The sequence below is a fragment of the Mus caroli genome, unplaced genomic scaffold (genome assembly GCF_978045245.1).
Source record: "Mus caroli unplaced genomic scaffold, Mus_caroli_1 scaffold_4, whole genome shotgun sequence".
Lineage (NCBI taxonomy): Eukaryota > Metazoa > Chordata > Mammalia > Rodentia > Muridae > Mus > Mus caroli.
In genome coordinates, this window is record NW_028227259.1 from 126,950,589 (window position 1) to 127,072,529 (window position 121,941).

Below are 121,941 nucleotides of genomic sequence, written 5' to 3' on the forward strand. Positions count from 1 at the left end.
ACCTGCCTGCCTCTGCCTTCAAGTACGGGAATTAAAAGCGTGCAGCACCACTGCTGGGCTGTTTTGTTTTTTTTAAGAGGTCACATCATATGGCTAGGGGGTGGCTATATGGTTAAGAGCCCCTGCTGCTCTTGCAGAGGACCTGAGTTCAGTCTCCAGCACCCATGTCCAGAGTGTCACCACTGACCATAACTCCACCTCCAGGGGAGGGGATAACATTTGCCTCTCCTTCACAGGCAACCATATGACACGTGCATACATAGAGACACACATACACATAGAAATGTTTTAGGTGTCACCGAAACACAGATCAAATAGAACTGGAAGTTTTAGGGAGTAGGTCCCCCTAAATTCACATTTTAGAAACTGGACCTCTGGCGTGAGAAGATGAGGGGACGGAGCCTCTTGGAGGAGACAAGCACTCCTCCTTCATGAATGGGTTTAAGCGCCTTATCAAAAGGGCTTAAGAGAGGGACTCGTGGCTTTGTGCTCCTTCTGTGTGTTAGACATCCTGGAAGGAGAGGGCACACCTCAGCAGACCTAGTATCTGCAGGAATGGTGTTCCTGGCCTCCAGAAATTTGGGGCATTTCTATTTGCAAATCAGACAGTTTGGGGCACTCTGTTACAGCAACTTCTGTCACAGAAGACTGGGTCATTCTTTGTTGACTATCTCAGGGGCTGAGAACCCATGATGGCACTGTCCCACTGCAGAGTGTGAGGGATGATATTTGTGGTACTGTTGGCCTCGCTCACCCGGGTCATCTCGTATTCAGCGGCAGCACCTCTGCTCACGGGCACAGCCAGGAAGGGTAGGAGTTGATGACAGGATCCCTTACTCACACATGCATGCATGGGCTGCTGGGACTCCCTGAGGCCCCTCAAGCCTGCAGTAAGGAACCCTGGGAAATGGCTTACACACACACACACACACCCCAGTGGCATTTCTGGAACCTTCTCTTGGCTCTCAGTCCCTGTCCCTTACTTTTAGGTAGCATCTCACTATGTAGCCCAGAATGGCCTTGAACTTGGGATCCTCCTGCCTCCACTTCCCAAGTACTGGGATTACAGGTGTGTGTACCACACCCATATTTCTGAAACATGGATTGGGACTTTTCAGATTTCGCCTCCTGTCCCCCTCTGATGACACAGAGTAAGGCTTGAAGCCTGTACAAACAATGCCTGGCCTCGGGACATGTCTCATGTGATGACAGCCACTCCCAGCTGCTCACCTAGCCAACCTCACGGAGTCCGCCCCTTACCTCCTTCACACTTCAACCTTTGGGCGGCTGGCTCACCAGGGAGCAGTTTATACGGTGGGGGTGGGGCAGGGGGATGAGCTGTGACTCCGGCATCTGACTTGCTGCCAATGTTAAGGGAAGGAATACCAGTGTAAGCAGAAACGCTGCAAAGGACCAGCTACCAACCGAAGAACCCCCGAGAGGCCCGGGCTTTGCACCATTTTGCTGTCTGTTTATTTCAAGTTTACACAGAAGCTTGATCACCTGTGGAAAAACAACCGAAAGCTCATCTTTTTTAAGTTCATGTTCTTGTAAGTGATAAATACACAGTATTTAACTTTATACACCTGATAAAAAGGGAAATGCATAGTAGAGAGGTCACGGGGAGTCAAACAGAAGCGGAGGGCACTGGTCACCAAATATAAAAGTCCCAAGTCCCACGAAACTCGAGCCCACAGAGCTGGAGAAGACAGAAATCAACGATCTTCCCTAGCACCTTGGGAGCCAATGGAGGCTGTGGTTGGCAATGTAAAGTGCGCCCCCTGGAGGATGGACGAGAGTTGCAGGCCTAACCTGGTGTCAACTTGCACAGATGTTATCCTGCGCCTAGAAAGGTTCAAGGATAAGGATTCTGTCCCCTGGAAAGGCCAGACCCTGGGAGGTGGCCTCTGCAGCCCCAAGGGAGAACAAGGGGCTCTGTAAGGTGTTCTGGGAGCCTATGAGACGCATGAGGGGGGAGGCAATAAAGACAGAAAGAGAGGAACAAGGCTTGTGCTTCTTTCAAGGCCATAAGTGCAGGCCAAGCTGCTTACATGTGAATCCCGGGTGAACCAGCCACGGAAGGAATCGTGGGCAGCCCATCTGCCCACAGAGAAAAGCCACTCTGCCTGGCTCCTCTCCTCACTAATGGTACTTTTGAAAAACAATTATTTGTGCTCTAATGCTCTAGTTATGGCCGGACCTCTTACACTTTTCACGGCAGCTGGGCAGGATGGGGGTGGGGGGAGGGCAACAGAGTGGGGGGGGGGGTCACTCCTTTCCACAGCTTTCTTTGGTGTTTCTTTAAGAAAAAAAGTTACCCATGCAGACCTCTCGATTCCTTCTGCCTGACCAGCTGGTGGCTGCGTGATGGCCGACAATCTTAAGACATTCTGTCGGGAGAGACCACGGCATTGCCCAAAGGGGTTGTGTAAACACAAGAATTCTGCAGAGCTCTGTATCATGCCCGCCCTACTCGAGCAGGCCGCTCAGCGTCCAGGCAGTCGGGGCTGGGACCGAGCTGTATGACCTGTTGGCTTTAACCATAAGGTGGTTATTGCAAACTAACTGACCGCCATCTGTGGCCAGAAGGGGTGGAGCTACTGGGTTGTTCCTCCTTCAATTTTAAAAAGGGAAAAGTGACAGGAAGTCCTTGGTCACACAGACCCTCCCCACACTGCAGTCTGTGCCTGGATCCTAACTGCTTATGTGACAGCAGGGACAGCGGCTAGACCACAGTAAAGAGCTTAACAAACCATACGGAAGGAAGTCAGGAGGGCCTGGCCTCCGCACAGGCCAGAAGTCGGTCGTCTGGGCCCCATTACTGACTGGCAAAGACAGCCAAAGCACTGGAAACCAGTCTGGAAGCCCCCCTTTAACTTCCTGTTTGCTTCTGTGTCCCTGGGTCGTCACACCCAAACTTCAACCAAACTTCCAATATTGGTTGAAAGTCAAAAAGGTTCCTATTGGCTCTCTAGGTTTCTGGCTACAGGAAAAAAACAAAAAACAAAAAACAAAAAAAGAAAGCCCTTTGCCCTGAGGAACACTCTGGGGTTTGACTCTTTGCTCTACAATGGCACCCTGATGTCACTGATGTCACACTACAGCTTTGATCCTAAGCTGAGTGACAAGTCTTGCCTAAGTGGCCCATGGGGAAACTGATGTTTTCATTGTACCGACCAGACAGTCTGGAAAAGTAAAGAAAGTTTACAGTCTCTAGAATACACAGGCAATAAACAAATGCAGCCGCTAATATACAGGCACAGGTCTCACCGGCTCTCGGTCCCTGTCACACAGCCGCACGGAGGGACAGCCATCCTGGAAGCTCCAACCTTTGGAACTTGTGAACCTCTCCGGAGTTCTGGCTAGTCAGAGACTTGGAAACATCTCTTGAGCCGTAAGCCATGTAATGTACATGAAAGAGCAGATTCCACCCTGAAGTTGTTGGGTTTTTTGGTGGGTTGTTTTTTTGTTTTTTGGGTTTTGTTTTGTTTTTTTTTTTTTTGCCAATTTACATAGAGAATTAGCTTAGCTGACGACCTCAGAAACCCAGTTGGGGCAGCTAACATGAAGAAGTGTGTTCAGCCCTCCAGACAGACCTCTGCCACCACAGCTGATGAATGCTCACATTCAGGGATGCAAAGTACCCCTCGAGCATTTCAACTGCAAGCCCTTGTAGTTTTCCTGACTATAATTATACCCATTAAAAAAAAAAACCCACTTAAAAAGTCCTCATTACAAATAAATGACATCGAAGTTCCCTGCAGCTACTGAGGGCTAGCCCTGTCTTTCCATGATCCTGGACGGCGCCCAGGCATGGGGTTTGTACGTGGGTCACACCGATCCTTCTAATCCGCCCCCCCTCAGTGTAGCCCCAGCCGGCAGGAGTCGCCCCACGTGATTCTCCACGCAGCTCAAACCCCACACACATTCACCTGGTACATCTGACATGGTTCTGAATTCACAATGGAGGGGGCGGGGTTTTGTTTGTTTGTTTGTTTTTGGCATTAAAAACATTTTAAAAAGCAATTGTCCCAAAATGCATGTTGGTTTCGGTTTGTAACTCCTCACATCCGCCGGTCCGGCCAGCCAGCGGCCAAAGTCGACGACATGGAGTCCAGTCCTTTTTTTTTTTCTTTGTCCCCTTAGACAACAAAGGGAAAGAAAAAAAGGAAAAAGAAAAACCACAAGAAAAACAACAGCAACAACAACAAAAAAAAAACCCCAAAAACAAAAAAATAGATAACCAGAGACGACAGTCAAGGCTCTACACACGTGCTTGGTTTCCGTAGGACATGCTGCTATGGAAACGCAGGGTGCAGCAGCCCCGTGCAGGGCCACACAGCCAGGCATGCGAGGTCAGGTGGTCCACGCAGCTACTCCGGCTCCATCACCTCCTCGGGCTGCAGTGGAGGCATGCGTGGTGGGGAGCCAGGGGCCGGAGCCCCCCAACTTTCCACGCAGGGACCACCTTTCACAAGAGCACTTCCTCCTCCCCCACAGGGGCCGGCTCTGGGCCCCGGGGGCTGTCTTCGCTGCCTTGCTTCCTGCTCACCGGAACAGAAAACCAGCATTAAGGCTTGGAGAAATGATGGCGGGGCCCTGACCGACTCCCACCTTTGCATGCCTCTGCTCCCACGCTCCCACGGGTTACACCTGATCTTTTAGATGCTCTCCCCGTTCCTATTTGTTCACTTAAATATTTCAAAGCCGACTTTGCCTCCCCTGTAAATGGAGAAGCAAGATTTACCTGAAAGAGCAGAAAACTATAGAACAGGCGACCTATGGGAACACCCCAAATCACCCCAAGGTCCTCCAGTGGGGTATGTTCTCTGAGGTCTACAGCACTCTCTCCTCTCTCTACCCTCTAGGCTAGGAGTGTTTATAGAACACAAACTGTGACACCTGTCCTCAGTCACTCCACTGTGAACTCCTGAGGCAGTGGCAAGGACTTGTATGAATCGGCCAGGTACATGGAGCCTTCAGGAAAAGCCTGCAACACCAGCCTACCACCCTAGGCTCATAGGAAGACTCCTGGGAGGGGAAGGAAGATCTCTCCCTTCTAGGAAGAGGCCCTCACAACCCCACTAGACCTGCCTGGTGTGCCAGCCGTGGATGGGGCTTCACCAGCCAGATCCCGGGGAGCTTAAAGGAGAGGGCTCAGCCCCAGGCTTCCTTCCAGCCGAGTCTGCTTCGTGGGAAAAGCCATTAGCCTTGTCACTCAGGGCTACTGTCCCCATTCTCAACCATGATTTGTGTGCTCTACCCAAACAGGGGACTGGGTCCCTACACAGGGAAGGTGAACTGTGATATCCACGTGTCCCCAAGAAGGAACTACCTACATTTGGGAATTACATTATCTGGTCTTTTTAATTTCAGAGAAGGATGTCTGCCCTCAAAGCTGCCGACTGGTGCGGACAGGCCCTACAAATTCCCAGCCCTCACGGGCAACCTAAGGAGATGCTGTGTCCACCAAGTAAGGAAAGAAGGAGCTGTACAGCACTGAGGCAAGCTGAGTCTGTTGGAATATTGCCACTTCAACCTCATTGAAAATAAACAAAGAAGCAAAGAACAGATTTGTTCACAGTCCAGTTGAGAGGCAACCTTGGTTTCAGCAGGCGTTTGCTCAGAGAAAGGCTTCACTTCTCAGTAACACAGAGGTGGGAACTACAGGTCACCCGGGAACAAGGTGGGGATGAGGAGGCCATCTGCCTAGCTGCTAATTCAGACACATCTTCCCAAACAGCAAGTGTTTTCTTACATCACATGAGCTCCTAAGGCCCAGGTGGCCGATGAACATCCTCATATAATGCAATTCCCAAGGAAGAGAAACTTGATTCAAAGAACTACAGCAAGTTCACTCATTTGTGACAGCCTAGACAGATACGCTGTCCACCAATGGATCCAAATACTGCCACCCAGCTAAATACTACTCAGTTACAAGGCATGAAGTGCTGGCATAAGCTGCACTGTGGACAAGCCTTGAAGACATGTCACAGAAAGAGCGGGGGAGCCAGACGTGAAAGGCCACATACTGTATCACCCACTTACAAAAACCCCGCAGAACGTACACATCTGTAGAAAACTGGACGGGCATCAGTGGATGCTAGGAAATGAGACGTGCATAGACACAGCTCAGAGGAGGAAGGTTTCCTCCCTGACGGAAGCTATCCTGCTGGCCAGGAAGACTCCACCGCACACTTTAGAGTGATGGGCTATGGAGTGTTAAAATCATGTGTCTGTAAAGCTGACCTTCTCCTTTGTTTTCCAGGGCTGGGGATGATGAAACCCACAGCTTTGCGCACGCACTCTACCAAAGAGCTACCGGCCTCAGCCTTTGGCAAAGCCACTGTGTGTCTGTGTTCACGATCACACATGTATGCAGGCCAGAGGTCAACTTGAGGCAATTTCCCCTGGGGTACTGTCCGAGGAAAAACTTTGTTCTTCGAAGCTGGGCTCAACAGTGAATTCTAGGGACCTGCCTGTCGCCACCTCCCTGGGACCTCATGCTACCACATCTGGCATTTTACAGAAGTTCTGGGGCATTGAGCTCAAGTCTTCAATCATTTAACAAAGGATCTCCCTGGCCCCCATTGAGCTAGTTTTAACAATGGAAGTGGCTGAGAGGAGTTCCCGATAGAGTCTGGCAACCTCACCAGGGCCATCGAGGAGGACACTGGGATATCTACCCTAATGCAGGCCCTCAGGGGAGCGGGGTTACCAACCAGGTCCACCCAACATTACAGGGGCAAAAGCATTCATCTGCTCCAGAAGTTGTAGGTTACATGGGCCTAGACATGCAGGCAGGCAGGAGATGGCCCAGATCCTGCTAAGATAACTTCTAGCTTTTAACCCACGAGAGTTTCAGAGGAACCCTCATGAGGAGCCCCAGAATACAGCAGGCCGGACCTATGCTCTGTGTGTGCGTACTTAGGTCACGGGCCCCAGAGCAACACCAGACTCCCGTCGCCATTGACGTGCATGGGCAATGCAGCTATCCATCCAGTGGGCCTGAAGAACCTGGGTAAGTTCGCAGGCATTCCGGGTGGAGCGCCATGCACCGCAGCCCAGCCCACATGCACGACACGCCGTGGGACCCAAGCCCCTGGATGCCCCTTGCTGGAAACCCAGAGGCCCTCAGTGAGCCAGGCACAGCAGCCCAGGCTGAAGGCACGTCTTGCCTGCTGGAGATGCCCACGTGCTTGCTCTGCAGCTGACCGCCCCCAGACCCCAGCAGAGGGGAGGCAATGGCACAGGCAGGCAGACAGGCGTTTACCTTGGGCTCAGACAAGGGCTCCCACTCCCTGGTTGGTTTTTTGCTGGAATTGCCGGAGGGAGGGAAAGGGGACATGAGAAGGGACCCTGGGGATGTCCCCCAGAACGCTAGACAGCAGACCCTTGCATCTTCCAGACAGCCTGTATTGAGGTGGTCGTTTTGAGGTGAACAGACACGTGTGTTCACATAGAAAGGGCCCAGAGTGAAACCATCCCGTTTCTGCGGCCACTGAGTGCTACAACCCAGAGACCCCCCCCCCCCAGTGAAAGAGTAAGTCCTCAGAGGAAGGTGGAACTTCAGGGTGGGTAACACTGTCCATAGATGGATGCTGGCTGAGGTGAGGAAGACACAATAGCAAAGCCAGTGTGTCTCTCCTGGGATGGCCCAGGGCTTAGCTTCTAGTACCCCTTCCCAACACTGGAAGGAAGGTGGGGGTCACTCACGTGAGCAGGTTTCCAGGCGCTGACAGGGAACGTTCCTCCCGGCGGCTACCTTCAAACGGGTTCCCAAATGAGCGCTTCCGAATCATGGTCTTTACCAGGATCTGAGGAAGGAGGAGGAGGATAGCAGTGATGGCCGGGCCATAGGGGGAGACTCCATGGACCATCTTTTCCTCTCTGGTCCCAGCCAGCTCCCAGAGCTCATGATTCTGGCAGGCCTTTCCTACCCAGGAGCTGCCAGCCAGAGCCATCCTGAACCTAGGGGCAGCTTGCTTCCTGCAGCTTACTCCCTGGCTCCCCTAAGATCCAGGCTCCTGGCTCTAACATGTGCTTTGTCATAACCCAGTTCCAGCCTACCCAGCCTCAAGCCCCTGTGGTCTATTGCTGGAAGTCACCTGAGACCACCCTACCCCACTCCAACAAGAAACAAGCTGTTATATCATGGTAATTCTTTTCTTTCTTTTTTTTTTTTTTTTCTCCCCAAACAGGGTTTCTCTATAGCCCTGGCTGTCCTGGAACTCACTCTGTAGACCAGGCTGGCCTCGAACTCAGAAATCCGCCTGCCTCCCCCTCCCAAGTGCTGGGATTAAAGATATGCACTACCACTGCCCAGCTCGTGGTAATTCTTGGGGAAGAGATGATGTGTGTTCAAAACTGAGATTGGATTCACACAGATAAATTTACCATCATAAGAGTTCCGAACCTCTGATGCTCAAGTCTATGGATGCTCAAACCCCTTACACTGAGTTCAGTGTCTGTATATAACTTTTGCATATTCCTGGGTTTACTTTAAACCATCTCTAACATAACACTGAACACTATATAAACAGTTAATATTTAGACCCTATCAGTTAGGGCAAGACAACAAGCCAGGTTTACATGTTCGGTCCAAACCCAATTTTCCATTTTCATGTTTGTTTGTTTGTTTGTGGTTTTTTCAAGACAGGGTTTCTCTGTGTAGCCCTGGCTGTCCTGGAACTCACTCTGTAGACCAGGCTGGCCTTGAACTCAGAAATCCGCCTGCCTCTGCCTCCCAAGTGCTGGGATTAAAGGTGTGCGCCACCACCGCCCGGCATGTATTTTTGACCAGTGGTTGGTTGCATTTATGATGTGAAAACCAACTATATGCAACTGAATGGGTTTTATTTCATTGATCTGGTTTCAGATTTATATTACTCTAAGGAAAAATCCCCACCTGCATCCTTTCCCCTACAGCCCTTGGCAACCTCGAATCTTCCTGTCTGTGTGGATTTACCCAGTCTGGGCACTCCCTAGAATGTAATGTTCACTGGCCTTTTGTGTCTGTTTCTTAATTTAAAAAAAATTTTTTTTTTGTTTTTTGTTTTTGTTTTTTTGAAACAGGGTTTCTCTGTGTAGCCCTGGCTGTCCTGGAACTCACTTTGTAGACCAGGCTGGCCTTGAACTCAGAAATCCGCCTGCCTCTGCCTCCTGAGTGCTGGGATTAAAGGCGTGTGCCATCACGCCCAGCTTTAATTAAAAACTTTAAGTAGGGGCTGGCGAGATGGCTCAGTGGTTAAGAGCACCGACTGCTCTTCTGAAGGTCCTGAGTTCAAATCCCAGCAACCACATGGTGGCTCATAACCATCCGCAATGAGATCTGATGCCCTCTTCTGGTGTGTCTGAAGACAGCTACAGTGTACTTACATATAATAAATAAATAAATCTTTAAAAAAAAAAACTTTAAGTATATGAATGCCTTGTCTGTACGAATGTATGTGCACTGTGTACACCCCTGGATGTGAGAAGAGGGTGCCGATCCACATGGAAATGAAGTTGTGGATAGATGTGATGTGAGCTGCCAGGGTGCTGGGGTCCTCTGCAAGAGCAGGAAGTGTCCTTAACCACTGAGCTATCTCTCCAGCCCCTAAAAAGGGTTTTAGTCTGTGCATCACATGCATGCCTAGTGCCTACAGAAGCCAGAAGAAAGTATTGAATCCCCTGGAACCGGAGTTACTCAGAGCTGTGAGCTACTATGTGGGTGCTGGGAATTGAACGGGGAAGGAGAAGCAGCCAGTGCTTTCAACTACTAAGCCAGCTTTCCTGCCCCTAAAAACATTTTGATATCTTTTATGGGTGGTGGTGGGGGTGGGGGGGTGGGGGGGGGATGGTGGTGGTGCGCATGCACGTGTGGAAGTCAGAGGGCAACCCCTGCTGTGAAGGCCTTTCCTTCCACCCTGTTTGAGAGAGGGTCTCTCTAGCTTTTCACTGTTACCTGGCAAGGGTGTTTCTAGATGGTCCTCCTATCTGCCTCATGTCTCCTAGTCAGGGAGTTCTAAGATAACTCTGACTTTTTACATGAGCTCTGAGGATCCGAACTCAGGCTGTTGGGTTTGTGTGGCATCCCTAGCTTGTCTGTGACTCCAGCTCCTAGGGACCTGAATGCCCTCTTCTGGTCTCCACGTGTGCATGGGTGTTCATCCATGTACAATCATACATGCACACACGAGTCACTGCAACTTTAAACATTTCCAAACGTAAGGAGAAGCAGCACTGACTGACAAAAAGGTCGAAATATTCAAATGTCCATCCGCTGGAAAGCGTAAAGATGGTGGCACGTCTGTAGAGTAGAATACTCAGTCACCAAAGGAATGAAGCACCAATATCGCCACAACATAGGTGCTCCTTGGAAATGTGACACTAGTAAAAGTCAGACACAAAAAGGCCACACGGTACAGGATCCCAGTGATACCAAACAACCAGCATAGATCAACAGGGGAAGAAAGTGGAGCAGTGGCTACCTACAACGAGGTCGGGGGAGAACGGGACTGGGGTTTCTCGAGATAGTCTGAAGACAGCTCCGCAGGGAGACGATGACCATGCTCTAAGTGTCCCAAATGCCAATGAGCAGAGTAAAAGCCACACACACCCAGGTAGCATAACACTTCCCAGCACAGCTACGAGAACCAGCAACTTTGCCCTGGGAGGTGTCATTCCCTGGCTCTCCCTCCCTGTCAGCCTCCGCTCCTGCCTCTGATCCCACGGGTAGGTTGCGCTCTGGGTCCCTCTTTCCTATGAGGTTGGAGCCTCAAGAGCAGTTTCCAGCTCACCTCTGTCATCTCAAGCCTGGCACGTGACAGGCACTCAGTATTTCCTGAGTGACAGGTACATAGAGAAGGCTAGACCTCATACCTACCTGTAGACACCTCCTAGCACCTGCCACCCCTCGCTGCCCCAGTTCGCCTGACCCCAACCTGCAGGCTCTTCCTGTGCTCCTGGAACCTCTACTTTCCTGATCCTTCAGCGGTGTGGGCTTTCTGGAAGTTTCTTGTTCAACATGGCCTGTCTTGTTCCCCCTTGTTCGGCTGTCTCTTTGTCCCCTGCTCAGCAGGTTACAACACCCCACCTTTCTGCGTTCATCCATTTCTTTTTTTATTTCTTTTCTTCTAATTTTTATATTTCGTGATTGAGTGGTTTGCCTGAGTGTACGTGTGAGTGTGTGTGTGTGTGTGTGTGTGTATGTGTGTGTGTGTGTGTGTGTGTGTGTGTGTGTAGCACTTGTATTCCTGTTGCCTGCAAAGACAGGAAGAGGCTTCAGATCCCCTGGAAGTGGGGTTCCAGACAGCCGTGAGCTGTGGGTGCTGAGACTCTAAGCTGGGTCCTCTGCAAGAACAGCAGGTGTTCTCAGTCACCGAGCCCACTCTCCAGTCCCTTTATCACTTCTTAAGAGAAGGCCCTTTTGACCCACTGTAGGACCTAGTGTCCCTATAGCCCCTCTGTTGTACCAGACAAGTTCTCCTTGGTGTGACCATCTGCCTTCCAAGGAAGGCAGAGAACACGGGTTGTACTCACAGTTGTTCCCTTCCCTGAGGAACCACTTAAAAATGGTTCAAGAAGCCTTTCTCCAAGGACAAATACCTACTGCTGACCCCCAGAGTGTGTGTGTGGGGGGGGGGACAGACCCGCCCACAGTAGCATGGCGTCGGACCCACTTCCTCTCCCACCACAGGCACTGGACGGGTGAGTGGGGGGAGGAGTGGACTAGGTCAGGTGAGTGGGTGTGGTCATGCAGAGTCCCAGATGGGAGAAGAAACAGGGATGACTGCCCAGCCCTGGAGCTCAAGTCCCGAAGGAGGCAAGAGTCAGTGTGGGGTAAGCCAGAGAGAGCAGGGAAGCAAAGAACAGAGCAGGAGCCAACTTGCCGATTCCCAAAGGGACCTCTGAGCCTCAGTGCTTGCTTTGCAGAGCCCAGGGCCTGTTAGTCTCCTGGGGCTGGGGCACAGGATGACCAAACATAATCTGGGCGTCTAAGAAGGCTGTGGGAGCCTGAACCCCTGGACCTCCCAGGAACCCTCCTACGGGGTTGGCAGTGGGGTAGCTCCTATCGTCTCCGAAGTGAAGCGTGATGACAACCCACCCCTCTGAGCTTTGTTCTCCCAGGGCGAGAACCCAGATTCAAGACCACAAAAAGGAGGCCAGTGTCCCACCCCCCAGCAAAACCCTGTGTTGCAAGATGGGGAAGACCGGTCTGCAGTGTGGGGTGGGAGCTGCTGGCCCTGAGAACCTCCCACATAGGACACTCATGTCAAGTTAGTTGTTAGTTAGTTGTTCTGGAGACGGAAAACCTCACCAGCTGGGAACCCCACCTTGGACACTTGGACTCCAGGCGATTGCTGACTCTAGCCTGCTTGTCCTCATCTTCCCGGCCCCTCTCCCCTAACATGCTCTAAAAGCAGGAATCCTAAAAAGCAGTATGATGCCTGCAGGGGGTTGGCCAGCTCTACAGAAATACTGGAGCTCCAGAGTTACCTAGCCCAATGGGTGCCTATGGGTCAGGAGTAGCCCCCAACAGGATGCTGACACACATCCCACATCTGCTTGCTTCCCAGGCATCTGGCCGGTGCCCAGCCCTGCCCTCTCTAGCCCTGCCTCGGGCTCTCTCTGTTCTTGTTCTTGGTCAATGGACCTGCCCGCCTTACCACAGTTGCCAGGCTGGGAATGTGTTTGACTGAATTCTCGACCTCCTCTTCGGTCACCTCGACCAGTGTGCAGTTCTCGTCCTCCGACGGCAATGGCTCAGCCCCGTGCCTCGTGACCCAAGGGTGCAGCTTCAACGAATGACAGGAGGGGTAAGGGACAGGTGTCGCCGGTCACCTGCAAGGCCCTGCCAGCGAGCAGAGCCAGGGAGGGCATGCAGGAGGGAGAGGCCAGGGCCTGGGGTCTGGCATGCAGAAGAACTAGTGATCCAGGCATAGAGGTGGGTGAGTGAGATAGGAGGAGATGAGAAAAAGCAGAGACAGAGAATGGGAGATGCCACTGAGCTGTGATGTGTGCAGAGACAGTTCTCCATCTAGCCCCCCATCACGAAAGCAACCACCAGAATTTGGCATCAACTTTGCCCCGCTGCCCCAGGAGTATCCACTGATTCCCCAGAAACTCTCCCTATCAACATAGGTTCTGCTCTGAACACTTGTGTTTTCCCAGTCCACTGAAAAGGAAACAAAGAGTCACGGTAGGTCCAGATGGAAGGGCACACTCACAAGGGGACCCAGGCCCCCTCTCTGGGGTCCAAGTCCTTATCTGTGTGACTTTTGGGCCCCCTTAAAGACACCTGTGCAGTTCAAGTGAGCCAGGCACCTCAGAAGCCCAGGAGCATGCCTGAGATTTCTTTCTTTTTGAAGACACGGTCTTGGGCTGGAGAGATGGCTCAGTGGGTAAGAACATTGACTGCTCTTCTGAAGGTTCTGAGTTCAAATCCCAGAAACCACATGGTGGCTCACAACCACCCGTAACGAGATCTGACACCCTCTTCTGGTGTGTCTAAAGACAGCTACAGTGTACTCACATATTATAATAAATAAATCTTTGAGCTGGAGCGAGCAGGGACTGAGCTAGCAGGGTTGACTGGAGCGAGCAGAGGTCCTAAATTCAATTCCCAACAACCACATGAAGGCTCACAATTATCTGTACAGCTACAGTGTATTCTCATATACATAAAATAAATAAATCTTTAAAGACACGGTCTCACACATCTCATAGTGGCCCCTGACTTACTATGTAGCCAAAGACAACCTTAAACTTCTGATCCCTGCCTCCACCTCCCACCCCCAGGCTCTGTGATTATAGGCATGCATCACAATGCCCAGTTTATACGGTATTAGAGACTAGAGTCCTGGGCTTCACACATGCCAGTCAACTGTTCTATCAACTGAGCGACATCCCAAGCCCCATCTTGAGATATTTTTTATTTTTAAAGGGCCAGATGTGTGCACTTGGCATCGACAGGGGTGTACAGGGCGGTGGGCAAGGTCTCTGTTGTTAGTACTTTCTTCTCCAGGGTAGAAGTCATCAGGGAAAGGTTGACTTGCCCACTAACTTCCCCAGATTCTGCAGTTCCTCAGGGGGCCAGCCCACATCTTCGACAGGGACACAAAAAGATTTGAGGTTCAGCTGCCCAGAGCATAGAGCACACAGAGGGTCCCCAAGACCACTCGTGGAGGGACGGACACCATCAGCACAAGCCAATGGGAGCAAAGCACAGGCAGCCCAGCTGATGGGTCCCGGGTCCCATTCGTCCATCACAGCGGATATAACCAGCCACACTCTTCCCTGCCCGCAGCAGCACCCAGCAGCCCAGAGGCTCCAGGATGTGGAGGGCGGTGATGCAGGAGAGGACTGAGCCAAACGTTTCCAAGCACAGGGCACAGGTCTCAAGAACTCGCCTTCTTAGCCAACAGTAGCCACGTACCTTGATTTCAGGCACCACAATCCTGGACTCTGGATTTTTGTCCAACATCCGAGTGATCAGATCTTTCAAGTCTTCGGCTATATCGGGCCTGGGGATGACAACAGTCATAGGTAGGTCACAGAAAACTCAAGAAGCCTGACAGCTAAGGAATCAGAAAGTGGCGCAATTGGCAGAGAGGGACTACTTACTGGTCGGGAAACTCCAGGGCCTGACTCTTGATCTTACTGTGCAAACACATGATTCGTTCATCCATGAAAGGGCACTGTGGAGAGAGCGGGGAGTGCAGTGCTCAGTGTTTGCCACCTGTATCCTTCAGTACACCGTGTTATTCCTCAGAGATCACAGCCGAGAAATGAACAGCAGTGGCCCAGGCTGGGGAGGAGGGAGGAGCCATTTCCCTTCACCCCGACCCCAAATCAGTAGAGGACCAGGAATGTCTGGTCTCAAGCCTCCATCAACTACGAAACTGACCTGCTTTGTGTGGAAGCTTAAATTTCCTACTGACGCAAAAGCAAACGCTCTTCCCCACCCACCTACCCAGGGAGCAATAAAGAAGCCGAGAGTAATATGTGTGCACACTCTTGCACATGTAGGTATGTATGTGTGTGTGTGTATGAGTGTGTATGTGTAACTATGAGTGTGTGTTTGTATATGTGATTATGTGTGTTTATGAGAGACAGAGAATGTGTGTATGTGTGTGTGTGTATGTATGACTATGAGTGTGTGTTTGTATGTGTGATTATGTGTATGTGTGTATGAGAATGTGTGTGTGGGGGGTGTATTTGGGGGGAGCATGTGTGTGTATGGGTATATGTGTGTGTGTATATGTGTATTTGTGTGTATGTGTATGTATGTGTGTGTGAGTGTGTGTATATGTGTGAGTATGTGTGTGTGTCTGTGTGTATGCGATCATGAGGGTTTGCCCTGGCTCAGGAGCCATAGGAGACTTTCTGTGACTACACAGCCAATCCATATCGTCCTCTCCCTGGAATGAGCTCCCCATCAACTGCTTGTTCTCTCCAGTCATGTCTGACCAAAGCTACCCATGAGCAGTCCCCTGCAGAGTAGACCCACCTCATTCTTGCCAACCACACCATCCCCAGCTGGGCACCTAACCTGTCATTTACTGATAATTCCTTTCCACTGTAGCCTCAACTCCACCAGCTCAGGGCTTCCTGGCTGGCTCTTTCTCAGAGTGTCCTTGGCACAGTATATACTGAATGAATGAAAATTCAGATTGGTTCTGTGTAACCCCTCGGGGTTAGGGTGCAGCTCAGTGGTCCAAATGGTGCTTAGTATGCACAGGGCCCTGGGGTTGACTGACAGCTGAGAGAAGGTAGGAATGATGATAGCTATATGGATACTATACCATAATGGAAAATTCCAGGTGGCAGGGTTGTGGGGTGTAGTGGTTTGAACATGTTTGGCTCATGGGAAGTGGAACTATAATGGGGGTGTGGCCTTGTTGAGGAGGAAGTGGGCTCTGAAGCTCAGCCCAGTGCAGAAGTGTCAGTCTCTCCTGGTTGCCTTCTAATCAAGATGCAAGGCTCTGACCTCCTTCACCAGCACCATGCCTTCCTGCACTCTGCTATGATGATAATAGACTAAATCTCTGAAACTGTGAGCTAGCCCCAGCTAAATGTTTACTCTCATAAGAGTTGCCTTGGTCATGGTGTCTCTATAGCAATGGAAACCCTCACTAAGACCTGGGATTTTAATACAGAGTTTGCTCAACGCTATGCTGAACTGAAAATTATTGTAAAGATATACTTTTTATTTCAGAGAGAGAGAGAGAGAGAGAGAGAGAGAGAGAGAGAGAGAGAGCACGTCTGCATGTAAATATGTGCCACTTGCATGCAGTGCCCTGGGAGACCAGTAGAGGGAGTGAGAAACCCTGGAACTCAAGTTTTAGCCCATTGTGAGCAGCCATATAGACCCTGGGAACCAATCTGGGTACTCTACAAGAGCAGCCAGTGCTCCTAACTGCTAGCCCATCTCACTAGTCCTAAGAAAAAACTTCCAAGCAAATATTGAGGGAAAATAGCTTTTTAAAAACAAGACAAAATTATTCCTTCCCTCCCTCTCCCAACTCTCTTTTCTTCCTTCCTTCTTTCCTTCTTCTCTCTCTCTCTCTCTCTCTCTCTCTCTCTCTCTCTCTCTCTCTCTTTCTTCTTTTTGACAGAGTCTCTCTCTTTACCCCTAGTGGTCCTGAAATTCTGTAGACCAGGCTGGCCTCAAACTCAAAAGATCCACCTGCCTCTGCTTCCCAAGGGCTAGGATTAAAGGCGCGTGCTACCACTGCCCAGCCCAAAACACAATTCTTAAGCTTTCCTCTACAGAAAGGAGCACAAGCTCAAAAAGGAAAGGAGCAAAAATCAAACTGAACTCACAGTGAGAAAAGTTCACAATGAAGAGAGTTCACAGTTAAAAGAGGTGTCTTGCAGCCAGGTGTGGTGGCGCACGCTTTTAGTCCCAGCACTGGGGAGGGGGGGGGGAGGCAGAGGCAGGCGGATTTCTGAGTTCAAGGTCAGCCTGGTCTACAGAATGAATTCCAGGAGAGCCAGGGCTACACAGAGAAACTCTGTCTTGATAAACCAATTAAATAAAAACAAAACCACTCCCTAAGTCAATAATGCCCTACAAACCATAATTCCCATTCCCATTCTATCCCTGGCAATAGTAGTAAGGAACACCAATGAAAAGAACATCAAACCAGTACTAAGTAAAGCTGCAAAGAACTCGGTGATTGATTAATGATGTCTGTCTCGGGCCCAGGAACAGACAGAGGTGGTATATTTGTTGTGGTTTTGCTCTAAACTCATCAAGTATCTACAATCTCCATAGTCTCTGTTGATTCTTTTGTTTCTTTCAACCATTTCCGTACAAATGAGAAAATCATAGAGACATGTCTATTACAAAGACTATTTTTTTTATCTATTCATTCAGCTGTGGAGATGTTATTTGCAAATGAGAACTGTCTCCTTGCAAGGCAACCAGCCACCCACAGCCCTCAGAGAAGATAGGACACGCCACCCTCTTACCTGGCCAAAGACAAAGCAGTACAGTGTCACACCCATGGCCCAAACATCCAACGCCTGCAAGAAAAAGAGACCTCACTGTGATAGACGGTTGTTTTTGTAGGTCCGATAACCAAGTCTCCAATCTCCCTAGCGCAACCACCTTCTCTTAATCTACCTTCTTGGGGGTGGAAAAAAAAGCCCTGCTTCCTCCCTCTGCTGCTTGGGACGTGACACACCGGCATGGCCAATGAAAGCCCAGCTCCCCACAGCCATAGTGGATGGTTGGAGTTTCTTTGCTGTCGCTGTTCAGTGAGCAAAAGCTACTGAAGTTGGTTACTTGATGGGAAGTAGCCACAAGTAGGTACCAGCGCCTGACTCACATGTAGGGACCAGTGCCTGACTCACATGCAGGTACCAGTGCCTGACTCACGTGCAGGGCAACTAGTTCAGGAGAACGGAGCTGGGGGAGACACCCATCCGATCCTTGTGTGAGTTCCTGGGTCCTGCTGTTCCAGTTCACAGGCGACGTGATCCAGTGGACTTGCTAAACGTGTATCTCTTAACACTTAGAACTCAAGGACGCTGATACAGGCAGAACTCAGCAGACCCAGACCTACCTTTCCGGAGAAGATCTTGCGGGTCTCTGAGAGTGACTCGGGTGCCATGAAGGCAGGTGTGCCCACGGTGTTAGACAGCAAGGCGTCGCTGCCCTTGAACTCATTGCTTACACCGAAGTCGGCGATCTTGATGTGCCCGTCTTCCCCCACCAGGAGGTTGGAAGGTTTGATGTCCCGGTGGATGATCTTCTGGTAGTGTACTAGACACAGAGGAGACCAGGAGGAGAGGGTGCAGGAAACCCCGTGAAAATCTCCACTTGGCCATGCAGCCCAGCATGTCCCTGATGCCTCATGTCCCAAGCCCCAGGTGCCCTCCCCAAACACGCTGTGAAAGACAAGGAGAAAGTGTGTGTAAGGAATTGACACGATTCTCAACATATCAACCACGTATAGCAATTTTTAACTGCCGGTCGCAGCCTATAGTCAAACACAACTTCCTTTACCAATGGCTGGCACTCATGATGGCCAGCAAGTCACCCGAAGCCAGAGCGGGCTCATGTGAAGGGTGAACCACAACACAGAACAGGGGACTTAGCTTCTCAGTGGATATAAGCATCAGGCAAAAATATGGTCTGGAAGTCCCAAGCACCAAATCTAGGGTAATGATGAAGAGCTTGGTGATGTAAAAAGAGCAAAGGAGCTGGGCAGTGGTGGTGCACGCCTTTAATCCCAGCACTCTGGAGGCAGAGGCAGGCAGATTTCTGAGTTCGAGGCCAGCCTGGTCTACAGAGTGAGTTCAAAAAAGAAAAAAAAAAAAAAAGCAAGCTAAGCAAGCCAGGGGAAGCAGGCCAGTAAGTAACATCCTTCCATGCTTCCATGGCCTCTGCATCAGCTCCTGCTTCCTGACCTGCTTGAGATCCAGTCCTGACTTTCTTTGGTGATGAACAACAATGTGGAAAGTGTAAGCTGAATAAACCCTTTCCTCCCCAACTTGCTTCTTGGTTGTGATGTTCTGTGCAAGGAATAGAAACCCTGACTAAGACAGAGAACGTGCTACGCCTGGTCTTCATAGAACGGGCTGGGTTCTCAAAAGTCACCAGTGGGCTGGGGAGATGGCTCGGTCAGCAAAGTACTCACAGGCATGAGATCTGAGATAGGTCCCTAGCACCCATTTGGAGGAAAAAAAAACAAAACCCAAAAACCAAAACCAGCTGAGCATGGTGTGCACGTGCCATCCCACTGATGGGGAGGGGGAGATGAACGGATCACGAGGCCTTGCTGATCAGCCAGCTTGTGAGCTCCAGGCCAATGAAAGACACTGGCCCAACCACCCCCAAACAGACTGTCTCTGCAATCTCCCCCAATCTACTAATAAAAAGGTTATTCTCATCATAAAAACAGAAGAAAATGTTAAAACAAGATAGAGAGCTCCTACGGAAAGACACTGAGGTTGTCATATGCAGGAGCCCATATATCCACGTTATGCCAATGTTCTACAGTTGTCTCTGAAGCAGGGAGAAGGTCTTCTACTGCCAAAAGATGGCCCTATCTGCAGCCCACATAGACCTGTGTCCCCACCCTCCTGCTTTACTCCAGCAGGGAAATGAGACACTTTCCGTTCCTACCCACAGGCTGAGATGCTAACTGTTTCAAAGGAGCAGCTTCTCCCCTCCCCCCACCCCCCACCCCCCACCCCCGCGATCCCCCTCCCCCGGGGTATGGCTTACAGTACTCTATGCCTTTGATCAGATCCTGGAAGTAGAAGCGGGCCTGGTCTTCGGACAGTGGCTTGAGGGTGGGCACTTCCATTACAGGCCTGAAAGGGCGACACATGTGTAAATAAGGGAAACCAGATGCAGCTAGCCCTGGCTCTCTCCCTCAGAGCCCAGCTCCCCTTGCTCAGCTTTCAAGTGCAGAAGCCTGGCATTGGGCCCAGGAGACAAACACTCACCCTTGGTTCACCAACTCAAACACTGTGGGGAAGAGAAGGAAGAAGCCGTCATAAGTCATACGGAGACACTGTGACTCTACCTCCCTCCTCCTCCTCACCTACCCCACCACCCAGGAGGACTGCAGAGACACACAGTCAGCTGCTCAGCGTTACCAAGTGCTACCAAGGAGGAAAAGGACATCTGCTGTCCCCGGGGCCCTACTTGGATTTTATTTCTTGTATTCAAAATAGCCAAGAAAAAGTTGTACCTGAAGTTGCAGGTCTGTAATTGCCGCTATTTAGGAAGCTAAGGCAGGAGGATTACAAATTCAAAGCCAGCTGGAGCTATACAGTGAGTTTAAGACTAGCCTGGCTAACTCAGTGAGCTCCTGTCTCAAAAACTAAAAGGAAGGCACGGGACATAGATCAGTGATGTAGTGCTGGTCTATATCAACTGGCATACATTAGGCTCCGGGTTTGAGCCTCAGGAATGGATCACACACATATACACAGAGACCCGGAGACACACACACACTCAGAGACACACAGACACCACACAGACACACAGACACCACATAGACACACATACACACTCAGAAACACACAGACACATGTATGTACTCACAGAGACACACAAAGGCACAGACACCACACACACTCACATACCACATACACACACACACACACACACACACAAGGAGCTTGGGCATAGGACTAAGACCTTGTACATCTGAGGCAAGCATACTATCATTAAGCTATATTTTCTTGTGTTTTTCTTTACATTTCTTTTTTTTAAAAAATTATTTATTTAGGGGCAGAAGAGATGGCTCAGTGGTTAAGAGCACCGTCTGCTCTTCCAGAGGTCCTGAGTTCAATTCCCAGCAACAACATGGTGGCTCACAACCACCTGTAATAGAATCCGATGTACTCACATATATAAAATAAAATGCCTCTTTAAAAAAACAAACAAAAAAATTATTTAAGTATATGAGTACACTCATGTTTTTCTTTAAATTGATCCATTTTTAATTTTTTCCCCTTCCTTTTTGAGACAGGGTCTCACTATGCAGCCCCTGGGGGCTGGGAATCATAAATACAGATTCTTGGCTTCTGCCTCCTGAGTGCTACAATTAAAGGCGTGTGCCACCATCCTTGATGTCCTCACCATTTATAAAGGAGTCTCTGATGACACACCTAAGCTTTTATGTGGGAATTGTATCCAGATGTCTGAGTGTCCCATCACACTCGAAACACCCCAAGCGGCTTCCCAAACTCCTGACCCCTCTCCCTACTTCTCCAGCACCAAGTTTTTTTATTTTTTAAGTCCTTAAAGCCTTAAGACTTTTCTACCCGATCCTCCCTCTGCCCAGATGCCTTTCCCCAGATTAACATGGCCAACTCTTTGACAATCAGCTGTTAGGCACTCATCTCCTATGTGAGGTGGTCTGTCCACTGTCCCTGACATCACCCTAATTAATTACCCTTAAAATATCTAAATTCTCACTTATTTAATTATCGACACTATTTCTCCTGTCTAGGATTGCAGCTGTAAAGGTCTTCTCTTTCTGACCATGCTATCCTCGGTGCCTAGAACAGCTCTGAGTATACAGTAGGTGCTCAATAAAGAGCTGCAAATGAACACATAAGAGATCTAGATGTTAAAAGTTCCAGCAAGAACTCCTTGCTATGCCCTGGTTTAAACCAGATGTGTGAGTTACAGTGGGGAATGGTTGGTCCGGGAAAGAGGAGCCCGTCTTTGGTGGCTCCAGGGCTACAGCTATCCGGAGAGGACACCTAGGCGTTGGCAGACACAGCTACTTCAGGGTGGATGGAGGAAAGCAATCTTACCCATATACAGATGGTCCTCATTAGGGTCATCCAGGACCTGATGGCACAGTCACCCAGGGACAGGAGCAAGGAGAGAAAGAACAAATATGAGCAAAAGGAAGTAAGAGTGTGTGCTTACAGTAGGGAGCACTCCCCACCCTCAGGAAGGAGCACTTCCCACTCACAGGGGGAGCATTTCCCACCCAGAGAAAGGAGCACTTCCCACTCACAGGGGGAGCACTTCCCACCCTCAGGAGGGAGCACTTCCCACCCACAGGGGGAACACTTCCCACCCTTTTTCCCAGTCAAGACAGAAATTCCCAGAGTATGACGGCCAAGTGCACCACCTATCCTCAACCCCAGGCCAGTCCTCAATGTTTGGAACACCCTGAAGAGAAGAACAGCAGGAGGAATAAATCCTTCCCGGAAACACCCCACATCTGGATGCCAATCCAGCCCATCTCCTAGGAGATATGCCCTGGGTTTCAGGGTAAAACGTAAAACCTACCTGAACTCAAGAAGTGAACCCATTCCTCCCAACCCTACCAGGACATGCCGCCATGCCTGCTCCTGCCTCTCTCCAATGGGCAGGTCTCAAGCTTGTCCACTTTGACTATCTTGGTGATGCCCAATACTGTCCCAGCACACAATAGGTACCCAAGAAACACTGATTTTTTTTTTATGATTTATTTATTACTATACATAAGCACACTGTAGCTGTCTTCAGACACACCAGAAGAGGGCGTCACATCTCATTACAGATGGCTGTGAGCCACCATGTAGTTGCTAGGATTTGAACTCAGGACCTTTGGAAGAGCAGTCAGTGCTCTTAACTGCTGAGCCATCTCGCCAACCCCAAAACACCTCAAAACACTGATATATTAACAGAATGGTGGTGTGGTCTTGCTGAGTTGAGTCAGATGCACGAGCTACTGGGGACAAAAGAGATCCCACTAGGACTCAGTACTACCTCAGACCATGCTCAGTACTACCTCAGACCATGCTACCCAGGGTTTCCGCTAAGATGGCCAACTCCAGCAATGGAGGCCTGAGATCAGGAAAAGGTAACTGCTTGCTGCTACTCCCTGTCTTCTGGAGAGAGGGACACAGGCAGGACCCCCAGCTAGACTAGGCCGTTTGTCTCTTCCACCTCACCCACCTTCCCCAGCCACCCCAGATACTCAGGACTGCAGGTATACGTAGGCATTCCATCTGGAACTTTGAGCCCTCCTGTGAGGACAAGTTAGACCCAGGACCCATATAGAGTTCCATGGCCACGGGTCTCCAGGCAAGGAATGGCAATATTGGGCCTCCCATCCCCCAAAGGGAAGGCTATGTTCTCCATATAGGCTCAGGACCCTCACACATGTGGCTCCTCCTTCTGCAATGTCCTCTGTTGTGTCTGCCAAACAGGAAATAGCTAAGGCCACCTCAAAGATTATGTTTGCCACAAAGTCTTCCCTGCCCCATTCGCACAGTCAACAGTCCTTCACCAGGTGACAACCTTGACCAGAGGTGCCCCAGATTGGATCTGAACCTCTGGTGGAATCCACAACTCACCCTCCGAAGGTCCATCAGATGAAAACTATTTTCACTTTTAGACTACAACAACACTGGCCTTTCTTACTCTCCTCCTCTACTGGGATCCACTGTCCAGAAGGCACAAGACAGTGGCACAGTAGACTGAAGGCCAAAGCAGAGAGCAAATCTATATGCCTTTTAGTAAGTCAACATTAGCAAAGAACAACAACAACAATAGCAACAGCTACAATGTATCCCTAGGCAGGAAAAAAAAGAGAGAGAGAGAGAGAGAGAGAGAGAGAGAGGCTGTATTTTTATACATTGTAGCTGTAAAGTGGTAAAGTATGCCCAGAGTCCATGTAAAGAACTTGGTAAGGGCTAGAGAGATGGCTCAGGGGTGAAGAGCATATACCTGAGCTAGGCAGTGGTGGTGCACGCCTCTAATCCCAGCACGCGGAGGCAGCACGCGGAGGCGGAGGCAGAGGCAAGTGGGTCTCTGTGAGTTGGAGGTCAACCTGGTTTACAGAGGGAGTTCCAGGACAGCCAGGGATACTCAAGGAAACCCCGCCTCCACAGTGGGGATGGGGGAGAGCACAAACTGGAGCTCAAATCACAGCTCACAACCACCTGTCCTAGGGGATCTGATGTCTCAGGCATCGGCATGTGTGCACCCCATCATACAGACATGATTAAAAGTTCAATAATAAATCTCTTTTAAAAAGTGGAGCATGGTGGCATAGGGCAGGCTTACAATCCCAGTGCTGAGGGGACAGACAGGTGGATCCCTGGGGGCTGCTGCCCAGACAGCCTTGCCTAGTTGGTGAGCTCTAGGTCAGTAAGAGACCCTGTCCCAAAAAAGGACAGCGCTTCCTGAGGAATGACACCCAAGACTGACTACTGTTCTCCGTAAGTGTGCGCGCACGTGCACCTATGCACACGCAAGGTTGCTTTTCATTAAAAAAAATATTACACTTAATCATGTATTATACAGTTACTGTTTTTCAATTAACAAAGAATTTAAAATTCTGTCCATGCCGGGCGTGGTGGCGCAGCGCCTTTAATCCCAGCACTCAGGAGGCAGAGGCAGGCAGATTTCTGAGTTCGAGGCCAGCCTGGTCTACAGAGTGAGTTCCAGGACAGGGCTATACAGAGAAGCCCTGTCTCGGAAAAAAAAAAAAAAAAAGCAAACAAACAAAATTCTGTCCATTTGTGGTTTTGATTGGGGGGTTGCTTGTTTGAGACAGGATTGCTGGGGAACCCAGGCTGACCCTGTGCTTTTGAATCTCTTCTCTTCATCTCGAGCATCGGGAAGACAGGTGTGTCTAGCACTGGTTTAGAGTTTAATGGGATGCACAGGAATAAATGTAACCAATGTGAGCCTCAGCGGAGTGAGCTCTGCCGCAGCAGCAGAGTGAGCTCTGTTGAGGTTAGAAACGATGCATTCCCTACATCCCTACAGGATCCTGTGTGGAAGGCCCAGTCCCCCAGCTGGCATACTGTTCGTTAGTTAGTCCAGGGTAGTGGCACAACTCCGTAAACTCAAAAGGCATGAGTCTTAGCGGCAACTTCCCCCTGACACATTCGCAGGCAGCAAGCACTGCCCCCACCCCCAACACCCCCACCCCACCCCCCTACCAGGCTTCTGCTTAGCCTCAGACCAGCTGAACACCATCTGCAAACAGCCTTGGGCCGGGATCAATCTTTCTTTGTGTTAAGTTGTTCTTCTAAGTATTTGTTACAATGACTAAAAGCTAACCCGAACTTCCCGAATGTTTAAAAGCACATCAAGTCATCTTGAGACAGGAAAACAAAACAAAACAAAACCAAAAAAAAAAAAAAAAAAAAAAAAAAAAAAAAAAAAAAACACAAAAAAAACCATGAGAATTGCTATAGCTGAAGCAAAGGTTGGCTAAATATAGTGTGGACTGAACCCAGCTCCTCCAGTGTTTATAAACGGAGGCTCACTGGAGCACAGTCATGCTTCCATACTGATTTGTTTGTTTGTTTTTGAGGCAAGCTCCTGCTCTGTAGCCCCGGCTGGCCTGGAATCCATTATATCTACTAGGCCGGCCTCAGATTCACAGAGCTCCGACTCCTTCTGCCTTGTGAGTGCTGGGATTAAATGTGTGTACAACTGTACCCCGCACTATTGTTTGGGGGGTTTTAAGTTGTTGTTATTGGTATCTTGTGTGCTTATATGCTCCACGCCTTTATGTGGGTTCTAAGGATCAAACTCAGCTCATTGGGCTTTTATTATCAGGAGCCAAGTGCCTTTGCCCACTGAGTTATCTCACAGGACTTCACTTATTTGTATGTGTAGCTACTTCTGTGCTCCAACTATCTGCATGTCTAGTAGAAAAACAACCAACTTCAAAGAGAAAGAAGTAGCCGGGCGGTGGTGGCGCATGCCTTTAATCCCAGCACTCGGGAGGCAGAGGCAGACAGATTTCTGAGTTCGAGGCCAGTCTGGTCTACAGAGTGAGTTCCAGGACAGCCAGGGCTACACAGAGAAACCCTGTCTCGAAAAACCAATAAAGAGAGAGAGAGAGGAGGAGGAGAAGTAGGTAAAGGGCAAGCCTCGGAGCTCTCAGCCTCAACTTTTGCATCTGTAAAATGGGGGCGAAAGGCAGTCTTGAGGAAGCAATAGTATGTAAGGCAGCAAATTCCTCAGCCTAGAGACAGCTGTCTACTGTAACTTGACTCAAGGAATCCTAGCAATGAGGGTCTCTTACCAAAGAGATGGCTAGACCATCAGCCCTGCCTCCCCTCCCTCCTCACCTCCACCAGCTTCACCACGTTGGGATGGTCCAGCTTTTTGAGGATAGCAATCTCCTGGTACACCTGCTCAATGGGGCCCCTGGGTTGGATGCAGCCCCCTGGGGCTGGGCGAGCTCCTCGTGGTGGGGGGCGACCTGCAGGAAGCACAAGGAATTAGGGCAGAGACCTTCTACCGCCCGCCGAGGGCATCTGCTAATGGGACAACGGAAGGGCAAAGGACTTCCGGGAGCCTCACACAGCCTTCTCTTGACAATTCCCCTGCTGCTGGAAGTCAGGGAGGTGGGATTCCCCAGGTCTCCTGTTCATACTGTAAATCCCCTTTTCCTGTCACATGCCCAACCCAAAGTGACAGCAGCTCTCTGAGGATACTGGTCTAGTTCAGCTCCCTCAACATCCCAGGGAAGTGGTTGCAGTGTAGCTCAGCAGGTAGAGCGCTTGCCCAGCAGGCAGGACGTCCTGGGATGGATCCCAGCACTGCATAAAACAGGGTGTGATGCACCCCTAAACTCTTGGTACTTGGAAGGTAGAGAGAGGAAGATCAGAAGTTCAAGGCCATCCTTGACTACAAAGTAAGTAGAAGGCCAGTCTGAGGTACATGAGATGCTGTCTAAAAAGGAAAAGAAAAACTACAAACGGGATGGGCTGGTGAGATGGCTCAGTGGGTAAGAGCATCCGACTGCTCTTCCAAAGGTCCAGAGTTCAAATCCCAGCAACCACATGGTGGCTAACAACCATCCGTAACGAGATCTGGTGCCCTCTTCTGGAGTGTCTGAAGACAGCTACAGTGTACTTACATATAGTAAATAAATCTTTAAAAAAAAAAAAAAAACTACAAACGGCAAACCAAACCAAACCAACCAACCAAACAAACAAAAACAAAGGAAACCTGGTGTGAATCAATCACTTCCCTCTGGGGCTTAGGTTCCCCACTGGATAAAATAGACACAAACATTATTATCCCTCTCCTCCATGCACAGAAATGGTACAGGTGACCAAAAAGCCAAGGAGAGGTAACAAAAAGACGTCAATGAGAGAAAAAAAACGAGCCGGCTGTGCCAGGATGGAGCGTTCATTACTCCGTCGAAATGTTGTGAGAACTTGAAGACCAACTGTTAAAACCGTGACATCACACATCCCGTGCGAAGATGTCAGTATTGGCAGGACAGAATGCAGCTGTGGCCAAGCCTGGGCAAGGAACATGGGCAGCTACAGCTGCTGAAAAGGGTGTGCAAGTAAGGGGCTGACGTAAGCCTCGGCTCGGGAAGTGACCGTGGGAGACAGGAGGAGCACACCTGCCACCTGTCAGGAGGATCCAAAGGTCTGAGGCTTGCCCGGATTGGATGGCCTCAAAAACAAAAGTGAGGACCAGCTGTGTGGTGGCTGGGATTACAGGTGGCTGTCACACCAACCTGCAGCCCTGCTTTATGTGTTCCAGCAACAGTGAGGCTCCCTGGCTGTGAGCTCAGGGACTCCAAACTCCACCTTCACACTTACAGGCCAGCACTTTACCCACTGAGCTATCTCCCTGGCCCCGCCCCATTACTATCTTACTTTTGAGGCAAGTGTTGCCATCCACTGAGCTATCTTCCCAGCCGTTACTATCTTATTTTTTTTTAAGATTTATTTATTATTATATCTAAGTACACTGTAGCTGTCTTCAGATGCACCAGAAGAGGGAGTCAGATCTCATTACGGGTGGTTGTGAGCCACCATGTGGCTGCTGGGATTTGAACTCAGGACCTTCAGAGCAGTCGGTGCTCTTAACCACTGTGCTCTTAACCACTGAGCCATCTCTCCAGCCCCCGTTACTATCTTACTTTTGAGGCAACTGTTGCCATCCTGGAGATTACTATGTAGGCCAAGTTGGCCTTGAACTCACAGGCACGCACCCCCTGCTTCTGCCTGCCAAGTGTACCACCATGCCAGGCCCAATATTTAAATATTTTTTTTTAAAAAATTCAACATTTTAAATGTGTTTTAGTGGCTCATTTCTTTATTCTTTCACTTCATGTGTGTGGTTTTATGCAAGAGGGTGGTCTTAGGTGGCGAGCCTTGTATTTCTGACATTCCTCCCTCCACACTTGAGTGCTAGGATTACAGGCTTGGGTTCCACGCACGCTGATCATCTTGGTGGTTTTTAGGTACCATCACCACCAGGTGACTACAGAACACTTTGTTGCTCTTTCCAAAATTCTGATTCTTCCTCCCGCTAATCTACTTATATAAATGGCATTATACAGTGAGTGACTTTTTGTGTCTGGCCTCTTTCACTTAGCATGCTTCCACTCGAGTAATAACAAGAAGTATGGCTGCATATTAATCCACCATATGCATACACATTTTACTTACTCATGGGGCCACTAGAGTTGTTCCTGCACGACAGATATTGTGAATAGTGCTTCTAGCCACACGCACAGATAAGCTTTGTGTGTTTTTCATTCTCTTGGATACTAGAGAAAAGTTGCTGGGTCCTAAGTGGTGACAATTAATATTGGTAACGAGAAAGAATCTACAATCACCTGAGAGATGGCATCTGGAGGATTCCCACTGTTGCACTAATTGAGGTGGGAAGACTTGCCCACTGTGGGTGGCACCATTCCCTAGCTGGGAATCCTGGAGTACAGAAGCAGAGAAGGGTGCTAAACACAAGCACTCATTCCTCTCTACTTCCTGACGGTGGAGACAATGTAAACAGCTCCTCTCCGAACTCTCAAATAGGAGCCAAAGTCACAGATTTCATCCTTCAGTTGGTTTTGTCCGTCTTTGATCCGGACCCCAGGAAAAGAGACAAAGACACTGCTAACTCCACATTCAGCTTTTTGATTCTTTCTTTATTCTGGCATGGGACGGTCAGAGGTTAACTTGTAGGAGTGGGTTATGTCCTACCCCCCCGCCCCCCCCCCCAGCCTAGGGGTCAAACTCAGGTCGTGAGTCTTGGCACAAGTGCCTTTACTGCTGAGCCATCTCTCCAGCCCTCAAACTCAGCTTTTAAGTAAAAAACAAATTAGGACCCACAGCAGGAAGCTGAACACTGCTCTCAGGAGAAGCCCTGTGTGGATACGGTGCCTTCCCAGAGTCCCTCTGCTGGACATCACACACCCCTGGCTCAGTCCCCACACCTTAGAACAAAGGTGCACAAAACTCACGTGGGAAGCCAGCCTGTCGGATCAGCTTCTTTTTGGACAGCACTTTCATTGCCTGCAGAAGAACAGCAGACCCCCCACCCCAACCCCCAGTCCGGTTAAAGGTGGAAGGCAGGGGGAAGCAGGTTCCCTCCTCTCCAAGCCCCTCACTGAGCTCCCAAGCCCTTAGCACCTCAGGACAAGGTAGTGAGAGCCTTGTGTCGCCAGCAGGAGCACACTGCCACTGGCCTATGTGAAGACGAGACTCCTGGAGTTGTGCCAGTGCCAACCCTGGAGTACTCCCGAGGTTCCCTGTCAGCAGAACCAGCTGGGAACCTCTGAGCTCAGGACTCGTGCCACTGGGTCAGTCAGCGAGCCAGAGCTGGAGCAACGGGCCAAGGAAGGGTATGATGGCTGCCTGCCCAAAGTCACGCTGTTAGTACATGAGAAAGGTTCGAACCTACACTGCACTGACTCAAGAGCCTCAGCTATAAGGGCACTATGGCCACCTATTGCCTTGTTCGGGGAATGTGGAAGAGGCAGGAAGGGCAGCTCGGAGCAAGGGTATGAAAGACACTAGGCGTGGTGGCGCACGCCTTTAATCCCAGCACTCGGGAGGCAGAGGCAGGCAGATTTCTGAGTTCGAGGTCAGCCTGGTCTACAAAGTGAGTTCCAGGACAGCCAGGGCTATAAAGAGAAACCCTGTCTCGAAACCACCCCCCCCCCCCAAAAAAAGAAAGATGCTAGGCCATCTGTAAAATGGGGTGTGGCTTCCTCCAAAACTATCTAAGAGTAGGATGGGAGAACAAATACCCAAACCTTGATTGGAGCTGAGTGCTGGGAACTGAGTGCTGGGAACAGAGTGCTGGGAGCTGAGTGCTAGAGCTGAATGCTAGGAGCTGAGTGCTAGAGCTGAGTGCTGGGAGCTGAGTGTTGAGAAAGAGGCTTTTCTTTAGATGGGATGGGGATACTCACGTAGTAAGTATTGTCATTTTCATTGTAGGCCAGCTTGACAACACCATAGGAGCCCTGGATAAAGAGACACATGTGATGTACTAGCAAAAGCCATGCTCTGGGAGATGAGGACTCTGACAGGCTACAGACTGTATGTAGCTCACTGGGCAAATGTACTCTGAGACTGCATCCTGTTAAGACTTCCCATGTTTATAATCTAAATTAGCTGCTAACATTTAAATGGGAAGAACTAACATAAAAACCCAGGTTTAAAAAAACCTGGAAAATCTCCCAAACGTAGACTTTATTTCCGTACAAAAAGCAGTTTATCGGGGCTGGTGAGATGGCTCAGTGGGTAAGAGCACCCGACTGCTCTTCCGAAGGTCCAGAGTTCAAATCCCAGCAACCACATGGTGGCTCACAACCACCCGAAATGAGATCTGACACCTTCTTCTGGTGGGTCTGAAGACAGCTACAGTGTACTTACATATAATAAATAAATAAATCTTAAAAAAAAAAAAGCAGTTTATCACAGACCTCCTCACTCCACCCTATAAAAGTAACTTTTATACACCTGATGTAAATATTGACCACTTCCTCCGTCTGCTAACTTAGGCCTAGGCCTGGAAGCTTCTGGCCTCTGTACAATCTTCTCTAGGCCTAGAATGTTTTCAGCCACACCACAACTAGAAAAACATTTTTTTCCCCCAGGAAATAACACAATCTCTGGGTTCTTATGTTCAAATATCCTGCAATAACACTCAGGTCCCATACCTATGGCTTCACTCATGGGATCTCGCTCCAGTTAGCTTCAGTCCTCACCACTCCTTTACAGTCTTATGCTTAGCATACTTAGGCCAGGGTGCTACTAACTCATCTTCTGTCAGTGTCTGAGATTTTAGCCCCTGCAATGATACTAACAAAAACAGGTGGGGGGAGGGGAGCCCCATTAATGTGATGGGGACAATCTCCATGGTAACGTAGGAATTCTCCGCAAGTTTTCTGAACTGCAGAAACCCGTCTAATTTTAACATTATAAATTAAAAAAAAAAAAAAAAGGCATGGTGCTACACACTTTCAGTCCCGGCTCTTGGAAGGCAGAGGCAGGTGGATCTCTGTGAGTCTGAGGCCATCCTGGTCTACAGAGTGAGTCCTAGACTAGCCAGGACTACATAGTGAGACCCTATCTCAAAGGTAATTGTTTTGAAAGAAGGGTGGGTGAGATGGCTCATTAGGTAAAACACTGGCCACACGAGCATAAAGATAGGAGTTCCAATCCCTAGCACCAACATAGAAAGCTATGTGTGGTAGTGCCCACCTGTAATCTCAGTGCTGGGTGGGGGTGGGCAACAACAACTAGCTAGGGCTTGCTGGCCAGTTAGTCTTGCAGAATCTCTGAGCTTCAGGTTCAGTGGGAGACCATATCTCCAAGAATAAGGTAGAGAGGCACTGAGAAAAGACATCTGTCATAAACCTTTACCTCACTCACCCACCCACGACTATTACTGACAAAACCCTTTCATCACCCTACCAGCCTTGCCTCTAAGGTCCCTCTCATCCCAGCCCTAATGTCCAGGGTGTCAGGGACATCCCTGGTCAAGGTACAAAGGTGGCCGAGCTCCTGGGACATTTACCTTTCCAATTTCATCCTTCAGGGTGTACTGATTCAGCTGCACGCAGTCCTGGAAAACAAGGAGGAGCACAAATGAGACGAATCTCGCCAAAATCATAACGACTGCAAAATCGAGGAGCAGCCCAACTTTCCCTGCCCTCCCCAGCCTCCACCCCCACAAAAAAAGAGTACATATTGGGAATGGGAGATGACTCGGGTGATGAACTGTCTGCCACACAAGCAAGAGGACCTGGTACGATCCTGGGACCCTACACAAAAAGGCAGGTAGAGGGACATACACCTGCCATCCCAGCAGTGGAAAAGCAGAGATTAGAGAATCCCTGGGCACACTGGCCAGCCGGTCTAATCAACAGACTCTAGGTCCAGCAAGAAACTGTTTTATAAAAGCAAGATGGCTCTCATCTGTAACCTCATGACAGGCTGATCTCTGGTCTCCACACACATTCATACACATGTAGACCTGTGCACATATGAACACACATACATAACACCAACATACAAAGAGAGTAGATAATATTTTTATTATTATGGAGGGTGGGCACTAGAGCTCACACTCTGAGTCTTGTGTGTGCTAGAGAGACACATTACTACTAAAGCTGCAACCTCGCTCCACTCTGGGTCACACAGCTGAAGTGCTGTGCTGGAGAAAGAGAGACAGGAGGTGAGGCTGGGAGATCAGGAGTTCAAAATCATCCTCAGCTACAAGGTGAGCTTGAAGTCAGTGTAGGCTCCATGAGACCATCTCAAAAAAAGTGCCTGAGCTGAAGCAGACAATTACAACACACACACACACACACTCACACAAAAACAACACATTGGCAGAGACCATGCAGGAGCAGCTGCAGTGGGCAAGTGAGCTTCCTGGAGATGGCCTGCGTTTTGCTCAGCTGTGATGGGTGTACCTTGGAGAGGCACAGCCCCAGGGGCTTTGCCCCAGGACTTTTTGCCACTGCTGTGCCTTCTCTTCTCATGTTTGTCACAGCTACAGTCCTCATATATCTGGCCTGGTGTGATGATCATGGGGAGAGCTCACTGCCCATAGCCTGGTGTGATTACTTCCTGGGTGAGAGCCTGCTCTCTTGGGCAAATTTCCTACAGATCAACATGACAATGAACTTTCATAAAAATAACAGTTTTAGATGAATTAATGGCGTTATGGAATTCTTGATTTGATTTAAACACTTTAGGAAGTTAGGGTAGTTGATAGAAAGTTTAAGGAGACAGTTTAGATCAGACAGGAAGATATAATACAGTTAGAATCAAGAGCCAGGCAGTGGTGTCGCACACCTTTGATCCCAGCACTTGGGAGGCAGAGGCAGGCGGATTTCTGAGTCCGAGGCCAGCCTGGTCTAGAGTGAGTTCCAGGACAGCCAGAGCTATACAGAGAAACCCTGTCTCGAAAAACCAAAATAAATAAATAAATAAATAAGTTTAAACACAAGTAGCCTTGCATGGTGGATAATACTTAGCACAAAAGTTGTGGGTTACTGATAAAATCTCAGTGCTACCCCCTTTTATTAGTTACAGGTCAGAGATGTCCCAGAGACCCCCAAGACAACATAGGTCATTACCACTGCTCTTGGGTTCCCATAAGTAGATGGTAAAACTACTACTGAAAACACAATACATACTTTAGCTAAAGACACAGAGAAACCAAGGTACAACTTCCTCCCTGCTGGCTCATTTTCCCAGTGCCTGAAGGGGCCAGGGAGGCCACGGGGGAGGGAAGTCATCACGGTATGACCCAGCAGCCAACCCCGCATGCAATAACCCTGATCCACTGTGCCAGCCAATATGATACGGTACAGAGGTTACGAAGGAAGCCCGGGCTTTCTGATTGGTTCTGAGGCCTGCTCCACCCGAGGGGATTCAAGCTTGGCACTGTGAGGCTGACTGATAGCTCTCAGCTGTGAAGGTCACAGGTCCCACAAGGAAACCTACTGCTGTTGTTTTGCTAAATGGCACGTTATCAGACCGCCTTCTAATATCTATGTTTACTCACAGAGTTTAGAGCTGCCCTCAAACTTGACCAGAGAAGTGTCTCTCTGCAGCTGGTAATACAGAGACTCAGAGCTGGTCCCAAGGGCTGAGAATAAGTGACCGGTGAGTATTTGGCTCAGAGAATATCTCAAAGGGAGACAGAAGTCAACAGCAGAGGTAGAGGGCAGGGAGGAAGGCGGTGAAAGGCAAGAATATGACATGACCACTGACTACATTCACAAGCTCACTGCAACTACGGTCACCTGCACAAGATTAGTTAATATCTCCAAAAGCAGTTATCTCCCTGAGAGAGAGAGAGAGAGAGAGAGAGAGAGAGAGAGAGAGAGAGAGAGAGAGAGAGAAAGAGAGAAAGAGGGAGGGAGGGAGGGGGTCTTGATTAGCGTGCATGGAAAGTGTGGGAGGGGAGAGGATATGATTAAGATACAGTATTGACATGTATGGGAATTGCCAAAGAATAAATAAAAGATACCCTTTAAGAAAAGCCTGAGCCGGGCGTAGTGGTGCACGCCTTTAATCCCAGAACTCGGGAGGCAGAGGCAGGCGGATTTCTGAGTTTGAGGCCAGCCTGGTCTACGAAGTGAGTGCCAGGACAGCCAGGACTATACAGAGAAACCCTGTCTCAAAAAACCAAAAAAAAAAGAAAAGAAAAGCCTGATACTCAGGCTGGAAAGATGGCCCAGAGGTTAAGAGCACTGACTGCTGAGTTTTAATTCCCAGCAACCATATGGTGGCTCACAATCATCTGTAATGGGATCCGATGCCCTCTTCTGGTGTGTCTGAAGAGAGCAATGGTGTACTCATATACATAAAATAAATAAATCTTTTTTTTTTTTTTAAAGAAAAGTGTGATACTCGGTGGAGGGTGAGCTTGAACTGTAGGTCCACCTGCCTCATCTCCTGGGACTAAAGAAGTACATCGCCATGAGGTGATAGGGGTTGAACTCGGGGCTCTGGATATGCTAACCAGGCACTCTACCAACTCAGCCACAGCTCGAGAACAACAGCAGATTCTTTTGTTTGTTTGTTTGCTTGTTTTTTGGTTTTTCGAGACAGGGTTTCTCTGTATAGCCCTGGCTGTCCTGGAACTCACTCTGTAGACCAGACTGGCCTCGGACTCAGAAATCCGCCTGCCTCTGCCTCCCAAGTGCTGGGATTAAAGGTGTGCGCCACCACTGCCCAGCTCCACCAGCAGATTCTTAACATTTGCATCCCATGGGACCCAGCGTCCTGTTTTCAGGGTGACCCAAGAGAAACAAAATTGTTTCAGTAGAAAAAGGAACCAAGGGCTGGTGAGATGGCTCAGTGGGTAAGAGCACCCGACTGCTCTTCCGAAGGTCCAAATCCCAGCAACCACATGGTGGCTCACAACCATCCGCAATGAGATCTGGCGCCATCTTCTGGAGTGTCTGAAGACAGCTACAGTGTACTTGCATATAATAAATAAATAAATCTTTTTAAAAAAAGAAAAAGGAACCAAGAACAGCAAGGCACGTTGGCACGTGCTGTCATCCTAGCCCTGAGGAGGTGGAGGCAGAGGCTGGTGAGTGTAATGACATCTTGTCTCAAAAAAAAACCATTTTAAATAGTAAGTGAAGTACATCAACCACTAGTACACATGTCCCTCGGTGTCCCTCGGTGGCTGCAGGGGCGGGGTGGGCTGCAGAACCCCGCAGACACCAAGCATGCAGAGCCCCAGTTGCTCAGAGAGGAAGGCACAGCGCTGTCCCAGTATAGTCCCTTTATACAGCCCCTCTCACATACATTTCTGCACTAGGAAATTGAGGCAGCCCTTCTGGCCTAGAGCTCACTGTATCAACCAAGCTGGCTTTGAACCTGCAATGATCCTCTTGCCTCTGCCTCCTGAATCCTGGGATGACATCATACCCGGTCCTCTTCCCTCAGATCTTAACTCTTTTATTTTATCTGTGCTTGTGTTTGTCTGTGTCACATGTCCCTTATGGGTCAGAAAATAGCATCATCGGATCCTCCGGAGTTGAAGTTAAAGGGGGGTGTAAGCCTCCGTGCGGGTGCTAGAGACAATACTCGGGTCCTCTGCAAGAGCAGCCATGCCTCTTCCGCTGAGCCGCTCCCCTGCCACACACACACACTTTAAATCATTTCCAAGCCATTTATATACTTAATACAATGTCACTATTATGTAAGTCACTCTACCCTACTACTTAAATTATCATTTAATGACGAGAAAAAAAAAATAGCCCGCACAGGCTCATAGTCACACTTTTTTTTTTCCTTCTGAATATTTTCCAGATTGGCTGAATCTGTAGCTATCAGGGCCAGGAGTGTATCCAACAGCACAGATAAATCCCAAAATCATTACGCTGGAGAGGAAACTGAACTAAAAAGAGCACTCGAACAGGCAATGAACCTGCTCACATAAAATCCTAGAACTTGCAAAGTAATCTAAAATGTTATTTTATTTTTTAAAGCAGTTTGGAATGCCAGGAGTGGCTGCACACACCTGTTATCTCGGCAGCGGTGGCGGCGTTCAAGAGTCTGAGGAAAGAGGGTCACGCAAAGTTCAAAGCCAGCCAGGGCTGCAGAGCGAGATCCTATCACTCGCAAAGAAAGGAGACAAACTCTGTTCAGTGGCTATTGGGAAAGGCGCATGAAGGATGCCGTCAGCCTGGAGGAGATACCCTCGGTCTGACTGTGGAAAGTTTTCCCAGAAGCAAAGAGGAAGAACTAATGTTTGTACAGTGAGCACTTGAAGGGACGTCGTCGTTGGCTTTGCTACTTCTGAGACTTCCACTCAGTCTGCAGCCTCTAACTGTCTGTCAGCTCATCCTCCCCCTCTACCCGAACCACCACCACCACAGCTCACTCCACAGCGCACGAACGAACCTGCAAACCGGTGATGGAGACGTGGTGTGACTCCACTGTGGGCCGCCGGGGCATCCGGGGAGAGGATTGTGGGGAGCTGGCTGGTGAATAGGACAGGGATGGGCAGATGCAGCGTCCATTCATGTCCAGGCTGTTGCTGCTGGATGCCGGCCCGCCCTGGGACGGCTCCTGCAGGGACATCTTGCGACCAGAAAGCGGGGACCGGGACTCAGGGTCCGAGGCTTCGAGGGGGAGTTCCTGGCCATCGGCCTCCGGAGGCTGGTCTCTGGCCAGGCTGAGGTCCACACCCCGGCCTGGCTCACACTCGGTGACCACGATGAAGGATTCCATGCCCAAGTGGATACTTAAGGATGAGAGTCCCCGCAGTGCCTCACAGGGCTTCTGGCCTTCCCGGCTGCCACCCCCACTTCCCAGCTCATCCTGGGGGGCCACCCGGTCGCTAGTGGGCTGGCTAGAGACACATGATGACATGGTGTGTGTACCAACTTCATCAGCCAGGCCGGGGCGCTCCCATCAGCAGCAGAGCTGCCTGCAGAAAGAAAGACAGAGGTCAGCCAGACGGGGGATAGGGAGAGGAGTCTTTCCACTAGGCCAGGCTGGTGCCTGATCTGAGCACACATTTAACATCCTTAAGAACAGCTTACAGCCCAGTGTAGTGGGAACAGGAGTTCAAGGTCTACCTGGTCTGCACAGCAAGAGCTGTCTTTGAAAAAAATAAAAAATGAATACTGCAAACAAACCACGACTGTGATGTAATCTCCCAGCCTATGCAAGAATGTAGTCTTTGGAAGCTGGAGAGATGGCTCAGTGGTTAAGGACACTTGCTCCTCTGCCAGAGACCTGAGTTTGATTCCCCAAACTGTACCTACATGGTGGTTCACAACCATCAGTAGTAACTCCAATTCCAGGGGAAACTGATGCTCTCTTCTGACCTTCAAGGACACCAGGCACAGGCAGTGCACAGACACATATACAGGCAAAAATATTCACTCACATAGATCTTTTAAGTTTAGCGGCACGTGGTGGCGCATGCCTTTAATCCCAGCTCTTGGGAGGCAGAGGCAGGCGAATTTCTGAGTTCGAGGCCAGCCTGGTCTACAGAGATCTTTAAGTTTAAAACAGGGGGGGTGGGGCAATGTACTCTTTGCATTTCTTCTCACACGTCTTGACAAGGAATCAATCTCATTCAATTCCTATACCAAGCAAGAATAAGGAACCCCAAGAGACAGGAGTGGCAACTACCTGCACTGCCTAACAGGGATGTGAGTCTACCACTTCAAGGTTCCCCAACCCCCACTTTGCTCCCCCCCCACCCCAAGCAAGACTCTATGGGAGCTTAGCAGTAGGAGCTCCCCCAACAGAGAGCTAGTTTAGCACATACAAAGCCCTGAGTTCAGCAGGCAGTGGGGGTGCACACCTTTAATCCACCCAGGAGGCAGAGGCAAGCAGATCTCTGTGAGTTTGTGCCCAGCCTGGTCTACAGAGACTAGCCAGGGGTACAGAGAGAAATCATGTCTCTAAACAAACCAAACAAACAAACAAACCAACCAAACAAACAAACAAACAAAAAGTCCCAGGTTCAATCCCTAGCACCGTATATAATGGCATGGTGGTGCAGTCTGGAATCCAAGCACTCAGAAGAGGTGAAAACAGGATCAGAAATTCACAGTCATTTACTGAGCTACAGAGTGGATTTGAGGTCAGCTAGGATACATAAGACACAGTCTTCAAGGGAAAAAGGGAGCCAGGCATAGTGGCACATGCCTTTAATGGCAGAGGCAGAGGCAGGCAGATCTCTGAGTTTGAAACCAGACAGGTCTACACAACAAGTTCCAGGATAGCCAGGACCACACACACATGACCACAAACACACACACACACACACACACACATTACACATATACATATAAGAGAGGGAGAGAGGAGAGGAAAGAGAGAGAGAGAATATTAAATGAGGTCTCTTGATTTTGTATGTTTGATATACATAGGGATATGTCTGAGTTCACATGTATGTACAAGTATGTTTAGAGGTCAGAGGTCAACTTCAGTTTCCTTCATCGGGAACCTCCCCACCTTGGTTTCTTGGTGGTGGTAGTAGTTTTATGTTTATGTATGTGGGTGTTTTGCCGTATATGTGAATGCATGTGCACCACATGTCCCATGGGTGCCCATAGAGAGCAGAAGGTGGCACTGGAATCACAGGAACAGGAATCATGTATGGTTTTAAAGGTGCCATGTGAATGCAGGGAACTGAACCCAGCTCCTCTTAACCAATGAGCATCTCTCCAGTCTCCTAACTTGTTACTGGAAACAGTGTTTCTCACTAGGACCTGAGGGTCTCCAGTCAGGCCAGGCTGGCTGGCAAGCAAGCCCCCAAAGACCAACCTTTCTCTGTGTTCTCAGCTCAGGGCTCATAAGGACACACTGCCCTGTGAGTGGCTGGGGATCAAACTCGGTTTGCTGACTACTGCACCATCTCTAAAGCACCCTCTGGACTTTTTTCTTTAATTAGTAAAAGTATCTGGTGCTGAAGGGTTGGCTCAGCAGTTAAGAACACTGGCTACACTTCCAAAGGACCCAGGTTCAATTCCCAGCACCCACATGGCAGCTCACAACTGTTCACAACTCCAGTTCCAGGGGATCTGACACCCTCACCTAGGCGTGCATGCATGCAGGCAAAACACCACAGCACATAGAACTGCCTATAACTCCAGCTTCAGGGATTTGATGCCACTGGCTGCCACAGGCACATGACTAACACACACACACACATACACACACACACACACACTTCTTTTGTTGTTGTTGTTTGGTTTTTGGTTTTTTGTTTTTTGTTTTTCGAGACAGGGTTTCTCTGTATAGCCCTGGCTGTCCTGGAACTCACTTTGTAGACCAGGCTGGCCTCAAACTCAGAAATCCTCCTGCCTCTGCCTCCCAAGTGCTGGGATTAAAGGCATGTGCCACCATGCCCGGCTACTTACACACACTTCTTTAATCTACCTGTATCCTCCAAGCCTCAATGCAATGACTCCTCCCACAGACGAGTAAACTGTAAGTCATGGATGTGCTATCTGCCCCCTGAGTTGTGGTGGGGTAAGTGGGGTGCAGGCTCCAGGCCAGCCCAGGCCATAGACTTGAGACTCTGTCTCAAAACAAATAGGCCGAGAAGATCTCAGCTCAGTGGTAAAGAATGCCTGCCCTACCTACAGGCATGAGAACCTGAGTTCAAATCCACAGCACCACCTAAGGAACCAAGATGGCTGCCCGAAGGTGGTTCCTCAAAAAGTTAGAGGAGTTCCATGTGGTTCGTTCCTGAGAGTACACCCAAACAGCTCTCATCCTTGGAGCTAAGGAGGAAGTCGGCAGATGAATAGATAATCATAAAAGGGCCAGAAGCATTGACAACCGCTACAACACAGATGAAAACATCATGCCAAGAGGCCCTGTATTGCATAATTCCACGGAAATGAAATTTCCATACTAGGCAAATCCAGGGAGACAGGCAGATTAGCGGTTACCTAGGACTACGGAGGAGCGTTCCGGGGACAATTCAGAGACTGCATAATGGGTACAGGGCTTCATCCTGGCAAGGATATCTTGGCACTAGTCAGAGGTGGTGATTTCACAGCCCAGGGCATGTACTGAATGCGATCCTAACAGGGTTAACCTGCCAGGCGTGGTAGCACACCCCTTTATTCCCAGCACACTCCAGAGATGGAGCTAGGAGGACTTCTGGGAGTTCCAGGCAAGTCAGAGTTACAGAGTGAGACCCTGTCTCACATTTAAAGGAAAAGGAGGGTTAATTAGAGGGCTAGGGGTGCAGCTTGCAGCTAAGCTACTAACTAGGATTTGAGGAGACTTTGGTTCTGCCCCAGTACTGTGTCCCCCCAAAAAATTAATTTTAGGTCATGTAAACTATTTTGTTTGTTTTTCTAGACCGGGTTTCTCTGTGTAGCCCTGGCTGTCCTGGAACTCACTCTGTAGACCAGGCTGGCCTCGAAGTCAGAGATCCACCTGCCTCTCTGTCTTCTGAGTGCTGGGATCAAAGGTGTGCGCCACCAGGTCCAGCCTCGTGTGAACTTTTATATCAATTTGAGAGAGGAAAAGGGGGGTAGGGGTGGGGCTGGCACACATCTCCAGGCTGTCAATTCCCACCATCCCTGGGACAGACTATTAACCTTTCGCTCCTGTTTGACAAATTTTGGTGGACAAATGTCAGGAGCACTACTACTGAGCGAAGTCCGTGCAGATGCAATGTGAGGGCAGCTGTGTGCTCGTCACGGAGGTCTCTCTAGGTGCTGGGAAGACAGTGGGTGCTGGCTGCGATGTCACTGAGGAAAAAAGGCCTCCTGGGTCACACGGGTGAGGGTGGAGGACCATGAGAGGAAGTGGCATGAAGTCAGAGCTCCCAGGAGGATGTGACTGGCCCTCTCGATTGCCCTTTCAGAAACATCTACTATGTCAACAGTGGGCTATGATTCTTCCAGTCAGAGACCCCTGGCATTCTCAGCTCAGACCTGCGCCCACAGATGAACACCATTCATGATTTAAAAAAAAAAAGTGTTGGGTTTTTCTTGGTTGGTTGATTTGGTTTGATTTAACTTGTTTATTTGTTTTGTTTTTTAATTTTTGGTTTTTCGAGACAGGGCTTCTCTGTATAGCCCTGACTGTCTTGGAACTCACTCTGTAGACCAGGCTGTCCTCAAACTTAGAAATCCGCCTGCCTCTGCCCCACCCCCACAAGTGCTGGGATTAAAGGCGTGCACCACCACTGCTCGGCTGAAATTTATTTTCAAGAAAGAAAAAAATGCAATGAGAGCCGGGGAGATGGTTTAGTGGGTAGGGCCCTTGCTGCACAAGTGTGAGGGCCTGAGTTCAAATCCCAGCACCCACACTAAAAGCTGGGTTCTAAACCCAGCGCTATGAGGGAAGAGACAGGAGGCTTGCAGACTGCCAACCAAGCTCTACGGTTGGTGGATAAGCCTGTCCCAAGGGAATAAGGTAGAGAGTGACAGAGAGGCCATCCCTTGTCACACGCACCCAGTACATTGCATATACCACATGCCAACGAACCACAACAAACACAACCATGTGACAGGATGCTCAGCCTGGTTTGCAGAAAGAGAAGGACACGCTCAAACAGCAAGCAGCCTCTGCACTTCCTCGGGAAGCTGGCCATGGAAGTCCCACGTGGCCAGTCATTCCTCTCATTGGTACGCATTCAAAAACTGAAGGCAGGGCTTCAGACCCCTGCACAGCAACGGTCATGGCGTCACTAGTCATGGCATCCTGCTAAAGGGTGGACGGAACCCTATGTCTACAAAGGATGAGGGGACGTGTTGGATCACATAAGAGTCAAAGCAGGAAGACAAGTCTGACACGCCCACTGACCCACAAGCAGTGGGCGGCACCCATGATGGTCGAATTCAATTGGGCGCGGGGGCTGGGGGTGGAGCCAGCAGACACAGTGTGTACAGCCCTGGGCTCCACCCCCAGCCCTGCTCATCCTGCGCTGCTGGTGCTTGCTGGAACACAGACAGAGCAGCAGCAGCAGTTCAAGGTCACCTTTAGCTACTCAGTGAGTGAGTCTGAGGTAGTCAGGACTAAGTGAGAACCTGAATCCAAAACAGGAAGTAAAGAAAGCAGCACAGCAGTGAGTCGCAAAAGAATGAGGAAGTCCTCACTAAAGGGAGGAGGCAGTGGACAAGCTTGACGCCAGGGAATTAATTGTACATGTAAAAATGGTGAAATATAGCTCATTTTCACATCGAGTATGTTACGTATATAATTTTTATTTATGTGCGTGTCTGTGTCCATGCCACAGGAAGAGAGTAAGCAAGAAGAGAGTAAGCAAGCTGCCATGAAAAGAAGCGAGATGCCACACCTCAGCACAGAGGAAGACATCACCAGCCACGCTCCTGCCTCAGCTTTCCCATCAGTGGATCTTTCTGCCCGAGTTCCGCACTCTCTGCAGCCTGGCTGTGATCCCCATCTTCCAAAAGAGAAAAGCAGGGCGCTGGAGGCCACATCCTGGGCTTATCCTTTGCCCAGCTTGCCTTAAAATTCTCTCTGCCTCAGTTTCCTCATCTTTAAAATGGGCGCATTCTGGGTAGTCAGTCACAGGGAACAGATGAGCTGCTCACTCAATACATGACTGAAGTGTTAAGAAGCTCATCTTTCAATACAATGTCTATGAACAGGGGCTGTGTTCTAGAATGCTCCGGAGTGACTACTGTCCCAGTGAGTCCACCTGAAATTAAATGGATTCCACAACCCCAGGGCAGGCGACCTCTCCTTCCTCTCTGAGCCACTTGGGGCTACAAGTGTTCCTGAAAAGAAAACCAGACTTGGCAGTGCCTGCAAAAGTCAATGGAGATTTTTTTTTTTCTTTTCTTGCCAACAGAAAAACAATTGCTTATCGATCTCTACTGCAGGCCAAGGACACCGAGCCGTCCGCCCCCAACAAAGCTGCTTTTAATCAAGTCTCCTTGGCCAGCCAGTGTCTGGCCTGGGCCTCCCTCGCCACTGCTTCTGACGCAGGCTTGGCCTTCAAGGTCTGAGGAGGAGGAGGGGAGTGCTCAGACCCAGGCCGTGAAGGAAAGGCAGGCCCACCCAGGTCTAGGGAAGAGAGGCACAAAGACCAGGAGGGCGTGGACGGATCCTGTCCCATCCCTACAATCTCAGCCAGGACTCTGAATTGTTTAGGGACCAGAGACCCCGCAAGAATCTAATGAAGCTACCAATACTTTCCCTAGCAAGAAAAATAAACTTAAAAGACAAGAGTTTGGCATCAAAGACTGTACTGAGACTGCTTGGAGTCTCAGGCACCAGGCATGGAGAAACTCTGCACGGTTGTGTAATCCCCCCGGGACGAGCCCGCTGCAAGGAAGGGCAGGGATCGGAACACAGGACTGAAGAGGACATTCCTACAAGCTGCTGGGGTTTGACAAAATGCCAGCAGCCCTGCCTGGGCCTGGCAGTTAGTTCCCCATGAATCACAAACACTGCCCCACCCGGAAGCCCCTCTCCTCCCTCCCCCCCCTCTCCTTCCTCCCCCCTCCCTCCCTCACCTCCAGGGCACCCAACCGAGTCACCAGACCCTTCCTGGAGCAGATGGAGCCAGTCCCCAGCCAGGATGAGAGGAATGTTCCTTCCTCTGCCAGGAAGCCAAAGTGGCACAGGCCTCCAGGAAACGCTTGGCCATCTCCATTTCCTGGGGGCCATTTCCAACCAGCAACTGCTGCCTGCCAAATGCTATGCTGAGTTGAGCTAAGTTGAGCTGAGCCACTAAGGGAGCTGTAGTATAACAAGTTAGTACGTGGGCCTCCAAATCAGAGACACACCTTCCTCAGGGTTCATCAGGGTCCTCAGAGCCCCTCCTCCCTGGCACTCCAAGACAAAAAAAGAGGGGGAGGGGGCGTGCAAATCAGCTCCACAGATCCTGCCAAGGCCAGGAACGATACCACCCTGGAGTCGGGTAAACAGCCACATCCTCTCTCACCTGGGGAAACTGAGGCCCAAGGCCCTAGAGGAAGCTCATTTCACTCATTTGTTCTTTTAACCAGCCGTTAGGTAGGAAGATCAATCCATCAATCAACTGGGCTTATCAAGCCTGCAAGAGGCCCTGGGTCGCCAGCATGGTGTAAATCAGGCACAGGGGTGCTCACCTATAATACTACAGAGGTACAGGCATAGGAGACGTTGTTTAAGGTCTCAAGGTTCAGCCTCAGCTACACAGCAAATATAAGGCCAGCCAGGGCTACACAGTGAGAGGCCAGCCAGGGCTACACAGTGAAAGCATGCGAAGATCAAAACAAACAAACAAACAAACTCAATGGGTCAAAGGAAAATTCCGAGCCATTATAGAGGAGATGCGATTTCTGTAGCAAGGGACCAACAATCCCATGAACCATTTAAAAGGAGTGTGCCCATAACCACAAACGGGGACAGCCACACTAATACACAAGAGAACAGGAGAGAGGCATTGGTGACACAGAAGGAAGCTGGGGGCCCTGGGGCATAAAGGAAGTCTGTCCCGGGAAATATTTTCCCTTTCTAATTAAAATAAAAAAAAATTGGGGGGCTGGTGAGATGGCTCAGTGGTTAAGAGCACCGACTGCTTCTCCAAAGGTCCTGAGTTCAAATCCCAGCAACCACATGGTGGCTCACAACCATCCGTAAGACAGCTACAGTGTACTTACATATAATAAATAAATTAATTAAAAAAAAACTTTTTGTTTTGAAGCAGAGCCTCACTATAAGGCCTAGGCTAGCTTTGTGATCCTCCTGCCTCAGCCTCCTGACTGTGAAGATTACAGGTATGTACCACCACAGCTAGCCAACCAACCGACCAATCAAAAATAAACCAAGAAGGGGACGCAGGAGATGGTCCCCTCGGTATAATGCCTGTGGTGAATGCGCATGCAAGCAGGGAGACCCAGAGCTCAGCTCCACAGAACCCTCAGAATAAAGTCCAGTGCAACTGCCGACTGCTAAGTGGTGGGCTCAGTGAGAGAGCTTGTCTCAAACAATCACGGTGTTAGTCCCAACACTTGGGAGGCAGAGGCAGGCAGATCTCTGAGTTCAAAGTCAGCCTGGTCTACAGAGTGAGTTCCAGGGCAACCAGGGCTACACAGAGAAACCCTGTCTCAAATAAATAAACAAACAAACAGATAAATTTTAGGAAAAAATTAAAGATTACTGACTTACCTAGAGTCATATGGTAGTTTCAAATATCACTAAAACAAGTCAGAGTTTTGTTTTGTTTCACCCGGATGCCTGAAGTGGATCTTGGGGCCTCTGCAAATGCTACAGCTGACAGTCCTGGTCTGTGCCTTCCAAGAAAAAAAACCCTACAAGTTATGGACGGAGCCTCGTAAAGGTCCCAAACTGTCCCATGAGTAATGTACAGGCTGGGTTGAATCTTAACAAGAGGCTCCTATCAACCACGCAGCTGCCCTCCTCAGAACTCAGTCTATATGAGGGGAGACCAAAGGCAGCTGTCTCCACCTGTATCTGGAACAAATGCCCAGACGCAAGCCAGCAATGTGGCTTGACTGGCTGGAGAGAACAAGGTTCTGAATTCAGCCCTGAATTCTCAGGCCTAAAACTTTCTAGAACACAGCTGGCACCGGGCAGATGTAAGCTGGAGGTTGTACATTTCAGACATCCATCCCAAGGCCGGTCAGAAGGTCAGAAGTTGTCTTCAACTGAGCTGGAGTCTGCATTCCTTTTAGTCTTAGGACGGCAGCCCAGTTTACGCCTAGGAACACATCCTTCCCTGTGAGGCTCCCCTATAGAGCCGACCCCACCACCATGCACAAAACTGCCCAGCTGGACGTGACTCTTCTGGTCCACGTCACGGACTCAAGAGAACTTATGTACTGAGCTCAGGCTAGTGCGTCTTACTGCCAGTTTTTTCAATGTTCAAAAGGGGGCGGCGGGGAGAGTTCTTTCTGCTGAACTTAGTGCTGGGAGAACCCTACCTTAGAATGATGCCCATCAAGGGAAGACAATGGATGGGAAACCGAGTTGGCACCCTGATTCCTCCATGCCTGAAGCCCACATACCCTAGTGTTTTCAGCTCCCTGAGTCAAGACTCTGACCTATAAGTGATGAAGAACTGAGGGTCAGAAAAGCTTCAGGCTCTCGTGCAGGCCAAACTGCAAGGCAGCTGCCACTTCCCTGAGAACCCAGGCAGCCCTCACCTTGCTCCCTAGAAAGGAAACAACCCTTACAAAGTCAACCTTTCGTTTTGTTTACCATAAAGGGAAACAAACGAAACAACAACAAAAAAAAGTGCCGTAGAAGAACCAGTGAGCAGGCTAACCGGGAGAAACACCGCTTGCTGGGGAATCTCACCCTCTTGGAAACAGCTCTGACAGCTGCAGCTGTGGCAGCTGTGGGACTAACTCTCCAGGCCACTCCGCATCATGCTAAGCCTGTATCAACTTCTTAGTTGTCATGGTAACCGCATTATTCTCTACTTCTCTAGTGAGGAGACTGAGGCAGAGGGTCTTGCCCATGATCACACAGCCAGAGAAGTCTTAGATATGAACACACACTAAACCAAAGCATAGCAAAGACTTCCGAGGGTATGAGGTCTAACTCCTGGCTGGAGAGACAGACGGCTCAATAGTTATAAGCATCTCCTGCTCTTGCAGGGGACCTGGGTTTAGGTCCCAGCACTTACATAGCAGCTCACAACTGCCCATGTCCAGCACCAGGACATCCAACATTCTCTTCTGGCTTCTGTGAGCCCTAGCGTACAGATGGTGTATATTCACACAAACATACACATAAATTAAGAAAATAAAAAGTCCTTGACTGGCTTTAACTTACACTAAAAACAAAAACAAAAAAAAATTTTTTTAAATCTTTTTGAGATATGGTCTCTATAACTCTAGCTGTCCTAGAACCTGACCTGTAGACCAGGCTGGCCTCAAACTCAGAGATCCCTAAGGGATCTATTGATCTGCCTGCCTCTGCTTCCTAAGCGCTGGAACTAAAAGTGGGCACCGCCATGACGGGCCTCAAATGGGGGTTGGGGGGGCGCGGAAATGTGGTTTTATTGTTTGTTTTTCACATCCAAACTGATATGCTGTCAGAGCTGCCTGCTGCCCGCTGCCCACTGCCCACTGCTTCAGCAACAGATATAGGAGGCGGAGGGGCCTGCAGGTGGAGATGCTAAAAACCAGGGTAGGTGAGAGAAGGCAGGCAGTGGGGCTTGCGGCTGGGCAAGGACTAGAGCCAGACGTCCAGATTCTTGCCGCCCAGGGCCAGATCCCCTGAGTGACCAAGGAGTTTCTGAGTCACTGCTGGCCACTTTCAGAGATCTGAGGGATCACGGGTCGTTAAAATATCAGGACAACCCTGTCTGCAGTCAGGGCTCTGAAGACCTTGAAGATACAGAAAGGGCGGCCACGTGGGTGAGCGGGGCGCGTGTTTCAGGGGGGCAGAACATGAGGTGAGAAGTAGCCGGCTTCCTTCCTAGCGCTTTTCCCATGACTCCCTCCCAGACTTCCACTGAACCAAAGGGAGAGGCAGAGAAACAAACGGAATTTTAGTCTGTAATGGGAACAGAGAAAGGGGGCGGGGGCGGGGGTGGAGAGAGACAGAGAGAGACACAGAGACACAGAGAGGAAGAGAGATCCAATCCAGCAATACACAGTCTGGCCAATCAGAGACAAGGGGCCTTATCTTGCCCTCCCACACGGTCCTGTTCCCCCTTTCCCCACCCCCCACCCCCCATCCTGCGTGGCTATAGAATGTTTAACCCGCCTCCTTCCTTCTCCAGCCTCAAGTACACCGCCCCCTAAGCAGGGACACACCAGGAAGCCGGGTCTACAGGGCCACCTGTGCCCCACACCTGGACCCAGAACGGGGATCAAGGTCTGAAATAAACCGAAAGGCTCGCTCTTTCTCTCTCTCTCTGCCAGAGGCTTTGACAGCAACGCTCCTGACGTTCAACAGCACAGTGGAGCTAGGTAGGCAGAGAGGCACACGAATCCCAGCGCGAGGGAGGCAGAGGCAGGACGATCTTTTAAATTCACGGCCAGTCTAGGTCACAAAGCAGGATCCTGCCTCGAACAAAACGATCCCTGGCTTGTCCTCCTGTCTAACCACCGACTCCCCTTTAAGGGTTCCCTTAACAGAAGCACTTGGGCAGCACCACCCACCTCGGCCTTCCCTCAATTCAGGGCAGAGGGCAGATCCCTCGGTCTCCCCTCCTCGCCCCCACTTCCTGCGGGGATCATCCGTCCTCCCTCCTTTCCAGGTTGGAATTAGCATTTTTTTTTTATCTCCGTAACTGCCATCTCTCAACTATTTACAGCCGCCGGGATAAAAGGAGGCAACACAGAAATAGTCCCTCCGCAGCTTTCAGGGTGGGGTGGGGTGGGTGTGGGGGCACGACAGAAGCTCCAGTTTTCTCCCTCTCCCTTTCCAACCGGGGGGGGGGGGAGTCTAGAATGCGGCTCATCTGTTGCGCAGGCCTCCCCCAGCAGCTCAGAGACTCCCAGAGGGAGCGGGCCCCAGTTCCCGTGAGCTCCCCACAGTACAGTGTCTGTTCCCAGACCCCCCAAACAGGGGGTTGGATGCTGCAGAGCCAGACTGAGTTCCTGCCACGCCCAGGGCCTCCTTCCTGCCTTGTGAAGTACAAATTAGCCCAAATGGACAAAGCAAAACCAAACTTTGGCATTTTTCTCTGCGCTTAAAAGGTTTTATAACTTGGGAAAAAAAAAAAAAAAGAGAAAAAAGAAAAAAGAAAAAGAAAGTCAGCTAGGCACAGTGGTGTCTGCATGAGACCCTGGCTCCCAGAGGAGGGAAAGAAAGAGAAGCCCATATACCAGAAACAACACAAATGTCTGGCATGATAAATAAGTCAGGTGTAGTCTGCTCGCTGCGTGGAATATTACTCAGCCATAAAAAAGGAAGTATAGAAGATGTGATTCTGAGGGGAGCTAGGCACAAAAGACCACCTATTAAATAAGATGCAACTCACAGGAAGCATCCAGTGAACAAATCCCAGAGAAAGCTGATGTGTGGGTGCCTGCGGGAGGGTGGAGGGAGGGATGCTGGGAACAAGGAGTGATGGTTTATTAGGTAAAGAATTTCCTTCTAATAGGAATGCTCTGAAACCAGACAGCTGGAACAGACGTATGACACTGTGAGTGTCCTAAATGCCACCTGGGGGGGGGACTTCACCTCAATTTTGTTTTTTTGTTTTGTTTTTTTAAAGAACGGGAGAATGGAGTTTGGTGGCAGAGGGCTTGCTAGCAAAGTGCACCAGGCAAGCGCTCTATCAACTGAGCCATATCTCCAGTCTGAGATGTCTTGGAGAATCAGAGAAAGAGAAACCTCTAACTCCCTCAGCTTCTGAGGAACAAGGCTAGGTGTGCTCAGATCAGACTGCAGCCTGAGAGCCACCTTGGGACTCTCTTGCCCACGAGTCCAAGGACTCGAACTCAGAGGAGCAACGTGCGTGACACAGCGCAAGTACAGATTCCCAGGATGGTGGAAAGAAAGCAGCCCTAGCCACTGTCCACAGCCAATCACAAAGTCCTTCCACCCAGTCCCTCAACTTTTCAGCCCATCTCTGAAGGCTCGGCATAACTGACACCTCCTCCAGGGAGCCGCTGGGGTTTACTCCCATCAGAACAGATTTCTCCAGAAATAGCACCCCATGGCTCGATCTCTCTCTCTCTCTCTCTCTCTCTCTCTCTCTCTCTCTCTCTCTCTCTCTCTCTCTCTCTCTCTCTCTCTCTCTTCCCCAGCACTTGAGGCTCACAGCATTTCTCAGCATCTCCCTCCTGGCATTTGAGGTAGGGACATTCTTACAGGACATTTGGCATTCCCTAGCTCCTGCCCACTAAACACCAAGAGCGCTTAGTCTCATTTTGACAAGCCAAAAGTCACCTCCCACGTGTTTCCAAATGCTCACCAGGAGGGGTGGGACCGTCCTCTGAGAAATACTGCGTAGTTATTAGCCCACCAGCAACTGCAGGGAAAGCCAAGCCTGAGTCCTGCTGGGACAGCAGCATCTCTGTGTCCTCATACACAGCCTAGCAAACAGGCCTGGGCTACCTACCCCCAAGAAGGCAAGGGAAGCCTGGCAATGTCTGTGTGATCCTGGCTAAGTTAACTAACCTCTCTGAGCCATTCAATACTAGGCACTTTAATCTCCTATTCTCAACCACGGTGACCAAAAACTCCCCACCACAAAGGATTTGGGTTAGCATCAAATGAGATGACCCAGGCAAGATAAAGTTATTTGCCACACACCAAGAACTCAATGAATGTTAATGAGGGGGTGGGAGTGTAAGCTCACTGGTTAAGGGTGGGCTTAGCCTACTGCTGGCACTGGGTTCTATCCCCGGCATGGATGAAAAATGTAATTACTGTTATCCAAGGTAGGGGCTCATCCAAGGTAGGGGCTCATCATATGATGGATATGACGGGGTTTTCTTTTGTTTTTGTGTTTTTGTTTTTTGGGGTTTGGTTTTTTTTTTTTTTGGTTTTTCGAGACAGGGTTTCTCTGTGTAGCCCTGGCTGTCCTGGAACTCACTTTGTAGACCAGGGTGGCCTCGAACTCAGAAATACACCTGCCTCTGCCTCCCAAGTGCTGGGATTAAAAACGTGTGCCACCACTGCCCGGCATATGACGGTTTTGATGAAGTGGTGTAACAGCAGTAGAGTGTACAGGAGGGGGATCGGGCAAACTGAAGCTGCTTCCGTACACTGATAACACGATCTATTCTGAAACTGCAGTTTCTGTGGGCTTGGGAACAGCGGCAGCCCCTGCCACTTCCAAAGAACAAAGGAGCTGTGGGGAGGCAGAGCAATCCTCCTCTAGGTCCTGTGGGGGCAGAGTCAGGAGGAGGAGTAAAAGACATCATTAATGCCCTAGGGCACCTGAAGTTTCTACTCCAGGACTGGGGGAACATCACAGAGGAGGCTGAGGAAGGTAAAAGTTGCATCTAGGGTAATGAATGCGGAGCATGACCCACCCACCCCCAGATCAGGAGGCTGTTTGCCCATGGCACCTGAGATGTCCTCCACCCCCTGCTCCATCCCCCTGCAAAGTGCCACCTCTTCCTCTCCAAGTGAGAGCAGCCGGGAAGGAGGCTGACAGAGCTGTGAAAACACCCCGTTTCCCAAACTGGGCATTCAGGGGGTGGGGAGAACCCTGGCATAGCCCCGGTGATAGCAGGGCACCACCACCCCAGGGCTGTGCCAGAGGGAGCCGGCAGGCACTCTTTATGCACCGCGCGCTGCAGCCCAGAGGTAAATTTAGGTCAAAAGGATCAAGTCGGCCTGTGAGGTCGGGGTGATCAGAGGGCAGACTCAGGTCCAAGCCCCTAGGACCAGGGTCCTCCCCGTGCCTGGCAGCCTGCGGAGGTGGGACGCTCCCGCGCGCTCAGGTTCCGCACCTGTCAAGCGCCAGGGGTGGCCTAGGCCATCGCCGGGATCCGGGACCGCCCCGGCCGGCGGACCTCGGTGCGGAACTCCAGGCCGGCTCCTGCCGCCGGACCCCGAGCGCCGCCCGGCTCCGGAGGCCGGGGGGGAAAGGGAACGCAGCCCTCCACGTGGCGGGGCGCGGGGCGGCGCACGTGGGGTCCCCTCGGGGCCCGCCTCTGGGCTGTGTCTGCCGGCCCCCGCGCGCGTCCGGGACCCGGAGACCCACAGGGAGGTTGCGTCCCTCCCCCACCCCCGACTCAGCCCGGCCCGCCTCGGGCCAGCTCACCTGGGCTCCGCGCCGCCGCCTCCCGCGCTCTGCGCCCCCGGCTCGGCTTGGCTCGGCTTGACTCGGTCCGGTTCGGCTCTCCACGGGAGGAGCCGCCCGGGCTTCGGCTCGCGCGCGGCGCGGCGGCGCCTCGGGCTCCGTGCTGATTGGCCAAGGACCCGGCGTGGAGCGCGCGTGCCCGCCGCAGCCTCGGCCGCGCGCGCCGGGTCCCGCGGAGACTTAAGTAGCGGCGGGGCGGAGGCGAGGTGGTGGTGGAGGGGGGGTGCGGGGGAAGGAGGCAACCGGCGACAGGAAGCGAGGCCCGGCTCGCGCAGGGGCGCACAGGCCGCAAGTTTGGGAGTGGGTCTCGGTTCCTGCCAGATGCTCCACGCCGCTTTGTTCCTGAGCGTGGAGAAGTTCCCCCAAAGGCGACCGGGGAAAACCCAGGAGCCGTCTGGCGGTTCCCTCCCTGGATTTTGGGGCAACGCCCATTATGGGGAAACCCTTTCCGCAGCCGCCTCCCCTCTGACCACTGCTGCAGACTCGCCCAAAAATGCATCACTCACTCTGAACAGCCCAGCGAAGTTCTAGGTCTCCCCACAAGACTGACCAAACATTCTTCCCCTTTTTGACGGTTTACTTTGCTGGAGCCTTAAAATATTTAGTCTCCCAGTTGGGTAACAACGGAGGAAAAAAAGGGTATTTCAAGGGCTCGCTCACCCGGTGGCCTTGGATGTGGGGGGCCAGTGAACTCAGACTCGGATGTTCACCAGTGGCTGTCTGCATGCATGTTTCTGCCGGCAGCCAAAAGGGTTGAGATGTCAAATTCACTAAGGATTCAAAGCTCTTTGTCAACTGGGTCGATTTTCAACCCTTAATAAATTATTGCCATATTTCTAGGCTGGGCACTCACAAACAGTTCCCAGGACCAGACAAATAAACTCAATGAGCGTTCTAATGAGATGACCAGCTCTGATACTGCTCAACGCTCTTCCATTTATTTGTTAGTAGTAGCAACTGGAGCGAGACGAAATGGAATAGTACACAATAGTTAAAAGGACTGTTAGATCTATTTGTACCCCCACAGGAAAAGGAAAACAAAAACATGTAGCGTAAGACAGCAAGCTGCAGGAGACAGTATCATGCACAGTTTGCGTGTTTTTTTAAGCCCCACTCTTGACTGACTTCCTGAGGAGACATGAACAAATGTCTATTCACCCAAAATAGGGCGCCGACAACAGATCAAAAACATCCAAGCCAAGCTTGGTGAACCAATGGGTTTATTGGGTTTACTCATCTCCAGCATGGACGGTGACCTGCCAGAAGGAGTGTCTCCTTCGTTTACCTGCCCCTTTATATTCTCTAGCATCTCCGGGGGCCAGATGCTGTTGGAGGTCTGCACAAGAGGAGAGGCGGGAGCAACTGTAATCTCAGGTGAGGGTCTAATGACTCTCTCCCCATTTCTTCCCTAGAGGGTGGATAATAGCCTCTCTCCAGTAAGGGACTGGTGCAGAGGCAAGCACAGATGCTCTGATTTCAAGAGGGACATGTTCTATGACCTCCACACGGTGTATGCTTATGGACACAAGCTTGTGCGAATGTCAAAGAGAATGGGTTCATGTTAGATTCATGATGGTCTGACATCAAGACGGAAGTAGGCAGCTAGAGGGGTAGCTCAGAGGTAGAGAACTTAACAGTAAGGAAACCGGCTGGATAGCCCGGCGTGGGAGCGCACGCCTTTAATCCCAGCACTCCGGAGGCAGAGGCAGGCGGATTTCTGAGTTCGAGGCCAGCCTGGTCTACAGAGTGAGTTCCAGGACAGCCAGGATATACAGCTATACAGAGAAAACCTGTCTTGAATGACCCCCCCCCCAAAAAAAGGAAGCGGGCTGGAGAGATGGCTCCGTAGTTAAGAGCACCAGCTGCTCTTGCAAAGGATCTAGGTTCATTCCCAGCATCCACGTGATGGGTCACAACCTCTGGAACCCCAGTTCCAGGGGATCTGAAGCCCTCTTCTGGCCTCCTCAGGCAGAGCATGCATGTGGTTCGCAGACATGCATTAAGGAAAAACGCCCATACACATGGAATAAAAATAAAGGAAGATGGGTCGGGTATGGTGGCACTTTTAACCCCGGTATTTGGGAGGCATGGGGCAGGAGGATCTCCATGAGTTCAAGGTCAGCCTGGTCTACATAGGAAGTTCCAGGTCTATATAGACCCTGCTTCCAAAAAGACAAAACAATAATGATAGATAAATAAAGGAAGGAATTGAGGGCAGAGAATGGGCAGGGAGTATAGGAAGATAACATAGCTGTTTTATTTCCTCTATAAATGGTTGTAAAATAGATTGCAAAAATAGTCGATGCTGAATAATGGGTACATAGTTCTGTATTTTTCTGTATTGTAGACCCCTCCCCAGCCCCAAATTTATAGTAGGGTAAGTAGGCAGGGTGGGACTTTGGGGTCATGAAATGTGGCACTTGTTGGCCACATTTCAGGCTCCATCCCATGCTCTCTACAGAGAGATCACAGGCGACCTCACCATTTAGCAACCACAGACAATAGTGAATAGATGGATGTAGCAGTGTCCCAATAAAACTTTATTTATAAACACCACAGGGTGATTTTCATGCAATTGTCCAGTGTGTTGCCATTTAGGAGGGCACTCCATGAAGCAGTTTCTCTGAGGTCATCATCCATAACGGGGGAGGGGTACTTTGAAGTGATGAAGCTATTCAGAGGTCATTCATGTTCCTCTAAGGAAATCCAATAAACTCATTGTTTCAGGCCATTTAAAAAAAAAAAAAAAAAAAAAAGGATGGGTTTTGGGGGTTGGGCAACTGCTTTCCTAAGGTAACTAAGAGGTCCTGGTTTTCTTTCCTGTTAAAACCTATCATTTCAGGCCAGGCGTGGTGGCCACGCCTTTAATCCCCCAGGAGGCAGAGGCAGGTGGATTTCTGAGTTCGAGGCCAGCCTGGTCTACAAAGTGAGTTCCAGGACAGTCAGAGCTATACAGAGAAACCCTGTCTCAAAAAACCAAAAAACAAAAACAAAAAACAAACAAAAAAAAACAACCCTATAATTTCCTTGTTAAAATTTATAATTCTATATGAGTATGTCATGTTATACTAAATTGCCCACGGTTTTATTATAACACTGTAGATAACAGGCAGAAACCCAGTATAAAGTTAAAAGCTAACGAAATGTTTAAAATGCTGGAAAGATGACTGGACAGTGACAAGTACTCAGAGGACCCGGGTTCGATTCTGAGTACCCACATGATAGCTCACAACCACCTTGACTCCCTCTTCTGACCTCTGTGAGCTCTTGGATTATTTGATGGTCAGCCAACTTTTGGTCTTGATTTTCTTTCTTCACTTAAGTTGTTCTGTGGTGGTGGGGGGGAAATCAAACCAAGGGCCTTGCATTTGCTGGATAAACATTTCCCTGCTAAGCTAAAGGAGCTGAGTCTGACTCGCTGGTGGGTTTTTGCTTTAAATTCCTGGGGTCTGGCCAGGCACCACACCCAAGACATTTGCATAGCTCAGCATCAAGGTGGAAAGGCAATAACTCTGGGCTGAGATGGACTTGCTTCCAGTCCCTCGAACCCACTAATTACGTGTAATTATCTGCAAGCTTGGGCCATCTCTCCCAGTTTGGCTTCATCAGCTATCAGATACCGATAATAACATGACGAAGCTCATAGACTTGCCCCACGGATTCAACAGGAGGATGTGTGTGAAGACATTAGCTCAGTGCCTAGTCCCCAAGTGTTCACTGAAGCTAACTCCCGATATACTTAGCACGGTGCTAAAAATCCCATCAATTTATGTGCCTTTCTTATTAAAGCAAATTAGAACAAAGTGCAGAACACTATAATTGCCTGTCACTGCCATTCAGCTCCTCTTGTGCTAGGAGCCATCCCACACAAATAAACCAATTCCTTCTCAGAGATAAGAAAACAAGAGTTAGTGTTGCATTTTTAACTCCCCCCACCCCCTTCCAAGATCGCTAGAAAATCCTATTCTAGGCAATGGATCTTGTTGTCCTGACAACACAGATGGCCAGGAAAATAAGTAAACATGACATCTGAGTCTTTTTTTTTTTTTTTTAAGGAAAACTTAAACCCTGTGGAGGAGGCAAGGCGTAGAAATCTAAGACTTTATCATTTTCTCCCCCACGTGGATGGCTTCACAACATCTGTCCTTCCAAGGCTCCGCCCCACCTTCCTGAGCTAGCCTGCGTGCCACTCACGTTGTTCCCGGGAATGTTCTGTTGCATAGGCTCGAGTATCTAGAACAAAAGGATGGGGGGGTTCATATCACCAATGAACTTGATTCAGCGGGTTCTTTCTCTTCAACAGAGCAGCAGCTAAAAAGAGGCCTTGAGAAGCTACCTTGTACGGCAGCGACAGCGAGATGAATAGCTTTCTAAGTCCTCAATACAAGCAGCATCGTAAAAGGTGTCAGGAAGGGTTTGCAAGAGGGCTCTTCATCTGTCTCTGCAAACATTTGCAAAAAGAAAAACATCAGGACACGACTGACTACTCAAAACAAGTAGGAAAAGTCCAGGCATACAGGTGAAGACAAAGATGGCCTGCAGAGAGAGGAAGGCTTTCATGCCAGGGACTGAATCGTTTTTTCTGGTCCTTACCACTGACAGGGATGGCTCAGGCCACGAGGTCAGGGCTCAGTTTCATCATTGGTAAAAGGAGGAGAGCACCATGCGTAAAGATGATGTGAAAGTTCTTAGTGGTGTCTAGCACATGATGAATGGTATTATTACTCAACAAATAGTAAGTGCTCACAAAAACATCCCGGGACCTTTCTAAAGAGTGGGATCTGGGTAACGCTGAAATCATCAGGATCCCAAGTCTACAACCTGCTAGTTATAAGACCTCGGGCAAGGAACTTCACCTCTCTCTGTCCCAGGACCATCTGTTAAACTGAATTAACACTATTGCCTAGTCTTTAAGACTGTTCTCAAGATGAAATATAGGGTTGGTTTAAAAACAATTTTTTTTTTAATTCGTGTCTGTGTCACATGTGTACAGGGGCCTAAAGGACCCTTGTCTCTCCCAGAGCTATATAGTTAAATGCTATGTAGTTAAATGCAATTGTGAGCTACCCAATGTGGGGGTGCCAGGAAGTGAACTTGAGTCCTCTGGAAGTGCAAGTGCCCTTGACCACTGAGCCATCCCTCTAACTCCAGAAATGTGACTATTTGGGTAAAGAGCTCACAACAGCCCATTCTGTAAATTTTAGCTATCCGCACCCAGGTCAGGAAACATGCCAGGAGATCTCTGAGGATAATTTCTGAAGGCCGCTGGGATAGCGGACCCAAATGCTTGATGACTACAAAGCTCTCTATTCCTTTCTCACCAGACCAGTCAGCTATCACCCAGATAGTTGTGTCTGGGGTTACTCTTGATATTTCCACTTTCCATCCGTTGGCGCTGTCAAGATGTATCAGAACTGACTGGAATTTGTAGGGCCATATGAAAAATAAAAATGAGAGGTTTCTGGCATATAATTTTCTGAGTGAGGTGCGTAAGGATCGGGGCTTAATCTCCAGCATCTCGGCTGGCCTAGAACTTATGGTGAGGACCAGACAGTGCTGGGGTTTAACGTTGGTGCACATGAATGGTAACAAGGACTGGTGGTGTGTGAGATGCTGGGTAACCTAGCACTGTCTCCACCCCTCCCCGCCCCCCAAGCAGGTATCAGCCAGCTGCAGTGACACAGACCTGTTTACAGAGGACTCCAGGGAGATTGAGGTAGGAAGATCCAAGTTTGAGGTCAGCCTGGGCTACAGTGTCTAAAAAGAAACAAAACATAAAGGAAAATAAATTCACTATGGAGTTTCCTGCTGGAAGAATTTTTTTTTTTAAGTATACAGTCATTATTGTGATTCCATCTCTACAAATACAGCTTCCACAGAAATTAAAGGAAAGATTTTTAAACATCAACACTCCAGTTCGTGTCTCTACTTCTATCGTGAGCCTGTCTCCAGAGCAGCTGTCTTTGGCCAGCAAACGCTCCCTGGCGGATGGAGTTGTTTTTCATTGCTTCAGAGAGAAACTGTTTCTCATTAGAAGGTTTAAATATAACAGAGAAAGAGCCAATGACAGAAGCTGCAAAATTTGGTTGGTTCCTTGTGGCTTTAGAAGAGCTGTTCTCGTGTAGGCTGCTTTGGCCCAGAAACATAGGCATTTGCCTGTGTGAAGGGGAAGAAATTCATGAACACACAAAGACAACTCACTCTGTTTAACTGTAGGGTTGAGATACGCAAATGAATGTTTAACAACGCCTCTAGACCCCCTCCACGCTTCTTTTCCTTTCCCTTATAATCACCTCCATGTTTACATACAGAAAAGTACATGTATGCAAAAGAGATACACACACAAAAAAAAAAAAACAAGAAAATTTGCTATTGTTAATACCACAAAATAAAGTCACTGTCTCCTTTTTTATCTCCAGTTATGTGCTGTGAACAAGCACACACAAGGACTGTGTGTGACACAGAGTGACAGCAGGGTAAGATACGGAAGTTACAGAAGTAAACCTAAGACTCGTGAAAGCATGTGGTGTTAGAGGAGGGTGGGTGGGACTGGCACTATAGCTCGGTGGATGGGCACTTGCCTGGTATGTGCAAGGCCCTAGGTTGGATCCTTAGCACTAGAAGAAAACAAACAAAATCCACAACAAACCAGTAAACCTTTCTATTAGGGGTGTGAATGGCATGTGTCCCAACATGTGGTCCTGTGCACAGCAGTCAGAGAACAACTATGTGGACTCAGTTCTCTTCTCTTTTATATGGGTGCAGGGGATGGAACTTTCAATGTCCGATCTGTGTGAAACCTGACAATACATTTTTGCCAGCCCCAAACGCTTATTTTTTTTTTTAAATGCAGTTTTGTGGGTATACAGGTATGAGGGCTTATGTGCCTGTGTGCACATTTTGGGAGAGGGGAGGCAGAACAGAAGCTAGGTGTCTTCTATGACCCTCCATTTGTTGGAGTCTCTGGAGCCCGCTGATTCTGCTACTCCTGCTAGGCAGCTTGCATGAGCAATCTCACCTCTGCCTCCTGAGGGCTGGGGTAGTTGTCAGCCGACATGTCTCCCCTCACTTTTATGTAGGATCTGGAAATCCACACTTTGGTCCCCAACTTGCTGTCTCCCCAGCTCTCAAATCTTACTCTTTGAAACGGGATCTCACAGTGCAGCACTGGCTTGCCTTAACCTCTCTATGGAGACTAGACTGCTCTAAGAGAGCAGCCTGCCTCTACCTCTCCCAAGTGCTGGGATTAGAGCCCTGAGCCACCAACCCTCTGTAAGCAGATTTAAGAGGATGCACAGGTTTTATTTTTAAATAATTTATTTTAATTTTATGTACATCCGTGTTTTGACTGCTTTTATGTCTGCCTGAGGGTGTCAGACTCCCTGGAACAGGAGTTACAGACAGCTGTGAGCTGTCAAAAGGGTGCTAGGAATTGAACCCAGGTCCTTTGGAAGAACAGTTAGTGCTCTTAACTGCTGAGCCATCTCTCCAGCCCCTAGATACACAGTTCTTAACAAAGATACTGACAATTCAACCCAGAAAAATAAAAACCCACTTCAGACAAACTGATCAGAACAGTTTATTGACGAGATAGCATGTAATGACCACCCCCAAATACACAACATCAAGCAGGGACTCCTGGCTAGAGATGGTTAATCAAGGGCACCCCATGGGCGGGCAACTCCTGGTGTAGCTGCCGGAAGATCATGGCACAATGGTTCCTCTCCTGGGTCTTGCCAAGAGCGTGGTACAGCCTGGCCTGGAAGTAAGCAACATCCCTGATGCGCTCTCTGCAGTCGACTTTTGCAAAGTAGTTCTTGGCTTCACTGAGGTTCTGAATGGCAGCTTCCAGAGCTGACAATGGGGGTGGGGGAGGGAAATCCACAGTTAACATTTCAGTTTTCAAAACTTGCTATCTAGATTCAGCTAGTATATATTATGATATATACCATATATCAGATATTCTTATACTCTCTTTAAAATATGAAGAAGAGAAAAGCCCACCACACTATGGAAAGTTTTGTCTCACTTTTTTGTTTTAAAAGTTAAAACTAAAACGTAGACTGCAGGGCTGGTGAGCTGATTCAGCAGGCAAATGCAACCGACAGGCAAGCCCGGCATTCTCCACACAGCTCCTACCTTCCGCTTTCTTCACTGGGTCATAGGACGCTGCCGAAGCCACTTGGCACTTGGACACTAAGAACATGGCACGACCTTTGTCCAGGATAGCCCCATCAGCCAGGATGGGCTCGATAGCCATGTGGAGGAGGGTTAAGGCCTGTTCTGGGATTCCAAGGATGAGCTAAAAAGGAAACAGCAGATCACTGTACACACGCATGTCCTGTGCCCATTACCAAGATGGGCTTGTGTTCTGGGTATTTTCTCCACGACACAGGCTATCTCATCCTGCACAATACGTTCCCAGAGAATACACGTACAAAGCAGTATGACTTCAACAGATGCAGGAGAGAGTGGCCATTTGTGGTATGGAAAGCTTGGACTCGTATTGTTTTATTTGGGGTTGGGTTTGTTTTATTTATGACAAGGTTTACTATTGTAGCCTAGGCTGGACTGTAACTCACTATGTAGCCTAGGCTGGCCTCATATGTGCAGCAGTTCTCCAACCTCTATCTCTCAAGTGATGAGATCACAGGCATGCCCCGCCTAGCCCAGCCCTCAAGTCTGTCTTTACAGGCATGGTGGTGAAAGCCCGTGGGGGCTCTCACTTCCCAGTTCCATCCTCAACACCACAGGAAGAGAGAACTAGACAGTTAAAGTAATCTAAACATTATTGAGATGGATTGGTGATGCATACCTAGCCCCAGTGCATGGGAGGCTAAGTCAGGAGTGCCCTGTACTCGAGGGCACTCAATTCTACATTCTATAGAATAATGTACACATTCTACATAACATGGCACTATTGATAAAAGAACAAATATATGGGCAATTAATAGAACTCAGAGTCCAAGAGTCACTGGACACAGCTGGCACAAACTGGTTTTCTCAGAGGTGCCAACATTGTTTAGCAGGAGAAAAGGTTGGTTTGTCTTTGAGACAGGGTTTCTCTGTGAAACCCTGGCTGTCCTGAAACTCACTCTGTAGACCAGGCTGGCCTCGAACTCAAGAGATTTGCCTGCCTCTTGCCTCCCAAGTGCTGGCCTGAAAGAAGTCTTTCCAATAAATTTCAATAAACAGTGCTGGGATGACTGATTTGACAAAGGAAACAATGAAATCTGTATAAAAAATCAACTCAAGATAATTCAAAGCCCTGGGCTGGAACAATGGCTGAACTCGCAATGCCAGCCATGCTAGCGTGAGGACTGAGTTTGATCTTAGAGCCCCTCCTAAACTCCTGGGTCTAACCCAGCACTCAGGAGGCAGGAAGGGGATAACTGGTTGCCAGCCTGCCTGACTCGGTGAGCTCTGGGTCAGTGAGAGGCTCAACCTCAGGATCTCTGACCTCCACAGACACACACGTGCACAAGCACACATACACACATACACATAAACACAGACACATTATGTACACACATAAATGTCAAAGACCTAAATCTAAGTGCTAAAACTGTGTGACATTTGTAGAAAACTAAGAAAGTCTTTATGATCTTAGATGTGGCAATCACTTCTTTGATTAGCAATTCAATACCAAAAGCACAAGAAACAAAGAAAATGGCTACATACGAGATCCTATCTCACAAAGAAAAATGGCTAAAACTGAATTTATCAAAATTAAAAAATATTAATCAACATGATCAAGAAGATACATCTCGTGACTAGAAGAAAATGTTTGGTACAGGCTTGCAGCACAGCTCTCTAAAGGTGGAGATCAGTTTAAAGCCATCCTGCGCCCCATTTCAAAACCAACCAAACAAACAAACAAAAACTCAACAAAACAAAAGTCAACATCAAAATTAAACACAGCCTCGCCGGCTTTGGTGATGAACACCTGTTATCCTTGCACTACAGAGAAAAGACTGGAGGACTCTCCAAGTTTGAGGCCAGCCTGGTCTATATAGTTAAGTTAGTCCCCAGGTACACATGGTATACAGGAAGACCCTGTCTCAAGGTGGGGTGGAGGAAGCCAGGTTTTGTGACACAAATAGCTTATAACCCTAGCATTTAGGATGCAGAGGCAGGATCCCAAGTGTAGGCCAGCCTGGACTACATAACCAGACCTTATATAAACAACAAACAAATGAACAAAACAATAAAAATTAGAAATGATGAAAGAGGGCTAGAGAGGTTAAGAGTCATGGAGAAGCTATAAAGAACCCGAGTTCAGTTCCCAGCACTCACCCCAGGTCCCAATGACCCAAACCCTCTTCTGAACTGAGGGCACTTGCACTCGCATGCACACTCTCACCTAACAAATACTGATGCTCAAAGTCACTGGTCACCAGAGACCAGAGACCAAAGCCACAATGAGCCTCCACTTCACACACATGCAGTATAGGAATGGAAACTACAAAATCCCAGAGAGCTGGCAAATTCATACTCAGACAATTCTGGTAATGTATTAATACATTATTACTCAGAACACAAGAATGACGAGTCCACTATGAACCATTTAGCAACGTTTATGCCATAAAAAGTTAAGCAGTTCCTAAAAGAAATTAAAATTAGCCGGGCGTGGTGGCACACGCCTTTAGTCCCAGCACTCGGGAGGCAGAGGCAGGCGGATTTCTGAGTTCGAGGCCAGCCTGGTCTACAAAGTGAGTTCCAGGACAGCCACAGCCAGGGCTATACAGAGAAACCCTGTCTCGAAAAACCAAAAAAAAAAAAAAAAAAAAAAAGAAATTAAAATTATCATATGATTCAACAGTTCCATTCTTAGATGTCTAAGAAAACCTGAAACAGGTATTCAGACAAAAATCTGCATATGAGGAAGCTGAGAAGATGGCTCAAAGGATCAGTGTGGAGTTTACCACACAAGACCAGAGGTTCACACCCCTAGAACCACATAAAAAGCCTAAGTGTGGTGACTGCCTGTGGGAAGCAGATGCTCGAGGTCTGTGGAGATGGCGCAGTTGTTAACATCCCTGCCATGCATGCAAACCACAGAACCTCAGTTTGATTCCCAAGCAAGCGCATAAAGAGCTGGACAGTGACAGGAGCCTGTAAGCCCTGTGATGGGCTTGCAAGAGACATGGGGATCATAGGGCTTGATGGTTAGAGTGGTTGGCCAGTCCACCCTAAAGGAAAGCACAGGTCCCGGTAGAGACTGTGTGTGTGTGTGTGTGTGTGTGTGTATACATATAAAATCTTATAATATGTCTTATAATATATATATATATAATATTATACACACACAGTGAGAGAAACTCAAAATAAGGTAGACAGCCTCCAAGGAATGGCAGTCAAGGCTGACTCTGGCTTCCATATGCACATACATGCACCCCATAAACATAACACACCCTCATCCCCACAGTCCCCCTTAGCGAGGGGGGTGGGGAACACCCACACTGGCTTACCTGGGCATAAGCCAAGTTGAGCACAGTTTCGGAGGCCAAGTACTGTAATCGGTATTCTTTGGAGAGGGCCAGAGCTTCCAGGAGCACAGGCATGGCGATGGTCGGGGACGAAGATCTCCAGTACAGCTCTGCCACTGATAGGAGGACGCTGAACAGAGAGGAGGGTGGGATGAGAAGGCCCGCCTTCCAGCCCCGGTGGCACCCCCGACAGACTGCTTACCTGATGACCATTTCTGTGTTCTTTAACTTCTGACAGTACGACAGTAACTTCTGCAAAAGCTTGTGTGCCTCTGTCATTTGGTTCTGAGCTTGCAGTACGACTGCTTTCCTGAAACAATCAAAACAAACAGTAATGGTTACACAGAGGTCTGCAAGCCTTTCAACTGTAGCCATTTGGGATCAAGGATTTATCTCCTCAGCATGACTGCTAACTTCTAAATTAGAGAAAATAAACAAAAAGCCTAGAGAGATGGCCCAGCAGTTAAGAGCACGGTGGTCTGCTCTTCTAGAGGTCCTGAGTTCAAATCCCAGCAACCACTTGGTGGCTCACAATCACCTGTAATGAGATCTGATGCCCTCTTCTGGGGTGTCTGAGGGCAGCTACAGTGTACTCATATACTCATATAAATCTTTGAAAGAGAGAGAGAAAGAGAGAAAGAAAGGACTATCAATTATCTATTTTCTTATTTCCTAAACAGAAAACAACAACAAATCACACCCTTGACTTTTTCAACTAAAGCTGAAAGTAAATTATTAATTAATACACAAATGAAAGTATAGCAAATATAAAACTATTAAAAATTATTTTGACTGAGTTTGAGGCCAACACGGTCTACAGAATGAGTTTCAAGGCAGCCAATGCTACTCAGAGAAACCCTGTCTTGAAAAACCAAAAGAAAGTGCTAGAGATATGGCTCAGTGGTTAAGAGCACCAACTGCTCTTCCGAAGGTCCTGAGTTCAAATCCCAGCAACCACATGGTGGCTCACAACCACCTTTAATGAGATCTGACGCCCTCTTTTGGTGCATCTGAAGACAGTTACAGTGTACTTAGATATAAAATCTTAAAAAAAAAAAGAAAAAGAAAAAATACGGTGGGGGTGGGGGGGGGGGAAGGTGGCTCAGCAGTTAAAAGCTCTGGTTGCTCAGTTCCAGGCACCCACACCATCCAGAACCCAGTTACAAAGGCTCTCACACCCTCTTCTGACCTTCAATGGTACTAAGCACTCACATGATGCATACACATATATTCAGGCAAAACACTGACACACAGAAAATCAAGGTAACTAATTAGCGTTAAAGCACCTGACACTATGTCTGACGACCTGAATGTGGATCCCCAGAGCACATGCAAAGCTGGATGGCAGCACAGCATCTGCAATCCTAGCAGAGAGATGGGAGAAGGGGAGTCTGCAAGAACTCGAGGCCAGCTGGCCTGACCTGAGCAGAGGTGAACAAGCACAGGTGACCGCCACACACACCACACACACACACACACACACACACACACACACACACGAACCTTGTTTGTTTATTTATTTTTGTTTTTTTCTTTTCTTTTCTTCCCCCACCAGACAGGGTTTCTCTGTATAGCCCTGGTTGTCCTGGAACTCACTTTGTAGACCAGGCTGGCCTCGAACTCAGAAATCCGCCTGTCTCTGCCTCCCGAGTGCTGGGATTACAGGCATGAGCCACCACTGCCCAGGGAGATCTTAGTTTATATTTATTTGTTTCTCTGTTCGAGACAGGGTGTCTCTTGCAGCGCTGGCTGTCCTGGAACTCACTCTGTAGACCAGGCTGGCCTCAGACTGCCTGCCTGCCTCTGCCTCTTGTTTTGTGCTGGCAGCTGTCCAGGGCTCTTACCTGTATACACCTTCTATGCCATTAAGCGCTGTGATTCCTGTAACAAGTGAATCAGCCAAATGGAATTTGCCATCATTCATTGCTCTGTCAAACTGTATTTTTTGATCACACAGCATCCATAACTAAAGAAAAATTAAATACAAAAAAAATTCACATTATTGTTGCAAAATCCTTACAATTCACATATATGTTGGAGGTTATTTATTGATTTATTTAATGCTACAAGCAATTTGCTTTTTTGCAAAAAGCAAAGAGAAGCCCACATTTGGTGGTGGCAAACATTTATAATTCCAGCACTTGGGAAACTGAGGTAGGAGGATCAAGGGTCCAAGGCCATTTCGAAGAACAAACACAAAACACAAAGCAGCTCCAAGCCCACCTTCCAGCTCACACTGTACTTTACCCTGATGGTCTTCAATTCTCTGTCCATTCTTGTCAAATCCTATTTCCCTCCTGTTTTCCATACTAAGCATTCACCTTGTTGCCTGCCATTCCCATTCACGATTCCCAAACTTTTCTAATACTCACCCTTAAACATCATACGGAAGGAGGCTGGGTTTGGTTTCTAATTTGGAGACAGGGTCTCAGGTATTGCAGGCTAGCCTCAAATGTTCCATACAGTCCAGTATGAGTCTGAACTTTCGAAAGATTTATTTTTGCCAGGTAGTGGTGTACCAAACACTCGGTAGGCAGTCAGGTGTGTGTGTGTGTGTGTGTGTGTGTGTGTGTGTGTGTGTGTGGTACTGAGGATTAGACTCAGGACCTGTGGATGCTCACTAAGCTTACATCCCTCCCCAGCTATGATTTTGAATTTTTGGTCATCCATCCTCAATACTGCGATTACAGGCAGCTAGGGACGAACTCAAGCTTTATGCTTGCTGGGCAAGCACTACCTTCTGCTTGTGTAGCTATCTTGTGATACAACTGATCGTGCTGTACGAGCAGGAGAAAGGCAGCCTACCTGGGCGTGCTGACTGTTGGGTGGAAATCGGTCCTTCAAGTGCTTTAATACTTCACCAGCAGCCGCAAAACAGCCCTAGGACGGAAAGGCATGGTCTCATTGGCATACCAGTTCTGACAATATACCCGCTCACACACCTAGGAGGTTCACGTGACCTCCCTGTTCTTCCTTAGTGAGCTAGTGAAGATTTTTTAAAATCACCCGGGCATGGTGGCGCACGCCTTTAATCCCAGCACTCGGGAGGCAGAGGCAGGCAGATTTCTGAGTTTGAGGCCAGCCTGATCTACAAAGTGAGTTCCAGGACAGCCAGGGCTACACAGAGAAACCCTGTCTCAAAAAACCAAACCAAAAACAAGAAAAAAACTTTTTTCATGTTAAAATATGAACTTTAATCATAACAATGTTCTGAAAATAGTTATCATCACCCTCTGTACTCAATTTGGACAGATATATACAGCCATGATATACACATGTATGTATACATGATGTGTACCACAGAACAGAAACGTTCAAGAAATGTTTATACTTGGCCTCACAGTTAAGAAGCCAAGGTTTCGCTGGGCAGTGGTGGTGCATACCTTTAATCCTAGCACTTGGGAGGCAGAGGCAGGTGGATTTCTGAGTTTGAGGCCAGCCTGGTCTACAGAGTGAGTTCCAGGATAGCCAGGGCTACACAGAGAAACCCTGTGTAGAGAAGCCAAGGTTTCACTGTAGCCTAGCCTAGCCTAGAAGGCAAGGCACAGCTAAGCCTGGCAGAACTCCCCATTCCTCCATCTCCCAGGTACTGAGCCTGCAGGTGCCTGTCCTGTGCCTGGCTGAGAAACTGTGCTGAATTATACAGAGAAGCAAAGTTCTTTCTAGGAGAAAAAAAAAAAAAAAAAAAAAACCTTAAATAAGACAAAATTACAGCAGCTCTCGTGGCTCATGGCTGCACCATCAGCACTTAGGAGGCAGAGGAGACAACAGTTGTGAGTTATAAGTCAGCTTATTCTACCTGCTGAGCTCCAGAGCAGCCGGGGTCACAAACTTACACAGTAATACTCATCCAAACAAAATAAAACAAAAGCACGCACAGTTGCTTGTAATCCTTCTCAAAGAGAATCTCAGATATGTTTGACACATCTTCCAAGACTCTTTGATGCTCATAAATATAAAAATATAGAGGTTCCAAAAATAGCTATACATATTATTTTCTTGTAAAATATGTGTAACACTGTAACTGCATGATTAAAATTCTATAAGTCATGGAGTTTTCTTTTTGTTTTTTGACAGGATATCACTATTTGCCAACCTCTTCTCCTCATAAATGCTGGGATTAAAGGTGCACTCCATCTCATCAGGCAAAATAAATTTTTGAGTGATTTAAATTTTCCAGTATTAATATAACTCTATTATTAGCATACCTTATAAGGTAGATAAACTGATACATCAAAATAACCTGGGCTGGAGAGATGGCTCAGAGGTTAAGAGCACTGACTGCTCTTCCAAAGGTCCTGAGTTCAATTCCCAGCAACCACATGGTGGCTCACAACCATTCGTAATGAGATCTGATGCCGCCTTCTGGAGTGTCTGAAAACGGCTACAGTGCACTCACATATAATAAACAAACAAACAATAACCTGTAGGCAGTCTGGTTGTCTCTAGTTAATTCTACTTTATAAAGTTGCACTAACCATTGGGGGAGGGGATATAGCTCTGCATACAGATGTGCACAGCTGTTCCCTCATAGGCAGAGACATGAAAGGGATTTTTTTAGGTCGTGAAAACTTTTGCCTCATTTCCTGGCTGAAACTATCTCACTGTCGTGATTTAGTCAGTGTGTGTACCCCTACATTTGTGTAGCTAGAGGACAATGTGCAGGTTAGAGGACAATGGTGCGGGGAGGGAAGAGCCAGTACCCTCCTTCTACCACATGAGCTCCCGGCTTGTCAGGCTTGGCACCAAGGCCTTTACCCAGTTAGCCATCGCGCTGACCCCACTGTCTTAAATTTAATTTCAACATGACTGAGTTTCTCTTCTCTGTTTTGGCATCCATGTTCTTCCATAAACCAACACGCGTGCCTTTCTTACAGACATGTTGTGGGGGGCTATCTTTTTAGCTAAGGCTTTTCTTTTTAATATATAATTTATGTCCATTGGTATTTTTTCCTGCATGCATGTCTGTGTGAGGGTGTCAGAAGCCCTGGAACTGGAGTTGTAGACAGGCGTGAGCTGCAAGGTAGGTGTTGGGAATTGAACCTGGATTCTCTGGAAGAGCAGCCAATACTCTTAACCACTAAGCTACCTCTCCAGTCCCTTAGTTAAAGCTTTTCAATTTTCTCTAATCATTCCATCAAGTGTGAACTATGCAGAACGATTGCACAATTAAGCTTTTATTTGAAGCAAAAACACTGAAAGACAACAGCAAATGATCATTTTGCTTCCATAATTTTTACAGCCAATCCTGTCCATTGTTTTCTTCTGTCAGAGAGCAAGGGCAGGACTGAGATGGGCTGTCCAAACTTCAGACTAAGTAAAGAGATTTTGTACATACACACTGCAGTCACTTCCCCTTGAGACTTAGAAGGGAATAGTACAGGAGGATCGTCGGTCAGTCAGTCAGGACAAGAAAGGGGCCGATAACCTTGGAGAAAGGGCTTAGTATGTCCTCTGCAGTTATGAATTTAATCCCAAGAAAATTAAGAAATGAAAAACTGGTTGTGGTAATGTGAGCTTGTAATCCCAGAACTAAAGAAACACAAAGAGGCGGATCCTCAGGGCTTGCTGGCCCAGGCCAGTGAGAAACCCTGTCTCAGAAGGCAATGTAGACAGCACCTACAGAATGACACCCATGGTGCCCTCTGGCCTCAGAGCTGGTTTAGAACTCTACCGTCCTACCTCTGCCTTCTGTGCTTACATACAGAATTGTGCTGAAATTTCTTTATCGTCTATCTTTTCTCCCGATACCATAGTTAAGTGGCACATTTAGTAAAGAGTTTGGGCCAGGCAGTAGTGGCATGTGCCTTTAATCCCAGTACTTGGGAGGCAGAGGCAGGCGGATTTGTGAGTTCGAGGCCAGCCTGGTCTACAGAGTGAGTTCCAGGACAGCCAGGACTACACAGAGAAACCCCGTCTGGAAAACCAAAACCAAAAACAACAACAACAAAAAAAGTTTGAGGAGCCCATGGGACACACACACACACACACTGCAGAGGAGGAGGGAACACATGAAGCTCTGGTGCCAAGAGGGAGGAAACAAACAAACAAACAAAAGGGTAACATGAGATTCCTAGAAGACAGCAGAGAGTAAATACAGATGGTTTGCCCTTTGCCCTGGGAAAAGATAAGAGGAACAAACACCTCAGGGAGCATAGGACGACAGCAGCCAATGGGGACACACAGGCCCCATCAGAGCCCAACCTTCCTGTGTTAGTCAGAGAGATCTTTACTGTAGATGGGGTCTACACCTAACAATGATGGAGACCACAGGGTGAGGAGAGGTACTGGGAGGAAGGAGCCTGGCCTAACCCGCAGCTTGCTCTGTGAGGAGAAGACTCAGTCTCCATAACTCTCTTCCAGGAGACCTTTGAGCTAAGGGGTCTCTGAGGCAGCATCAGGACTTTAGCTTCCTATGAAGAGAACTGTGTATAATTATGTGGGACAAAAGTCAAGGTCACGTCCAATCCTCACTGTTCTTTGGGCTGGAAACAGAACTGACATGTACTGGTAGATAGACACTTAAATCCCCTGGACCTCAGAATCTTTTTGTTGTTGTTGTTGTTGTGGCTGTTTTTCAAGACAGGGTTTCTCTGTATAGCCCTGGCTGTCCAGAAACTCACTCTGGGGCTGGTGAGATGGCTCAGTGGGTAAGAGTACCCTACTGCTCTTCCAAAGGTCCAGAGTTCAAATCCCAGCAACCACATGGTGGCTCACAACCATCCGTAACGAGATCTGTCGCCCTCTTCTGGTGTATCTGAAGACAGCTAGTGTACTTACATATAATAAATAAATAAATCTTTAAAAAAAAAAAAAGAAAGAAACTCACTCTGTAGACCAGGCTGGCCTCGAACTCAGAAATCCGCCTGCACTGCCTCCCAAGTGCTGGGACTAAAGGTGTGCGCTACCACTGCCCTGCCAGATTCTTATTCTATGGAGCAGGAATAAAAGACACTGAGCTCATGAGGCTACAAAGGATTCAGCAAGCTAACACACACAAAGCATCCAGCGCAGGCCTGGCTCAGAGCCACAAGAACAACGTTATCACCGTGCTGCCTGGATTAGCCAACTCTCCTCTCCACACACACACAAACATCTCTGCTGCATTAAGTTTCCATCTCCTTTAGTTTACCATTTGGTTGTTTTTGTGACAGGGTCTCTCCAGCCAGGATAGCCCTGGCTGTCTGGGACCTCACTATGTAGACCCGGCTGGCCTCGGGTGCACCACCATACCCAACCTATTCCGCTTCTTGAAAACCAGTAGCCAAGCTCATCTCATGTTCCCTTCACCGATGTCAAAACATCCAGTGTTTGACAAATGTGGCATATTCAAACTATCTCCATGGGGGATTTCATTCTTCAGCAACCTACACCAACCAGGCCCACTGAGACATACCCAGTGCTTTTCTCAAGCACGAGAGGAAGGAAATGGCAGAGCCCCAGTGCCCCAGAAGCACTTCAGGCCCCCATGTTCCACCCTGGAGGTGTGGCCACGCTGGGCCAACGAGAGCGCAGACCTCTGTAGAGACCATGGAGAACGGGCTTCCTTCCAAGCCGCTTTCCTCAGCAGTGCTGCCATAGCAACAGAGCACACACTAACACAACCGACCTACCTGTTCCGCATGGAGCTCTGCAAGATGGCAGAGAGCGACGGCAAAGGACTCAGTATTGTTCTGCTGCACACCCGCATTCAGCGACTCCAGGCTGTTCATGCTCAGCAACATCTGGGCTTGCTGCAGTGCCATGGTGCTGGGTGAGGAGAGGAGGGGACAGGTCCCCCTTTATAAAGGGAGCAGAATGAGGCTGACCCTGAGCCATGCCCTACAGTTATCCTCAGTGGAGAGGCAAGAAAATTAACCCTTGCGGCTCTGGATGTGTGGAAGCAACTCCTCCCCATGCCAGCTCTCCGGCCCTCAGGCCGAGGAGAGCAGAAGTATCCTGGGTATGCAGGCCCCAAGGAAATGCAGAGTAGCAACATAGCTGGGAGCACTTGGCACCCAGATCCCCACCCCCACCTCCCCACCCTCGATGTTCCCTGAGGTCACAGGATGCTAATTAGGTTTCACGGGTAAATTCAGACCCGATGCCATCCTGGCACCGGCTGCTCTGGCAATGCAGGCAGTGGCCAGTGTCGGCAGCTGTTTCAGAGCACACCGTGCCAAAAAATTATCTGAAATACAAAAACAAGACTGGTAAAGAGGCGCTCCCTTCATTACGGAATTCCTAGAAACAGCAGGTTGTCTAGGGGATGTGTGAAATTAAGACTGGGCTCCAGGGGAAAGTCTAGTTCAGAAGTTTACTTCCAAACTGCAGTGGCTGAGTGGAAAACAGACAGTGGCTGCAGCTGTCCAGAGAAGCAACCTTGTCTACACAAGCAGCTGTGTGGAGGGGCGCTGGACTTGCACAAGGAGGCCATGCAGCATGCGAACAGGAAGGGGGGCTCTTAGCTCAGGGTCAGGTGGTTGAGGTGTGAGTGCCAGCTGGTCACTGCTCAAGTATACCCATGAGCTAGAGATCAAATGTGCGAACCAGATGAGAGATCACCCACCGGTTGGTTAAACACAGAGCAGCCGGGGACAGTAAACTGTGAGCGTGGGGAAGACTTTGCTAAGTTCATGCAGACTACAAAATGTCTCCAGATGATGAAGCATCTTCTCCAACCCCCTCGGTGAACAAACTCCAAAGGGGGACAAGCTTGCACAGGACCATTTCCATAGTGCCTGCCTATCTCTCTAAAGGCTCCACACCTCCGTGGCTCTGGCAGTCTGCCTGGAGACCTACCTGCGGCCGTACAGCCTCCAGATGGCCGTTTTCTGTGCAATGCTGATATCGATAAGTTCTGACAGGCTGTGTTTCCAGTGCAGGAGGTCAGAGTCCTTTAGGGCATCCATCAGTTTGTTGGCCGTCTTCCCAGCAAAAGCTCTCTGTTGAACAAGGGACTGTATTCCCAGGGAGGCGAGGTACTAAGGGGACAGATATACCCACGACCCAAGATAGAGATTACATGACAGAATTTGTTTTGCTCTTCAGAAATGTGGTGGATTTCACATTTCAGCACATGCACAGTGACAGCTCTACTTAAAGAACCTATGACCTGACCTTAACCCTGACCCATGAGAGATGTGTTCCTGAAACGCTAGGGCTGAAAGAGAAGCAGAGGGTACATGGCAAAGAGCCAGGGCTTCAGCGTTAGGTAACCTGGACTTAGACACTGCCTCTGCTACTTACTGTGTGACTTAGGGCCAGTCACTTAGCTTCTTAGCTAAGCCTCAGCTTCCTCATCTGTAAAATGGGCATCAAACCTATCATAGAGAACCGTGGTAAGGATTACAATGAGATAATAGAGCAAACAGTGCTTGCATATTAGGTAACAGGACAAAAAGGGAAAGCCGCCTGTCATGAGCAACAAGTTCTCTTCTTAGCTTCTGTCTGGGATCCTCCTTGAGGGTAAGAAGCCCATCTAAACAGGCCGTTTAAATCCACAGCTAGAGTAGCTTTATCAGTCTATAAAGAGCCACTTCAATTCAGTCCATGTATGTTTCTTTCCTTTCCCAGAAGAAAGCACACAATAAACGCACAGACTGAACAAACACTACAGTAAGTTGTTCTCAATCTTGCTGCAAACTTCCAGAGAATGGGCCTAAGAGATCTTATGGTCTATGGTCACGGATTCAGCAGAGGCTGAGACAGAATAATGTTCTTCCAATAGCAGTCTACACCCCAAAGCCAGTCCTACTTTCTGCACACAGATCACGCCCTTTGCACGGCCTCTGTGTCACTGAAGTAACAACTCAGCCTTTTCCTGTCATGCAGAATGAGAGGAACAGGTCTTCCCGTCAGGCTTACTAGTTAAAACAAGGGTCAGCAAACTTTTTAGCAAGGGTGAGAGCAGATTTCATGTTGCAGGCCACACTTGGTCTCTGCTCAGTTGTGGCTGTTCTCCGGCTCCATCCATCTAAACATGTAAATGTTTTTTGGCTCAACAGCTGTATGCAGATGAACAGAGCACCAGACTTAACACACAAGCTGTAGTTTGCCAACCCCTGGTTTAACTTCAGCATTCCCAGGGCTGGGGATGTAGCTCAGTAGCACAGCACTTGCCTAGTGTGTGTGAGGTGCTGAGTTCTATCCCCAGTACTAGAAAAGAAGAAAAAAGCCATTTCTACAAATTGCCTAAGTGCAAATGTACTAAGTGTTGCTCAATAAATTAAACAAAGATCTCTTATCAAGTCGATAAGTGGAGCTCTCACAGATGTTATTAGGACAAAGGGAATAGAGAGAAACCTACCCAACAGAATTTAGTGGTGTGATTTATAATTAAAGTCAGAAAACAACCAACAACGAGACCACATGTAGGAATGCCCACTCTAAGTCTCGCCGGTTCATGACAAAGGTGGGCAGAAGAAGAGACAAAGGCTCAACACCACTAATTGTAACAATCTCACAGAAAGATGAGCCTTACCGGTAACCCAAAATGTACTGCTTTCTTCACAGAGTGCTCCAGCAGAACATAGCTATCGGCTCTCTTCTGCCCCAGCACATAAAGCCAGCTCTGGCAAGAGAGAACCATCAAAGGTGTCATAACAATGGCAACGGCGGATCTCAGTGAAATATCAATGTGGACATAAGGAAGGATTTTAAAGGGACAAGATAAACCCTCTATAATACTGTGCTATGAGTTTTGAGTGTAAATGAAACCCCTTAGGCATATTAAAAGCTTTATCGAAGCCAGACTGAGATAAACAAGCAATTGGTCGGCATTCTCTGACAGCCCTGAGTGGTAGACATGTCAGAAGGAAGCAGAAAGCCCCATCCAGCACTGAACTGAGCTGAGAGTCACGGGTGATTAAGTGTCTCTCCACCCTCTCTATACTTGGTAACTGTTTGCTACACCAGTATCTCACCCAGTTACCAGGAAAGTACATCATCTCATGGATGCCAACGTCAATGTCACGCTATAGAGATACAAAGTGCTCCAAGCAGAACAAATGCCACAAGTTAAGAAAACTATATGACTGTGGGGCCCCCTGTGTCCACCTACATAATTTACCCTCACTGCTAAGGACCTTTGATCCCACTGCAAAACCACCTGATTGAAACTGGGCCTTCGGGAGGCCAACTCAACCCCTGAGCAAAATCCCAAGACCAGAGGACGGCCTCACCAAACAGTGCTGCAGACACACGTGATCGTTGGACTCCTGGGCAATCCTAATTGCCTCCTGCAGGGCGAGCTCTGCCTGTTGACTAATGACAGACTAAACATTAATATCCCATTAACAATCACAAACATGCAAGCATCGGTAGGGGGAAGTCATCTGCACGCAGTTCGTCATGGGCAGGCCTCTAGCTGCAGCTACAGCTATTTAGGGACTGCTTTCTCTGCGGCTGCCCCAACCCCAGGAGCAGGACACATCCACGGTGGAGGCAGGCCGGCCCCTCTGGGGAATGTCTAGTAAAGGCAATGGTTTCCCTTGCTGCTTCTAAAATGTTTGTTCCAGCTCTCCAATGCCAAGAAGACAGCAAGGAAAGGACTAATAGTTTACTTTTCTCTATTTTCTGCATTGTTTAAAACAAAACAACAAAACCCAACCCACTATGTACAGTGCTATTTTATCATTATTAAAACAATAAATAAATAAACAAACTAACAATTTTCTGAAGCGTTCTGAAGATTCCTTTTTTGTTTGGTTTTGGTTTTGGTTTTTCGAGACAGGGTTTCTCTGTGTAGCCCTGGCTGTCCTGGAACTCACTCTGTAGACCAGGCTGGCCTCGAACTCAGAAACCCGCCTGCCTCTACCTCCTAAGTGCTGGGATTTAAGGTGTGCGCCACCACTGTCTGGTTTGAAGATTCCTATCTCTGGTCTTTTTTTTCTCTCCTCACATGCCAGTTGTCCCCTGAACATCAGGACAGTCTCCCCGAACCTCCCTGGCTTATGGAAGTCCAGCCAGCCTCACTGGGCCAGCGCCTCTGAAGACAATCCATTGTGCAGTTCGTCATTAAATACTGCTGTGTTTGCCTTCAGTTTACTTAACCTGTGGATTGTTTTTAACCATTTCACAAGGCTCTAAATGGCACAGGCCATGCCTTATGTTCTCAATTTCCAAGAGCAAATAAAAGAAAAAAAAAAGAAAGCTTTACTAATGTCGTCTGTCAGTACCTCCGTGTAAGAACCTCTGGTAAGGTGTCTCAGATGCCATTTGCTTAAGGAAGCACCTACACAACGAACGTTCCTTCACCACGAGCAACAGCCTCACAGGTGCAGTTTTAATTAAGTAGTCCTACTTTTTCCTTAACTGCTTGTTCAACTAGAGAAGCTGGCTACACTTCGCCTATGCTGCATTTCTTTCAAACTGCTTTCCATGCTGAGCAGAATATAACACCCTAGCCACTTGAGAGCAGGAAGCACACCTTCATACACAGGTCCTCAGTGTCACCAGTTAATACTGCTCCATTAAACAGCAGATGGCCACACAATGCTAGGCTTTGGAAGGAAGAGTTAGAGAGAACCATACAGTGTACTACAGCAGGACTAGAGACTACCAACTGGGGAACTTAAGAGAGTCAAGCAAACATGTTCAGTAAAAGAGCCTGGCATGGTGGTCTGCAATCCTGATCATTGGCAGGAAGATCAGGAGTTTTAAGACCAGGCTGGGCTACATGAAACTGTTTCAAAAAAGGTTAAAAAAGAGCAAGAGACAGCTGGATTCCTCTCTGAAATGTGCTGTGATGCCTCCTCACTACTCAGAGTTCATACCTGGTCTTCACAACTGAATGCTGCTCTCCATCACCTCCTATTTTTCTCACTTGCAGAGTCAGGAGCACACTGCTCAAACAAACTGTAAGCTCCCACTTTGGGATGTACTCACCGATGTGACTATTCCCTCCAAACACAGGCACAGGCCACTTGGCTTCTCTATGTCTGTATTCCAATCTTAGGTCAGCGGATGACAGACCAGACTAACCTGTGACCCTGACAACTGTGAAGGCACACACACCTGGAGCAAGACCAGAACACTTCTTCCGCAATGGCAGCCCCTTACCACAGTTCTCAGCCTGGCCCACACTAGCGACAATGCTGCAGCTATATTCATTCTATATCAATCTCTCACTCTCCTATGAGCCTCACGCCAGTGTTTCCCCTATTCCCACTTCTGCACTCCCTGGTACCCACAGTAGAGCCTAGGACAAAGTGTCTGACCAATAAGCAGCTATCAAAATGTCCAACACTACAGGGCTAGGAATGTAACTGTCAGCAGAGTGCTAGCCTTGCTCAAGGTCCCATCTCTAGCACCACACCACATAAACAGGTGCAGTGGTACACAGCTGAAACCCCAGCACTTGACAGAGGCAGGAAGATTAGAAGTTCAAGGTCATTCTTAGCGTTCAAGGCCAGTTGAGAAACACAAAATCCTATTAAGAAGAAGAAAGGTCTTGGGGCTGGAGCTGTTGCTTGATGGCAAAGCCCTTAATTAACCTGCACAGGGTCCTGTGACTATACCACGGTAAAGCCCAGTGACGCACAGCTACTAAAGCAAGAAGGGAAGGAGTTACTGTAAGATATTACGGAGCCTCACCTAAGCAGCAAGTCTGGAATCCGAGTCTGTGGCCTGCATCCCTCTGGTGCCACCCTGCTCTGGGCTTGAGCATCACTGGGCTCTTCTGAGGCTCTGCACAGCAGTGTGCTCTTCGCAGACTATGTCAGTTACCTGTGGCTCCTACCCTGCTTTAGCAACCACTTGTGCAGCCAAGCCAAACCTCTCTCACACAAATCTTTTCAACCGGAAGATGTCTATACACTTGCCCAAATTGTCTTGCCCCTGTCCTGAATACAAGTTCTCATGTCTTTTCCACAAAACAAAATAAACAAACAATAAAGCCAGGTATATAACAAAACCAATCGGTTCCACATCATGGCTGCCTGAACTCATACAAAAGCACACAGACCTTCCAAAGTCTGTGCCGCCATCTAGCAGCAGATACAACTTCCCTTGGCCTTTTAAATACTGAAAATAGCTTCTGCGGCACCATCACTACCTCCAAACGTCCTCTGGGGAACCCCTGACCTAATGACCTAATTCACTAAATGGCCTGATTGTTCTTAGAAGCAAAAAACAAAGCAGGCCCTGGCACTCAAGCATGAAACACTACATAGTGACTCCAGGGGGCACACTGCTAAGGAGGATTTTCCACTCATGAAAAGGATCACTCTGGGAGCTAGAAACAAATTTAGAAATCTCAAATTAGTTTCTCTCTCTATTTTAAAAATAAAATTGTTTTTTTCTTTCCTTTTGATGACTTGTTTTAGGTTTTGCTTTATGCCTGAGCCTTCTATGTAGCCCAGGCTAAGCCTTTTATGTAGCCCAGGCTGGCCTTGAGCTTGCACCTGTCCTCTTACCTCCAACTCCTCAGTGCTGGGATTACACACATGTGTTTACATGCGTGGAGGAGTGGGGATTTTTTTTTTTTGTTTTTTTGAGACAGGGCCTCACTACATAGCCTGAAACTCCCTATGTAGACCAGGCTAGCCTCAAACTTAGAAAATCCAAGTGCCTCGGCCTGAGTACTGGGATTATAAGGGTGCACCACTACTCCTGGCAATGGATTATCTTTAAAAATGAGTTTCAATTAACACTGAGACACTTGTCTTCTACATCCACATGGACAGAAGTCTATCAACTTACTAGTGACCGAAGCGGCAGTGCAGGGCAGCCAGGTTGAGAGCAGCATATCTCAGGCTCCGACCATAACCCTCTTCCCCATTACTTTTGCCCTCCGCTCCAGTGAGAATCAGGCGGTCAAAATAATGCAGGAGGCTGTGCGTTGAGCTGAAAACATCTTGAACACGGAGGTTGTTTAAGTAGCTGAGGTAATGCTACAACAAGAAACAATCAGTAGTCATGGAAACCATAGTTCAGCTTCGTCTTTTCTCCATAGGCAAAGTAGAAGAGATTCAAAATAGTGGCTTGGAACAGTCCACAGACAAAAGTTCCATTAGGTGTCTGTTCAGGTTTATGGTTTATCAATATATCTATTGAATCACACACACACACACACACACAGAGGCTACAGTGCCACTGGCTGTTAGGACCCACAAGTAACATGGAAGGGTAGCAGCCCTCCCAAACTGAGGTATTAAGGAACACTGAATTAATGAGAACCTGATTCCTGTACAAGTTAGAAGTTAACTCTTCTAACTGTGCAATGAGAATTAGCTGCCGCTAAGCTAACTCTTACCCTTTTGCTTTGGAGCGCAGAGCTAAAGCGCTCTTCTAACATGGATGTCTCAGTTACTGGGAAACAAAATGGAGCTGTTTTGCCATGAATAAAATCTGATGTCAAGTCAAATATCATCTGAAGATTACATTAAGAAGCTCACAGAGGGACAAATCTAATAGGGTATTGAATTTAAAAATTTGTTTGAAAACATTCACAAAGGAAGAAAGGAAAAGAACTTTTTAGCCCTCAAATGTTTTTATCCATCAGTCTACCATCTCCTGTCAAAAGCCATACCAAGGATGAGTGAGAGAATACAGTAGCAGGGCCTCTGGCGCAGGGACGGTGGGGGAGCCCTGCAGTCTGGGCCCTGCTGTTATCTTGCCAACATGATTCCTGTTAGAACCTAAAATCTGTGTGTCTCGCTGATACACTGAACAGCACTGTCCCTTCCTTGAAATTCAGGAACAAATTCTGAACAAAACTCACAGCTTCAGCAAAATCAGGATTAAATTTCAATAGGTTGTTCAATTCCTTCTGCAAGGAAGCTGGGGTGAGGGCTTTGGTCTCATCATTCTTCAGCAAAGCGGCCTGAAATTAAAACGACAGCACATTAGAATCAGTCAACCCAGAGGGAACAAAGTGACTAATCTTGCCCGACTGCAGCCTCATCAGCCTGAGCGCCTTTCCAAACACGCTGACCATGTTCACGCCAGCACACAGAGTTCCCCTCCCTTGGACACGAGCCTCCAGGCCTGCACTTCTCACCCACGAGCTCCTTCCAGACCCAGCAAACCCCGGCAGGCCCCAGTTTATAATTTATACTTCACTGTCGATCACTGAGGCTCTGCAAGGTCTCAAAGGCCATCCATGCTCCCCGTGAGTCCTCTGCACTCTCCCTTCCTACAGCACCTGATAGACTACACGTGAACTGTCACTTGAACAGTCAACACTGTGAACTCTCCAGACATATAATGTGTTCATCTCCTGGCCTGGCCTGCACATTGCTAGTTCACATGGATAGAATCAACAATTACACAGTACATGTTGCTATGGTTTGGATGTTCAATGTCTCCCTAAGAGACCAGGTTGGTTCCTAAATTGGCAGCAATGAAAAGTGCTGGGGACGTTTAAGAGGTAGGGCCTACACATGCACGCACACAATTATCAAAACCAACAAAACTAGATGAACTCAAGATGAGAAGAGAATCAGTCACCACTCAGATCATGAAGGGCCCTTATGAGGAAAAAAAAAGTTTAAAGACACTGGGAAATCCTCAAAGGGTCTATAAAAAAGTAGGACAAGTGGTAGGAATGATGTTGCTGGGCTATACCCTCCAAGGTACCCCTCAGACCTACACTTCCCACCCACATGCTGCATAGCTGAAGAAGGGACCACTTGTTTGAACATGAATTCCTACTATGATGTGTGACTCTCAGAGGCCCAACTCAATGAGGCCATGCAATTTTAGACTTAAATATTAAAATCTGTGAGTCACAACAAACCCTTTTTTAGTTCACAGTAGTCCATGTTGCCTATTTTCTTGGGGTGATACAAAACTGAATAATATATAATGTAAAAAACTAGCTATTGTTTTTTGTGGTTTTTTGGGGGGTGAGGGGGAGGTTGAGACAGGGTTTCAGGGTTTCTCTGGCTGGCCTCAAACTCTGAGATCTATCTGCTTCTGCACATATATATGCCTTCCCAAGCTGCGGTATTAGGAACACTGAATTAATGAGTGTTTTATATATTATATGTAATATTTATATACAAAAGAAATAAGATTAAAAATAGTACACACACACACATATATATGTGGTTTTTAAATTTTATTTATTTTATGTATATGACTACATATAGATGTCTTCAGACACCCCAGAAGAGGGTATCAGACCCCATTACAGATGGTTGTGAGGCACCATGTGGTTGATGGGAACTGAACTCAGGAGCTTTAGAAGAGCACTGAGTGCTCTTAACTGCTGAGCCATCGCTCCAGCCCCCTATATATTGATTTTTTTAAAGATAGCTTTGCTATGTAGCCTTCCCTGGCTAGCCTGGAACTTACTACATAAACCATGCTGGTCTCAAGCTAAGAGATCTACTTAATCTGCCTGCCAAGTGGCAGGACGAAAGTAAACATACCCAGCCAAATTAAATCTTTATGCTTAACTAATTATAGACAATTCATTCTATTTTTTTAAACCTTTTTCTTCTATTTATTTATTTATTTATTTAGTGTGTATGAGCACACTTTCGCTGTCTTCAAATACATCAGAAGAGGGCATCGGATCCCAATACAGTTGGTTGCAAGCCACCATGTGGGTGCTGAGAATTGAACTCAGGACCTCTGGAAGAGCAGCCAGTGCTCTTAAACACTGAACCATCTCTCCAGGCGCGCGCACACACACACACCTCAGTCCAATTTTTATATAGACAACTTTTCCTATAAGTACTTTTTCTTATTTTGGGAAACATGCTATGCAGCCCAGGCTAACCTCTAACTCATGATCTTCCTGTCTTGACATCAAGAATGTTGTGATCATAGGAAAGTAGCAGGAGTTTCCAATTCTGCTCGCTCACTGTTTGTCTCTCTCTCTGACTTTCTAAAACAAAACAAGGTTTCTCTGTATAGCCGTGGCTGTCCTGGAACTCACTCTGTAGACCAGGCTGGCCTCGAACTCAGAAATCTGACTGCCTCTCCCTCCTGAGTGCCGGGAATGAAGGTGTGCACCACCTGCGCTTGGCCTTTCTTTCATTTGGTTTTTTGAGATGGTTTCTCTATGTCCCCTGGCTGACCCCGATACGTAGACCAAGCTGGCCTCAAACTCAGAGATTCCATTTTTTCTTTCCACCTTCCATCTTAACTCATTTTTTAAAAAAAATTTTATTTATTTTATGTATGAGTGCGCTATCTGTATGTACACTTGCATTCAAGAAGAGGGCATCAGACCCTGGTATTGATGGTTGTGTACCACCATGTGGTTGCTGGGAGTTGAACTCAGAACCTTTGGAAGAGCAGCCAGTGCTCTTAACCACTGAGCCATCTCTCCCACCCCCTTAACTCACTTTTTAAAAGACAGTCTTAGTATGTAACCCAGAAAAATTCCATTAATTTTTTTCATTATAAAAAAGTGCCAAGGGGGCTGGTGAGATGGCTCAGTGGGTAAGAGCACCCGACTGCTCTTCCAAAGGTCCAGAGTTCAAATCCCAGCAACCACATGGTGGCTCACAACCATCCGTAACGAGATCTGGCGCCCTCTTCTGGAGTGTCTGAAGACAGCTACAGTGTACTTACATATAATAAATAAATAAATCTTTAAAAAAAAAAAAAAAAGTGCCAAAAATACCGGGCGTGGTGGCGCACGCCTTTAATCCCAGCACTTGGGAGGCAGAGGGAGGCGGATTTCTGAGTTCGAGGCCAGCCTGGTCTACAAAGTGGGTTCCAGGACAGCCAGGACTATACAGAGAAACCCTGTCTCGAAGAAAACAAAACAAAAAACAATCAAACAAACAAAACACAACAACAACAAAAAGATTATGAGGGGCTGGAAAAATGACCCAGCAGTTAAAAGCAACTGGCTGCTCTTCAGAGGTCCTGAGTTCAATTCCAGCAACCACAAAGTGGCTCACAGCCATCTGTGATGGGATTCGACATCCTCTTCTGGTGTGTCTGAAGACAGCTGCAGGTGGCACACGCCTTTAATCCCAGCACTCGGGAGGCAGAGGCAGGCAGATTTCTGAGTTCGAGGCCAGCCTGGTCTACAGAGTGAGTTCCAGGACAGCCAGGGCTACACAGAGAAACACTGTCTCAAAAAACCAAAAAAAAAAAAAAAAAAAGAACTCATATACATAAAATAAATAAATCTTTTTAAAAAAAGAAAGAATATTATGAGTAATTTTTTTTTCTTGAAAGGAACTGGCCCCAGTCTTTCAATCCTCCTGCCTCATCTTCCTATGTCCTGAGATAATAGTGTCACTAGACCTAGTATAATACTAAGTGGTATTAGGTAGTAAGGCATTTCACCTAGTTTGTTTTCTGTATATGTATGTGATTACAGGGATGAAGTTGGGTATAATGGCCTAATGTAATCTTAGCACTTGGGAGAAATTTCCAGGAGGATCAAGAGTTCCTGGGTCCAGCCTGGTCTACAGAGTGAGTTCCAGGACAGCCAGGGCTATACAGAGAAACCCTGTCTCGAAAAACAAAAAAACAAACAAACAAAAAAAAGAGTTCCTGGGTTACATATTGAGACTGTGTCTTTAATAAAATGAGTAAGAAGGGGGCTGGAGAGATGGCCCAGTGGTTAAGAGCACTGACTGGTCTTCCAGAGGACCATGTTTCAATTCCCAGTACCCACAAGGCAGCTCACAACTGACAGACAGACATGCAGGCAAAACACCAATGGTTTTTTTTGTTTTTTTTTTTAAAGATTTTTTTTTTTTAAGATTTATTTATTCATTATATGTAAGTACACTGTAGCTGACTTCAGACACTCCAGAAGATGGCTCAGTGGGTAAGAGCACCCGACTGCTCTTCCTAAGGTCCAGAGTTCAAATCCCAGCAACCACATGGTGGCTCACAACCATCCGTAATGAGATCTGACGCCCTCTTCTGGTCTGTCTGAAGACAGCTACAGTGTACTTACATGTAATAATAAATTAATAAATCTTAAAAAAATAAAAAATAATAATAATAAAAAAAGACTTATTTAAGGCTGGAAATGGAGGTGCACGCCTTTGATCCTAGCACTCAAGAGGCAGAGGCAGGCAGATTTCTGAGTTCGAGGCCAGCCTGGTCTACAGAGTGAGTTCCAGGACAGCCAGGGCTACACAGAGAAACCCTGTCTCAAAAAACCAAAAAAAAAAAAAAAAAGCCTTATTTATTTTTCCTATGTATATGGGTATCTTGCTTACAGGTCTGTCTGTACACCACACATGTGCAGTGCCCACAGAGGCCAGAAGAGGGCACTGGATACCCAGGAGCTGGAGGAATAGTTCTGAGCCACCAATGGTTGTTGGTGCCTTTACTCCTAACCAGCAAGCAGTCTTTCCAGCCCAGCCCTTTCTTCTTTCCACATAAGAACAGACGATAAACTTAGTCTCACCATCAAACAGTCTTTGAAATAATTTCTAAAGCAACTGTGAACTCTCACTCACATTCACTGCGAACACTTCCCCCATGTTGTCGTTTGCCTTGTAATTAAGTTAGAGAATGTGATGATGACAGGCAGACATTAAACTTCATGCTGAAAACCAAGTATCTCCTGCATGATTCCTTCCTTTGTGTTCATAAAGGCTTCCCCACCCAGAGGCAGTTAAAATGTAATACGGAGTGCCTTCTAGTCTAATTATAGAGTAACCTATAGCCTCTTAACTCTTTAACTCATCTGTAGGGCACCAGGGTGTGAGGAGAATCAGGGTGACAGACACTTCTTCCCCACACCACACACAGCTAATACAGCCAGTAGTAAGTTATGAAACCTGGGCTCTACATCTAAGGAAATCTGCATGTGGACTCTCTTCTTTGACTGAAAGTCACCAGAGGGGCAATTCATTTAGGCTAGGTTAGTTTAGTTTTGAGACAAAGTTTCATATACAGCTCTAGCTAACCTGGAACTGCCTGCTTCTGCCTCTCCAGTGGTGAGATTGAAGGCAGACATTACCACATCCAGCTAAAATTCAAATATTACTTCTTCTTTTTGAAAGAAGAAAATTTTGTACAAAATGAAGAAAAATAGAACAAAAAATTTAAGTTCTATTTTATATTAAAATACCATAGGGAAAAATAGTTTATGTTATTACAATAATAAAAACTTATGGCTTAAAGCTGTAACACAGTATATGTGGAACAACATATACCAGGATCTATAACCTGAAATACATTAAAATAAAACGACTGGCTGGGGAGATGGTTAAGTGGTTAAGAACGGCAGCTGTTCTTGCAGACCACACTTTGGTGCCCAACACCCATGGCAGGCAGCTCCCAACAACCACTTGTCTGTCACCCTAGCTCCAGGGGATCCAATGCTTGCTTCTGGCCTCTAAGGGCACTGCACTCATGCACAAACACAAATGCACACATAATTAATTTTTTAATTAAAAAGAGAATGTAGGCACACCGGCAAATCAGCACAAAGGAAGACAAGATAAAAAAACTCTTGTGTTTAGGCTACAGAGTGAAACAGCAGCCCTGCCCCAACAGATAAAATCTCATAGCTGGAAAGAGAATGTTGACTATTTTACAGAGTACAATATCACTGTGAAATCTCGAGAGTTACTATGGACAACACTGTACAACACTTTCACTGGATGTGGTGGTTCAAGCTTATAATCCAAAGTCTTGAAGGGCAAAACGAGAGGACTGCTGAAAGTCTGAGGCCAGCCTGGGCTACAAAATGAAATCCAATCCCAAACTAACAAAAAGCACATGGTAGGGTATGTGTCAGCTTGTGGGAGGCTGGTTCTCTCGTCCCACCATCCGAGGCCCAGGACTGACTCTGGTCACCAGGCTTAGCGACAGGTACCTTTACACACTGAGCCACCTTGTCTGCACCTGCACTCCTCTTTACATGTATGTTCAAAACCATCAAAAGGGCAAGATGGTGGGTGTAGAGCCCACTGTAATTACAGAACTAGAAAGGGAACAAGGGACCCCAGAGCAAGCTGGCTCGCTAGACTAGTCAAGCTCTAGATTCAACTGAGAGAGGCTGCCTCAGTGACTAAAGTGGAGAGCAATATGAGGGAGACACCCGACACCACACCAGGGCCTCTACGTGCAGATACTTGCATGGGGACTCACCACAGACATACACATGGGGGCAAAGTTCATTGGGGACATAACTTGGGGATCGGTTCTAATGCTTTCTCTAATTTTGGATCTCAAAAAGCTGCGCTTCCAGAGCAGAGGGTCCCAGACCCCAGCTGACTTTGATTGATAACAAAGAATTGCCATACAGCCAATGGCTAGCCAGAAAGATGGAGGTGGGACTTTTATATTGTGCGAGGGGCTGGGAGAGAGAAGGGGGATGGGAGGGAAACGCTATGATAGGGAAGGAAAAAAAAAGAAACTTAAAGGCCCAACAACATGTAAGAATCCAGGAAAGTGACCCTGGAGGCAACTTCCAGGTTGGGTCTGGGGTAACAGAGATGAACTATAGATTTTTTGTTTGTTTGTTTGCTTGTTTTTTGTTTTTTCGAGACAGGGTTTCTCTGTGTAGCCCTGACTGTCCTGAAACTCACTCTGTAGACCAGACTGGCCTCAAACTCAGAAATCCGCCTGCCTCTGCCTCGCGAGTGCTGGGATTAAAGGCGTGCACTACCACGCCCGGCTTGAACTATAGATTTTAAAAGATATTAACACAGGAATACCAGAGGCAGGGTATTTGTTAGCCAATGGGGATGTTTAGAAATGCCCAGACATTGAGCTAGTCAAGGCATATCAAAGTTAGCTTGTGTGTGTGTGTGTGTGTGTGTGTGTGTCTTTCATCATGAATCCAGAGGGCTCCAGCGGGTGGTTAGAAGCATAACCAGCTGGGAGCCAAAGTGGTTTTAACTAACCCACCACTACACACAACTCGGTTGGCGGGCTCAGGATAAAGGTTCGGTCCCCTTAATACTATAAATAAGTAAGTGCATAACTGCAAAAAGAAAGAAGCAGATCTGGACTGCTGGGGGATGGGCTGCTGGGCACACTCCACTGTGGAATGCATCTGCCTTCAAAGATAAAATGACATGCAGGCGAGGACTCACAGCCATACCAGGGAAGAGGAAAGAGCAGCAGGCAGCAGTCTTGTAAGTAAACTTACACAGACATGACAGTACAGCACATCATAGGACTTATTACATGTAACAAAGCCCCTGATAAGCTAGATAATTAACATACCTGCTGAGAGAGAAAAAATTCTGCTTGTTTTTGGGACAGAGGACCACTGCAAGATACTTCCTCTTCTCTGGAAAATGAAAACATAAAAATAAAGTAAAATAATAGTAAAGACTACACAGTAGTAAAAAGGGTAACTCTACAAATCATGTTCTTTAAAAGTTCAAGGCAAATTATGGTACTACACCCCTATACTTCCACTACTCATAAGGCTGAGACAGAAAGACGGAAAGTTCAAGGGCGGCCTAGACATCATATTAAGAAGCTATTTAAAACAAACAAAGAGGCAATGAAAGCAGGGGTTCAAACCCACATCTGTAGGTCACATGAAAACAACTCCATTATCCACTGACAAACAGTAGATAACCAACATGTGGTATGTACATGCAGTATGCTATTCAGCCTTGTTAAAAAGGAGGTTCTCAGGCTGAAGAGACTGACCAGTGTTTAGAGCATATGTTGCTCTTGCAGAAGGCCCAGGTTTGATTCCCAGCACCTACAGGGCAGCTACATGGAAGCCTTCTTCTGGCCTCTGCAGGCATCCTATACACCATGGGTCAATCTTGACAACACTGTGCCACATACAGCCCTCTACCACAGCTCCTGCACTCCCGGCACTCTGTATCGCAGTCTTAGTTTCATTAAGACAGGCTCTTGCTACATAGCCCTGGCTATCCTGGGATTCACTGCCTAGCCAAGGCAGACCAGGAACTCATAATCCTCCTGCCTCCTTAATCATTTCCTAGTCCGTGCCCGGTGTTGGAATTATACATTTTACCAAACATGGCTTCTGCCTCATTTCTTTGCCACAGTGACTCTCTTGAAAATTCTATATTGCTGGGCAATGGTGGCACACACCTTTAATACCAGTACTTTGGAGACAGAGCCATTCGGATTTCTGAGTTCGAAGCCACTCTGGTCTACACAGTGAGTTCCAGGACAGCCAAGGCTACACAGAGAAACCCTGTCTTGTGAAAAAAAAAGAAAAAAAGAAAAAAGAAAACTCTATCTCATTAGTTTAAACTTAGTTACTATCTATCGTCAGTCCACCCCTCCCTACTGGCATGAACACAGGAATTCTCTCCTCTCTGCAGAATGGGCAGCACCAAGCATCGTCCCTGGCACACGGAAAGCACGCAGCAAACACTTGGAGGACAGCTGAGTCCGGGGGACTGTATTACGTTCACACCAAGAGTTTCCTTAGATGAAAGGAGGCCTAGCGGCATCTCACAGCCTCAGGAACTTCACACTCTACAGGCCTATACTCCTTCTGTGGAATGTGAATGCTGCGGCTGAGCCAGAAGTTGAACAAAACACGGAGCTAAATTTCCAGAAGTTGAACAAAACACGGAGCTAAATTTCAGTTTGCCAGTTCTGCAGAACATCCAATCAACATTTCAGGACTGAACGGTCCAGGTTCTAAATGTTTGTTTCTCTGACGCTGAACGTTACCAAGGCCCCATCCAGAGAAGGCAGGTTCTGTACCACTGAGACCCTTGGCCATCCTGACCTTAAATTAACTGGAGCCCCCAGCGGTGGCTCACAGCTGTCATCGCTGTACATGAAGGCTGATGCAGGAGAACTGCCCTGAACTGAAGGCCAATCTGGACTACAGAATGAAACCCTGTCCAAAAAATAAATAAACAGTGGAGCTTCCCTTCAAAACAGAAGAACTGTAAAGTGGGAGACTTGCAAAGCACCCAGCATCACCTTGTGAACTTGTGTTTCCCTTTTCCAGAGCTAATCCTAATCTGCAAGAAAAAGAACTTCTGTGGCGCAGGCCTTTAATTCCAGCACTTGGGAGGCTGAGGTAAGCAGCCAGCCTGGTCTACAAAGTGAGTTCCAGGACAGCCAGGGCTACACAGAGAAACCCTGTCTCAAAAAACCAAAAAAAAAAAAGAAAAGAAAAAAGAAAGATAAGAAAAAGAACTTCCCTATAGAAAGCTAAAAATATCCCAATAACTACAAAAAGAAAGAGAAAGGGGTAATTTTTCTTCCAATGTAACGTAATAAAATTACAAAAGGTTAGAGGCAGCTACATGTCTAGCATGCATGAAATTGTGGGTTCCAAACCCTTGGAAATAAAAAGAAACTATACACATATAAAAAATTAAAATTTTCCTTTTCAAAAGTCAAAAAGGGCCGGGCGTGGTGGCTCACGCCTTTAATCCCAGCACTTGGGAGGCAGAGGCAGGTGGATTTCTGAGTTCGAGGCCAGCCTGGTCTACAAAGTGAGTTCCAGGACAGCCAGGGCTACACAGAGAAACCCTGTCTCAAAAAACCAAAAAAAAAAAAAAAAAAAAAAAAGTCAAAAAGGGCTCCAACTAACCATTCTGAAATATAGCTAAAGAAAAGGCTCAATGGCGAGCACACACAAGCCCCGACCAAGCCCAGCACTGTAAAGGCAAAGCAAACCCGGAGGTTCAATAATCAAATCAGTCAAGAAATACATGGACTTTTTTTTTTTTAATTTTTCAGATAGGGTTTCTTTATGTAGACCTGGCTGTCCTAAAACTCACTATGTAGACCAGGCTAGCCTCAAGCTAATAGAGATCTTCCTACTGCTGCCTTGTGAGTTCTGGATTGAAATCATGCACCACCATACCCGGCCAGAAGCATTGTTTATGCGTGATGTGTATACAAGTGTTCATGTTTGAGGCCAGCCAGGGCCATATACTGAGTTTAAGGTCAGCCCACATAATGAGAACATATGTGTTTCCCCACCCCCAAAAACAGCTTATGGAAATCCATGACACTGTAAGCTAATGTTAAGGCATCTTATAGAGAGACCTGAACGGCTGTGCTTTAGGAAGCCCCCAGATGACTCTCAGACTCTGAAGTTCGATGCTATTGCTTATTAGGGTAGCTGACACCAAAGGAATGAAACTGCACAAACTTAGAATTTGAGTAGAGTACAAAGATGGGAGCAGGGCTCAGGGAAGCCACCAGGAAAGATGATTCCTAAGGCAGGTAACAACGGCCTTTATACTTAGGCCCATCAACACTTCTTCCTGGTTACTCCATTCCCAGAAGTGTAGAAGATCATGTGACAGAAACTGACCTGTCCACGCCCTGACCTTCTTCCTCCTGTGGACTGCCTACCCATGCCTCCCAGCCAATCCGAAGCCACAGGACATGAAACCTTAGTTGTAACCTGTGAGCCAACCTCCGGAATCCCCAGGGACAGAAAAGGGACGGCCAGCTCATAATGTCTAGATCAGAATGGAGTGGGGCACTTTAGTTAAGCCAAGTGACTGGAAGAGGAGCCTGACAGGAAACCCAAGTTACCTCACAGACACGTCGAGCTCTTCCTTCTCCATCTGTCTCTCTCCGTCCTCTCGGTCCATATCAGCGTCTTCCACCGTCTTTTTCTCCCCGTTCTGGAAGTACTGCTGGAGGGCAGTGTACAGCTTAAACACTTGACTGAAAGAAAGCTTACTGTAGGCCAAGATCATGTGGCGCAGAAACAGACCTACAAGATAAGACCACAGACAAGAGAAAGCATTAGCTGATAGCCCAAGACTCACAACTTCCAGCCCCATTCCCCTCAGAGGAATCAGAGGTCCTGTCCCTCCTCCTCCAGTGCTCTTCTCACATGCTCTCCATTCAGGTCTCAGGCCTCTCCCACCTCTAGCCCTTCAGGCCTCCATTTTCCTCACGGCTATTCAAACTCTCTGAAGCCACCATAGTTATTGATGTGAGTCCAGTCAAAAGCTGAGGTGTAATTGCGTTATCTTATTTACTGATTTCCCTTTGAACATCTGCCATCCCTCCTTCCAGCACACCTGTCTCTGTCAGAGGCAAGGCTATGTCTACCTTGTACATCCATGACCTGGGGACAGGAGATCAATAACCAACTGATGTCGACTAACATAAAAATGACCATGCAACAGAGTCGGGGGTGGGGGGTGGGGGCACAGTTAGTACAAAAGCATCAAAGAAATGTCACGTGCACACGCGCTTCAATACTAAAGCTTAAGAGCGGTCTCCACTCACCTCGCTTCCTAAGTGTGACTGGTGACCCCACTTACAGTTGCACAACCCAGGCAAGTGGTCCGCAGGACTGTGGAAAGAGCTGAGCGACCCTAAAGACCCCAGGCCCAGGCTAACTACTCCAGGAGAAGAGAGCTGCCTCCCCACAGGTTACGGTCGAATAGAGAACGAAACAGGAAGGCAGTGAATACAAACCGCACACAGCCAGCACCCTAGTCTGCTTGCTCCTGTACACCCAAGTCAGGACAGATACCCCTCAGAACACTGCTCACTTCAATGGGAACGCCCCCTGCTCTCCGGAGAAGTTCCATACCTACTACACTCGTTTTGTGAACCTCTGGTTCGGTTCCAGAAAAAGAATCTGAAAGGTCATCAAAAAATTGTTCCATATCCTTCAATTCGCCTTCAGCCATGAGCTTGATTCTGAATGAGAAAGTCGGGATGCACGTTTTAGGAAGGCCCACTGCACACCCTGCACATTTCATAGTCCTGAGTTACTGACAAGTCTGCTTTAAAGGGGATTTCAAGGTTTGTTTAAAGCTGGGGCTTCTAAGACAAACTTTATAATCCATTTAAAATGTCATTCCCATATTCCTCATGAGTATCACACATTGCTAACTTAACTGTATAACATTCGTCAAAGTAAAAATGGAATTATCTAAAACAACTAAAAGAGAGGTAATTCCATACGAAATTATACACATGGGGGGAAGAACACATGAAGCCAACTTCTAATGGGATCCATTAAAAAAACATCTAAATAAAGGCTCTTAGAAGAACAGCCCTCTGATAATAATAACTTCCATGTATCCCAGCTAACTTCCAAACTGCTTTGTAGCCAAGGAGGACTTTCAACTTCTGTTCTTCCCGTCTCCAGCCCCCAAAGGCATGGATTACAGCTGTGGACCACTATGTCTAGTTTAAAGTGCTGGGCATAGAACCCAGGCCTTGTGCACTTTACCAACAGAGCCACACCCTATCATCTTAGAAAAGGCTTAACTGCTGCCCACTCCTGGGTAATCTTCACCCACCCCTTTGCAGACAGAAAGTTCACCTGATCTGCACTGAATTTGCCAGCTGAGGACACGATTCTTCAATTAGCTTGTACAACTTTGACAGTGTAATATCTGGGCCCTGTGTAAAGGAGAAAATAAGGTGGTTAGAGATAACGGGCAAAGAGCTTCGGACTGAGAAACAACTGAAAAGAGTCATCAATCATCCCAAACGAGACACATGCAATCAGGATTTTCCTGACTATGCAAAATACGAAGACATACTTCACATTTGTAGATTGGTTTTAGTCAATGGAATAATCTATTTTAAAAAAAAAGGAGAAAGAAAAATGAACAGGATTTATAGGACAAAGCTCTCTTTCCTTTGTTACTCTTAACAGGCAACGCTGAGCCCGTCTCCATCAGTTAAATGGACTTAATAATCACTATCTCCTTTGTCTGTGGAAAAGTTAACTGGGAGACTGTGAAAGGTTTTGCACACCAGGAAGCACTATACAAAGGTGGGTGCTCTAGTTCTCCTGAGTATAAACACACTTCATCGTTTTCTGAACTGGGGAAGGAAGGCTAACCCAGAAGCAGAGCCTTCTCTAGCTAGACAAGGTTTAAAATTACTCACTGGGGCCATTTTTAGAAAGTCAATGGTTACACCACTCTAGATGTAGGTAACCCAACTCGACTCTTGGGAAATTGTATTTGACATATACTATTTTAAGATTGCCTGTATGGCTGGGTATACAGCTCTAATTTCAGTACTCAGGAGACAGAGGCAGGGGGATCTCTTGAGTTGGAGGCCACCCTGGTCTAGAGAGCAAGTTCCAAGACATCAGGGCAACACAAAGAAACCCTGTCTTGAAAAACAAACCACTACAAAGTGAGTTCCAGGACAGCCAGGGCTACACAGAGAAACCCTGTCTCGAAAACCAAAAAACAAAACAAAACAAAACAAAACAAAGACAAACAAACCAAACTAAAATGACCTATATGTTAAAACAAACAAACAAACAAAAAAACCTCAAAACTTATCATTTATAGGAAAAGAGTTAAACCATGCCGGTTATCTTAGGATGAAATATCACTCAGTTGCTAGTGTTCTTTTTTTAGTGACAAGATGAAGCCCCGCCCCCAGGGCCCCTCCCCCGGGGCTGGACCTTCCCCGCCCCCCAGCTCAGGGCGGGGCCCACGCGAAGCGCGCGCGCCGGAATGGGCGGGAAAGAGCGGGCGCCCCTCACCTGCAGCAGGGGCAGGAGCAGCTGGTTGAGCTTCCGCCGCTCCACGAGGCTGACGGCGCCCTCGCCCGTGCGGCCCATCTCGTTGAGCAGCACCAGGACGGCGATCTTATAGGGCGTCACCCAGTCCTTGATGCCAAACAAGTTGGCGTGCACTACCCCGTTGGTCATCATCGGGCTGAAGTCCTGGCTCTTCGTGGACGCCGGCAAGGACAGGCCCTCTCCAGGCCTGCCACGCGCCGCGCCCACGAGCCGCCTTTATGCCATGGCTGCAGCCGCCCGGCACCTTAACCCGCCCAAGACTGTTTCCCACAGTAGCGGGGGCCTCAGTGTCCCCCTCCCATCCTCGGCGGTGCCTTCGACCAATCATAGACCAGAAGGAAGACTGACGGCCAATCAAAAGAACCAAACGTGTAGTGAGCGGGGGTGGGGGGAGGGGGGTGGGACATAAGTGGTGTTAAGGCAAATCGGTTCCCTACAGAAACGCTCAACCAAGGCGACCAGGTTCCTAGTCGACGTGGACAGGGATCTGGGAGGAAGGAAGAGGCAGGGATTTTGATCAGAGACAGCGTGAACTACAGGCCACGCGTGTATTTATTTAATTTGATCTTCCTTCTCGCCCCCATTTAATTGCATCTTTGCCTCTGGCGGTACACGAAGTTGAACAAGACGCCTCGCCTGTATATGTGTAGATCAGGGAAGCTCTCTTAACAAAGACCTTCATCTGAAGCGATGCTCCTCCCCTTTTGGAAAGAAAAAAAAAAAAAGCTTGCTAAGTAGAATAACCTGGCCTTGAACTCGCGACAATAGCGGAGATGATTTGAATGAACTACCCTGCCCAAAAGACATTTTTTTTTCTTTTTTTTTTTTTTTGGTTTTTCGAGACAGGGTTTCTCTGTGTAGTCCTGGCTGTCCTGGAACTCACTCTGTAGACCAGGCTGGCCTCGAACTCAGAAATCCGCCTGCCTCTGCCTCCCAAGTGCTGGGATTAAAGGCGTGCGCCACCACGCCCGGCCCCCAAAAGACATTTTTAAGTCCTTGTATTTAAAAGCAATGGGATTAAATTGACATGTTTAAATTATATTTGCATACTGGATGTGATAGCTCCCTGCCTCTTACTCCAGCACCCAGGAGGCACAGGCAGTGGCAAGCACATCTCTGTAAATTCGAGGCCAACCCGGTCTATAAAGCCAGTTCCAGGCCAGCTAGGTCTGCATAGTAAAAAGACCCTGCCTCAAAAAACATTTTTTTTTTTTTTTTGCTGGGAGGTGGTGGCACAAGACTTTAATCCCATAATGTGGGAGGCAGAGACGGACAGATTTCTTTTCTGAGTTCAAGGCCAGCTTAGTCTACAGAGTGAGTTCCAGGACAGCCAGGGCTACACAGAGAAACCCTGTCTACAAAAACAAAAAGCATTTTTTCACTCATCATATTAATTTTTTTTTTTTTTGATACAAGGTGTCACCATGCAGCCCTTTGTAGAACCTGCCTCTGCTTCCCTACTGCTAGGATTAAAGGCATGAGCTACCATGCCTGTCCTTGTTCTGCTTTTGTAAGGACAAGAGCCCATGTTTTTCTTTTTTTTTTTTTGGTTTTTCGAGACAGGGTTTCTCTTTATAGCTCTGGCTGTCCTGGAGCTCACTTTGTAGACCAGGCTAGCCTCGAACTCAGAAATCCGCCTGCCTCTGCCTCTCGAGTGCTGGGATTAAAGGCGTGCGCCACCACGCCCGGCTTCCATGTTTTTCTTCAACATCTCAAAAATGCCATTTGCAGGCAGCTACGTCAGTTTGCAAGTGCGATACCCATAGTGAAACAAAAGGTAAGACCACCTTCTTGTGAGTGGATATCTGTATCCCACCTAATTCACTACAAAGTCCAACGTCAGGTAAATGAAGCTCTTAAAACCAACCCCCGATCTACAGTATTTTCAGTTTGACTTTTCACAATGCCCCTTCTACTTATCTGTATTTCTCAAGACACTTAGTTCTCTAGAGCTTAAATTATTATTATCAGGGCTGAAGAAACAGCCCGGTTGTTAAGAGCACTTGCTGTTCTTGCAGAGAAATTGGGTTTGGTTCCCAGAACCCACATGGTCCATCAGTCTCTTCTGGCCTCTGAAGGCACCAGACAGCCATGTGGTACAGAGATATATATGCAGGCAAATTACTCGTACAAATAAAAATAAATAAATATTTTTAAATAAAATTATTATCAGTGATTAGCCATTCTCAGTAGTTTTCATAGCTCTTTATTTTTTAAAGTTTTTTTTTAAAGATTTATTTATTTATTTATGTATATGAATACACTGTAGCTGTACAGATGGTTGTGAGCCACCATGTGGTTGCTGAGAATTGAACTCAGGACCTTCAGAAGAGTAGTCAGTGCTCTTAACCGCCATCTCTCCAGCCCCCGTTTTCATAGCTCTTGAAACAAAAAAATATGTACTATTCAACTTCTGCTGCATACAAACACAAATTGGGCCTGTTTCCTTCTGTCCGTTCTGTTTGTTTAATAAGTGGTATTAGTGCTAAGAGATTACTCAGTGGCTAAGCTGCTTTTCCAGAGAACCAGAGTTTGTGCCCCAGCACCTACATCAGAGACCTTGTAACTATTTATGTAGGGGTGGGGGGACTTGTTGGGTTGTTTGTTTTGTTTTGGGTTTTTTGTTTTTCAAGATAAGGTTTTCCAGCTGGGCGTGGTGCCACATGCCTTTAATCCCAGCACTCAGGAGGCAGAGGCAGGTGGATTTCTGAGCTCGAGGCCAGCCTGACTATGGTCAAAGTGAGTTCCAGGACAACCAGGGCTATACAGAGAAACCCTGTCTCAAAAAACCAAAAAAAAAAAAAAAAAAAAAAAAAAAGATAAGGTTTTCCTGTGTGATGGTTTGTATATGCTCAGCCCAGGGAGTGGCACTATTAGGTGTGGCCCTGTTCAAATAGGTGTGGCCTTTTTGGAGTAGGCGTGGCACTGTGGGTGGGTGTGGGTTTTAAGACCCCCATCCTAGCTACCTGGAAGTCAGTATTCTGCTAGCAGCCTTCAGATGAAGATGTAGAACTCCCAGCTCCTCCTGCACTGTGTCCCCCTAGATGCTGCCATGCTCCCACCGTGATGATAATGGACTGGACCTCTGAACCTATAAGCAGCCCCAATTAAGTGTTGTTCTTTTTATAAGAGTTGCCTTGGTCATGGTGTCTATTCACAGCAGTAAAGACATTCTGTGTAGCTCTAGCTATCCTAGAACTTGCTCTATAGACCTAGCTTGCCTTGCCTCTGCCTCCCAAGGTCTGGGATTAAAGGCATGTTCTACCATTGCCAAACTTTTCCAATTATCTTTAACCCAGCTCTGGGAGCTCTGACTCCTCCTGGTCTTCTCTGGTACTGCACATACATGCACATACCTCTACATATGCAACCATACATGCAAATGATTAAAAAAAAATTAGGTCTGGAGAGTGACTTAACAGTAAAGAGCACTTACTGCTCTTGCAGAGGACACAGGTTCAATCCCCAGCATCCACAAGGTGGCTCACAAACATTTGTAACTCTAGTTCCAGGGACTCCAAAGCCCTCTTCTGCTCTCAGGTATTGGGCTTGCTCAGGGCATGCATATATATATGAAAGTAGCTCTTCAACGTGACATCTGCTGCTCCCGTTACAGATGGGAGAGCCAGCAGAGCTGTATCAGAGAGCTGGTTTACCTGCTGCAAGTCAAACCTAAACCTTCCTGAAGGGGCACATCCCAATCACAGCACTGGAAAATCCTGCTGGGGCTGGGCTGGAGAGATGGCTCAGTGGTCTCAGCAACCACGTGGTAGCTCACAACCATCTGGAATGAGATCTGACGCCCTCTTCTGGTGTGTCTGAAGACAGCAACAGTGTGCTCATATACATCACATAAAAATTCTTTGACTCGCCGGGCGTGGTGGCGCACGCCTTTAATCCCAGCACTCAGGAGGCAGAGGCAGGTGGATTTCTGAGTTCGAGGCCAGCCTGGTCTACAGAGTGAGTTCCAGGATCAGCCAGGGCTATACAGAGAAACCCTGTCTCGAAAAACCAAAAAAAAAAAAAAAAAAAAAATTCTTTGAAAAAAAAAATTGAAGACTTTTCTGTGGAGAGGGCTGAGTTTTTGAGCCAGGATCTTGCAACTTAGCTTGGTTAATCTAAACCTAACATTAGAGCACTCTGGCTTTGATTTTATGGCTATTCTCCTGCCTCAACCTCCCAACAACCAAGATCATCACAGTGTGTACTGCCACACATCTAGTCTTTTTTTTTTTTTTTTTTTTTTTGAGACCTTGCTTCTACCTTCCAGCTTGTTATCACTGGACCATTTGCTATCCTGAAGACAAACCATTCTACTCCATAAAACCGACCTTGCCTTGCCCCACTTAAGATCCTTTGGGGGAGGAGGGCAGGGCCAAAACAACGATTTGAAAACATGGAGTCATGGGGAAGGGGCCTCCATTGTGCATTGTCCATGAGTGCAAACAGACATCTCATCAGGTAAAGGACCGGAAACATCAACCCTGACGACATTAGTTCCAGGCTCAGGACTCACAGGGTGCAAGGAGAAAAAGGGTCCCCGCAAGCTGTCCTCTGTCCTCCACACCTGGGTTGTGGCATGTGCACACACATACACAGATAGGTAGGTAGACAGACGGACAGGCAGATATAATAAGAATGTATTTTAGGGGCTGGTGAGATGGCTCAGTGGGTAAGAGCACCCGACTGCTCTTCCAAAGGTCCAGAGTTCAAATCCCAGCAACCACATGGTGGCTCACAACCATCCGTAACAAGATCTGGCACCCTCTTCTGGAGTGTCTGAAGACAGCTACAGTGTACTTACATATAATAAATAAATAAATCTTAAAAAAAAAAAAAAAAAAAAAAAAAGAATGTATTTTAAAAGAGGCTGGGGGTGCGGTTCTATGAGAGAGCACTTGTGGAGCACAATAGGTACCCTGAATCCCATTTCCAGGCCCTTCCCAAATCATGCGCTCCCTGCTAGCTCTGGGATTCTCATCTATTTGAAAGTCAGCCCACTGAGTAGCACACCAAATGCCAGTTTCATCCAGAACTGAATCATAGTTGACGAAATCATTACTTCAAGTTGTTCCTAACGATCTGTCTATAGTATCCCAGTAGCTAAAGAAATGGGAAAGTGTAACATTTCCAACATTCACATCCAATACACACTACAGCTAGATCTCAATTATCCGATTGAGCCTAAGTTTCCAGGGCTCACAGTGTATGCAGAGAAAAGCAAGTCAACTTCCCCCTCAGGCCAGAGAGGCACTGGGAGGATGAAGAAGATAATGAAAAGGACTCAGCCCCTTTCTAAAGATCACAGCCAGCACATTCATTAGAGCCCTAATTACCTGTGCTGCTAAGTGACTCACAGAGAGAATCGGCTCAGACCCTGCCTCTCCCTGCTAGCAGTTTACGGCCCAGACAGACAGGCTGACGCTCAAACTCATTTACAGACAAGTCAGACACACACAATGCAACAGGACCATTAACTCAGCTGATGTTCAAACAAGGTGACCATTTGGGATGGAGACCTTTGGATGGCCGAGATAAGAACAGTTGCCATGAACACACTTCCAGACTAAGAGAAACAGACTGGACACAAGGATTCTCCACTATTGGCTTTCATTTACAATCACCAAAGATGATATACAAGCCTCAATCAAAATTTTTCTAAAAATTGCCAACCTTTTATCTAGACTCATTTGGAATTCCTTCTATCTTCTAGGGTTGTGTACTCCCTGTGTGTGATGGAAGGGGTACTCATCAAATCCACTGTCCCCCTGCCTCAACACCTAAAGCCTGGGATTTCGGGAATAAAGGCCATAAGTGGAGGGTCACTGTGATTGAAACAAATGGGGCTGGAGAGATGGCTCAGCAGTTAAGAGTACTGGATGCCTCCCAGTTACCCATACGGTGGCTTACAATCATGTAACGCCAGTTCCAAGGGATCTGACACCTTCCTTTAGCCTCCATGGCACCAGGCAAACACATGGTTCATAGACAAATATTCAAGCAAACACATTCATAAACATAAATATTTATTTAGTTATTTACTTTGTGTGTTTGCTTGCTTGGAGACAGGGTTTCTCTGTGTAGCTCTGGCTGTCCTGGAACTCACTCTGTAGACCAGGATGGCCTCAAACTCAAATCTGCCTACCTCTGCCTCCCAAGTGCTGGGATTAAAGGCACTCGACCCCACACCCAGCTGACTAAAATAAATATATTTTTAAAAGACATGTCTTTATAAGTATGATATATGTAAGTACTCTTCAGACACCCCAGAAGAGGATGTCATATCTCATTACGGATGGTTGTGAACCACCATGTGGTTGCTGGGAATTGAACTCATGACCTCTAGGAAGAACAATTGGTGTTGTTAACCTCTGAGCCATCTCTCCAGCCCCCTTAAATATATTTTTTACACTTGATCTTAGCCAAAAGGCCGAGAAGCGATTATATTTTTAAAAAAAATAATAACTGTAAGCCAGGCAGTGGAGGCGCATGCCTTTAATCCCAGCACTTGGGAGGCAGAGGCAGGCAGATTTCTGAGTTGGAGGCCAGCCTGGTCTACAGAGTGAGTTCCAGGACAGCCAGGGCTGCACAGAGAAACCCTGCCTCCAAAAACAAAAAACATAACAAAAAAAGAAAAAGAAAAAGAAAAGAAAATAAATGAAAGAAGGACGGAAGGCACAAAGCCTCCAGTGAGGAGACCTGGTGTTCAAGGTCATTCTATCAAGGTCCTGTGGAGGTCCTAGCCTATCAAAAGGAAGGTCAGCTGGCCTATAGGAGATTCTCACCAAAAAAAAAAAAAAAAAAGGGGGCTTTCAAAATAGCTCAGTCAGCCAGTCAGTGGTGGTGCAATCCTTTGATCTCAGCACTAAGGAGGCAGAGGCAGGTGGATCTCTGAGTTCAAAGCCAGCCTGGTCTATAGAATAGCAAACTCCAGGCCAGGCAGAGCTACACAGAGAAACCCAAAAACAAAAACAAAACAAAAACAAACAAAATCAAGTAAATAAAAATGATGTTGGCCGGGCGTGCTGGTGCACGCCTTTAATCCCAGCACTCGGGAGGCAGAGGCAGGTGGATTTCTGAGTTCGAGGCCAGCCTGGTCTACATAGTGAGTTCCAGGACAGCCAGGGATACACAGAGAAACCCTGTCTCAAAAAACAAACAAAAAATAATGGTGTTGAAGAGTACACCAAAGAAAAAACTGTTAATAATATTTGAAGGGTTGGAGAGATGGCTCAGTGGTTAGAGCACTGGCTGTTCTTGCAAAGGGGCCAGGTTTAATTCCCAGCACCCACATAGTGGCTCGTGACCATTGGTGACTCTAGTTCCAGGGGATCCAATGCCGTCTTCTGCCTCCACAAGCACCAGGCACAAACATGATGCCCGGGGGAAAAAGACTCATACACTTAAATAAAATAAAAATAAATAAATCTTGTACCTAGGCAGGAAAGTAGGCTTATACCAGCTAGCTTAAACAAACAAACAAACAAATATATTTTTAAAGAACTCATTAAAAAAATAAAAGAGGGGGCTGGTGAGATGGCTCAGTGGGTAAGAGCACCCGACTGCTCTTCCGAAGGTCCAGAGTTCAAATCCCAGCGACCACATGGTGGCTCACAACCATCCGTAATGAGATCTGACGCCCTCTTCTGGTGTGTCTGAAGACAGCTACAGTGTACTTACATATAATAATAAATAAATAAATCTTTAAAAAAAAAAAATAAAAGAGTATTTGAGCCAAAAGGCCTAAAAACCAAGGATAGATCTAAAGACGACTGGCAAAAAAGAAAAAAAAAAAAATCAATGAAATGATCCCTAATGATATTGATATTCTGCTATACTCATAGATCGACGCCTAATCCAACTGTCATCAGAAAGGCTTCATTCAGCAACTGATGAAAACAGATGCAGAGACCCACAGCCAAAAAAAAAAGTTGGCCAAGTTTTGGGAATCCTGCTAAGAGGGGGTGGAAGGATTCTAGGAGCCACAGGGGCCAAGGAAACCACAAGAAAACCCACAGAATCAACAAGTCCGGCCTCGGACTCACTGAGGCTGAACAGACAATCTGGGAGCCTTGGTGGGGCTAACCTAGGCTCTCTACATGTATGTTATAGTTGTGGTATGGCTTGGTGTTTTTGTGGAACTCCTAACAGAGGAACAGGGGAGGGGAGGGACTTTTACCTACTTTTGGGTACCTTGACCTACTGCTGCCCAGCCTCAATATGAAGGAAGTGTCTAATCTTTTTTTTTTTTTTCCCCAAGACAGGGTTTCTCTGTGTAGCCCTGGCTGTCCTGGAACTCACTTTGTAGACCAGGCTGGCCTGGAACTCAGAAATCCGCCTGCCTCTGCCTCCCAAGTGCTGAGATTATGAGATTAAAGGCGTGTGCCACCACGCCCGGCAGAAGTGTCTAATCTTATTGCAATTGGATATGCCATGTTTGGTTGATATTCCTGGAGGGTCCTGCCCTTCTCTGAAGGGAGATGGAGTCGATGGCTAGAGAGGAGGTGGGGATGGGGAGGGACTGGGGGGAAAGGAGGGAGAGGAAACTTCAGTGGGATATAATGTATGAGAGAAAAAAATTAATCAAAATAAAATAAAATAAGAGTATTTGAGTTAGGTGGTGGTGGCACATGCCTTTAGTCCTAGCACTTTGGAGGCAGAGGCAGGCTGGTTTACTGAGATAGTTCCAGGATAACCAAACCCTGTCTCAAACACCCCTCCCCTAAAAAAAAAAAAAAAAAGAAGAAGAAGAGCATTTGAGCTGGTGAGTTTGAGGCCAGCCCACATATATAGTTCTAGGAGATCCAGATCTACCTAAGAGACACTCTAAAGGAAAGGAAGGAAGGAAGGAAGGAAGGAAGGAAGGAAGGAAGGAAGAAAGGAAGAAAATTTGAATGACAACACATTGTTCAATCAGCTGTAGTTGAAGAGTCTATGCAAGACCAATATAAAGAACAGCTGCCTTGTTTGAAATTACTTACAGAAATTTTGGAATCAACTGTAATTAAAATCCTAGCTACAATGGCTTTCACACTTATCCCTCTGAGTCAGTAACTGGACCCAATTACGAGTATAATATACTTGGGCCAAACTGAACCAAACGAAAAGAGCGTGTAGAAGGTACTAAACAGAAAGGCCAGGATGTCTTAAATTTTGTCACTGAAGTTAACCTTCCCCCAGCAAACAACGCACCAACTGGCTTTTCCGAGCCAAGCAGTCAGCCCTGAAAACACACTCATACAGACCGAACAGGCAATACTTAGGAACATACACATGTGCGTGTGATAGTATTTAGGGCTATAGAGGAGGATTTGGAGGGAGGAATGGAGAAAGGAAATGTTGTCATTCTAATCACAAAAATAAAATGTTATTTTAACATTAACAATACTTTTTTCCACTCAGAACCCTTTTTCATTTGAGAAATTTTCATACAACCTCAGGTATATAAAGAGACTATATCATAAAGAAATATATTTAAGGGCTGGAGAGATGGCTCAGTGGTTAAGAGCATGGACTGCTCTTCCAGAGGTCCTAAGTTCAATTCCCAGCAACCACAGGGTGGCTCACAGCCATCTGCAATGGGGTCTGATGCCCTCTTCTGGTGTGTCTGAAGAGAGCAATGGTGTGCTCGTATACATAAAATAAATAAATAAACGTTTGAAAAGAAACGTTTTAAAGAAATATATTTTAAAAACAACCTTTGGTATATAATTTTTCCATTTTTAAACAACATTTATTTTTTTATTTTATTTTATATGTATGGGTGCTTTGCCTACATGTATGTCTATGCACTGTGTATGCAGTGCTCACAGAGGCCAGAAGAGGGCATCTGATCCCTAGAACTGGAATTACAGGTAGTTGTGAGCCACTGGGTAGCTGCTGGGAACAAACCCAGCACCTCTGCAAGTGCAGCCAGTGCTTTAACCACTGAGTCACCTCTCCAGGCCACGCAAGAATTTTGTGTAAGACCCCGTGTTTATAAATATATAACATGTCCTACATGTAGTATGTTTAGGACCACTTTAGAAATCATTGGAAATTCTGTTCTAATCCTAAAATAAAATTCAGTTGACTGATGTGCAGTGGTGGCAAACGCCTTTAAATCCCAGCCCTTAGGAGGCAGAGGCAGGCAGATTTCTGAGTTCGAGGCCAGCCTGGTCTACAGAGTGAGTTCCAGGACAGTCAGGGCTACACAGAGAAATCCTATCTTGAAAAACCAAACAAATAAAATAAAATGAAATTAAAGAATAATAAATAAACCAGTTGGCAATTTTTATATAAAATTCAATTTATATAAATTTATTGAAAGGTCAAGGACCAACAGGATGGCTCAGTGGGGAAAGGTGCCTCCGACCAAGAGTACAGACCTGACCTCATCCCAGGACCCACATGGTAGAAGGTGGGAACTGACTCCCCCAAGTTGTCTCTGACCTATGAGTGCAAATCACAGCTCTCAAGTTCACACAGATAAACACAACAAACAAATGGAAATCCAAGCCAGGGATTAGGGGACATAGTTCAATCCATTAAATGCTTGCTAACCCAGCCTCACGGGCTGAGCTCTACACCCAAAACCTAAGTTTAAAAAGCCAGGCATCACATCATGGCACCTGCTTGGCACCCTACCTCAAGCAAAGTGACAGCACAAATGATCTCTGGGACATCTGCTGCCAACCTAGCCTCCTTGGTGAGAGACCCTGTCTCAAAACACAAAGTAGTATCTCTTAGCCGGGCGTGGTGGCACACGCCTTTAATCTCAGCACTTGGGAGTTAGAGGAAGGCAGATTTCTGAGTTCGAGGCCAGTCTGGTCTACAGAGTGAGTTCCAGGACAGCCAGGGCAATACAGAGAAACCCTGTCTCGAAAAAAGAAAAAAAAAAAAAAGAAAAAAAAAAGTAATATCTCTTTAGGAACCAATTCCAGGTCTGACCTTTGTAAGTACACACATACACACACTCACAAACACCTGGTACAGAAAATAAATAAATAGATCAGAGAAATGGCTCCAGTAAAGGCACTTGCTGCACAGCATGACAACCTAAATTCAATCCTGGGAGCCACTCGGTAGAAGGAAAGAAGTCACTCCAGGAAGTTTGCCTCTGACCTCCACACGTGTATCTTCACCTGACACAAATAAACAGAAAAATAACTAAATGACATTAATATTTTAGATAAAAGGGCTGGAGAGATGGCTCAGCGATTAAGAGCACTGACTGCTCTTCCAGAGGTCCTGAGTTCAATTCCCAGCAAGCACTTGGTGGCTCACAACCATCTGTAATGAGATCTGATGCCCTCTTCTGGTGTGTCTGAAGACAGCTACAGTGTACTTATGTATAATAATAAATACATCTTTAAAAACTATATTTTAAATAAATAAAATTAATTTAAACATTTCTAAGCAAAACAAACAAACAAATAAAAAACTCACCCGCAAGTCAGCTCCCCAAAACAGTAATTTTTAGAAACATCCTAACACAATAACACAGTAAATACAAAGACACAGATAGTTTGGTAATATCATGTTGAGTCATGATAGCAGAAAAATATTCGAAATCATCGTTCTCCATGACTAAACCATTGTGTTTTCTTTCTCTTATGGTTCTGTAAAACCATAAAACTTTGCTCGTACTTCAACAAGAGGACTGCAATGTAGAGAGATGTTTCTGGAAGCTGTTTCTTAGTGGCAGGTGTTTCCGGTATGGGTGGTGCAAAGTGTGCGCGTTTGGCTTTTGGAGACTGACTGGCTAGCTCTGGCTGCCCTGGAACTCACTCTGTAGACCAGACTAGCTAGCTTCCGATTCAGAGATCCATCTGCCTTTCCCTCCTGAGTGCTGGGATTAAGTGGTGGGCCATCTCTCCCCGCATTGAAACCTTTTACTCTGGCCATTTTTTTTTTTTTTGCATTCCCCATATTCAATTAAGCGATGGAGGGGTGGGTTGTGGGGGTGCCCCTCTTCCTATTCAGTATGAAACAATTTAAACAAAAAACTGTTTGATCTGTTGGCTCTCCATTGGGCTAGCCTGGGTCATGTGCCTGTCATTGAAGAATCACAGTGGCCAAAGTATGGGAACGGGAACGTGGCCTTCGCTGCAAAATGAGTTGTCTGCAGATTGCTATCTGGAGGGAATCCTTCCCTGAAAGCCTGGGAATGTTAACCGTAGTAGAGTTATTGGAATTTTCTCTTGACACTTTGATTCCTGTGTGTGAGTTTAAACGGCTTAAAGCCCAGAGAGGAAAACTCCAGTTCCTAAAGAAGCCCACGTTTCAAGTCGCTGTGAAAGCAAAATTTGAATTTGCTTCAAGTGCCTGGCTGAGTCATGTGTAGTTCCTAAAATAAGCGAAGGGCGTCTGAAAAATGTCGGTCCGATACTGGGCATAATGGTGCACGCTAATCTCTGTGAATTTGAGATTCTCTGGTCTATACCAAGAGCTTCAGGTAAGCTGGGGCTACATAGAGAGGCCTGTCTCAAAACAAAAATAAAAGCAACAAAAGAAATAAAATAAAAATTTAAAGCCACGTGGTGGCGCACGCCTTTAATCCCAGCACTCCGGAGGCAGAGGCAGGCAGATCTCTGAGTTTGAGGCCAGCCTGGTCTACAAAGTGAGTTCCAGGACAGCCAGGGCTACACAGAGAAACCATGTCTCGAAAAACAAACAAACAAATAAATAAATAAATAAATAAATAAATAAATAAATAAATAAATAAATAAATAAATAAATTTAAGTGCAGTCTTAGTCAGGGTTTTTATTCCTGCACAAACATCATGACCAAAAAACACGATGTGGAGGAAAGGGTATATTCGGTTTACACTTCCACATTGCTGTTCATCACCAAGGAAGTCAGGACTGGAACTCAAGCAGGTCAGGAAGCAGTAGCTGATGCAGAGGCCATGGAGGGATGTTCTTTACTGGCTTGCTTCCTCTAACTTGCTCAGCCTGCTCTCTTATAGAACCCAAGACTACCAGCCCAGGGATGGTATCACCCACAAGAGGCCCTCCTCCCTTGATCACTAATAGAGAAAATGCCCCACAGCTGGATCTCATGGAGGCACTTCCGCAACTGAAGCTCCTTTCTCTGTGATAACTCCAGCCTGTGTCAAGTTGACACCCAAAACCAGCCAGTACAAGTGCTTTTAAGGGAATGAAATGATTCAGCTCTCTTGCTTTGAAAAAAAAAAATTATTCCTATACACTAGATTTTTCAGTTCCTGGTAAGTAAGAGAGGGGGGAAACGTCCAGATCTGTTTGTAAACCCCAACTTTATATAATTCTAGCCCACTCTGTAAAGCAGTGCTCTCCAAATTCTTTTTCACGGCCAAAAGTAAAAATATGAGGGCCTGGAGAAATGGCTCAGTGGTTAAGGGCACTGAGTGCTCTTCCAGAGGTCCTGAGTTCAATTCCCAGCAACCACACACTGGCTCACAACCATCCATAATGTGATCTGATGCCTTCTACTGGAATCTCTGAAGACAGCTACAGTGTACTCACATATAATAAATAAAAATTTTTTAAAAATCTTTAAAAAAATATGGTGGAGGGCTCACCTGAAGGAAATATTTTTGTTAGCGTTGTTCACCAACAGAGAGAGTAGGACATATATACATACATTCACACACATATATATTATATATAGATACACATATTTATATTTATATACACACTAAATACCATTTTTTCTTGGGCCTAGAAATATAGCTCAGTTAGGAATGTCTTTCTAATCTAGATGGAGCCCTAAGTTCAATTCCTAGTAATGGCAAAAACAAATTCTCTTGTTCATTAATTCACAAAATAAAATACTGAGTGTACATTTTGCCTGACAAGAACTGGTTAGCCCCATGCGGTGGTCATTGCTTTTAATCCTAGCACTCTGGAGGCAGAGGTAAGTGGATCTTAGTCCGAGGCCAGCCTGGTTTATGGAGTGAGTGAGATCTGCCCGAAATTGATTTCTAATTTTAGTTGTTTTATTTGTGTGTGGGTGTGTGTCTGTGTCTATACGTGTATGTATGTGTGTAGGAGTGTGTGTGTGTGTGTGTGTGTTGTGTGTAAGGGTGCCCATGTCACAGGTCATACACGGAGGCAGAGGACACCTTGCAGGAGTTGTTTTTCTCCCACCTTCAGGGTCCCAAGGACTCTAGTTGTTTGCTTATTTGTTTGTTTTGTTTTGTTTTCTTGAGATGGGGTATCACTATGTAGTCTCAACTGGCAATATTTTGTTTCTGTGTGTGTGTTGGTTTAAGTGGTCCTAGGGAATCCGGCCCGATCCTCACGCTTATGAGTCACTTGTAACCAAGCTATCTCCCGGCCTTGTGGATTGTAAAACTATAAAGCTTTGTCTCTTACAAAAAATTCGGGCAAACTGTATTACCCTTTGTTTCATCTTACAGGCTCCTTTGTATACTTTTCCCCCTTTGTCCCACAAAAAAAAAAAATCTGAGCATTATATATAATGTTGCAGTCCAGCAAGCGCTAGCTAAGATAACCAAACTTCCAATGACCTTGGAGAGTGAACTATCTCATATAAGCAAGAAGGCAGAAGACAAATACACACAAAAGCCAAACATCTTTGTATTTTAATCTTATAATTACTGTCTCGAATACAAAAGGCATTTACTACGTGAACATCTGGGAGAGATGGCAAACACCTACTTTTTTATTTCTATGAAGGCATCAGTACAGTCAGACCAGTTTGCCACAACATTACTCCCAAAAGGCTGTCACCAAGAATGGAGGGTAGCCACCTAGGCTAACAATGGCTGCGGGGCCGGGGGGGGGGGGGCGCTGAAATAACCCGGAGAGAACAGAACAGCAAGTTACTGTTAGCCCAGAGCTCACACAGGCTCTAACGCAAAGCAATAAAGCACAGCAACACACACAGGAGAGCCACTTTCAAAAGTCTTTCTTTAGCTTTTGATTGGAAAACGCCAGCAAGTCAAATATTAAGAATAAGTTAGGGTGCTGGCCTAGAACACAGAAGGCAAGCAAAGCTGGTGCCTGGAGCCTGTAATTTTGAGACAGGAGAGGCATGGCTGCCAGTTCACTTCAGCCTGGGCCATATAGTGAGACCTCATTTCCAAACAAAAGGACCTAAAGCAATCAAAGAAACCGATGAGTTTAAAATACAGCCATGGTCATGAAAATTACAAAGAGCGAATTATCTCACCGATTGACACTATGAAATACAGAAAGTGGGTACACGCAAGCAAATGGATTTAGCATTCAAAATTAATCAATGTATCCATTGATCCCTCCAGCTGGGGATGGTGAGGCCTATCCTGGATGGACAAAATACAGTGTTGAAAGATCTGGATAATTAACTAACCTGCCAGGGAAACTGGATCATGCCTGATGGTCATGGCTAAGTATTTCCACATCCAAGCTGGTTATCAGACCAGCTTCCCCGACTGTGCAGACATCACTCTGCAATGCAATGGGGCTTCTCATTGTATCTCGTACCGAGGTGGACAAAATGCTTACCTCCCATGCACAAAGCCCTCTCTCAGTTCCCAACACCGAAAGAAACTATGTGTGGTGGTTCACGCCTGTAATCTCAGCACTGTGAAAGGAGAGGATGGAGGACAAGAAGTTCAAAGTCATCCTCAGCTACACAATGAGTTTAAGGACAGGCCAGGGGCTGGAGAGATGGCTCAGTGGTTAAGAGCACCGACTGCTCTTCCGAAGGTCCTGAGTTCAAATCCCAGCAAACACATGGTGGCTCACAAACATCCATAACAAGATCTGACTCCCTCTTCTGGAGTGTCTGAAGACAGCTACAGTGTACTTGGATATAATATTAAATAAGTCTTAAAAAAAAAAAAAGGACAGGCCAAGCTATTTGAGACCCTGGTCTTTAAGGAAAAAACAAAATGATAGTAAAAGTATTTTTATGCTTGGTATTATTTTTAATAATCCTTAGTCTATTTTATTTTATATCTAGAATAGACATGACAAGATTTATTCCAGCCGTGTGCGTGCTTGTGTGTGTGTGTGTGAGGTTCTGTGTATGCATGTATGCATATGAGTACAGGCACTCTTGGAGGTCAGGAGAAGGTGTTGAATCCCTTGGAGCTGGAGCTGGAGCTGGAGCTGGAGCTGGAGCTGGAGCTGGAGCTGGAGCTGGAGCTGGAGGTTGACGTGAGTTACCTGTTATGGGTGCTGTGAAGTAAACCCACGTCTTCTACAAGGACAGCAAGCAGCCTAACTGCTGAGCTACCTCTCCAGCCCAGTTTTCTCTTGAAGGTTATATTTTTCAACAAAGAAATTAAATTCTTTGTCTGATACTGAATGGGTGTGGTTTAGCTATGAGATTTGTCTAGGAGCAATTAGCTTCAGCCTTTGAAGCTTAGGTCATTTCCTAATCTAGGGTAGAAAATGGTCAGGTTTTAGCTGGGCCTAGTCACATCAGTAGAATAAAGCCAAACCTCTTAGAAGACTAAGGCCAGAGGGTGGAAAGTTCAAAGCCAGTATAGCCTACCGGGAGTTGTAAATCTAACTTTTATTTGTTACATTTGTGTTGTTATTTGTTACTCTAGATGTAATTGTAGTCTTGGAGGCTTCTGCTGAATAAGCTAGTTCTTTCTGAACTCTGGCTAGTTGGTTCAACTCCAGCTGTTCTGGCTAAAAACTCCTCTCCAAGTGGATTCAAACTGGCTTCTCTCGGCTTCTGACTGAATTGTTCTGCTTGGCCTCAAACTAACTCTGACAGTCTGTTCTAATGCTCTGGCTCCTTTGCATTCTCTGACTTATTCTGTCTTTACGTGTATTCTTTCTCTGTAAACTGCCCTCTTTCTTAAGTAGCCTCTCAGGCTGGAGAGATGACTCAGTGGTTAAGAGCACTGTCTGCTCTTCCAGAGGTCCTGAGTTCAATTCCCAGCAACCACATGGCGGCTCACAACCATCTGTAATGAGATCCGATGCCCTCTTCTGGTGTGTTTGAAGACAGATACAGTGTACTCACATACATAAAATAAATAAATATCAAAGAAAAAAAAGTAGACTCTCTTTCCTGTGCTGTCCTATCTCTGTGTGTATCCTTTGTCTAACTCATTCTGGCAATTCTTTCTCTGATTCATTACTTTGTCTGCTCTTCAATTAGACATCACTTTCAAACATGGGTACTTCCTTACCTTCATTGTTTGGGATTAAAGGTGTGCACTAAGGACACGTCTGTATTCCAGCCAGAGGGATTTAAAATGTGTATTCCAGCCAGATCACACAGACCTGAAAGGTCTTTGGATGTGAACCATTGCAGAGAAGCCTTGTTGCTTGATTAAAATCCCTCTACAGTGAGTTGAAGGATAACATGGGCACCATAAAGTGAGACACTGTTCCTAAATTAAAAGTTGTAAAAGGTTGGGCAAAGTGGCTCATGCCTGTAAGTCCAGCAATGGACACACTGTGACAGGTGGATTGCCATGAGTTTGAGACCAACCTGAACTCTATAGTGACTTTTTTTTTTTTTTTCCCGAGACAGGGTTTCTCTGTATAGCCCTGGCTGTCCTGGAACTCACTTTGTAGACCAGGTTGGCCTCGAACTCAGAAATCCACCTGCCTCTGCCTCCCGAGTGCTGGGATTAAAGGCATGCGCCACCACGCCTAGCTCACCCTATAGTGACTTCTAAACAAACAAACAAACAAACAAACAGAAAACAAAACAAAACAAGCCACATATGCCTAGAGTCTGTAAAATGAGCTTACTTCTCAGAAAGAATCAACTTTGCAGATAAAAACATGGGTCTCAAATGGGGTCATTCTGGACTGATGGGCAGGCATAAGATGAGGACAGAGGTAGAAGCTGGAGTGAGGCAGCCACAAGCCAAGGAATACCTAGAGCTACCAGAAGCTGAGGAAAAGGCAGTAGCTTGGTGGCATGGCTGTCTCACATCTTTTTTTTTTTAAAGATTTATTTATTATATGTAAGTACACTGTAGCTGTCTTCAGACACTCCAGAAGAGGGCGCCAGATCTCGTTGTGAGCCACCATGTGGTTGCTGGGATTTGAACTCTGGACCTTTGGAAGAGCAATCGGGTGCCCTTACCCACTGAGCCATCTCACCAGCCCCTGTCTCACATCTTAGCAGAGGGAAATCAGCAGAACCAGCACCCAGCCGTAGCTATAAGGCTCGCCCCGACAGCCTAAGCCGACCATCTAGGCGCTATATCCAGACAGTTCTGCAAATCCGTACTCCCATCTGGGACACAAGTGCTCAGACATTGCGCACTCAAACCATGGCTCTGCCAACAGGTAGTTTGTCATCTCCGGTACTGGCAGAGGGTCTATTTCTGCTATTCAAGCCACCAAACGTTCAGACATTCGATGCAGCAGCCGTAAGAAACCAGTACAGCCATTCTGACATTTCCCCTTTCATCATCTCTATTCAGTTTAAGCTCCATGAGAAGAGCATCTGTGTCTGTTGTTCTGGGTTTGGTACCCAGCGAGGCACAATACAAAGCACATGAGCTAGGAAGTCCATGGGGGGGGCGGGGGGGGGGAGGGGGAAGCAGGCACCTGCACTAGAGGTGAATTACTTCCCAATACTGTAGCAGGTAGCTTCTGTGTGAATGGAGGTTACCGTACGTACAAGAACCAGCTTGTTTTGCGAGGTCGGTCTCTTTATTAGAACGATAGAAACCCAGGTGAACATGACCCTGCTCTGGATTCTAACTTTCATCAGGGCACACTAAGCCTCAGGCAAGAGAGTTCAGGAGTGGCTCATTTTCCCAAGCTATGAAAAGAAGAAAGCTCTGTACCCGTTTTGGCTACTCAGGAGGACGGGGATTGGAGTCGGGAGGCCCTGTAAAATCTTCCCTGCCCGGTTTCTTTCACTCTCTGGGTTTAAAGCCACTGACACTCAATTTCTGTAGGCTTCACTGCCACGGTTTGCTCAGTCACTCAGCAAAGCTTTAAGGCATAAATTACCACTCGACAATCATGACCTCCCAAACAAAAAACAAAAAACAAAAACCCAAAAAAACAAAACGGGGCGGTGGTGGCACACGCCTTTAATCCCAGCACTTGGGAGGCAGAGGCAGGTGGATTTCTGAGTTCGAGGCCAGCCTGGTCTACAGAGTGAGTTCCATGACAACCAGGGCTATACAGAGAATCCCTGTCTCAAACAAAACAAAGACATCATGACCTCCAATTTTACAGGTGGAAAATTCTTTTTTTTTAATCGAATAGACATTTGATTCACTCTTTCATAATTGTGTACATGTTTAATATACTTTGATCATATCCTCTACCTGCTTCTTCTCTTTTTGTTTTTGTTTTGTTTGTTTTAATATTTATTTATTTATTTTATGTATATGAGCACACTGTAGCTGCATTCAGGCATACCAGAAGAGGGCATCAGATCCCATTACAAAGTGAGCCGCCATGTAGTTGCTGGGAATTGAACTCAGGATCTCTGGAAGAGCAGTCAGTGCTCTTAACCACTGAGCCATCTCTCCACTGAGCCATCTCTCCAGCCCCAGTTTCTTCTCTTATTCTTGCCCCTCCTAATGAACCTTCAGACTTTCTTTGCTTGGCTTCTTTCTTTCTTTCTTTCTTTCTTCCTTTCTTTCTCTTCCTTCCTTCCTTCCTTTCTTTCTCTCTTTCTTTTTTTTTTTTTTTTTTGGTTTTTCGAGACAGGGTTTCTCTGTATAGCCCTGGCTGTCCTGGAACTCACTTTGTAGACCAGGCTGGCCTCGAACTCAGAAATCCGCCTGCCTCTGCCTCCCGAGTGCTGGGATTAAAGGCGTGCGCCACCACGCCCAGCTTCTCTTTCTTTCCATGATGGCATTCAATTAATTCGCCGTGTAACCAAGAATTGGTGCAGTAAATACTATTTGGGTTTTTTTTTTAACCCCACCTTAGATCATTTCACTCACAAATAAAAGCCACAAAACGTTTATATTTATAATAAGCCTTAAAGCCCTAGAGCTGGGTAAATGTCAACTCCTATGCTAGTTTGTCTACTTCCTTGTCAGGAACCCCAAGATATCACTAGGCATGTTCTGCCTGGGCCACTCCTACTTCAACATGCTGGCCCTCATGACCATGTGCTCAGGATCTACCCACCCAATAGTGCCTTCTTCCTCTCTCTTCTCCCTCTCCTCATTGTCTCTCCTCAGACCCCAAGCCCTGGCACCAAAGCCCCACCTACCTCTTTTCTGCCCAGCTACAGACTGTAGGCGACTTTATTAACCAACAATTTTAAAGTAAGGAGCAAGGTTTGCACATCAAAAGCTGTTCTATGTGAGAATGTACTCTCAGAGCAACTAGAGAATTTAGCATTACTATACATAGCAACAGACCAAACCTCAACAAAGGATGCCCTTGAATCCCTGGCCCTCCAGCCTCACTTCCCCAGTGCTGGGATTCTAGGCCTGTCCCTCCACACTTGTTTTTATGTAGTGCTGGGAATGAAACCTCATGCTTCCTGCATGACAGACAAGCATCCGACCAACTGAGCCACATTCACAGGCCCAAAGATAATCTTCAATGATGAAATGATTGAATTTGACTCAACAATGACTACAAAGAAGATGGATTACCTTGTTTTGGCTACAATCATGAAAGTGATCCAGAATCAATACAACACGGCAAGCTCAGTTTCATTCTCACACATTTTCACTTGGCTTGCTTGTATCTATTGTTAGCCAGCCACGTCCTTCAATCTGACACTCAGTTTAACTCAGATATGGAGTAGGGGTTGGGGGTGGGGTGGAGTGTGGAGGTGAGGGGTGGAGTGGGTGGAACAACACAAGTACTAGAGGAAGATTGTAGGAGTGGCCGATGTGGGGGCAGGAGAGATGACTTGGTGGTTAGGAACACTGGATGCTCTTCCAGAGGTCCTGAGTTCAAATCCCAGCAACCACATGGTTGGTCACAACCATCTATAAGGAGATTTGGTGCCTTTTTCTGGCCTGCAGGCATACATGCAGCAGAACACTCATGCACCAAATTTTTAAAAAAAATTTTAAAAAAATTTTTAAAAATTAAAAAAAAAAAAAAAGAGTGGCCAATGTGGTGGCGCACACCTTTGGTCCCAGCATTTAGGAGCTAGAGGCAGAGACAGGTGGAACTCTGTGAGTTTGAGTTCAGGGCTAGTCTAGTCTCCAGGACAGCCAGGACTACCCTAGAGAAATCAAATATATATGTGTGTGTGTGTGTGTGTGTGTGTGTGTGTGTGTGTATGCAGAGAGAGAAAGGTAGGGGAAGAATATATATATAAGAATATAGAGAGAGAAAGTAATCGCCGGGCGGTGGTGGCCCACGCCTTTAATCCTGAAAGACCCACAACGTGAGGACTCCCTCACGTTCTGACTCAGGAGAGGCGACACCCCAAAATCACCCACAAGAAACGGTCTTGCTGCAACTGCAAGAGGATTTTTATTCGAGAGCGTTCTCGGGCCCATGGTCATACACCACGCAGGGGTAGAGGACCATGGCGCCCCGAGTAGTTGAGTAAGGGGGTATTTAAAGGAAGAAACCACAATTCATGGAGGTGGGGAGGGTGTTGTTGGAAAATACCAAAAATACCAGTTAAGAGTCACAAGGAAGTATAAAGTCACAAGTGTCAGGTTATCTCTCAAGACAGTTTCTAAGAGCCCCTAACAATCTAAGAGCCCCTAAAGATAGCACATTTGCATTGCAGGTTCCAGTAATGGTCAGGGTGCCATTCTTTGAATTGAACCCAGGAAGCGGGTAGGTGGAGGAAGGAATGTCGCTATCTGTTTTATGACCAGTACCTGGAGCAAGAAGCCACAAAGGCTACACTCCCAAGCCTGGGCCCAAAAGCCTCGAATTTTGTTTTTACTTTGCTATACTTTTTTAATACTTCTTCAATCCCAGCACTTGGGAGGCAGGAGACAGAGGCAGGCGGATTTCTGAGTTCGAGGCCAGCCTGGTCTACAAAGTGAGTTCTAGGACAGCCAGGGTTACACAGAGAAACCCTGTCTTGAAAAACCAAGGGGGAAAAAAAAAAAAAAAAGAAACCCAGAGTCCTCCATGCTAATGAGGGATCTAGATGGGCCCTGAGGGCTTAGCCAATAAGCTTCTCTCCCTGGATGGTCCCTTCTACAAACCGTATTTAATCTCTGGTTCATCCTGAGTTAAGGCATATGCATCCTTTTCTGCCTTGTATAAACAGATTGGACAAGCAAGGACTGTCTCTCATCAAAGACCTCTGTGGGGGGAGGCCTTCATCATACAGAGCAGTGCCTAAGTCTCCTGCAGAAGGCTTCTCCACACTCCTGGCACTCACTCTGGCTAAGCCAGACTCCCCCTCCCTGCCCCACACTCTCAACTCTTTTTGGTTCCCAGCAGTATTTGGGTGCCCAGGAGTTTGAGAATCAGCCTCTGTCCCAGCCCATGCTATGTTCACCTGGAGAAACATGAGTTGGGACCCCTATCTTAGGCTGCATTTGGTCTCCCCAAATGGTGTGTCAGCATCCCACCAGCCGGCACCCCAATGGGGAGAAAGGAATGTAGCCTTGTACCTCTGTTTTGACTCCCAAAGTGGCATTCCAACACCCCAGCTGCTAAAACACAAACACAGGCTCACATCTCACTATGTAGACAGACCAGGCTGATCTGGAACTCAAGGAGATCTATCTGCCTCCGTCTCCCCACTGCTAAGTCATTGTACTCTTAATTTCATATGCATTTGGACTTTTCCAAAATAAGTGTAGTCTAGCAAGTTGTTATATGAGTTTGCAAGAAGCTCGCTCGTATTGTCTTCCACCCACAAATTCCTTTTTTTTTTTTGACAAGATCTCAGCTCTGGCTGCCCTGGAACACACTATGTAGATAGGTTGCCTTCAAACTCACAGAGATCTGCCTGCCTCTGTCTCCCATTGTCTTACAGGCATGTGACTTACATAGTAAGTCGAAAAAGTGAGAGGACCAAGTTAGCCAAAGCCAGGCTGACTCCATGATAGGCTGCAAACTGGCAGTTTGGGAGACTAGGCCTAAGTTTCTTTTTTCTTTTTCTTTCTTTCTTTTTTTTTTTTTTTTTTTTTTTTGAGACAGGGTTTCTCTGTATAGTCCTGGTTGTCCTGGAGCTCACTTTGTAGACCAGGCTGGCCTCTAACTTAGAAATCCACCTGCCTCTGCCTCCCAAGTGCTGGGATTAAAGACATGTGCCACCACTGCCCGGCTTAGGCCTAAATTTCTGTTTACCAGAAATGAGAACCTAGATCCAGGAACCTGTGGTAAGCCAACCACAGCTGCGGACAGCCAGTCTGAGGACACCTTGTCATCTAGGCTGAAGCAAGAATAAGTAGCTAGAATGAGTAAGCCACCCCCCCCCCCAGGGAAGTCTCCAGAGCCAATTGAAGAATCAGTCAGATTGCTAGAGATAGAGCTAACCCATCAAGGTAAAAGGTCACATACCCCTCTCTTGAATTTTCTTGACAATAAAAGCAGGGCGTGCGAGTTAACCAAAGGTCTCCATTCCCAAACAGGAAGACCTCTGCATGTAGGAAATTCAGCTGAATAAATACTCTTTGCTTTTGTATACTATTTGAGTCTGGGGTTATCATTCTTTTTTTGTTGTTGTTTTTTCGGTTTTTCGAGACAGGGTTTCTCTGTGTAGCCCTGGCTGTCCTGGCACTCACTTTGTAGACCAGGCTGGCCTCGAACTCAGAAATCCGCCTGCCTCTGCCTCCCGAGTGCTGGGATTAAAGGCGTGCGCCACCACGCCCGGCTTGGGGTTATCATTCTTCAGTGATTCTTGGAACCTAACAAATGTTTAGATCGTGACATTTTGCTTCTTCTTCAACATGTGAGAGATTTCAAATGATTGATTTCTTATTTGTTTTGAGACAAGATTCTCTGTATGATCCCCAGGTTGGCCTTGGGCTCCCTAAACTAAGGGATTCTTTTACCCAAGTAGCTATAACCACAGGCACATACCCCTACATCCCAACGATGTTTGGCTATCAGCACTTAATTCAATCAAAGACCTTTTCATGTAGATGGGTGTGGTGGGATATACTTATAATTTCAGCACTCATTGTACCGAAGCAGGAGAATTACGGGGAGTTAGAGGCCAACCTAGGCCACATCCTATTTCAGAAAACATTTTATGGGTTGGTGTGATAGCTCAGTGGGTAAGGGCACTTGCCATGGAGCCTGATGACCTGAATTTTGATTCTCTAGGATGCAGAGGGCAGGAGAGAAGTGATTACCACAAGCTGTCCTCTGATCTGCACAGGTGCCCTGTGGCTTGAGTGTGTCCTATGAGCTAGGGCTCATAGATAGATAGATAGATAGGTAGATAGATAGATAGATAGATAGAAGATAGATAGATAGATAGATAGATAGATAGATAGTTGATAGATAGGTAGATGATTGATAGATAGATGATAGATAGATAGATAGATAGATAGATAGATAGATAGATGATTGATAGATGGCAGATAGATAGGTAACTAGGTGACTGGAAGAAGTCTCAGTGGGTTGAGGTGCCTGCTACTGAGCTTGTCTCTGTTGCATCCCTAGTATACACGCATGCACTCACGGTGGGTGTCAAGAGTTGACTCCTGGAGATGGTCCTCTGAGCTCCGTAGCTGGACCCCAGTGCATCCAGCATAAGCACACACATGCACACAAAAGAAATAAATAAAATGTGATAAAAAGATGTAAATAGATATGTGCCTATAGATAGAGCTATATGTATTGACACATTGCCCAGTAGCCCATAAATATATTGAAGTTACATTTCTATCCATTAAAATAAATTTAAATAAAAATAAAGAGTTTGAAATCCCAGAAGTAGGGAAGTAAAGGTATGGAGATCTTGGAGTTCAAGACCAGCCTCATCTACACATCAGGACCATTGTCATCTACATACCAGGACCAGCTACATCCACATACCAGGACCAGCCTCATCAACATATCAGGGCCTGCCTACATATCAGGACCTGGTTTCACTCTGCCCATCCTCCCCAAAAAACCCAACTGCCCAGAGAACAGTCCCACTAAACAACTGCACTACAATGAATTATCTCATGTGCCTTTGCAATTATTTTTGTCTCTGAAATAGAAAGTAAGAGGTTATCATAAGTTAGCAAACCAAAGTTTCTGAAACTATAATTGGTACAATGAGCTCACAGCCAAAAGAAGCATGCTTTTATATAAAGAATACAATAAAGAGACTTTTTTTTTTTTTTTTTTTTAACTGAATGTGTGAGGTTTCAAAACCAGGAATAGTGGCACATCACCTCCTACCCCTAAAGAGGTGGAGGCAAAACAATTCATAGTTTAGTCTCCTTAGCTATATATAGAACAAGTTGGAGATCATCCTGGGATACACAAGACCCTGTCCCCCCCAAACAAAATTGTGTTAGCACGCATCTTTAATCCCAGCATTTGGGAGGCAGAGGCAGGTTGTTCTCTGAATTTGAGGCTAGCCTGGTCTGTGTCAGGATATTTGATCACACTGTGAAACCCAAGACTGTGTTATGTACTGCAAAAGCCTGTTTCTAGTTGTGGTGTGGTTCAGTCTTAGCACGCCATCTTTAATCTAAGAGCTTTCCGATCGAGTATTATACAGGATTGTATAAAGTCAATCCCAAGTCCAAAAAGCAGAGCAAGCAACCAGTTGACAGAAGTGAACATAGAATTATTAGGAAAAACCATAGAGGGTAAGAGGGAATCAGGAGGACAGATAGAGATAGACAGGAAGTAGAAGGGAGGGACCCTCAGTTTGAAGGGTTTTAGAGACAGTATGCAGAGAGAGAACAGCAGCAGAGGAGGGCCAGCTGGGTGCTTTCTCCGCGTCTCTGAGCTAACAGGCTTATACCCCATCATTAATTAAAAAAATTTTAGCAGTGTTATTAAGAACAACACTGGTCTATATGTCAAGTTCCAGGCTAGTTAGAGTTGCATGAGTGAGACACTACCTCAAAAAATAACAGACTAGAGATATAGTTCAGTGGTTAAGAGCACTAGGTATACTTCCAGAGGACCCAGGTTCGACTCCTAGAACCCACATGATATTTCTGTTTGTTTGTTTGTTTTTTGTTTTTCAAAACAGGGGTTCTCTGTGTAGCCCTGGCTGTCCTGGAACTCACTCTGTAGAGTTCGAGGCTGGCCTCGAACTCAGAGATCCACCTGCCTCTGCCTCCCTCTGGGATTAAAGGCGTGCGCCACTACTGCCGGGTCCCACACAATAGCTCACAACCATTTTCAACTCTGGCTCCGGAGGATCTGACACCTTCTTCTGATGTCTTCAGACACCAGACATACATGTATGTCTATACATGCACACACACGATCGTGAGCGTGTACATGTTCAAGTGCCCACATGTGCTTGAGCAAAGTGCACATGCTATATGGTGCCTGTTATGGAGAGGTCAGAGGACAATTTGGAGTCTTCTCCTCTTGCTACACTAAATCCAGGGATGCATTTTAGTTCATGAAACTTATAACGTCAAGTGCCTTTGCCCACGGAACCATCTAAACAGACCCTGGATTTTATTTATTTATTTTTATTTTCTATTTATTGTTATCATTGTGTGTTATAGAGGTGTGGGGAGGTATATGATGTTTGTGCCCCGACATTTATATGGAGGTCAGAAGACCATTTTGTGGAGTTGGTTCCCTCCTTTCACCTCCTTTATGTGCATTCTGGGGACTGAACTCAGATCCTCAGGCTTGGACCACGAGTGCTTTTACATGCTGAGACCTGTTTTATAAATGATTTTCTTTTTTTTTCCTTGGTAGCAGTAGGGACTGAGCCAAAAAAAGATTCTGTTGTATGCAGGGGGTCAGCCCTGACTCACATACACAAAAATGTACACATTTGTTTCCGCATTCATTAAGTGATGGACATTTGTGCTGTGTCCCCATTTGTGCCGGGAATCCTCCTGCAAGTTTCGAGGTGGACATGTGTTCTTACTGGGTGCACAGGAATGGAACTGTTCGGTCATAGGAAACCTTAGGCTTCACATTCTTAAATGATCGCCAGATTTCCGCAAAGCAGCCTGATCACGTGATATCACTGGTGAGTTCTCTATGTCTTTACTCCAAGGCTTACATGCCTGCTGTTCTTTTCAAAATCCTGCTAGGAGGGCTATCTGTGGTTTTACTTGCATTTCTGTGACAGCTAATGATGGTGGGCATATTTTTTTATGTGTTTATTCATTAACCCTTGAAGATTATTGAGAGAGTGAACTAGTCTTTGCCTCACCAGCAAATATGATTTTTGGAGACAAAGTTTTATTATCCACCCCCGGCTGGCCTGAAAGTTACTATGTATATGAGGCTCACCTTAAATTCACAGACATCCACCTAACTCTACTCCCTGACTGCTGGGATTGAAAATGTGTGCCACCACGCCTTAATATTTTAGCTAAAACCAACCGTGTGTATATTTGCATGGGTCAGGGCTGGAAGCCAATGTTGGATGTTTCCTTCAACTGTTTTTTTTTTTTTTTTTTTTTTTTTTTTTTTTATCTTACCAAGACAAGGCCATTCACTGAGCCTGGAGCTCTCCAATTAGGCTAAATTGGCCAGTAAACTCAGGGCTCCCCCTGCTTCTACCCACAGAGTACTAGAATTCCTGCTGAGTACCACCAAGCCTGATTTTTACATAGGTGCCAAGGAGGGAACTCAGATCCTGGTCCTCATACAGCAGGCAGGTGGCTGATGGAGAACCATATCTTTAGCCCCACCAGCAAATGGCTTTTAATTTCTTTGCCCAGATGATGAGCAGAAAAATTACTGTTTAATAGTTTTTCTTCTTGTCCTCTGTGTAAGCCCCGGCTGTCCTGTAGCTTGCTCTGTAGGCAGGCTGTCCTTGAACTCACAGAGACCCACTGCCTCTGCCTCCTGAGTGCCGGACAAGATATTACATTATCTCAATAGAGCCTGACGAAAAATAGGCTTGACATAGTCCAAGGACATAGCATGCTATGGTTTGTTTTGTTTTGAGCCAGGGTTTGACAATGTAAAGTGGCTGGTTTGGAATTCAGAGACATTCACCTGCCTCTGCCATCCTGGGTTTAAAGGTCTGTGCCACTGCACCCAGCTGTATGCGTGCGTGTTCTGTCAAAGAGTTCATCTAAGCAGATGTTGAAAAAGAATAGAACAGGGGCTGGCTCAGTGGTTAAGAGCACTTGCTATTCTTACAGAGGATTTGGGTTTGGTTTCTAACACCCACATAGTGGTTCACAACTGTAATTCAGTTGCAGGGCATCCAACATCCTCATCTGACTTCCCTGGTCACTGTACACATGTGGTGCACAGATACACATGCAGGCAAAACCAGACACAAAGAATTTTAAAGTATTATTATTATTATAAGAATAGGAGTTGTCTGGGTCTTCGCTAAGGAAGAAGTAACATCTTGAGCTCTAAAATTTCAAATATTATTATTATTTATTATTATTTTTTAAGACAGGGTTTCTCTGTATAGCCCTGGCTGTCCTGGAACTCACTTTGTAGACCAGGCTGGCCTCGAACTCAGAAATCCACCTGTCTCTGCCTCCCAAGTGCTGGGACTAAAGGCGTGCGCCACCACGCCCGGCCTCAAATATTATTTTGAAGTGAGAGAAAGAAATGTAGGAAAACCAATTAATTAAAGCCTTAACCCAGCAAGGCTGAAGAAATTTATACCATCTTTTGCCACTTGTTTTTCTGCCCCGACGTCAATTTGAAGGAATCATGTGAATTCTTTTAAAGGGTTAGTACTTGGGTAAATTTGAACATTACCTCAATTGGACACAGTCGTGGTGGAACACATCTTTAATCTCAAGCACTTGGAAGGCAGAGAGGCAGCATGATTTCTCTGAGTTCCAAGCCAGCCTGGTGTAAACTGGAAGTTCTCTGGCCAGGACAGCCAGAAAAAACCCTTGTCTAAAAAGAAAATCGCACACACACACACATACGAACTGAACGACAAAGAATTGGAATTGGACAGCCTTTGGTTCTTCAGCCGTTCTCAGTACATCTTCTAAAACTGGTTCGCCTTAGATCGTGCTGCCCCTCTTTCTTGAGGAGATCGGAGGTTCTCTTGGTGATGAGATCTAGAACATTCGGAGAATGGGTTAAGCCCGAGAGAGGCCCTGCTCCGCAGGTTAGAACAAAAGCTTCAAACGAACAAGTGTTTCCTACTTCACCACAAACCTTTTTCTGCCTCGGGCCGAGGGAACCTAGCCACCCAAAATAGGAAGCCAATTCAGCCTGAGCGG

General features: G+C 47.1%; 2 protein-coding genes across 7 annotated transcripts; both read right to left on the reverse strand.

Annotated features, from left to right (window-relative positions):
- Nucleotides 1-1,450: 1,450 nt before the first annotated feature.
- Nucleotides 1,451-52,014, reverse strand: Camkk2 (calcium/calmodulin dependent protein kinase kinase 2). Of its 5 annotated transcripts, XM_085837133.1 has the most exons (18): nt 51,869-52,014; nt 45,334-45,458; nt 36,625-37,153; nt 31,763-31,810; nt 30,150-30,203; nt 29,199-29,250; nt 26,053-26,186; nt 21,775-21,811; nt 19,948-19,969; nt 19,724-19,812; nt 18,057-18,256; nt 17,461-17,514; nt 14,608-14,681; nt 14,420-14,507; nt 12,651-12,779; nt 7,717-7,817; nt 7,274-7,316; nt 1,451-4,544 (listed from the first exon to the last, which is right to left on the reverse strand). In XM_085837133.1, exons 3-18 carry the CDS (start codon nt 37,093-37,095, stop codon nt 4,374-4,376), a joined length of 1,767 nt encoding a protein of 588 aa, XP_085693259.1. In that variant the 5' UTR covers nt 37,096-37,153; nt 45,334-45,458; nt 51,869-52,014; the 3' UTR covers nt 1,451-4,373. The 5 variants fall into 5 exon arrangements, with proteins under 5 accessions (XP_085693259.1, XP_029333120.1, XP_085693260.1 ...); XM_029477260.2 differs by lacking the exon at nt 45,334-45,458; XM_085837134.1 differs by lacking the exons at nt 12,651-12,779; nt 45,334-45,458.
- A 7,459-nt stretch (nt 52,015-59,473) lies between these two features.
- On the reverse strand, nt 59,474-93,054 carry Anapc5 (anaphase promoting complex subunit 5). 2 transcript variants are annotated; one of them, XM_021161783.2, is made up of 17 exons: nt 92,726-93,054; nt 91,538-91,617; nt 90,797-90,906; nt 89,779-89,962; nt 86,494-86,560; nt 79,100-79,201; nt 78,079-78,269; nt 74,559-74,640; nt 73,859-73,948; nt 72,178-72,320; nt 71,010-71,145; nt 66,202-66,276; nt 65,241-65,362; nt 63,599-63,706; nt 63,379-63,526; nt 60,047-60,209; nt 59,474-59,761 (listed from the first exon to the last, which is right to left on the reverse strand). In XM_021161783.2, the coding sequence occupies exons 1-17, from the start codon at nt 92,894-92,896 to the stop codon at nt 59,550-59,552; spliced, it is 2,184 nt and encodes a 727-aa protein (XP_021017442.1). In that variant the 5' UTR covers nt 92,897-93,054; the 3' UTR covers nt 59,474-59,549. The 2 variants fall into 2 exon arrangements, with proteins under 2 accessions (XP_021017442.1, XP_021017441.1); XM_021161782.2 differs by having other exon boundaries at nt 72,178-72,359.
- Nucleotides 93,055-121,941: the final 28,887 nt, after the last annotated feature.

Bases quoted from the DNA above. Each gene is read 5' to 3' on its own strand.
- Anapc5 (XM_021161782.2), bottom strand. From the start codon at position 92,896: ATGATGACCAACGGGGTAGTGCACGCCAACTTGTTTGGCATCAAGGAC. The intron at 72,360-73,858 runs GTAAGGCTCATC...CTGTCCCCTTAG, and splicing joins CAGTACATTTTGGGTTACCG to TACCTCGCCTCCCTGGGAAT. The intron at 63,527-63,598 runs GTAAGCAGTCTG...CTCTCTGTTCAG, and splicing joins AACACAGAAATGGTCATCAG to CGTCCTCCTATCAGTGGCAG.
- Camkk2 (XM_029477260.2), bottom strand. From the start codon at position 37,095: ATGTCATCATGTGTCTCTAGCCAGCCCACTAGCGACCGGGTGGCCCCC. The intron at 31,811-36,624 runs GTTCGTTCGTGC...CTTGTTTTCCAG, and splicing joins TCTCCATCACCGGTTTGCAG to GACTGCGTGCAGCTGAATCA. The intron at 26,187-29,198 runs GTGAGTTTTGTG...TGCTTCCTGCAG, and splicing joins CCGACAGGCTGGCTTCCCAC to GTCGCCCCCCACCACGAGGA.